The 144,179-nt window shown below is 43.9% G+C and overlaps 3 protein-coding genes across 3 annotated transcripts; 2 read left to right on the forward strand and 1 right to left on the reverse strand.

Annotated features, from left to right (window-relative positions):
- The first annotated feature begins 55,632 nt into the window (after nt 1–55,632).
- On the forward strand, nt 55,633–104,526 carry LOC142775612 (uncharacterized). The gene is made up of 2 exons (XM_075877125.1): nt 55,633–55,985; nt 104,236–104,526. Exons 1-2 carry the CDS (start codon nt 55,765–55,767, stop codon nt 104,324–104,326), a joined length of 312 nt encoding a protein of 103 aa, XP_075733240.1. The 5' UTR covers nt 55,633–55,764; the 3' UTR covers nt 104,327–104,526.
- Nucleotides 80,697–81,974, forward strand: LOC142775611 (uncharacterized). Its single transcript, XM_075877124.1, has 2 exons — nt 80,697–81,274; nt 81,486–81,974. Exons 1-2 carry the CDS (start codon nt 81,153–81,155, stop codon nt 81,694–81,696), a joined length of 333 nt encoding a protein of 110 aa, XP_075733239.1. The 5' UTR covers nt 80,697–81,152; the 3' UTR covers nt 81,697–81,974.
- A 13,376-nt stretch (nt 104,527–117,902) lies between the features above and the next one.
- Nucleotides 117,903–118,696, reverse strand: LOC142775613 (uncharacterized). Its single transcript, XM_075877126.1, has one exon. The coding sequence runs from the start codon at nt 118,673–118,675 to the stop codon at nt 117,953–117,955; it is 723 nt and encodes a 240-aa protein (XP_075733241.1). The 5' UTR covers nt 118,676–118,696; the 3' UTR covers nt 117,903–117,952.
- Between the last annotated feature and the right edge of the window lie 25,483 nt (nt 118,697–144,179).

The following is a 144,179-nucleotide window of genomic DNA, read 5'->3' on the forward strand; positions in this document are numbered from 1 at the left end:
TAAAGACTTTGTTCTGCCCTACAGAAAGTTTGGGTCGGAAAGTAATATGGCTTAGCCACAAATTAAGTATTGAACCTGATATTATGATTACAATAGATTACCTACGACGAGAAAAAAACTAAAGAATGTAATGCAGTTGGTCCTAGCTTCTTCGTATATAAATTATCTATGACTATATCAAAACTGAGGACTCAAATTCAACCAAGGCAAGAAAAAAAAAGAAGTCCTCAGTCTGAAAAATTGTTCATGGCTGGTCCGGAACCTGTTCGCGTACTCTACACAGGCCGGCTCTTAAACGGCGTGAGTAAGAATGCACTGACAGCGGGTCGCTATTCTTTGGTTCCCGCAATGAGGGGCGGGCGAGAACAGGTTGAAGAGCGAGGCCACTTCCGTAGGGAACTCGTCAGCGCCGTGGTGGGAGGAGAAAAGAGGGAACGAGGGGGAGGGTTCAACTTCATGCGGCACGTGGTGGACGTTTAACGAACTAGCCCCTCGTGGGCCAGAATCCTGGCCTCGAATTTCTCGAAGACAATCACTTTTTTCCTGATACACTATTCGCATACCGTCCTGGTATCTCTACACAGGACGTATTATTACAGCTTAAGGAGGACGTGTTGGATAGCCCCACTTCAAACCAGGTCCGAGCTATTCTGGCCCAGGATCTGAAAGGTGCTTTTGACAACGTCTCCCACGACCTTATTCTTGACAATCTCGCTTCATCTCAGTGTGGCTCAGGTATCTACAATTACGTCAGGTCCTTTCTTTCTGACCGCACGGCCACTATTGGGATTGGAGACCTCCGTTCGGACGTCATTCGTCTCACAGGCAGAGGAACACCACAGGGCTCGGTTCTCTCGCCCACTTTGTTCAACGTGGCTATGGCTAAACTCCCTTCCCTATTACAACAGGTTCCCAACATCCAGCTGCCATCTATGCAGATGACATTACAATTTGGGCGACCAAAGGATCAGACGGAACCATTCAGGACGCCCTACAGGAAGCTGTGTCTGTGATACAAGACTGTGCTGCTGTCGGCAGCCTTACGTGCTCAGTGGATAAGTCGGAGTTGTTATTGGTATACAAGCGGCGCTGCAAAACCGCTGATTCTCCCGACATTTCGCTGTTTCTTGATGGCCATCCTATCCCTCTGGTACCACGAATTCGCATTTTAGGCCTCTACCTTCAGTCCGATGGCAAGGCCTCGCACACTACACACCTTCTGGCTCAGCAGATAACTCAAATTACACACATGATCCAACGCATCGCCAATCGCAGGAGAGGCCTCTGTGAGAAGGATGTCCTCCGCTTAGTACAAGCACTCATAGTTAGTCTGCTCACCTATCATCTTCCCTTTCACAATCTCACTCTAGCTCAAATAAAAAAGATGGACATCCTTCTACGGACAGCTGTGAAGACGGCTATCGGCTTGCCTCCACACGCATCTACACAACGCCTCCTTCAATTAGGAGTCCACAACACCATAACCGAACTCATCGAGGCCCAGCACAACAGTCAGCTTCAACGGCTCAGGCAGACCCGTCAGGGCTGCGCCATCCTGTCTCGTCTTGGCTACCCGATTCCTCAAAAACCCGCACAAGTACCGCGACATAAACTTGCTTCTACTGTCCGCGCACTCATCAAAGTGCCTGCGATTCCACGCAATATGAATCCCTCCCGCCACGCCGGTCATCGACGTGCCCGAGTTCAGGAGTTGTTACAAGACTGTAACAAGTGCACACACGCGTCTTTGGTGATGGTACATCAGACTTACAAGTACTTTACACTGATGCAGCAAGCTACCCAGAGAAGTCAGCCATGTGTTTAGCCGTGACAGATGACACAGACGCCCTTGTGGTGTCTGCCACACTTCGCACTACAGACAGTGGTCTGGCAGAGGAGGGAGCTCTCGCTCTGGGAATTGTTCACGCTACGACACTGTCACATGACTCCCCTGTCACTATTGTAACAGATTCACAAGCTGCTTGCCGTGCTTTCGCTCAAGGACTTGTGGCTGCACATACACACAATATCCTCTCTTCTCTCTCACCGTCCGCATTACATCCTGTGCGTATCGTCTGGACTCCTGGACACGCCTCTCTCCATGGTAATGAACGCGTTCATGCGGTTGCCCGAGAGCTGACCGGCCGGGCTCCATTGGAAGAGCTGTCCAATTCAGACGACGCATCGACAGGACCACCAAACTACAACGCTACGCTGCAATACTATCGACAGAGCCGTTATACGTATCCTCCCCCTCATCCTTCACTTAACAGAGCACATGCTGTCGCTTGGCGGCAACTACAGACTAATTCATTTCCTTGCCTTTATATGCTAAATCGCTTTCATCCGATTCTCTACCCCTCCTACTGCCCCTTCTGTGGATCCGTACCGACGGTGTACCACTCCACGTGGGAATGCTCTGCCCCACAGGGCGTGCCTCCTATTCCCAATCCCACCGCTTCCTCTTGGGCGTCTGCACTGCTCAGCTTACGTCGGCAGGAGCAGCAGCAGCTGGTCCAGCGGGCTCGCAGGGTCGCGCAAGGCAATGGAGCCCTGGACTGAGGGCCCCACCCAAAGAAGGCTCAGTGTGCATTTGTTATTAATAAATGTTTATTCTCTCTCTCTCTCTCTCTCTCTCTCGTTTTTTTCTTTCTAGATTTCGTCGCTCTGCTTCCTGAAACAATAGCGTTGCGGCAAGGTGTCTTTCGTTGTTTGCAAGAGTGCAGCTGTCATTTCCTTTTACGTTAACATATTCAGAACTGTACAAAATATTTCACCGCCCAGCATAGACATGCCATGTATACACTGTTCTAAATAGCTTGAAGATACCAGTTTCCTTCAGTAGAAGAAAACTTCACGTTTATTTAGAGTAATTACAGGACAAGCATTTTGCTACGTAGTGAACGTATCGTGAAAGCAGACGAAAATGTCTCCACGGAGCCCACGCCCGCCCAGGTCGACGTGACTAGGCGTTGCCACCGCACAAAGGCAGCTGAAGCATAGGTCTCACGCTCGTGCACAGCTCTCCTCAAGCACGGCATTGTGGCCGGGAATCATTGCCGCAGTTTTCGTCGAACGCCTTGCCTCGTTGAGCAGCATAGCGCCCCACTTCCCGAGTCGGGCGCACATACTTGGACACCAATCAGCAGGCCCACAGCCTTCCGACGACCTGTTCCTTGTATTAGGAGGAGGACGACGAGGAAGAGGAAAGGGGTCATCGCTTTATGTGAATAATTGTATGCATTACATCAAGCACCACACTTCCCTAGGTTATCGGTAATCTTTCTATTATATCTCCGCTATTCTAAATCTGAACAATGATTTGTAAAGCCATTCTATTCTTGGCAAATGCCCCATAGTGGGTATGCGCCACAATCAATAGGTGAAGAACAACAACTTCGTGCTTCGGAACCACACGCGCTGGTTGGGATCGGCGACAACGAGGCTTGGCCACGACTGGTCTGAGTGGCGCCCGATCTGGTTCGGCGGTTCTCGGTGCTGGTAGAGTGGCTAAGTACAGGATATTTTTTGTATTTTTCGCCTAGTATTTGGTGTGTTTTTCATTATTTTATGCAAGATCATTTTTGTTTTCTTTATCTATTTTTGAGGCTGTACTGATGTCGAGGAATTCTCCACGTCAGGATCGTTCCCTAAGGACGGCCTCGTACACAATGATGACTTACCTTTTTACTTGTTTCTCCGCAGTGGCGTGAACAATGTTCTCGTCACTCTGGTACCTTTGGGTGGAAATTCCATTAAGCTGAATAATCCTAAGGCGACACAAGAACATCTCCATGACATCACACCAAACTACCAGAGCATAACCGACGTGCGGTAGTTTGGTCGCGGTGGCATTGTATGTCGGACACCAGATCAGCAATGTGTAAAGGATCTTCTTAAGCGTTCTTCCTTTGCTTCGATCCCGGTAAGTGCGTATATACCACAACATCTCGCATGCACTAAAGGCATTGTGCGTGGGGTTGACGCACAACTAAGCCCTGCGGAGACGCTCGAGAAGCTGTCGGTGGCAGGTGTGGTGGCAGTTTACCGATGCAATCGACTGGTTGACAACAAACGACCTCCCACAGAGTCAGTAATTTCGACTTTTGGAGGTACGTCGTGCCCATCAGAAATTAAAGCATGACCATTAGTATTTCGAGTAGATCAGTTAGCGTCCCGCCCATTGCAATGTCAGAACTGCTGGAGATTTGGACATAGCTCTCGTGGCTGCAAATCGGAGGGTCGATGTCGTAGATGTGGTGAACGCCACTCAGATCAAGATTGCAAGGCCCAAGATGACTTGTGTTGCTTGTACGGTGGGCATCGCCCAGCTGATTTCGCAGAGTGCCTAATGTGCCATGAAGAAGTACAAATTCTAAAAATACTAGACAAAAGGAGATGCTCTAGAAAGGAAGCCATTGAAGCTGTTAAGGAGAGAGTCCATGGATATATGCTGACGTTACAGCCACCATGTTATTCATGTCAGGATACTAATATCGCGCAGGCAGTTGAGGTTGCGGTATGAAGAGCTATGACTACAGTTATGGACTAATTGGTAGCTAGCATCTCCGAATGCATAGCACAAGTATTCAGTAATCAAATTACTAAGCTGTTGATTCCAACTGCTATGGGTAATCCTGAGCCCAATAAAATACCGACTGCCAGTGATGCTACTGCAACATGTATTGATGAGGTGAATAATGCGGATAACATCCAGGACTCCTCAGAGTGCATGACAAACGTTGACCAAGAACAAGTGTTAGACCTAAATGTGTCTACTGATGTCGAGCTTGATGCTCGGGCACAGAAACGCAGCTGGTCCCCGTTGAACCATGACGTTTCAAGTTCCCTTCCGTCTAATGCAAAAAAAAAATTCCGTCCAGTAAAATACTCAAAGAAAGTACTTTGGAGAAAGTTATCTCCGCAACAATTCTTACACCAAAATAGCGTCCCTTAGAGTTCTGCAGTGGAATCGTCGTTATCTATTTGCGGCTCTTACTGACTTACATTTCCTGTATGATAAACAAAATCCCCATTTAATCTTACTTCAAGAATCTTGGATTGCTCCTGATACTAATCTTCATTTCAAGAATTCCCGTTTGTTCAGACCAGACCGCCCTACGAGAGGTGTTGGAATAGTGACAATGATTTCGAGCAAACTTTGCCACAAAGCCAAACTGATGTTAAAGTTTCTCTCCCCGGCATACGAAATATTAGTTGTAGGCTTAACTCTCCCGACCGGGCAGGTTTTGTCAGTAGTAAATGCTTGCTTTCCTTCAGGCGTACATGACACTCGGCCATTAGATACTTTAATAACCACGTGTGGAGGAAATATTTTACTAGCAGGTGACTTCAACTCCCACCATGTTACATGGGGAAAAAAAACTGATACGTGTGGCAGCCGATTGTGGCATGGGGCCCAAGGTAATCATTTTTCATGTCGGAATTCGGGAAGCCGAACATACGTATGCAGTTATACTTCTTCAGCGCTGGATTTAACTTTTACAAGCTCCAACCTTAATGTTTTATCTTGGTCAGTCGTTGATTGCACAACAAATAGCGACCACTTACCGATAACTTTCGAAATAGAAATTCAGATGGCCTCGTCAATCTCTATTATTCGTACGTATATAAACTACTCGAAATTTGAGGATTCCTTCCTTTTTTCGCTGTCTTCTTTGTCAGATAATAGCCCGATACCAAAGGTTCGGGTCTTATATTCTTTATTAAGAATTTTCGTGACAAATCTGAATTCGTGGTGTCCTCCGCTAATCATAATTCGAATTCTTCTTGGTGGAATGACGATTGCTCGAGAGACTATAGACGCAGGAAGGCAGCATAGAAAAAACTTTTGTACAATTAGTGCCCTGAAAATTGGAAAGAATACCAGTTCGTTGCAGGTGTCTTTAAACGTACAGTTGCCAAGTCAAAGGAAGATTACGACAGGTGGAAGTTCGATTATCATCCAAGAATAAAAAGGCGCTATTTAGATTACTACGTAAAAAGAAAATGATTCCGCAGTCAATAAATGCAGACTCTATTATTTTGTCGGCCGAAGAAATAAAAGCTTCTTTTGAAGTAATTGGTAAGGGATTGGAGCAACGTTTTTCCAGCCAACTATCACCACCTCCTTCACATGCGCTAACGGCCGAGGACTTCACGGAAGTTTCCAGGTATGAATGGTCGCAGGTGTTAGCTAACTTTCCACCATGGAGTGGCTCCAGGCCCTGACGGAGTTACGTCGTTCATGTTGAAAATGATGCATAAAGAGTGCCAAGGGTACCTATTGGATAAAATAAACTATTCTTTAAGAATGGCATGACTCCCATTGGATTGGAAAATAGCAAAGGTAATACAAATACTGAAAGTTCCTGGTAAAGGATACGCTTCGGATAACATTAGGCCCATTGCGTTAACCTCAAACTTTGTAAAAGCAATTGAGATAATCCTAAACGTTCGAATTACAAATTTCATCAATGAGAGAGAAATTCTGAATCCATCCCAAATTGGCTTCAGATCCGGATGCTCCATATGGGAGGACCATATACCTTGAACGTCGCATAAAATTAGCTAAGCGTGAAGAAAAATATGCTACGCTCGTCACTCTCGATATAGCAAAATCGTACGACAGCGTTGAGCATATAGTGTTAATCAACCAGCTGCGCAACCTTAACTTCCCAAACTATATGCAGTCATGGATAGCAGAATTTTTACGCAATAGAACGTTTCACTGTTACAAAAGTGGCATCTCGTCTTCTGAATATGTGCAAACAAGAGGTGTCCCGCAAGGGGCCGTCCTTTCCCCGGTGTTGTTCAATATCTTGATGAGCTCTGTGCCACGGCACCAGGACGTCCAAACTTATGTATATGCGGACGACATCGCATTCTTTTCAGCAGCAGAGGACATTCATAAGCTATTTTAAATATTACAGACATACCTATTTTCCGTAGAAATGTGGCTTGATAGCTTACATCTGTATTTCAATCTCAAGAATAGTTCTGTTTTAATATTTCCACTCAAAGACCCTTTTAACATCTCGCTCTCGTATCATCTGGATCCTATCCCTCAAGTAGTGAAAGTGAAATATCTGGGGGGTGATCTATGACCAATAAATGTCTCGGAAGGCACACATTGAATACATTACAGCAAAGGGAAATCATGAGGTGGGAATATTAAGTAAAATCAGTAATAGTTGGTTAGGTATGCGGAGAAATACTATCATCTAAGTATATTGTATATATGTTCGCCCGGTGCTTGAGTTTTGGTGCGTGTTATACGCGGGGCCACCTGCCTACAAGATACATCCTCTGGTAGTCGTAGAGAGACAAGCCTTGAGACTATGCTTAGGTCTCCCTAAGTTTGTTGCAATCAAGATCTAGTATCTGGAAGCTAGGCTTCCCTCACTTGCTATCCGTTTTAAATTGTTAGCTACACAGACATTTCTCAGGCTGTATAAATCGCCGGTAAGGCGCTTAGAAACAGTTTTTATTGACCGTCCTTACTTGTTTTTTGGACAATACTGGTCGAGATTTCGTATAACCCAAATTATGGTTATACAGCGCTTTCTATAGATTATTTAGACGTGCAATTTATTACTGTTCCTTTAATCAGTACCATTAACAATGCTATTAAATTACAGTTTGACAATATATTTTCCAAAAATTCAAAATTGATGCCGCTCAGTTATTTAGAAGCTATACCCTTTGAGGGATAATGGGGCAAAAACGTCCCACTTTTTACTCTGACCAAAACGCCGTCGCTGTTAAAATTAGACAAACTTGGAGCCAAAGAACGTGCTGCCATCGATTATCGGTCACTGATAATGTTTCTGTGGCAGTTTCTATGCGGTTTCATAGGTGGTGTTGTAGATTCGATGATTTGAAAGTTGTCTTGTTTTGATTGCGGAGTTCAGAATTTTTGCTCCCGTAGGACTGGATTTACGACAGTTCAGCATAAATGTTAGAAGTTTCCTTTTTTGCCCTTCTGGGCAGATGCTTTCCGCACGTTTCGGTACCAATATTTTGCAAATCAGAGTATTTGGAGGCTAGATTTACTGGTCAGTGTCAGCATACTTCAAAATTATATGGGCGTTTTGTTAGACCTAACTGACACTAACTCTTCTTGTTCAGATATATTTCTAGATTTATTAATTTCAGCGGACTGCCTTTCACATGAAGAGGCACTCGAGCTATTCTTTAGCTTGCTGGACGAATCTGAAACAAGTGGGGACGAGGCAGAAAGTGGTGAAGATGAGTTCGTGCGGGAGTTCGCACCACCAGACTCGAGTCTCTATGAAGACGAAGATAAACTTGGGCCATCGAAAGAGAAACAAAAAAAAAAAAACTTCAATAGCCAAAGAACTTCAAAAAGCAAAAATAAGAGCCAAACAGGAAGTAATGGGGAATGATCTCGAAGCAGCTGCTGTTGAAAAAGAAATCGGTGACTGGTGAAATGAAAATAAACCAAACATTTCTTTGTTTAGTTTACTTGGTTTGGTTTGGTTTACGAAAAAGGCGGTGACACGTGCAGTAGATTGCTTCACGTGGTATTTTGACGACGAGGTGATTGATATGACATTAGAGCACACTAACCATGCTGGTGCTGAAAAGTACACGACAAAGTGGGCTGTGCTCACAGCAGATCAGCTAAGAGCTTATTCCGGTTTGCTTCTGCTCATTAGCAGAAGCAAACCGTGGTGGCGTGTCATCACGACACCCCGATTCGCTTTTGAACTCTGAATAAATTGCTAAAGTGATGTCGTTTAAGCGTTTCTAGTGCATCATGAACTCCCTTCGTGTGAACGACCACAGTAACGAAAAGAAGAAAGGAGAAGATAGTTATGATAAGATTGCTAAACAGCGTCTCCTTAAAGATAAGCTGAACAGAAGCTTACAGGAGGAGTACTTGCCATCATTCCATCAGTCATTCGATGAAAGCAGGATCGTTTTCAAAGAAAGGTCTGGCATGAAGCAGTACCTTTCGATGAAGCCCATAAAGCGTGGATGTAAAGTTTGGTGTAGGGCAGACTCAAAGACGGGCCATTTGCTTCATTTTTTTAGCTATATGAAGGAAAGCATGCATCACGACCAGCCAACCAAAGCCTTGGAGAGCATTTCGCGCTTTCCCTGTCAGAGAACGTAAAGCCTGGAACGCAGCTGTTTTTCGACAATTACTTTACAAGCACCAAGCGGACGGAAACTCTCGCCAAGAAGATATTCCTTGCCGCTAGTATTGTTCGCACGAACAGAAAATATTTACCTGTGGACTAAAACAAAATTTTAAGCTCACGAAAAGAGAGGACATCTGGCGCACCAAAGGTCGGGTTACAGCTTATCAGTGGCACGACACCAAGATGTCCACCTGTTTTCAAACATTCATAATCCAACAGAAACTGTGGAAATACCACAAAAGCTTACAAATGGCTCTTCGGTGGCTGGAACCTGCGCGAACGCGATGGCAGACTACAACCTGTGGATGGGAGCTGTTGACAGGTTCGGCTAAAAGCGAAATGCCTACACTTATGACAGACGTTCCAAGAAGTCGTGGTACCGCATCTTTTATTGTATCTTTGACGCAGCTGCCGTCAACGCATTCATTCAGCACAACGCCAACAACGACATAAGCTACACGTGGTTTCGTCTTGTGCTATGGCGACAACAAATAAATGAACATACTTCCAGGCACTACACAAGGCCTGCGTTATTCATAAAAAAGAAGCAGATTCAGAAGAGTGGTCAGAAGATGGTTGGAGTCTCGGATGAAATCAAATTCACAGAAGGCAACCACAATTCACAAAAAGGAGTCTCACGGAAAAGGTGAAGATGGTGTTCAAAACTGGAAATGAGGTCCGCACAAAGCTCACATGTGCAGCTTGCAAGGTGCCGCTCTGTCCAACTTGTTTTGGTGCCTTTCACTCTAAGTAAGCGCACAAATGAAATCGAGAAAGTACCTTCACGAGACAATGGGACAGTGTTGTCCCACTTTTCAAGGGGCCAATGCTCAAAATGTGCTTTTTTTTCGGGGCTTTGTCTCTTGGCCACAGCGATGGGAAGATTGTTGACGCATTGCTGGAGTTCGTCAAAAGTTCAAAGAGGTTTAAGTGTTGAAATCATTCTTCGGTAGATTTTGACTTTTTCAATTACACATTAAATCAAATACGCCGCTTTATTGCATTACACTGCAAATTATTTAAAATTCAACCATCAAATTCGTCCTGTTGAATCTTTCTCTTATTTCTCGTAAATAGATTAATTTTAACCTGTTATTAAGGAAGAAATTTATGAAAACTATCCGGTTCTTGGCCAATCCCCCAGCGTGGGTATGCGCCACATCATCAAGGATCTTGACTTGACTCGGCGCCGGTCCCAACCATGCAAGGAGGTTCCCAATAACGTGTTCCGTCGACAAGTCCCTGTGTGCGATTCTACTTTAAGAAAATAAAGAAAAGCTAGAAAGTTCCTTCTGACACTGGCAATGTAAAGTACTGTTTTCTAACCACTCCCCCGCCCCCATCCCCCCCCCCCCCACACTTCTTTTTTTTGGCTCCGAAAGACTCTTAGTAGAAAGAAGGTGCATTTTTAGGGGGTCACGCATTACTACATCACGAAGGGAATTAGGCGGCACTTGGAGAGCCTTCGTTGAAAAGCTGCAGCGTTCGAGTAACCCGTTGTAAGGCCGCAGGGTTGCGTTGAAACGAAAAGGAAGTAAAAAAGAAACAGATGTAACTTCAGGTACGCGTGAAAGTGGGTACAGTAGGCGAGCGGTAGTACAAGATTTCTCACAGCGTGAAAAAAAGTTGCCAAATTCTCGGCGCCATGCAATGCTTTCGCGATTTTGTGAGATAATCAAAAACCAGAAATCAAGGATCATGCACTACTGGCCATGTAATATATTAACCGAAGTACTCGAAAATGTGATAAAAGAAGTGTACATTTAAGGGCTCATTATTTTGTGAGATGTCATACGCATCGCATACCAAAATCAAATCAAATCAAATCAAATCAAAATCTTTATTTCAGTTTGCACATACAAACATACAAACTAGGGATGGCGAGAAAAAAGCAGCGAATTTTACGCCGCTTGACGAGCCTGGCCATCCCCACATGTCAGCAGTAGGGCACTAAGCAGAAACAACCACTGTTCCAGGTCTTGTAAGTAAAACAACCAGGTCTTGTAGGTAGCGAAAAAAAAAAAAAAAGTGACAAAAAAAAAAAAAAAAAAAGACCTATGTATCATAATTGACAACAGTAATTTCACTATAAAGCAATAACATAGAATTGGTACAACATATGAAGACATAAGTACATTTGATATTACAATGATACATATTGCCGAATAATGCTCTTGCGAATGGCAGAAAGAGACATAGTATTCAGGCAGTCATAAAATGATGTGTTCAAGAAATTTGGCACAATATAACTCAACATAGAAAAACCATAATTTGTTCTACACTTTGGTAATACATAACTACTTTGGGCTCTAGTATCATATGATGAGTGGCGAAACGTAAGTGGAGCAATTTTAGATAAAAAGGGGTCATTTTTCCTTATTATTCTTTTATAAAAACATGCAAATCTGTAGTCGAATAATTTGTTGACTGGTACAATATTATATTGTAGGAAGATATGTTTAGTGGGCGAATCGTAGGAGCCATTCACAATTGCGCGGAGCATTTTCTTTTGTAGGGCTTGTAGTTTTATTATATTTGACACCGTTGTATTGCCCCAGACTAGTAGGCAATAGCTTATATGGGAATAGAAAAATGCATAGTACAAAGTAAGTTTTGTATTTTGCATAGTATTTTGTATACCATTTACTTGTTGTAGGAGGAAGAAAAGAAGAACAGGAATTTTAGCCATGAAGCACCTCAGATATTCAACAAATTCTATTATTTCTCTTCCCTCCTTTTTGTGCTTTTTTTACATTGCGCCAAATTAATTTCACAGTCAAAACACAGTAATCATATTCCCCTAGTCTAGAAAATCTATAGGTAATGACTTGCATTAACCACCGGCTTCTTGGCCAATCCCCCTTAGTGGGTGAGAGCCACAAAAGAAAGGAACAAGCAAGCAAGCAAGCACCGTCCGTTTCATGGCCGATCCCCCGTGGAGGGGTGCGCCAGGACTCTGAGGAACAACCAACCAACCAATCAACCAGTTCTTGTTTTGTGGTACCGTGTACAAGGCCAAGTGGGACGCTCAAAAAACCTGAAATGTCCGCAGGAGACTCGCCTGCTCGACTGCAGAGTGTGCGGTTGCTCGCCAGTTTTTAAGGATACCCAGCAATGAAATAAATGCGAGAAGGAAGCATATATCAAATGCCACAATATGTGACAGGGAACGGACTGATGCCCCGCCGTGGTGGTATAGTGGCCGAGGTACTTGGCTGCTGAACCGCAGGTAGCGGGATCGAAACCCGGCTGCGGCAGCTGCGTTTCCGATGGAGGCGGAAATGTTGTAGACCCATGCGCTCAGATTTAGGTGCACGTTAAAGAACCGCAGGTGGTCGAAATCTCCGGAGTCTTCCACTACGGCGTCTCATGCATAATCATATGGTGGTTTTGGGACATTAAACCCCGCATATCAATCAATCAACTGACTGAAGTATATAAAATGCAAAGAAAAAAATGTGGTTCGAATCGTGTACCTTCCGTAGCGTTATCACGAAAAGACGCTGATCATCTTTTCAGAGAAACACAATTTAGAATGTATCATGTTCTGCATTAAATCTTTGGGGCTTGTACGGTGCATGTGCACGCGTTGGTTATTAATTATGTCATTATCTCATGCGCAGGTGTTTTCATCTGTACTGGCTGCGCATCACGCGTATAGCGCATGTGCGTCTTGGTTTTCTTTTTGAACCATGTTGCTTCATTAAAAATACTGACGTCCAACTTGCGTGTTGAATCATGTTGTGTGCGCGTGTCCTTCAAGACTGGGTTCGTCGTTTTTTCAAATAATATGCCAGCAGGTTACCGCCATGAATCTTCTGAAACATATCGAAACATTTCGTACCAAAACAAAAAAAAGTGGCTCAGTGGTTAACGCCTCGCTCTCACGACGCAGATGTCCCACGTTCGATTCGGCGCACCGCGATGATTTTTTTTCTGGATTTTTTTCTTTCTTGCGTTTTCATATAGTATAGATACGTATACATATACGGTGCACTACATCGACGCCGACGCCGGCGGCAAAATCAAGCTGATAGCATATAATAGCTATTGTAATAAAAAGACGCAGTAAATAGCTTTTTGAACTTGTCGTTTTGGTTTCCACGCCGCCGGTGCCGCCGCCACCGATGATTTTTACCCGCATATGCCGACGAAGCCGCCGACGACTCAAAACATGCCCCACGCCGCCGCCGGTCGAACACGCCTCGGCGCACGCGGCACACCCTTACCCTTTACACATCTGTCGCGAAGCGTTTTCTGATCTCGAAATTTGGCTATACCGGTTATCTCGGGCCTTACAAAAGCCCCACCGAAACAACAAAGGGCAGCACAAGAAAAAAAAAACAGTAACTGGGGCTTATCTTACTGTGAAGGGGTCTGCTAGTTTGCAGACTTGTCAAACTTTCGGCAATAACGTTACGAGAATTTACAAAGAGAAAGCGTAGGGCTGGTTTACCCATAGCATGTGCTCACTGTAACTCTATGTAAAGAGGAATTTACTGTTAAAGGGAACGCCGGAGCACGCATCGTCTGCTCGGCGCCACCGCCGGGCGGCTGCGGAAACTACTTTCACGCAGGGGTGGGGGGTGGGGGGTGCGGGAAGTGATTTTAAATGAAAAGAAAAGTGAGCCCCGTAACTGTCTCTCAGGGGGAGGTCACATCAACAGTAGCTCACGAGGGATGGGGGTAGAAAAGGGATTAAACGGATAGAATTAAAAGGTGAAGAGTTGAGAGAGGAAGGAGAGAGCGAGGCGCAGGGACAGCGAACGACGGAAGTGAGGAGAAGACAGGAAATATGGAGACGGTTGCAGGAGTCCGAGGACGGGGCACCACTGGCGAGAGCTCTTGTCGGCGACAGGGGATCGCGTAGGGCTAATCCAGTCGGCCAGAGCTACGCTGTCGTCGTCGTCGGGGACCGGCGTCCGGAGTTGGCGTAGGACCATCCCAGTCGGCCAGAGCTGCACTGTCGTCGGAGATCGCGAGGGCACAACTGGTCGGCCCAGAATCCATCGAGCGAGCAGTGAACGCTATGGTTGGTGCTAGTTTGTCGTCTTCTACAGTTGGTGCCACGCTCCGAATCACCACGAAGCCAGCCATCCCTGTGCTTTGAAAATTGTCCGCAGAATGAATGGGCATGCTCAGATGGAAATCTGTGGCAAAAATGAAAGGAAATAATGTTATATAAAATACTACCTCATTGTGTTTTCGGTGGTTAAAAAGCATGTATTTTAGTCATGTTAAAGTGCATTTTTCCTTGTGGAGTGCGTATGTTATGTGCACTGGTGCAGATTCGAGAGTCTGCAGTGCCTTTAAGCTGAACAAGGAAGTTACAAGCGCCTTTAACTGGTGGCACCAGAAACCTTTCTCGAAGCGGGCAATTCTTTATCTAACGAAAAGGCGAACGAACGACAGCAATCCAGCTGATGTGTCAGGTGACATTTATCTGAGTATAGATCATTCCAATAATTTTCTTTCAAAGCCGAAGGAAAGCGACCATTTTTACGATTCTGCGGCTTCGGTTACGCTTCGCGGTGATCAGAAGCGCGGCCACAACTTTAGCAGACGACAAAGCAGCACCGCCCGCAGCACTTACTGCTCTTGCGCGAAACTAGTTGCCGCAGCCGGCCGGCAGTGGCGCCGAGCAGACGACACGCGCTCCGGTGTTCCCTTTAACAGTGGACCCCTCTGTACGCGGGGGAAATGAAGAATTTCGCCAAGAGCCTGCGGCCGTGGGCGTGCGCACAAGGGGACCAGGGGCGAGGAGAGGGGGAGGTTAGGCCGAGGAGGTGCATAATCTGCCCATTAATAACGACGGGGGGGGGGGGGGGGGCACCGAACCTTCGTCTTCCCCTCAACGGGAACCCTGCGCCAACATTTGCCTGTGGGAACATAAAAACGATGTCTGCAAGTTCGAGCGACAAAGGAATACACAGAATCGGGATCGGCCACCGCATCGAATTTGACTACTCCCAGCCTCCCACGTATACAGTCGGCTTAGCGGCCAATTATTATCAGCAGCTTTTAGTTGAATCCTAGCCGGCAATTTCAACTGGTCTTGAGAGCGTGAAACACTGCACCCAGAGAGACAGAGGCGGATTATCCAGGGTTCAACGGATTCAAATGAACCGTGCCCCCGGTTTTAGGGGGCGCCCCCGAAGGGCGACAAAAATGGCCGACTTCGTTGTTTTGTGCGAAAAAGTTCAACCCTCCTGCTGGATTCCACTGATAGAAACAGATCATATATTTCAAGAATCAATATACATGCTTCTATAACAGGCTTTTCGTTGCATATAACATGCATATTCTTGAAGTCAGCTCACAGTTCAGTATAGTCAGTGGTAAAAACATTTTACTCGCACAGAAATGTGTGTTGTATGAAATCAAAAGTATAGCTAGACTATTGGAAGCGTATTTACTGTAAGTACGTTAGAAGAGTTATTGAAAAAAGCACACCTGTCAAATTAGGCATTGATCGCACTCAGGTAATCAAAGCGTGCCCTACCGAATCAGTGAAGCTGAAGCAGATGGAGGAAGCAATTTTTGACAAAAGTGCTCCCTGATTTTCGAGGGAAAATATCCTCTCTTGAAATAAGAGTAAAGAACGCTGTAGACCAAGACGAATGGAAGAAACACACAAGGTGCTTGGGCTGCACTTCTAAGTGTCGTATATGCATTCCTTCTTTTCGTCTTGACTTCTCACAGAAGTTTAGTCTTCTTTCAGTGTGATCCAACGAACTAAAGAAATCCTAATGCTGTCCATACGTGTTCGATTCCTGATATGGTGAATTACTGTTAAATGCGAAGCATTTTTTAGCGAACCTCGGCGACTTTGAGCGTATCTATCTATCTATCTATCTATCTATCTATCTATCTATCTATCTATCTATCTATCTATCTATCTATCTATCTATCTATCTATCTATCTATCTATCTATCTATCTATCTATCTATCTATCTATCTATCTATCTATCTATCTATCTATCTACGACCTTTAGCTCTCTTGGCCGTTTCGATTATGGTATCGATACCAAACTTGGTATGGCATTACATGACTGTATGAAGAACATATTTGACTAGTCATAACATGAAAATCTCGACATGAATGTCATGAATATTATGATTTACATTTCATGGTCCTGGAGCTCTTGCGGTGGTTTCGTTCATATGGCATGTTGCAAAACTGGTATGGTATAACATGATTGCATGGCGAGCACAAGTGACAGATACTAACATGAAAATCATGACATGCGTGCCATGTAGCAATATTACTACATGCCACGCTCCTGATGCGCTCACGGCCTTTTCGCTATCGTCACATATACCTAATCTGGTATTACGGTACGTGAATAGATGACGAAGGTATGTGACTATTGCAAACATGATAATCAGGAGATGCGTGTCATGTAACAACATGACTACATGCTACGCTCATGATGCGCTGGTGGCCGTTTCGCTAGCTTCACTTATACCAAATTTGGTATTACGCGACACGAATGGACGACATAGGTAAATGACACATCCAAACATTATAATCATGAGATGCATGTCATGTAACAACATGACTACATGCCACACTCATGATGCGCTCGCAGCCGTTTCGCTAGCCTCACATATGTCAAATTTGGTATTACGTGACGTCAATCGATGACGAAAGTATGTGACTGGTGCAAACATGATAATCATGAGATGCGTGTCATGTCAGAACATGACTACATGCCACACTCAAGGCACCAATACATTTCGACGTGACGCGGTGTGCGTGCTCGCCGGCGTTCATTTTGTCGCGTCACGCCGGCACTGCCACGACAGGCGCCGGTTTTGCCATATACTCGCAGGCACGCACTGCTTTGCGTTACTTTGACGCATGCGCGTTTAGCGCATCCGGCGTCCCTCCACCACGAAAAGAGGGACTCACATTGTTGTCTGGGTAACGCATTGGTGCGGAATGGAGCATGTCGCATTTCGCACCGGTGGACGTTGGGCCGCGCCGACGGACGCTGGTCGCGCCTGGCGTCAGACTATATATAGAGAGCTCGCGTTTTGCTAACGTTGCGTCGCTGTGCAGAGCATGCGCGCGCGTCAACGCTACATTAGAGTATACGGGGCCCTTCATGATATGCTCGCGGTCGTTTTGCTAGCTCCACATATGCCAAATTAGGTGCTACGTGACGTCAATGAATGCCGAAATATATGACTGGTGCAAACATGATAATCCTGACACGCGTGTCATGTAAGAACATGACAATATACCATGATCATAGCGTGCTCGCAGCGGTTTAGCTAGCTCCCCACATACTAAATTTGGTATCACGTGACGTGAGCATAGACGACGAAGGTAAGCGACACATCAAAACATGATAATCATGACGCGTAAGTCGCGTACGGCATCATTTACCTGCACCTAATAACGTTGTGCTGATTTTAAAGTGACATATCAACATTTCTCATTCGTGCTTCGCATATCATCGATTCCCACTGTACGTGGGATCTGCCAATTTTTATGATTACAATCTCTCCGCGTGCTCCACAAGAAAGAACATTACGGGGGTGGGGGGGGGGGAAATTGCAGCTAAATTTAAAAAAAAACGTCAAGTCTCAAGCATGACCAGATGACAAAGCGCGAAAGAAAGGGGGTGGGGCGAGGGGCCCCCTTACTTTTTTTAACCCTCTACACTGTTAATCTGGCCCTGCAGAGAGGACAAAAAGTTACAAGAAGAAGCACACCTACGCAGCGCGAACAAATGAATTTATTATCACCAGACACGAAAAAAGAGAGAGAGAAAAAAAAAAAACGTTCGAGACGTAAGCACCAGCAAAATGAAAAAAGCCCTTACTCTAAGGCTCTATATACACACCTACACCTAATATTCCGCTTTCGGGTAAGCAGATCTGTTTTCGCGAAAGGCCAACACACGGAGAGCTGACACACACTTAATTTCGAAGGCTTTCCGAAGCTTGTCTGCGTACCCCGTCTTATCCCTATGCACTTTACGAATAAAGGTCGGCATGCGCACTTGGCAACATGCGCGGCTGCGGTACTCCCGGTAGAATTTCGGATGTCATACACTTACAACCTTAGAAGAAGAAAACAACTCATTCCTTCCTTCGTGCATGCAACGGAAGTGGTAGCCGGCGCCACCGATTCATGATGGTGATACGTGTCTTGGTGGTGCTATCTGGTAGACAGCAGAGGCTATTGCTGTTCGCCATAGTTATTATATAACAGACTTGGTATTATCTCAATGGTGATCTGATCGGTAGTTCACGCGTTTGGAGTATCTTGCTTGCGTGTGTTCGTCTGTGTTTCACCTCCCGCAAGTCATGATGGCACAACCGGTCGGCACGAAATCTAGAGAGCGAGTGATACTCCACTTCACTTCACTTTATTTCCCCCTTCAGGGGTACTACATAAGTGCCCCTTCATTACATTACACAAATCCTCCTTCAGGGGTATTACACAAGGGGTTAAGAGGTGGTGTTTAAGAAAACTATACAATGATATTTTTAATGGTTTCGGAAAACATAGATGGGTTAATCATGGAAGAAATGGCATGAGGAAGACCGTTCCAATCTTTTGCTGCTGGTATATATAAAAAAAAGAGGCGTCTAATGTTGTGGTCCGGGTACGTGGTAGTGCGACTTGAAGCGGATGACCAGTGCGATGAGATATGTGTGGAGAGAGGTTATGTACGGAGGATGATTCAGTGAACTGAAATACAACATATAAAAAGAGAGAGGGCGGCAATCTGTCGGCGAGAAGGAAGTGTTTCCAATCCTGATTCTGCCTTCAAATATGAGATGCTGATATAATATGAATATGCACAGTGAATGAACCTGGCAGCCCGATTTCGAATTGATTCAAGTTCATTTATGATATATATTGGGGGGGGGGGGATTTCCAGATGGAAGATGCATATTCGAGCTTTGATCTGACTAATGATTTACAAGCAAGCATTTTTACATAAGGTGGAGTATGACATAAGTGTCTTCTAAGAAATACTATTCATTAATTAGCAGCTGAAATGATGTTAGTGATATGCTGACGCCAACAAATGTCGTGAGACAAGGTCATCAGACTGGGCCTAACCGGGTAAAAAAAAAAAAAAGATAATGATGCTAATGTCATATTAGGATGCTTTGTGAGCAGCGACCCCTTTCGATGTGTTTGCGAACTAAGCAGGTTCCAGTATCTTTTCCTATCGTAAGAGGGCTGCACCAGATTTCGGTGCTCTTTACTCACCGATCACACAATGACCACAGCGCAGGTTCTCTTCTAATAAAACAGCTACGATGTACCACATGGTATGGGAGTGTCCACATAATCTCCCTTCGCAACTCAGGTAACAACACGACATGAAAGGGTGGGAGACAGCTCTGTTCAGCTCGGGATCCGAAGACCCAAGAGGCTCTCGTGAAACGGGCGAAGACAGCGGCCCGCGTCAATGGGATTCCGGACTAAGAATCCTACTCATCTATCTACTCGCGCAGAAACTCATAATAAACGATTTATTCTCTCTCTCTTACTCACCGATCTAAATGCGCTCTACTGGCTTTACAAATAAACGTTTTATTCGCTCTCTTTCTCTCTGGCTGGCCAATGGAGCCCTGAACGCCTTTCTGGTGAGTACATTAAACGAAAGTATGTGAACCGAACTGATATGGGCGTGTTTAGTAGCAATTTACACACTCTAAGGGCGAGCTGCAAGGTCTTTGCTGTTTCTGTAGAACGGATTTATGAATGCAGGGCGGAGGTACTCGCTGGACGTCTAACATGGAAGAAGTATTGATAACAGCTCTAAATGCTTCCATTTTATCCCTCTTTGATCTTGTCTCCCTTCGCGCCTTGTTTTTCCATTGCTCGATAGTTGAGCGTGGATGATTCTATTCTATTGTCAATTTTATGCTCGCTCCATCTTTCTATGTGCGGTATTTTCGCTGCTTTTCGATCTACGCCACCTTGGGCCCCTTTAGCGCTCGTGACGGCGGGGGCGCTCAGGCCGCTTTTGACGAGGGGCGTGCGCTGTTTAATGAAACGGATTTTTAATCTCGTTTCTAACCCAAGAGATTGCCATCGGAAGTCGCCTATCCCCGTCGGAACGAGCGGTGGTCTGGCTCGGCACTGTGCGGGGCCCGTTGGTGTGGAGGGGGTGGCTGAGTCCCGAGGGAGCACAGAACAGAACGGCTGGCGGATGGGCGCTTTTCGCCCCGCACTCCTCCCAACAGCGGCGAGCACTCTTCGCCGGGCTGCTGGAGCCGTGTTTTTCCTCGTTGGGCTCGGCTTCTTTTCATGGAGCCTCCCCATTGGGCTCTTTCATTCTGTGCCCTGCCGGGAATACCCACTCTTGCTTTTGTTTGCTCGGGCTAGGGTCAAGAAAAGTTGGGACGAGACCGCAATATGAGAGCGCATTCAGCGGAAAATGGCTTGGTCTGGGGCCCGGCGGGAGCACGATGGCGCCGCTGTATGTGCTGCTGCTGAAGAGCTTTCGGAGTGCGTGCGAGATGACTGTATTGACCACCGCCGATCTCGCGGAGCGCCCTACTTTTAAATGGACGTGTAACGTGATGTCGAGAGCGTCCCTTGCACATTTGGGCGGCGCTCTTTAATCACTGCGTCTTAAATGGATTGGCCGCGGCGCGCGAAACCCCCCGTTCCCTTTGAGAGTCGTCGGAGTTCGCCGGTGCCAACAGCTTTCTTGAGGGAGCACTTCCCTCGAAGAGCTCATCTCGCTTGTCCCGTTTCTCTCTGCCGCTCGCGTGCGATCCACGCGTGGCGGCGCAGTAAGTCCGTGTTTTGACCGCACTAACCCGGCACGATTTGATCCACTATTCGGAATCCGGTATGTGACTTTGCCAGGGAGTATATAAGCCACTGATCCAGCTGACAAAGTTGTCAGCTGTGATGGCAGCGGATGACAAAAAGGCAGCGCAGTGATAGCAAAGAGTAAAAGAAAGCCTGGCTTCAACTGAATGCCTTAATGACCAATACGCATAAGCGTGAGAGAAATCATTGCACATCAGAGGCTACTCGAAGTAAAACGGTTGCTGTGTTCGTCATTAAAGAGACACTAAAGAGGAACAATACCTTGGTTTAGATTGACACTCTGAAAACTTTAATGTCGCATGTTTCACAAGTTCTTTATTAGCGGAGAAAATGAAGGTTGAAGTTTCATTTTTAAATTACGCGTCAAAATTTTCGCGCGTGATGTAAGAAACTTCAAAATGTATTTCGGCATTTTCGGGGCATTCGCTCGATGAAATTTTCTAAAACTTCGTGGGCTAAGTCTGTGCCACCAAAATATTACAATGTAATTCATTTCTAACGATCGTAAAATACGTACGACGCATTGTGTGTTTGGTGCGGGAATCTCAAGTATAGCGTCGTCCCCCGCATTTTCTTTTTCCGCCTTTCATCGCTTACCAAGAGTCGTGTCGCGGTGGTGCTTTTGTGATGGCGAAATTTTACTTCAATAATGCGCGAAAAGTCGTTTCGCTCTCTAGTGTCCTTTTAAAGGGGGTTAGATTTGGGTGCTCGTTAAAGAACCCCAGGTGGTCAAAATTTCCGGAGCCCTCCACTACGGCGTCTCTCATAATCATATGCTGGTTTTGGGACGTTAAACCCCACATATCATCGTCATCACCTTTTAAAGGGGACGGAGACCAATCTTTATGGTACCTGTTTTCTTTAGCGCAACGGGTATAAGCATATTCAGAGTGTGTAATTATGAATTAGTAACGCGAAAAACGCCGTGAAACATTTGTAATCCGAATGTGTCGAGCTGCGGCGACTGTGAAGACAACACACACCCACCAGCTATTCATGTTTGTGCATGCGTGATTTAAAAATACAAATCCGGCTCCCATTACAAAAAAGGAAGTTAGAATCTGCGGTTGTATCATTCATTATCTTATAATTACCACGAAGATGTAATCACACGTTCGGCCCAGTTGCCTATCCCTGAATATAATAAAAGCCAGTTACGGTGTTTGGGATGATTCTAATAAAAGTCTTCCGTTGACTTCTATGCTTCTGCGTTTTCAACATCTAAAGGTCAGGGCCCTTATAATTACTTTATCTGGTCATGAAGAAACATATTTGCACAGTGGAAGACTACGAGTAGTTACGGCGTAGCTACGGCGTGACTAAGTAACTAAGTTACGGCGTAACTAAGAAAGAAATTGAATATCTGGCTTTGACGGAATAGATTGCGAGGTCGCGCTGTAGTGTTGTACCCACACAGTGAGGTAATGATTGTCTGACTGTGACACAGTAGGTTGCGCGAATGTGCTGTGATGTGCTGGTTTCTGTCACGAGCATATATTTCCAGCGTTTGTGCTAATGAAATTTCAGTTGAAGTCAGCGCTGTTTTGTGTCCCTGCAGCGCTTCTTCCGTAATTACGGCGTAACTACTTGTAGTCTTGCGTTGTACAAATATGTTGATTCCCAATCACCAACTAGCCCAAGCATGTCTTATCATGGTCATGGAGGCTTATTGCACAGGAAAAATGAGTGCGCATTGTGCTTATTAAAACCGGAAGTTAGTCTATCAGGGACGTCTAGGTCGATGATTTGTTTTTGTGTGCCGATTTTCTGGATGTTAGCCTCGCCGTGTTTTTCACGATCAGTTCACACAATGAAGGTGCAAGTTTCAGTCATCAGGTGCATGCATATAGGATCACTGATGTCTTCGCAGACATGATTAAGGATATCTTATATTGGAGGCCTTTCTGCCTTGGCATCGGGTGGTACGTATGTTCCGTTGTTGCTCGAAGTGGTACGGCAAGCCGCATTTACAACTGATCAAATGCCCAAGGTTGTATAAACGATCGATATGCTTGTTATAAAATAATTGCAATCGACTTTTGTGGCTCGGGCAAAGCTGGAACGTTAGTGAAAGTGATGGAGTATGCTCGAATAACAGTCGTATTGTATCATATGCGAAGCAACGGATACACTTTAGGAGAAAAGAAAAGATAACGTGCTATAACGTTGCTCTTTCAGGTGAGTGGTCGCTTGTGTCTCAATAGACATTTTTACGCAGCGGTGCACTGGCGCTGTATGGTACGTGGCTATAAAGACTGGCGCTGTCATGTTTGATCAGGTGATCGTAACCGGCCTTCCCCCAGCCAGTTGTCCCAGCCAACGCATTGAGCCAGCGACCATGGCCTTACCATTCAACACAAGATGGTAGCCAACACGGCAGCATCCACGCAGGGACGACCATCCGAACCCATACCTGCTATTCACCCACTGTCTTCTCAGCAATAAATAAACGGTGGAATCGAATATCGCTAAATGTCCTCTCACGCTGGGGACAAAATATAAGGTAGGTTTTGTTTATTATTATTATTATTATTATTATTATTATTATTATTATTGTTGTTGTTGTTGTTGTTGTTGTTGTTGTTGTTGTAAAGAGGTTTATTGGGCGAACTAAATGGGCAGGTGGGAGATTGGAGATAGCGACAGGATGAGGAAGATGGAGGAGCTCGAGCGCCGATCTGGTGGTGCCTTACTCTGCGATGGTGCTTGTTGTTCCCTTTTGTTGTCATCATTCCTTCATTATAATTGCCCCCCTCGAGAAAGATGAAGCCATCCCGGCGATCTAACAGGTGGTAACGAGCGGATCGAAGTACGGCTTCAAGCGGTCCACATGAACAATATCGTGTCCACGCCGACGATGGTCACCGAGTGGCGTAAGCGGTTCAATGGCGTAATTGAAGGGAGATGTGCGCTCTACCACGCGGTATGGACCATGGTAATTTGAAAGTAGCTTGGTAGACAAACCAGGTGCACAGGGTAGTACATACAGTCATACAAGTGTTCCAGGGGAGAACTCTGCGGCAGGAGGGTGGTCGTCATCGCGGGCTTTTTTCTGGCGTTGCTGGTCAGCCGTAGTAAACTGCTTCGCTAGTTGGCGGCATTCTTCGGCGTGACGGGTGGCTTCGGACACGGTCCTGCCCTCAGATACATCTGGTGCGTATGGCAGCAAAGTGTCAATTGTGTGCCGATCTCGTGGTGCCTTACTCCGCGATATATTGTAAAATATTTAGCGTAACCTCGACTTTCGCAAACACTCACACAATCACTCACACAACTACCCCAGTAACACACACAGTGTTATATTATTATTATTATTATTATTATTATTATTATTATTATTATTATTATTATTATTATTATTATTATTATTATTATTATTATTATTATTATTATTATTATTATTATTATTATTATTATTATTATTTGTTCTCTTCATTTAGTCATGTCTGCTAAACCTTGTCTCAGAGAACTTGAGAATGAATCTTGAAAACACTGCGAGGCATCGACGAATACTCTTCGCGAAGCTTCAAGACGTAAATATAAAGCAAATAAATTCGCAGATTGCGAGCTTACGGGACCCAGAGCACAGGACGACGACGTGATAAGTTCGAGGCAGAAGAAAACAGTATACACAGGTGCTGCCAGGTGAATTTTTCGGTCTGCGAGTTTTACTTGCGTGATCGAAGACTCTACGGGGACGGAGAGCAGACGAAGAGACGCTAATAGGGAGATACTTGGCAGTGCTCTTACAGGCCACCGCCCGTGGACGGCCACGTTGTGGTACAGCTAGGGTGGCTGGCATTCTAGCCACCCTAGTACAGCCGTCTAGTTCGGATTGAGCAAGCCGGCTGCGGAAAGTCGTCTATAGACCATTCTAACGGGCGAGGAGGATCGGATGGGAACTCGGTGCGTTTCTGCTTTCTGGCTCGTGTGCGACGGCGTGGAGTGGACGCGTGCTAGTGCTTCGATGAGTGGCGTTTTGGAACAATTTTATTTATTTATTTATTTATTTTCTTTATTGATTTCATCATACTGCCGACCGATAAAGCCGGCCCAAAGCAGGAGGCAATATATACAGAAACATTAACATGAGCAAACGTATCTGAAATGTACACGTTCATGAAAGGGTTTAGTATAGAAACTAACAATTGTATATATAATAGCATGTCTTAGATCAAACTGCGTATTTCCTTCTCTATCATTGCGACAGCCAGTGAAAGGGGAACGGAAACCACTGTGACGTTTTGGCTGTTGCAACAACCACAGAAAAAAAAAGGAAACTGTTGTCTGAATAAGTATGCGACGTGCATCACCAAACGCGGAGTTTTAGGGGCGAAGCTCCTCTTATTCTAACCTTGTCCTGCTTCAAACGTAACCAAGTCAGACAGACACAGAGACGGACACACAGACAGACACACAAACTGACGGACGGACGGACGGACGGACAGACGGACAGACAGACAGACAGACAGACAGACAGACAGACAGACAGACAGACAGACAGACAGACAGACAGAGGGAGGGAGGGACTGTCACCCTACTCATCATCATTCCCTCCGTGGATATGCTGTGATTTTTTCCAGGTTGCGTACTCTTCAAGCTACATCATTTGTGTTACGTTACAAATTTTATATCCGCTAATGCCACAATATATCCAGAGTGCACAGTGTTCCACGGAGTCAAATGACAACCCATAGGCCGTGGGATCAAATCCCGGTTGCGGCGGCTGCATTTTCGATGAAGGCGAAAATGCTGTAGGCCGGTGTGCCCAGATTTGGGTGCATGTTAGAGATCCCCAGGTGGTAGAAATTTCCGGAGCCCTCCACTACGCCGTCTCTCATATTCAGCGGTGGTTTTAGGACATTAAACCCCACATATCAAATCAATGAGTCAAACGACAATCGAATATGGCCACATTGGTGACCGAACATTAATAGTACGGCCCTGTCAGATCAAGTACACAACATCTAAGCAGCACTGAAGTAGCCACCTGTGCTGTTTTCATTTCGTCTTATTATTATATTCAAGTACGGTTCGTTTGGTGACAGCAATTAGCCTCGTAGCTCGGCTCAACCCTGCATGTGATCACCGCAGTTGATAGCTGAAGTAACACGGGCGCGAAGTCCCCCACTTCACATCGAGGTAACCGGCACGAAACATTTCGTTTCTGCTCCACGCCGGCCTTGTAAATCTGGAACATTCACTGGACGCTGTACACGAAAAGGACGTGACGAGATACTTGTCGCGAGTGCACAACTTTCGTAACACTACAGAATGTATCGTGCACGATGTGCGATATGAAAGCCGAATGGGGAAGAAAAAATGATTTCTGTCACTTTGTGTGCAGAAGAAAATCTTTTGCGTGGGCAAGAACAATGTCGGACAAGTGGCACAGTGGTACACAACATAAACCCTTTTCGAAGAGCAAAACAAAACCAACACAGTGAAGGTGGTTAAGTGTTTCATATTTGAAAATTTCGTCGCTTAGCTTTGCGAACGACAGCCAAAATTATGCGAACACAGTACAACTACTAGAAGGTGTTACGAAATAAATAAACACAAGATGTCTCTTATGCTAATCCAAGGCGTGAGCCCGGGTGCAGCTCTTGCCTCACCGGCAGAACAATCGCTCTGACCTTCTTCATTCCCTTCATCGCCGCCGAAATCCAATGCAACGCCAGAACTCGCTCCCTCTCCTCTTTCGTCTGCATTTTGTCCGCACCAGTAGGAAATAAACGACTAAGTAGTAAGCATGTCATTTAAAAGTCTAGCAACCCGATAAACAACAGTTTGTGAGTGACAAACAGATGGCCTCATCGCCACGAATTCGAGGCTGTGTGCCCACGCGCCCCACCGCATCTACAACGGTATATAGTGGCTGCGACAGCATAAACAAGCCGCGAGTGAAAAAAAAACAATAAGCTTATGGTTCACAGTTCATGAAAGAAATCATTGTATACACAAAGGGGGTCAGCACTTGCTTGCCCTGAGACAACGAGCCGAAATATTCCCACTTTTTTTAGATGCGTAGCATCTAATACTCGAGGCTTGTAGTGCGGCGCCGTCCGCAAGCTTCCTCCTCCTTCTTCCACCATCTGTGCATCCCTTCCTCCTCTACACACCGCGCGCGCTTCACTCCTCCACCATCTGTGCACCCTTCCTCCTCTACACACCGCGTGCGCTTCTCCTCTTCACGAACATTCGCTAGCTGTATAATGTAGCGCGCAAGCGCCGTCACGCTTCGAGAACATCGGCAGCTGACGCGCGCGCATGCGCCGTCGCGCTTCGAGAACATCGGCAGCTGACGCGCGCGCATGCGCCGTTGCGCTTCTCCCCCTTCTCGAACATTCGACAGCTGACAGTGCATGCGCCGTCGCGCTGTATATATACTCAAGGTCGGTGCTCGCTCGCTCAGTTGCCGCTCGTCGGTTGGTTTGTACGGCGCGTCGACGTCCGAGGTCGCAATGATCGACGTCCCTTCGACCAGCGCCGGCCAAAGTGGCATCTAAAAGCCATCGTGCTCAAAGTTCGTCGCAATAAATAAACACCGCCCTTTCGCATACGTGTCGTACGTGTTCACTCATTTAACACCCCTCCTACAACCACGTTAACCAATTTAGCCAGCGACCCAAGTAAGTCGCAATTTAACACCCCATTTCACAACCACGTTAACCAATTTAGCCATCGACCCAAGTAAGTCGCACTTTAACACCCCGTTAACCAATTATATGCTCCGCATCCTCCTCAGTGTTCCCCCGAGGGAAGCTGCGGGCAATTTTTTTTTTCAACACAAAAAGTGCTGAAAACATCAAACCGTCGACTCCTTGCGACACGTCTACTCCATCGCATATAATATTATTTGACCACGAACGAATCAAAACTTTTCTAAACCTCTCACAGACTCGTGTCCTACCTAGAATGCATAACTTGATACGAAAGTGAGCGCGCCAGAACGAAAAAAAAAGTGACTGTAACTGCAACCACACGCACAACATTCCGTACTCGCGCGGAGATTCGATACGCTTCGCAGATGCCACAGAGTTTGCTTAAGTTAATTAGAGGTAACTCTGGTGCTACCACCGTTCAGCGACCATGGGAATTATTGGTATGACATGGATTTGCTTAGTCCTCGTGCTTGCGGGCGGTGCCAAATGCACTCGTGGCTTTGTTTATTGCTGTGCATTGGTTTTGTTTCGAAGGAAAGAACAAACCGTTTTTAACTTCGTGACCCGATTTGAAGTGGTAAGCCTTAACGATTAAGGTGGTGAAGCATAACTGCCGATCATTTGCCGATTGCGTGTTTCGTGACAAAGGAGCTTCAAGCCACACGAAGTAGAACGATCGTAAAGTACGAAGACTAAGCAAATTGATGCCATACCCATAATTCCCATGCTCACTGAAGCGCTATTCGTTGCAGCTCCCATAGACACTAGCGACAGAGTTCCCTCTAGTGTATATTTAAAAAAATCTATGGCAGATGTAGAGTGTACTAGAATAGGTTGAGTGGCGCGATCGCCGGGCGCCGCCTACGCTTCCAGGCGAAGCCCGAACTGCGGAAAGTTAGCGTGGGGGCGCTGCGATCGAAGCGGCTTGGAAATTTCCTCCGCGTCCGCCGCCGGGCCATTGCAATTTGCAGCGAAGGCGACGGGGACTGCGTGTTCTCATCAAACTGATGACCTCCAGATTTAAGTCCGAGGCTCTTTCGCCGCACTCAAGTGGTAGTTCTGCGCTCTCCAGGTTTCTAGACTACATTAACAAGTGGGAGCAGCATGTCGGCAAGGGCGTCGGGTGCCTTAGCAAGCAGACAGCTACTGGCCTGAGGGTTACGCTGTCCAGTGTGCTTTCTTTACTGGACTATGTTACCACAGAACTAAGCTACAGGTATTTGATGACGAGTAACCTAAGCCAAGATCCACTCGAGAACTTGTTTGGAGTTGTGCGGCAGTCGTCGGGCTGTAATGACCATCCGACCCCAGAGCAGTTCTTAATTGCTGTCAACTGCCTGAGCTACTATAGCCTAGCTAAGCCAGTGCACGGTGCGAGCGTTACACCATTGGTGCTTACATCACTGCTCGACACTGGAGATGCACACTCGACAGATGCAACAAGCCTGCAGCAAACAATTGATGACCACATCGCTCAAGGAGATCTTGACGTGATAGAAAGCGCTGCCTGCCATGGCAGTATTGCTGCCCCAACTGAGCATTACAGCCTTGTGGGAAAAAAAGTGACTCTCGCCTAGCATATTACATGGCTGGATATGTTGCTAGAAAGTGTGTGCAGAAGTCAGGATGCACTGCTTGTCGTACTTCACTGCTTGTTCCAGCTTCAGAAGGGAAGGAACATGAGTGTTCGGCCTTTACGAACTTTTGCGACAAAGGTGGTTTGTTGTACCCGTCTAAGGAGCTGTTTGACTTCGTTAGCTATTTAGAAGACACATTTACAGACTGCTTCAGCACTAATGAACTGCGCAGTGATAGCATTTTAGATGTGCTGCATCTGGTCAGGGTTGAAGGGAGACCCCTTGGCTGTGCTCAACATGCAAAAGCAGTGAAGTCTCATGTGGTAAAATTTTATGTTGTCACTCGATTGCACTTTTTGGTTAAAGGAATCAATAGAGCTAAGGAAGAACGGCGCAGGAGGCTGCAGCACCTAAAGCTCCGTAGGTGCGTGTAGGATTCCCGTACAGCTGAGTGCTCCACTCGTCCTGTTACATACCTGTAACAGTTTTCTTTGTACATAGTATTTACAGTGATTTTCTTTGTACTTTGAAGTTTATCTGTGCACATAGCCAGTGTAACAGTGATACTTCTTTGTATATATGTAAAGCAATAAGTTTTAAGCATCTTTATTTTTATTTTGTTTTTCTTCAAAATGTATCTTTATGCATAGTGTGAGTGACTGATATTTCTTTGTATATAGCAGCCGGTTTTAAACATCTTTATTTTTATTTTGTCGTGTCTGTAAACACATTTATTATGCTGTTGACAGGTGGAACAAAACGCGTTGGTTTATGCCTGGCTTTATCCTTTGGCTTAATTACAGCTGCTTGTTTCTACACATTGAACGATATTTGTATATTTGCTGCTGATCCAATAAAAAGCTAAATGGGTGTAAGAAAAAGCAGTTTTCTATTAGCATCGTTATTTAAAGCATTCCTTCCCGTAGCCGAGGCGTTGTGACAAAAGCACACGTGTAGCTTTCGCTCACGACATTCATTCCAATTTGAACTGCTATTTACAGCTTCGCTTTACTGCGGCCATGCACAATGAGACGGACAGCACGCGGACTTGACAGTTTCTCTTGTAGCGGCGAGAGAAGAGGAGACGTGAGATGACGTCGAAGGTGGCCGATGGGGCCGTGCCGATCTCGCCACTTTATTGCAGGCCTGAAGCGGAACCACGTCGGCTACCAGCGTCCAAACCGCCAGGCCAGAAGCTCGTTCTAATTCTCGCGCAGCTCGAGCTAGCGTCAGCTGCGCGAGAGGCGCGGCGCGGTGATCGAAAAAATGATGATGGTGATGATGGCACTACAGGGCTCCCCCCCTAGCGCTTGACAAGCACCATGACAGAATCATCGACCGACCTTCCCATCCCCAAGTACACCGGAGCAGCGGACGATGGACCTGTACAAGACTGGTTTGACCTGTTCGAGTTCCACGCTACCGCTGCATCTTGGTCGGAACGGGAGATGGTTACGAACTTCAGCGACTATGTCACCGGTGAGGCATTTAAGTTTTACCTCATCCACATCTTTGAAAACGACGAGTCATGGCAAAAGATCAGGGAAGAGATGATTACCCGTTTCAAAGAATACGATGAAGACCTGTTCATACCTCATCAGCGGAAGGCTTTTCAACTGACCCATCACAGTTACGCGAAGTCTTCCCGCAGTAAGCCTATTTTCCAAACGAGATCTCAGAGAAAATATACCACTATTGTACCATCATATGACTCTTCCGAAAAAACGTCACGCATTCGAACGCCGACTGGTAACGTGCACGTCGCAACAGACAAGGTAAAGCGTCCGTATACCGAAAGAAATCTAGACAATTTCGCCAAAAAACTGAACCTAAAGCCGCCTTTCCCAAGAGCAATGAAATCGTCATTTTCAACGTGTTCACTGCACCATGACACTTCAGATTTTACAAGAACCACCCAAATGCCTTGATGCATCGTGTCACACACAAGGCCCAAACGGTTTCGAGCGTGTGACGGAATTTACGTGTGACGAGCTGGTGAATCCTCGCAATACCAGCCCCCACCCTGACGTTCCCGACCAGGGTCGTTCGACAGACACTGTCAGCCTAACTACGCTGCAAAAAGAAAAACATACGCCATCAGAACCACCTGAAGTAATGCCATCATCACCATCATCATTTTTTCGATCACCGCGCCGCGCCTCTCGCGCAGCTGACGCTAGCTCGAGCTGCGCGAGAATTAGAACGAGCTTCTGGTCTGGCGGTTTGGACGCTGGTAGCCGACGTGGTTCCGCTTCAGGCCTGCAATAAAGTGGCGAGATCGGCACGGCCCCATCGGCCGCCTTCGACGTCATCTCACGTCTCCTCTTCTCACGCCGCTACACTCTCAATTGGTAAAAATACTAAAAAAAACGGAATCGCGAAGAACCTACGCAAGAGGCGCATTCGCGCGTCACCGTAGCAGACGCTCAGAGCCGCGAAACCAGTGCAGCAACATTTAGGGCCAATATTATGAGGCGAAAGTCTGATTATCGTGTGGAAACACCATTTTTAATGTTACTCTGACAGTATAAATCTATAGCCGTACACCGGTGAGAAACTGGCCGTCGCACGTGTCGCCAAAGGCGCAGAAGCCCGGCAACGCACGACCGCGCGAGTGATGCGCGACCAAGCCGGATTGCTCGTAGCGCCCTCTATCGCAACCGCGTACGGAGCTTCAGGAAAACAGCGGCGGTCGCGCCACTCGACCTATTCTAGCACACTCTAGCAGATTCCAGTGGGTTGCCAGACCACGGACGACGTCAGCCACTAGGCTATATGGCGGCGCCCACGTTAAAAAGGTCCCGTGTTCAAGAATTCGTCACAGTTCCCAAATATGTGTGACAAAATACATACGACTTCCAATTAGCTTTCTTACTCAACATACAATGCGGTGTTTTGGAAAGATAAATAATATAAAAGCAAGTGAAAACATGGTTCACTTTTATTGCAACTCTATGGCGCGCACCTCCAATCCCACGCAATGGTCGGAATTGGTTCAAAGTGAACATGACCAGAATGCAGGTTCAGCGCCCTGTCGTTCTGTCACTGCCCCGTGTCTATATAGCGCTGTTTGTTCCCGTCTTAATAGGGAGCTTTCGAATAGGAGCCCCAATTGCTTTGGGGCCCCAAGAAATAGCGCCGAGGCCACTGCGCATGCGCGAGACCCAAACATGGTTAAGGGCTTGCATTGGGGACGCTATTTCTCGAATTTAGTGGGAGCCCCAAAAGCTTTGCGTCAAATAAACGTGACGTCACTAACTGAAGCGACTGAAGTGACGGCCGACCTAGAACAGGGGGAGTGTTCAAAGCACCGCGTACCCTATTAATTCGAATACTCTTGGCTCCGGCTTGACCCAAAGCGAGCACACGCAATAGACTTTATACACTCGCCGGCTACAATTTGCAAGTTGCAAATCGGGCCTCAGGACGAATAATAAATTCCAGCATTTTGTTGATTAGCCGAGGGCGCATCTTGACTGTTCGTGCAAGTTTATATCCGCCATTTAGAGTAGTCGAATTCTTCATATTCTTTATAAACAATAAATAGCCACACTCATGCCTTCATTTTTAAAAGTTGGTTACGGTAAACACACACACACACACACACACACACACACACACACACACACACACACACACACACACACACACACACACACACACACACACACACACACACACACACACACACACACACACACACACACACACACAAAACTAAAAACAATTTCTCTATTCTTCCAAGCACCTCCTGAAAGCATATATGGCATATGACGCTTACAGCAATTTGCTGAAAGTTTTTCTACAACAGAGGCAGTGTAGACATCCATTGCAAATCAGTCTTTCGGGCACCATGGTAAACTTTGTGGAGCAAATGGAAGCTTCTCGGCAGTAAAGACATGTGGAACCACAAGGCGCGACGCGCTCAACCTTGTAGAAACGTGCACGCCAAGGCCTGATAAGACATACCAGCAACAAACTTCAACGTCTCGTGACTTCTACCTTCTTCGTAACCCGCGCGGGCATCGCTCTTTCTCCCCTATACGTTGCGCGTCATGATGCATGCGTCGGCATTTTTCCACCAACGTCCCGCGAACTATGGCAACGATGTAGGCTGCTAAAATATCGCCCTTATCATTCGTGGGTCCTTTGAACGCAGTAGACCCAGGCGCGCGCTTACTCTCCAATTTGACTCATTCGGCGATCTTGCGTAGTTGTTAACTCGACAGAAGTATCGTGCAACTGTACCGCGAAGGTTCGAGTGACCTTCAGGCAGCTTTGCTGCAATAGGAACGGTTGATTCTTCCATCCGTCATGTAAGTCAATCACGTTTTATAAACTATTCGTCGAGACAGAACCCATGCACGAAAACTTTGGAAGAATTCGAAAGAAAAGCTTGGTTTTGTCTACATAGTGCATATATAGTGCATTAAGCGCGTGGTTACATTGCGCACACCCTATTCACGTGCAACGGCACAGGATGCGTTTCGCTCACGTCCCGAGGTATAGATGACACGATGGCTGGCAGCGATATGTAATGCGATATGTCCGCCACTCCCTAGAAATGAGAAACAATCAACTCATCATCTGTGCAGTCTACATATAGGGCTCGACTAACTATTTGCCGGGTACCCGGCACGCGCTTCAACACCCTTTCCTCCTCTTAAAAGCATCGTAATCCATGAGGACGCAAGTCCGCGTTGTCAGTTTTCCTTCTGCACTGGTGCTGAAACGATAGCTTGGCTCACTGAAGACGCGCTGCCAGGCGGAACTGTAGACAGTCGGGATTAGAGCGGCGAGCGGAAACTCAATTATCGCCTCGCGACTGATGAACCTCCGCGCCTCGTTTATAATGGATCTGTAACGGTTCCAAGAGGGCGCGTCTTTAATGGTGACCTGCTGCCACAAGTGGGCGCTGATTACGCTGGTCGCGGGGTCTCGACCCTAATGGAGCCTAATGCCCCGCTTTGCCGGCCGGTGGCTCCCTCGCGATACGCGCGCAACAGTTTCTTAAAGCGACCGCCGGATCGAAATACCATGATCGGGCGAATAAATAATGGCGGCCGGGGCAGCGCAAGACGGCCGAGGGAAAACGTAATTGGGCGGCGGTCTCTGAGAGCCGCCGGAAAGGGCGCGTGCGCCCCCGAAATCCCAGAGTAATTTGCACCGCACAAATGGAATTCCGGCGCATTAGCGCCGACAAATGACGTGTCACAACTCGATTTGTCACCGCGCGGCGCAAACAAAGCGGATCGCACACGCTCGGCAAACTCAATTTGCGGTCTTGGCGGCCGACGGATGGCAGGCGGCATATTTCATCATTTGGCCCCATTTGCATCGTCAGGTGCTCCCTGCCTCGGCGGCACCCAAACAAATGGACGCGCACTTCCCCTCTAATGCGCGCGCCGCTGCTGTCATCACTCCCCCCATCTGGTGGCACGCGCATCAACGACGAGGCGAAAGCGACGGCTCTCGCGAAATCCCGAGTTGTTTAGAAAACGATCCAGTCAGTTAGGGTCTGTCATGCCATGTGAGGGAACACGCTTCTGGGAGTTGATTATCTCGCACGTCTCCGAAGAGAACGTTACTGGACTAACATCACACGTTAGAATCAACGTATAATCCGTTAAAAAAAAGTTTGACAACCGCAGTCGGTGCGAAAGAAAACAACGTACTGTAGCAACGTCGGCGCCACACTGAATGTTATCGCGGTAAAAGGAAATGCCAACAGTGCGGCACCTACACGTTCTCATGTTCTCATTTCTTTCCTTGCATTTGCAACCTTCCTGGCAATAAAACACACTAGAGTAATCCATGATGCGATCAAGGGCGACTCTAGCGTCGTCTAGCGCGACGAAATCAAACGCGAAAAGTGGAACATTGCTCTGTTCACGTTTCTTTTTATCGCCCCAGCGTATGTATAAATGCGACCATATATTTTGGCGGTAAATATGGCACATTGTTTCATTAACTGATTGTTATAAAGTAAGAGCTTGTTAATTCAAATTAAGTTAATGCAAACTTGCAGTCAATTCAAACTAAATACACTCCGCTTATTTTCGAACAATTCTATAGTCTCTTTCGAGTTCTAACGTACGAGTTTTTACTGTACAGTTGCCAACGAATATTTCATCTTAAAGAAACTCATTCAGAGGTCCACTATAGATGTTTCCGAAATGACTTCTGATGTGCCACAACTCTTTAATTTGATCGATGTGTGGGGGTTAACGTCACAAACCACCATATGATGATGAGAGACGCCGTAGTGGAAGGCTCCGAAAATTCCGACCACCTGGGGTTCTTCAACGTGCACCCAAATCTGAGCACACGGGCCTACAGCATTTTCGCCATCGAAAATGCAGCCGCCGCAGCCAGGATTCGATCCCGTGACGTGCGGGCCAAGAGCAGTACCTTAGCCACTACACCACCGCGGCGGGGCGCTGCCACAACAAATTAGATGTAAATAAAAAAACCCCATATCATCTATCGTTATCTATTTATGACGACATCGTGGAAACCATTGACCTTTGACAATTGCCTGATTATCCGACGACATAGAAAAAAAAATCATCCGTAAGCATTACGTTTGCACAAAAAAGAACATACCAAACACCTTAATTTGTTAGTAGGATACATTGGGAGAGGGAAATCCATCAAAATTATTCTGACAAGTGTAATAACATCATTACTCTCGACCCCACGCCTTGGCAATGTGACAACGAACAGGAATGCGGAATCGTTAACCGACCAATTACGGGCTGTTCAAAAGGCTTGCAATGTGACTTTAGGGCTTGGCCTGACAGTCCCAACGTGCATGGGAGCGGCCCACGTCAATCTAGGGTTAACCTTGTTCTTGTTCCCTATTGTCCGTGGCGCATACCCACTGTGGGGGATTGGCCAATATTTGAGGGGTTCTATAAAATTGAAATATTTAGAATAATGTTTGGTACATAACAGAAATATGACAGATTACCTAAAATTATGGTGCCTTATCTAATATACATATTCATTGAAAAACAAAACTTTCTTCTTCATCAAATTCATCCTAACAATCCCCCACTGCAGTGCAAAGGCCTCTCCCATGCATGTTCCATTAATCGACCCAGTCCTGTGCTTTCTGCTGCCACGTTACCCCCCCGAACGCAATCTCATTTGTCAACCTAATTTGTCTGCCCTTGGAATCCAGTAAGTTACGCGTAATTACGAGTGTTTATCCTGCCTACGTGCTCATGTCCATTTCTTCTTCTTGATTTCAACTATGATATCCTTAAGCCCAATTTCTTTCCTGACCCACTATGCTCTTTACCTCAGTCGTTACACCTATTATTTTTTTTTCCATCGCTCACTGCACCCTACTTAATTTATATTGAACCCTCTTTGTAAGCCTCTAGATTTCTGCTCCGTAGGTAAGTACCGGCAAGATGCAGCTGTGATACGCCTTCCTCTTGAGGCATAATGGTATGCTATCATTCATAATTTGAGAATGCTTGCCGAATGTGCTCCATCCCATCCTTATTTTAGTTATTCTACTCTCAACGTTTGGCTTCGCGGTTAGTACCTGTCCCCTCTTCTTCTTCTTCGCCCCACAGGTGTGTACATATACTCCACTGCATGCTAAAAAAAGTGACAATCGTTTCTTAGTCGTGCTCCCATGCCCACGTGAGCTGTGTATTATCTTGAAAGAATGCTTAGATGTGAGTTTGCTGTTGCTTTGTTCAGGCAACGTAGAAACTAACCCTGGCCCCCCTACTCTTCGCAGTTCCAGCGCAGACATAGGTGAAGAACAAACTTCTGTACATAGTGCCGCCATACTTGAAATACTCAAAGGTATCAACGAACGAACAATTCATCTAACTGAGAGCCAAGCCAATCTAACCACGGATGTTAAAGCAATAAAATATAACCAGGAGACTATAAAAACTAGTCTCTCAGATATATTCACCCGCCTTGAAACCTTGGAGCATGAATCGAAAACCCTAAATGCACTCCAGGAAGATATCGTGTCAATTAGGAGCTCCACCGCCCATCTGACGTCCCAACAAGAGATGTTACAGACGCGGTTGGATGACTTAGAGGATCGCTCCCGACGAAATAACGTCGTTATTCATGGTATATCAGATTCGAAAGAAACGTGGAACGATACGGAGGAGAAAGCACTTGCCGCGTTACACTCCGCACTTGGCGTCGAAATACCCCCCTCAGACGTCGAAAGAGCTCACCGTATAGGGACGCTATCTGCATCCAAACCCCGCCCCATTATAATGAAATTTTGTTCCTTTAAAACCCAAGATAAGGTATTATCAGCGCGCGCTAAACTTAAAGAATCCGGTATTTCGGTATCCGAAGACTTTTCGCCTGCGACTCGTGAGGCACGAAAGAAACTGTCTGAATTCGCTAAGGGTCTACCTGGATCCCCGAAATACAAATTGCGCTACACGAAACTGTATGTCAACCAACAATGCTACGTATATGACTCTTTAACCGATACTGTAACAGAAACGAGTAACTTTCCCCACCCTGAAACGCATCAACGCAAAGCATCACAAAACAACGGCCTAGACGCTACGCAAACAGCAAACCTAGAAACACGTTAGGAAGACGCGAGGGGATGTGGGCGATTGCCGCCCCCGTCACGCTTATCTGTACTTCTTGCGAACGTCAGGAGTGTGCTTAATAAACTTGACTCTTTTAACTCTGTCGTAGACACGTGCAGACCTAATGTTATCGCGTTAACCGAAACTTGGCTGAATAATAACATTCGGAACACGGAAATTTTTTACGATGCGTCCCGCTACACAATTTACCGTTGTGACCGTACCCTTCGCCAAGGCGGTGGCGTTATGCTTGCTGTTTTGAATGCACACGATTCTTACCAGGTTGCTGTTGAAACCGATATTGAAATTATCTTATCGTGTGTTGAGGTGGCGCACCAGAAATTCATTTTTGCGGCATGTTATCGCCCCCCTAACGCCCCGCCAACTTTTACTGCCTCCTTACACGATGTTCTTAATACCGTAGTAACTCGCCTGCAAAACGCCCCGATTTTCTTATTAGGTGACTTTGATTTCCCTCAAATCATGTGGTCCTCCGAATCGCCCATGTTTAATTCAAGTTCCTCACAAGTTAGCGACTTTCTGAACCTTTGCTCAACCTTCACCCTTACCCAACTAGTTACCCAGCTGACGAGAATAACAGACAGCACAGCAACGGTACTAGACCTCGTAGTTACCTCACGCCCCGACTCTGTCTCGTGCATGACATATTTACCCGGTTTATCTGATCATTTAATCCTTTCTTTCGACATCTCAGTACCAGCTCTAGAAACACGTAAGACAACTAAGCAAATTCGTGATTATAAGAAAGCAAATTTCGATGCCATTAACATTGAACTGTCTACTTTTCTTGACATTTTTCTAGACAATTTCGACAACCGTACAGTTGAAGCTAACTGGAACTTATTCCTGTGAAAATTCGACGAGCTAACCAACAAATACATCCCGCTTCGCAAAATCTCTTCGCATGCCAGAGCTCCATGGTACAATGCCTACTTAAAACGTCTATCAAACCGTAAGAAGCGCCTTTACCGTAAAGCGAAACTGCTGCCCACGAACGCTCGGTGGGTTGCATACAAAGTAGCTAACAATTCCTATGTATCCGCTGTCAAAAATGCAAAATCCAACTTTTTCCAGAGTACCTTACCTAGCCTGCTTCTAAACAATCCCCAAAGCTTTTGGCATGTAATTAATCCAGTCACGACTGATTCAATTAAACTGCTGGACCATAATGACGAATCCATTCCCGACAATGAGTGTCCGGTTGTTCTGAACAGGTTTTTGTAGTAATTTTGTGGTTTCTTCCAGTACATCTCTTCCTTCCCCAAAGCTGCACGATTATCCACTCATGAATTCAATTATTATTGACACTCGGGGAATTTCTAAAATAATACAGTCACTTAAGCCCTCTTCAAGCCCTGGTGTCGATCTTATAACTTCTAAATTTCTTCAAGGTACGGCCTCGTGTTCTTCAATTCTTCTTACCAAACTTTTTCAACAATCCATTGACAGCGGGTCCCTACCTATCCATTGGAAAATTGGTAAGGTGGTCGCCGTTCACAAATCAGGTAGCAAAGAATCTCCTTTGAATTACCGCCCTATATCCCTTACGAGCATTCCTTGTAAAGTCTTGGAGCATGTCTTGTACACAAGCATCGTAACGTTTCTCGAATCCAACTCATTTTTCACGGATGCACAACATGGTTTTCGAAAGGGATTTTCGTGTGAAACCCAATTACTGTCTTTTACACACCAGCTTCACCGCATTCTTGACCGTCGCTCCAAAGCGGACTGTATTTCTTTAGATTTAGCAAAAGCCTTTGAGAAAGTGTCCCATAATCTCCTGCTCCTGAAACTTAGCAAACTTAACCTTGATCGTGATGTGTTCAAATGGCTGGAACACTTTTTGTGTGGCCGTACACAGTTTGTTGCAGCCAACTCATATAATTCCCCAGAATGTTCTGTTAATTCGGGCGTACCCCAAGGCTCAGTCCTGGGCCCCCTCTTATTTTTAATTTACATCAATGACCTCACTGATTGCGTTTCATCAAACATACACCTGTTCGCGGACTATTGTGTGATATTTCGTGAAATTAACGACACAAGCGATGTTAGTATTTTACAAAACGACCTTAACGCTATTTCAAACTGGTGCAGTCTTTGGCTAATGAACCTTAATATTAAAAAGTGTAAAGTTTTACGCGTATGTCGAACTTCAACCACTCCCACCTCATACCATCTTAATAATGTTCTACTCGATTGTGTTTCATCCTACCGGTACTTAGGTGTGCCCATTACTTCTTGCCTGACCTGGTCCGTTCACATAAGCAACATTATTACAATGCAAACCGTATGTTAGGCTATCTTCGTCGCAATTTTTCTTCTTCACCTGCCTCTCTAAAACTACTGATGTATAAGAACTTGGTTAGAAGTAAATTAGAATATGCTGCTTCAGTTTGGGATCCCAGCATGGTTTATCTGATTAAAGCCCTCGAACTGGTCCAAAATAACTCTGCCCGGTTTATCCTACACGATTACGATCGAACAGCAAGCGTTACAGCTATGAAAAACTCGTTGCAGCTAACTTCCCTTTCTTCTCGTCGTAAGTTTTTTCGCCTGTGCCTTTTTCATAAAATCTTCCACAACAGCCCCCACCTTCGTGCTAATCTTTTTCTTTCACCGTCCTACGTGTCCTCTCGCATCGATCATGCGCACAAAGTTGGTATACCGATATGCCAAACAAGAACGTGTTCAGAATCTTTTGTCCCACGCACCAGCAAAGACTGGAATCAGCTTCCTGGAGCGACTGCTGCGATTACTGATTATCAGCTGTTTCGCGCTGCACTAACAAACATTGTAAACTGAGGTTACTTATGACGTGTGCCTTTTTCGTTTTTTTTTATGTTCTTGCGTGTTCTGATGTGTTTTGTAGCTAGAATTGTATACTAAGATTATTTAAAATATGTACACTAGATCTCTTTTGTTCTGCTTTTGTGTCCTAACTTTGTTATCAGCTAAAATTGATTATTCAGTAAACGTTGAATCCTGTACTCCCCTTTACTCACCTTCTGAATCCATTTTTTGTAAACCCACTCCCCTCTTCAATGCCTCTGGCCCTGAGGGTACAAATAAATAAATAAATAAATAAATAAATAAATAAATAAATAAATAAATAAATAAATAAATAAATAAGTATATAATACTTTGCAACTTCTGGTGTCGCTCCCAGTATCGCAAAGCGCTATTTTCTGTCGAGACTCTTGCCTAATACTTTAGTTTTATGCGTAATAATTTTCACACCTATTCTTGTGCTTTTCGTATCCAGTTCAGTAGTCAGGAGCCGTAAATAGTACCCTGGGTTACTCATCTATGCAACGCCATCAGCGAATTCCAGGTAACTAAGATATTCTCAATTTACTCGTATCCCTAACTCTTCCCAATATAGAGCCCTGAAAACCTTCTGTAAACACGAGGTGCATTAGAGAGATACAACACTATTCACGCTACAAACACGTGGTTGTCTGTTTTCCTTTTCCCATTGTAGATATCGTGTCTCGCTGCCTTACACCATTATCTATTGGGATTCTAACGTGAGTGCAAGTGCTAGCTGAAGGTCACATTTCTCCAGGGTCTGTTCGACCAATTAATGGCGGCACCTGTTGTGGTTCATGGGGAGACGAGGTTGTACGTGCTGCGGTTTATCTCTTTTGCGTGCTTAGGTCAAGAAAGCGACTGAAGCTACATTTTCAGCGTCATAGCGCAATCAAACTGCACTTGAACGTTGAGGAAGTGAATATAACTGCTAAAATAGGGCTAAGTGCAACACAGGATTGTTAGCTTTGCAATATATATATATATATATATATATATATATATATATATATATATATATATATATATATATATATATATATATATATATATATATATATATATATATATATATATATATATATATATATATATATATATATATATATATATATATATATATATATATGATGTTGCCTGGAGTCAGTCATACTATCCTTTCTGTTCTGGTCACTTTTTAGGCAACGAAAGTGGGCGGGGCATTCCAATGAGAAAGTTGTTCCTGGGTATGCAAAGCGTCCGATTAGATGGTTTCAGCTTTATATCTGTTAATTTTTTGTGTTTTCTTACTATCTGCGAACGCCTCGAAATGCTAAAAATACCACGTACCAAGCCCGCTCGCGCGCCAGTGCGCAAGATAATTCTAGTGCACCCTAACGTTCCGCGTACGAACTACTAGTAGCGTTTGCCCGATCGGGCTGTCTCTACAGGGCCGCAAAGATGTTGGTGGCTTTGCGATGAACCCGTTTCGCTATCAGCCACAAAAGCGATAACTGTTTTGACTGCTTACGACTGTCATGAACTGGTGCGAAGGAAGCGTATCGTTCGTATACGCGGAATGTCAGGGAGCACCAGAATCATGGCGCGCGTACGTGCGCCAGAGTGTTTGTCACGTGGTATTTTTTTGTATTTCGCGGGCATTTGTAGTTAGCAGAAAAACACTAATTATTGACAGATATAAAGTTCAAAACTGTCTAATCGGACGTTTTGCAAACCGATCTACAACTTTCTTATTGAACTTTCTGACACATCTTCGTTCTCTTAGAAGTTAGTTAAAAGGGTCTAATTAAACAATTGCCCCGCCACAGTGGTCCAGTAGCTAAGGTACTCGGCTGCTGACCCGCAGGTCGCGGGATCGAATCCCGGCTGCGGCGGCTGCATTTCCGATGGAGGCGGAAATGCTGTAGGCCCGTGTGCTCAGATTTGGGTGCACGTTAAAGAACTCCAGGTGGTCAAAATTTCCGGAGCCCTCCACTATGGCGTCTCTCATAATCATATAGTGGTTTTGGGACGTTAAACCCCGCTTATGAATCAATCAATCAACAATTGATTAGAATAGAAAAAAAAAACAGTCTGATTCACCCCAGACAACGGTCAGCAACACGAATTTGGTCATGTGATTGCGCGTGTCGGCATATTTTTAAGTCCTGCAAAAGACAGCTGAGGCACCCTAACGTTTATTTCATGGACTTTTCAACGGGAGCCCCGTCTTTTTCAAGGCATAACAATACTTACAGAGTTCCCATCTCTTCTTATACCATGTTAAAGCAGGAAAAAAGAGGACATAAAAAAATCAACGAAAAAACATGCACACACAGAAACAGCAAGAAAAGCACAATGGGATAAGAAGGAACGACATGTCTGAAGGGTAATGCGAACAATGTGGTAGTTTAAGTTAAGGAGCTATGCTAATATTAAAAACAATACACCCCCCCACCCACCCTCCTCGCAAATATGATGACCCGCCGCCGCCAGCGAGTTTACAAAGACATACAATGCACTGCGCCAGGCGACCTTACGAGGCTATGAAGCTGCGCCTCATTGGTTAGTGCGTGAATTCGTCAGCAAACACGGCGGCGCCCACGACGATGCTGCAGGCAGCTGCCAGGCAAGACTGAATAAGCGCGCTCTGTTCGCTGAAGCGATCTTCGTCGTGAGAAACGCCTTCCAATGATTTCGAGGCACGCGAAGAAACTTCGAGTGTGCCGAAAAAAAAAAAAAAACGCTGTGAGCATTGCTGCACTCCACTGCCACCGGCAGTGTTGGTCCATTTTCAGTGACTGCAGGAGACACTAAGAAGTGAACAGTCGTAACCACTGAAGGTTAAGAAGACGTCGAGATGCTGGTTTCGGTAAGTTCTTTTTTGCAGTTATGAACATAACCATAAAATGCTTGTTTACGAGACCGTCGGTGCAATCAAGTTCGCAAACGATGCTCGGGCAGGCGCAACTTCGGTTAGTACGCTACCAGCGAGAGCACGACTATTGCTGCTGTTGCACAGTGCCTTTAATGCGCATAGGCTTTAGTGGAATTAATGTAAAAAAAGAAATAAAATTCAACTAAAGCTTGGAGTGTTTTTCGAAAGCTATAAAATAAAAATTGGCCCCATATCTGTATGTAATCTGCAAATGTCGTCGAAAGACGATAATCTTGCGTGTGGAGAGAGTTCACAAAACATTTATTGGATGTTCTGCGCAAGAAAATTGGTGAATGGTATTCCGGAGGCGCTGCGTTAGAGTGCCTTGAGCGTGCAGCGGAGGCGAACGAGCGCATCAAGTCACATCACACGTGAGACATGAGCGCCATCTGGCAGTTTCTTTTGGAAAACAAAGTGCGTGGTCATGCGCGCCCGTCTCAGAGGTGATTAGGTGTAGAACGTGACGCGACGGATAGGTGCCACCACCATCTCGTCTTAGCAAAGCGTTGGAAACACTCCTCGTTCCGTGCAATGACCCGCAGGTCGCGGGTTCGAATCCCGGCTGCGGCGGCTGCATTTCCGATGGAGGCGGAAATGGTGTAGGCCCGTGTGCTCAGATTTGGGTGCACGTTAAAGAACCCCAGGTGGTCGAAATTTCCGGAGCCCTCCACTACGGCGTCTCTCATAATCATATGGTGGTTTTGGGACGTTAAACCCCACATATCAATCAATCAATCGTTCCGTGCAAGCATTGCATGGTAAGCGCAGCGTGATAAGTGCTATGGTCCTTAAAGTTACTTATGTATGCGTTTTCTAGTAAGAGATATGCATATGCACAATATATACGTGTTGTTATGGTGCCTCAGACATGCGCAATAATTGCTTTTTAATTGACAATTGCACAAGCATGAACGCTCAACCATGAGCGACATTGGTGCTCGCTGCGGATGGGGTCGGCCGTTTCAAGCATAGAGTTTCCCAATATACACTAGGGGGAACTCTGGCGCTAGTGTCTATGGGAGCTGCAATGCACAGTGCTTCAGCGAGCATGGGAATGATGGGTAGTACACACATTTGTCTAAACTTTGTACTCCTGGCCTGCTCTTGGCTCCCTCCTTGTTCGTGTAGCTTGAAGCTGTTTTCTCACGAAACAAAAATCAGCGAATATTCAGCGATTGCGCTTCACCACCCTATTTTTTTCTAATTAACTTTCCAAATTGGGTCACGAAGTTCAAAAGGGTTGAATCTTTTTTTCAAAACAAAATCGAAAGACAGCAATAAACGAAGCCGCAAGTACAATTCGCCACCCGCAAGTAAGAAGACTAGGCAAATGTGTGTACTACCCATCATTCCCATGGTCGCTGAACGATCGCAGCGCCAGAGTGCCCTCTGGTTACTTTTGAGAAACTCAATGGTTTCAAGTACCCGATGCCGGTAAAAGTGCACAAACAGACAAACGTACAGACAGACAGACCAAAAATTTTCTGTCGAAGGTCCCCAAGAAAGACTATCGTCTTTAAAAAAGAACGCACACGTTTATTAAGACTTGACTGCGAAACTGCTGTGTATTTCGGTGAGGCATGTGTGAATGTTTACGATCGAGGGTCCAGCGTAAGCATCGTGTTGCAAATCACTACAATTAGTGTGGAAGAAACTGCAGTGTGTACATCAAAACTGCAGTCCGGAATTGTTAGTGGTTTGAGCTTGCATTCATTACACGTGAATTAATTGACAAATGTCCTGTGAATGAAGAGAATAAGCAGCTGCAGCTAAGTTGGGCGTAGTGTTCAAAAATGCACCCTCCTCGGCATTCCTTTTCACAGACAATGCATGTTCGCTTAATGCCAAGGAATTATGATATGTGCCGAGTGCACGTGACAGGGAATGCTGTACTAGCTGTAGGGTTGTGAATGATCAGTTTATAAACAGTTTATAATCTGTTTGCAGCACCTTGCTGAGAAATTACATGGGCCCTTTGCAACACTGCTAGTTCTCGCTCCATGCAAAAAAAAATAAGATAAAAAAGACACCATTACACCCTCAGGTTTATGGGTAATGTGTGATTCATGTGGATTATACTAACAATATTACCACAAATATACTCAAAGATGTAACTAACAAAATGGTAGAATGCTACGCTGGCCTCGCCGCGGTGGTCTAGTGGCTAGGTACTCAGCTGCTGACCCGCAAGTCGTGGGATCTAATCCCAGCTGCGGCGGCTGCATTTCCGATAGAGGCGGAAATGTTGTAGGCCCGCGTGCTCAGATTTTGGTGCACGTTAAAGATCCCCAGGTGGTCGAGATTTCCGGAGTCCTCCACTACGGCGTCTCTCATAATCATACGGTGGTTTTGGGACGTTAAACCCCACATATCAATCAAGAATGCTACGCTGTTATCACATATTTGTTATGCATTGTTTAAAACATACTGAAATTTTGGTGGTCTTGGGAAAGTTCGTTAAAATTTTTCCTTTAATGCATGCTAACCTTGACCTATCGTAAAAGTTGCTAACAGTTGGTATGTAAAGAGACTGCACAAAATAAAGAAACACAGTATCATCTTGTCATCAGTTCTAACTTCTTTATTTTAATACCTCAGTCCTCCCAGTTCCATGTGCAAGAAATCATTTGTATTTTGCGACTGATTAAGCTTGCTTCACTCCCACAGCACTTGTTTTTAAACCTCCTGGGATGAAAAAGAGGTACCCACCGCAAGATTTTCCTTTTCTTGCGTCAAAGGAAAGGCCCAGCCTTCAAGGATCTGGAAATCGTACTCAGGGTGTCTACCAACCTGGGGAACCCGGGGAATTCAGACCATTCTGGAAAAGTTAGGGAAACATCAAATAATCTCTGAAAAACCTCGCCAGTTCATGGAAACTGGTGGCAGTTCGTGCGACAATCACAAAAATAAGCATTACCATTGATCAAAGCTTAAAACGTCGCACTTTCGGCTGCAACTATTAACCATGAACCTTTGTATTTTGAATGAATAATAATAAACTGAACCAAACAGCTAGAAGAGGCTCAAATAAAAAGAAGACAGTGCATAACTCTTGCTTCGTATACCCTTGTTACACAGGCAGCCTAAACCACGGTTACGCTAACCGCGGTTCGCTGATGTTACACGGCACACGAAACTGCAGTTATGTCGCTAACTGTGGTTTTATGAAACAGAGCTCTGGCCAACCTCGGTAGGGTGGCTAGAATCCTCGGTTGGGCAGATAACCGAGAAAATGGTGGTGCTCACCACCGATGAGTACATGCCGGTATAGTGTACTAGAATATGGGGTAGTGTGTTAAGGGAGGAGCCGTGGCTGACGCAGTTGGTATCGACAGCCGCGAGATGGCGTCAGCTAAGCATAGGCATTGAAAGGAGGGGAGTGGAGGCCAATTGTGTGATCAAGGGTTTGAGCCGGCAGCTCGGATACAGCGTAATGGAAGTTAACCTAGACGTGTACGAGCCCGGCGCTCGCCCCTTTGCACAGGATGGCATTCACTACAGTGGTGCGACGGGCAGGAGGGTCCATAACAGAATGGGTCGCCAAGCCATAGCTTTTTTAGGGGGACCCAGAGCCCTGAGGCTAACAGTGTAGCCAAAGACAGACCTAAAGGGGCACAAATATTCAAGCCACACGAAGTCCATGAGAGAAGAAATCGACGTAAGCACAAGGGCCGAGCTAAGTCAGACGGAGGCTATATTAACATGCAGGGTGGCAGGAATTAAGGTGACTCCAGAAGTCTGGGTAGTGATCACAGACGTATCAAGCTAAGTTTTGGAAGAGCAGGGAAAGTGGGAGGGGACAAGATGAGCAACTACAGAAAAATGTTCATTCAGAAAGACAAATAGAAATTGCTACTAAACAAATTGAGAACGTAATCACTGCAGATAATAAAAGTGTGTGGACATACACAAATCTAGTTAGAATGTTTGGGCTAGAGCTTGCTAAGGCACGTGACAAGTCACCTCTGAAAAGAAGACACAAGCCCAAGAGTTGGTGGGATGAGGAAGTTAAGAGAGCCATAGCAAAACGTCAGAAAACTTCTAGGGAACCCAGACATGCTAAGCAACAGAGTGAACCGACAGATGATGTTGAAAGAAAATGGGAAATCTTTCTAAGCTCTAGAAGAGAAGCATCCCTCCTGATCAATGAAAAGATTATAAGGAAGGGTGCTCAGTGGCTGGCAGAAATACATAAAAAGGACAGAAAGGCAGCTGCGAAATTTTGGAACCATCTAAACTCCCTAAGAAATGAAACAAACCTAGAGCAGAGGTTTATAACTACAGCTCAAGGTGCTAGGCTAGAAGGGTACGAAGCTATTGAATCTATAAGAACAAGGGTGACAGAAAAATTTCAACAAAGAAGTGCCTTATGCACCACAATAGACAGGGATGGATCAAGTGGCACAATGGCTCCATTTTCAGAACGAAAGTGGGAAAGGGCTGAGAAGAGGGTTCCAAGTAGTACATCAACAGGCCCAGATGGCATTCCAATTATGCTGATAAAGACATTGGGTCCGAAGTCTAAACAGACTTTGAGAGAGGCAGTGAGCAGAACAATAATCGATGGTGAAGTCCTTGATGAATGGAAATTTTAACTTTGAAGGATGAGCTTGATCTATAAAGGAAAGGGGGACAAAGATGACATAAACAACTACCGTCCTATAACAGTGACAAGTCTACAGGCTGACGATGCAGATTATAAAGGAAAGACTGCAGGCATGGATAGAGGATGAGGGTGTGCTGGGGGAACTGCAGAATGGGTTTCGAAAACACAGGAGGTTGGAAGACAATCTGTTCTCACTGACGCAGTGCATCGAAATAGCAGGAAAGGAACTCAGGCCCCTGTGGCTAGCATTTTTGGATATCAAGGGAGCGTACGATAGCGTGGTTCAAAAGGACTTTTGGGGAATACTAGACACATTGGGTGTGGAAGATGGAGTCACTAATCTTTTAAAGGAAATCTATAAAAGTAACAAGGTAGTTATAAAGTGGGAAAAACAGGTATACAAGCCCACAAAGGTGAAACGGGGACTTAGGCAGGGGTGTACACTGTCACCCTTGTTATTCATGATGTACCTACAAGGATTAGAGGCCAAATTAGAGGGAAGTGGACTTGGCTCCAACCTCTCTTTAGTTAAACAAGGAAAACCCATTGATCAGGCACTACCAGCATTAATGTACGCAGATGATATAGTGCTAATTGCCGACAACCAGGAAGATTTGCAGAGATTGATGGACATCTGCGGTAATGAGGGAGATAGGTTAGATTTTAGATTCAGTAAGGAAAAATCAGCAGTCATGATTTTTAATGATAACGAAGATAGTGAGCTTAGAATACAGGAGGTCACGCTAGAGATAACAGATAAATACAAATATCTGGGCGTATGGATAAGCAATGGGACCGAGTACCTAAGGGAACACGAAATATACGCGACGACTAAAGATAACGGGAATGCAGCAGTAATGAAAAATAGGGCACTGTGGAATTACAATAGGTACGATGTTGTGAGAGGAATACGGAAAGGGGTCATGGTTCCTGGGCTGACGTTCGGCAATGCGGTCTTGTGCATGAGGTCAGAAGTTCAAGCAAGATTAGAAATTAAGCAACGTGGAATAGGTAGGCTTGCATTAGGAGCTCACGGGAATACACCAAATCAGGGAGTACAAGGTGATATGGGATGGGCATCATTTGAAGGCAGGGAAGCTAGTAGCAAGATAAAATTCGAGAAGCGATTGAGAGAAATGGGGGAGGAGCGTTGGGCTAGGAAGTTTTTCAGCTACTTGTACATAAAGAATGTCGATACAAAATGGAGGAAGCGAACAAGAAAATTGACTAGTAAATACTTAGAAAACAGCAGGTGGCCAAACCAAAAAGAACTATCGGTAAAGAAGAAATTGAAGGAAACGGAGACTTACATGTGGAGAATTGGCATGATTAAGAAGTCCGCACTAGAGACCTATCGAACTTTTAAGCAGGAAATTGCCAAAGAAAGGATGTATAATAACATTCGGGGTAGTTCTCTACTGTTTGAGGCCAGGACGGGAGTATTGCGAACCAAGACATATCGGGCCAAATACGAAGGGGTAGACACAGTATGCAGTGCGTGTGGAGAGGAAGAAGAAACTGCCGAACACTTGATAATGTTCTCCAAGGGGCTTCACCCTATAGTTCAGGATGATGGCGCAGAGGTTTTCAAAGCACTGGGGTTTAGGGACAGCAGGGCAAAATAGACTTTAAGCGGGTAGACTTAACTAGAAGGAGATTATCTGATTGGTGACTAAAGTCAAGGCACGAGTAAAAATTAAACCATTTACTGCAAAGTACGAATCCTCAACCTCACTATTTAAAGGAAAAAAAAGATAAATCTAATCGTTAGTTCACCAAGTATTACGGCTAGGTGGCGTTAGCCGCTGTCCGATCTAAAGGGTACAGCCACATCCATCCATCCATCTTGTCACCTCACGCTTTGCCTTTTATGCACTTCTATTCTTTGATATTAGTAATCGCAGGGGTTTAACGTCCCGAAACCACCATACGATTATGAGAGACGCCGTAGAGGAGTGCTCCGGAAATTTTACCATCCGGGGTGCTGTAATTAACGTGCACGAAAATTTAGGTACACGCACCTGAGTATTTGCGCCTCCGCCGTAAATGCAGCCACCGCAGCCGGGATTCAGTCCCGTGATATGCGCTTGCATACGTAATTGCTGACACGTCCGTGAAAAGCTTTCTAATGGGTTTGTTCGTACCGCATTCAAAACAAAACGTCAAAGCTGCAACACACGGTCCAAATGCAGGTATTAACAAACGACGGTGAAGCAGTCATCCCTGGGGAAACTGCCTGCAGTTTTTAAAGCTCGGTTGGTGAACGAATAAAAAATGAGGAAGATTGAGGTATCGAAGTCGCATCTATAAACCCGAAAGTTCCTTGTTATATTACACCTATATCGAATCATAGTCTGCTCACTGCAACAGCTTCGACTTCCTTCGTTACGCGCGTGGCACCGTTCTTGTCAATAGTTGCATCATGAAATTTTAATTATGTTGCTAAGGTGACAAAACTGCCATTCGATTTAGAGGCACGCCGTAGCTGAAGACTTGGGAATAAGTTTGACAATCTTAGGTCTTTAAACGAATGCCCGCCCGCCGATATACTGCTGCTGTGGCAGGGATATTGCACTGTACAGTCAAAAGGAAACATCATTTGGCACCACTGTCAAACTGTAAGAAGAAACCCTTTATTTACGAGCACGCATACTGCAGTGAGCAGTAACACCGAATAAATACGTCGCCGTTCCGTGGAATTATCAGTTCACGAATTTTCGCGTGCAGTTTTTTTTTTCCTCTCGAGACTGGTGGTTACCCTTCACGAAAAAATGAAGTCATGACAGCTCGTAAATTACCGCTCTCTTTCACACGAGATGCGGTGCGATCGAACTCATATAAATTCAAGGTAAACAAAGCTTGAGTAAGCGTTCCAGCGACGCTGCAGTCTCTGTAGTGTTCGCCACCTCGGGTTCGTAGTCAGCAGGAAGGTCCATCGATGAACCTGAATCAGGGGCCTCACCGTCAATCCAGGGTGCTGCAGTTTTCTTTAAGATGGTAGATTCGACCGCCGAGTTCTTTCGCTTTCTCGGAGGTCTTGGATGCAGCGCTTTCTTGGATAAGTAGCTTGGAGCATTAGACAGTAGCATCGGCACGGCGTCCGGCGTTAGCTCTGGTCTCCTACGGGGTACGCGAACTTCTTCGCCGTTTATAACGTGCACGTCGTCTCCGAGAGCACATGAAGACTCGAAGTGTAGCTCACATACAGAGCAGCTTTCATTCAAGGCCCCATCTTTTTGATGTAAATTCTGTTCCCGAACCTTCCTCCGTGCTTCGTCTTTGGATGCAGCGAAAAGCGACGACTGCTCACCTTTTTTCCAAAGGTATACCCTGTTTCGCACCGAGATGCAAAGCAGTGTCGCTGCCGCCGATGACTCGGCATTGTCTCACTGTCGCGTGGCCAGCAAAAACATTGCCAGAAAAAATTTTGTTAAGCGGCCACGAACACAAGCAACAGGCCGCTGAACAGCACCCGAGAAGGCAGAGCGGCGCGGATCTGACAAATCCTGCCAGCCCATGCTACGGCAGCGCCGCCTTGAGAACCGGTTTTTCGTCAACGTGCGCCGCTTCACGCGATGCATGGCGAGAGAGGTTGCTTGAACACACTACCAGTCGGCGAGCGCGCGTGAAAAATGGACGAGCTGGACAGCACGTAAAGTCTGATAGGGATGTGGGAAAATCATTTGAGTGATATGCGGAGCACGTCACGCAATGCAAAAGTGTACGCGGCAATTACAGCCGAGTTGAACGCCGAACTTCCGCCTGACGCAGAGTAATTCGCGCCAAAGCAAGTCCGGAATAAGATATAGAATCTGAACAAGAAGGACCGGTAAGTACATAAATATACTAGGGGACACACATGACATTTTTGCCTGGCTGCTGCTGAATGTATTCGGAGCATATATACGCAAAGAAGTGTCTCTGTTGATTGTTCTGCGCCAGATGACGTTAGCCACCTTAACCGAGGATGCTTTCGGGCTGTAACCGGTAACCGTGGGTGCGCTGTAATATCGGTAACCGTGGTTGGCGCTAATCACGGTTCAACGCGGTCAACCGTGGCTAGTCGTAACCACGCTTGCTTTGCTTGTGTAGCGTGGGTATTAGTGTAAGTGCCAAAGTTTACTGACGTTTTACAACTTGATACAAGAGCCTTGAAAAAACACAGCGTATTTAGGTACACCTAAGTATGTGACGTAAGCACTGAGGTACATTGTCGAAAGAGTCTTATCATTCCTGTTCAGCTTATGTGCAGGTATTCGAGATGCAGGCGTGATTCAACCTTTTCTTTGGATAGAACAAGTGTGATTGACCAGTCAATTTGGTGGCTTGTAGTTTTCACGTTTAGCGAGGGTATTCAGGCCCGGGCCATGCATCGTTTCATGGCGTGATATTTGTGCTGTTTCACCATTTTCTTGAAATGACTGGCGTCACCGATGTACTGGTTGTCACAATCGTGGCAGCCTATGGCGTAAACAAGACCAGGACAATTTCCGCTCTGTAAATTGTCTTTCATGTTGACTAAATCATTCCTTAGCTTCCACGTTGGTACATGCACTATTTTGTGCCTGCTGCTTCTATATATCACGTAGCATATCTGACTTTCGAAACACAACATTAATCACGAGTTTGTAGTGCTTGTCTTGGCCACGATTTCGGCCTGGCTCGGGTTAGGGCAGGACTGCCATCAGCTTGCTGGGCTATGCCATGCCTTTCAGTATAAGTAGTACTACTATTATTATTATTAGCGAAGATCTGCCAAACATCATCAGCTATGCACTTATTGCTGGTAGATCGCGTTGCAAAGGTAGCCTTGGGTAACTTTAGGTAAAGTTCTCATTTCTGTTTCCTGAGATGGTGTTATTCATCTGTGATTATTTTGAGGGGCGAAGCTTCTTATCTCGTGGCTTGTTCATCCGCCGTTGTCGTAGCGCGTAACCTGCGGCACATACCCGCATACCTGTGACACATATCGGCATGTCCACATGTTATGAAAAACGTAGCATAGGGTCGTTATCACGCTGTCATTGTTAACAAAGAGCTGACAGCAGAAATGTGGTACATACTCTCGCTTAGTCTCTGAATTGTCCGCTGGATGGCGGTACTTGAAGTGGTCACTAGATGGACGGATGCATGGACAGATAGACAGACACACGGACGAATGAACGGGTGCACGTACGGATGGACAGACGCTTCGCCCCACTCATGATCATTCATTCCGTCGATATGCTGGAATTTTTAGTGTCCCGTCCATAGAAGAGTACGTAAAGAAAGGTGACATGCTGGCATTCGTGATTAATCTATGGAATCGAGGAAGCCGTTGCAAATGCAACCTGACAGATTCCTTCTTGCCACCCCATATTCAAACGTCAGCACTTTAAACCCTACCCCCAGGCTTTCATGCAGGCATCTGAGGACTTTTGTCGCTCTCCAAGCGTCAGAGCCCAGTGAAATAAAATACCCATATGCATCTACTCATTGTTAAAAAAAAATTGTAGTACGGCTTCATCCTTGCTACATTGTCATTAGTTATTGTCAGAATACATGATTTAAGAATAGTAATTAAGTACAGCAACGCAGGGTGGGTTCGATCAAATCCAATCTACATCCTGAATAGTAAAATCACTTCAGTAAATACACTAGTCCAGCTCGATCTTATTCAATCCAATCAACATCCTAAGCGGTCTGGGTATTTACTCCAGTGCCGGAATCGGTCGTGGGCACCCAGGTACTTCTTTTACACGGATGGCATGAGATGGCAGCACTTCTAAAAAGTCAGACTGCATGTGCGCCTTGCACCCCATTGCTTATGGCAGTGACTGCTACAGCCCCGTGAAAATAGCACAAACGCTATTTCACCCAACTTGGCTTGGATCTGTACAAAGCTATGGCTTTTGGAGAACGGCGGGTCAGGCAACCTGAGGTTCTCTGCAGAGTTAAATCTGGTTCTCTGGGCATATATATATGTTTTTTTTTTGCGTGTGGCATGCTGTGCCTTTTGGTTAACAGTGGGTCAGGCAACCTCGGGTTCTCTCGACTTGTGTGCATGCGTGCGTGTGTGTGATGAGCTGTATGCGATCGCGAGCTGTAAACATTTCTGTACACGTGTGCTGTTTGCTGTGTCCTTGTAGTGGGCACTGCGATTAAGCTTATCGTTGGCCATGTGCTTGACAAATGCGGACAGTGTTTGCAGCGCTTGAACTTGTGCTATGGTTCCTTGCACTAGAGGCGAACGTTTCTAGAACTAGGTAAGTTGCAAAACTCCTCGCGTCAGACGACCCGTCACATGGGGCCAAGACAACTTCCGGTTTGGTGGCGCTGGCTGCACAACAAGCTTCCGCTAGCAGAAGAAAACGCGCAGTCGTCGTGGCAAGACGCCGTGGCAGCCGTTCCGAAAGAGCTTTGCAAACAGTATACTATAAGAATTTTTTTTTGTGCTGTTGCAGAAACTTGATACTGCGTAATATTTCAGCGGTGTATACTGCGGAAATTGTGTAGTATTTTTGGCCAGATACAGTATAATTGTGGCTTTCTGAACAGCCCACGATAAATGATGCTTGATAGCATAACATACGAGTCTGCGCGTTTGTTGCTAGTTGGTGTATGTTCGCAATTAATTTTAGGTGCAAAAAACTATTACAATGTGTTGTATTCTCATTTGTGACTGTGTTTTTCGTGCCTTAAAATAAATTACAACTATGTGGCGCAATCCTGTGGCTTTTGTCTGGTTCTATAGTCAGCTTTTTTTTTTCATGTCTGTCACATTCTTTAGCAACTTAGACAGTCGGAAAGCTACTCGTGCGGCCATTATCTTAAGAATGTCTTCCCTCTGCTTCTTCTTGAGTTCCTCTAATGAAACCTGTTAACACAGCTGAAGCCAAAGCTTCGAGCAGGGACCGCACTTTGAGGTATCGGTGAGCACTTCGTAGTCATTACTCACGAGGCTGCCTGCTGACGCATCGGGACAACATGAACACACTTTCATCTTTTCTATGTCCTCCAGAAGTTCGGCCAATGAGGTGATGGTATCTGCATTGCCGGGTGACTTGGCTAAGCGATGGTGACGGCTACTAAGGGTGACTGTCATGTCTTTTGCGACGACTACGCATTTCTCCACAAATAGCACTCTTTTTTCTTCTTTGAGCACTATAAACACTACAAGACGTCTTGTTTCACCATTCTCAACAACTTTCCGCCAACATGCAGCGGGACAACAAACAATTTCTATGTCTTGAAGTGAAATTATGACACCACTTGTTGACGGCATGTCGGAACTTATTTCACTGTCTTCGAGCTCAGTGCTCGGAGATAGTCTATTCTTTTTCATCGATGATATTCTGAAAAGTACCCCACTCCTATTGGGCAGCTTCCGCTTCTTTGTCGCCGGTTTTGAAAGGTAAGCGGGCAACTTTGGGATATCCTTGGAACGCATCTTCCGATGAGGTCCCTCTTTCCTCTGGTGGTTTGTACCTTCTTACTATTGATGACGTGAGTGAGTTTTCAGGATGTCCTCCTCATGAAAGTGCATACCACACACATGTGATGTGCTGGGCAGTTTCTTGTCCGCACGAGGAATAGTGTGGTCCCATGCCTCTCGCTGCTCAGGTAAACGCGGGGCAGAAAAGAAATGTTGTGGTGTCTCTCATTCCCTGTAGCCCCTTGTACAGCTGGGAACGCAAGATGTACAAAGCAGAACAGGGCACGCTGAAGCACAAAACTGTTCACGCAAAAAGAAGTCTCCAGGATAGCGACGCACTGCAACATGCAGAGCCGACGGACGTTACGAAAGTGACACGAGCGAGCACGCAGTGAGTGAATTCAGATGCGGCAGCAGTGCCACATTTGTCTCTGGCAGCGGTGGCCCCGCGCAACATCGCTCAGTTTTGCAACTTACCTAGTTCTAGAAATGTTGCTAGAGACCATACCTGCACTGTCGATACATGCTTCAGCATTATTTTTGTGATTGCTAATATTTTTTTGTGTGTGTGAGGTGGCACCATTCGTTGTACAAAATTTACTGAGCATGAAAGTATGTTTTTCATTGTGCTTGATCATATGCTTCGGTAACTTGCTTTGGCTGTTTTGCCGCGTGCTCGTCGAATGTATCAATTAATCAATGAGTGGCATTACAGCCATTTTATTGGTCAACGAGGCCGAGGTTAAGCCATGCAAGTGTAACACGATGTAATTTCAATTGAGATCCTGATCGTTATTGTAAAATGCAGAAATGAGTCATTCCTGGTTGAGAAACACGAATCAAATTGAAAGAGCCTGTATTGCACTACTAAATCCTCATACAGCTGCACGATCGATAGTTGTACATAAACAAGTGTTCGTCCCCTAGGTATGTAGTACGTGCGGTTTGCACCTCGTAGGTTTTCTTGCCTACGCGTGTCTCATTTTCCGGCGCGAAATGGCACCCTTGTAAGCAATAAATAAACTAGTATCAATTCCTTTCAGAGATTTAAAAAAAACAGACAGGCACCTGTTGTGTTTTTTCTGTAATTGGAAAGTAAGTGAATTTCTAGGGGGGAAAAAACTTCATCCTTGTAGGATAACAGTAAAGAAAGCACTGAAAAAATGGTGACTTTTTTTAATGCATAAAAATGTTGTACAATGACATAATTTGCAATTTGAGACTTACATATAATATTGAAGGAAGGTAACTGTGTTGTATTTAGCAAAATGTACTAAATGACATTAAACATATGAACGAATGTTGTACACACTGATTTATGTTCAACAGTGGCATATGTTTATATATAACCAGTTGTCTACATTTGCATAATGATGCCAGCAGCAACATGAGTGTTATCAGTATCAGTTGCGGTAAGCTGATATGTAGCGCTTGTGCTCCAAAGGGTGATAGCCCCGAACACTGCTACATAAATTTACCAAAGTGTATGGCACTTAACTACAATTGACATGAACTGGTCATGACGGCTGCATCATAGGAGTGCGTGTGTAACTTTTCGGAAAATTCTATAGTTAGAATTGCAACTGAAATCGACCTTTCAAGCAACATTGTGCCTGAGTGGTGTCTATTTTTACAGCAGTGTCGAGACCTGGTGCGGCTCTATGATAGAATACTTGATTGCCACGCAGAATGTCTGATTTTCATTTCTGCAGGGGCCCTGATATTTATTCATTGCATTCACAGGGTGAACAGTGAAATTTTTCTCGACATTGTCTTGTTAAAATTACCAATATTATTTCTTGCCATTCTCGGGTAGACGAACTGTCAATCACGTGAGGCAAATAACCGCATACCTGCAATACGTGTACCACACATCTTGAAGAAAGGGTTTGACGACATACGCAATGGGATTGCAGCATTATTCATGACCTGACGAACAATCATATTAGTCAAACCATCTTACCCTCCCATACTGATTCGGTTTACCCAAAGCTAAGGGAGTGATCACGAGAGCAACCAGACGTAGGTGGCTACATAGATAGATAGACAGACCATTGAAGTCAATTTTTCCTTCTTAGTCAATTGAACGCTGTACGATGGAAAATTTTTGTTATGAGCCTGATGTGACTAAATACTCAAGGTCTCATTTTCTTTGATGAAGTTATTTTTTCAGCGTTTTATGTGTTGTATGTGCAGGCTCCTATTTTAGAAAAACGAAAATGTCTTGTGAGAATATTACACTTGTCTGCATCCACTATTGCTCACGATTCCATCTGCCCTCCATCTAGACATTTTAGATACCAGGCATACAACTGGCCGATGACAGTTTTTTCAGCAGCAGCTTGCCACAACAACAGCTCCAAGGAAAAAGACATACACTCCAGTGTTTTCAGTTTTACAACAACTTAATGTGGCTGCCAGCATAAGTTGTTGGTACAATGCCCACCAAGTACGCTTCACACACATCTGCCTTCTAATGAGTATCTGGAGAATCTTAGTGCTGCATGCTCAGTTCTTTGTACTTATCACTAATTGTCTTTTTTGAGAATACGTAATATATGAAATCAATGTTTAATAACGATTCACTTCTGAAAGCTGTATTGTTACATGCATTGACCTGCAAGTGAAGGATGGGCTTTAATTTTATTGTGCTTTACATACCTGTAGATAGCAGCAGCAAGTGCATTTTTATTCACTGAATGGCTGATGCGCCTTTTCTCAAATAGATTTATTGTTGTCCTCTCCTTGAAATGTTCACAGTGCACCTGAATAGCTCTGGGCTTGAGGACCCACAATCATATATAGCTGTTTCCAAACCTCCCCTTCCTTTACAGCTTAAAAAACTAAGAGCGAGACCATAAGTTGTGCTCCACTCATTACCATATTCCTTCACTGCTTCAATCTTTTATTTTATTGTAAAGCATTTCTTAGCAAACTTCTGCGACTTTGAGCGTATTTATTTATCTAGCCCTCTACGACTCTTAACTCTCCTGGCCGTTTCGATAATCGTATTGATACAGAAATTGGTACGGCATGACATAACTGTATGATGAGAATAAGTGACTAGTCATAACATGAAAATCATTATATGTATGTCATGAATGTCATAATTTACATTTAATAGTCTTGCTGTTGTTGCCGTGATTTCGTTCACATGACATATTGCAAAACTGGTATGGTATGACATGACTGTATGGTGAACAGAATCGACAGACCCTAATGAGGAAATCATGACATGCATGTCATGTAAAACATGACTACGTGCTACGCTCATAGTGCTCTCATGTTCATTTTGCTAGCTTCACACATTGGCCGATCCAGAGGGGGGGTGGTAGGGGCGATCATCCCCTCCCCCCAAAAAAAAGTCCCTCCCCCTATATTCAGTGCTCATAGTCCACCACTTATCACAAATTAATTAGGACAAATGAGTGAATTAAACCATTGTGAGCATACATTAACAGTATTTGTGCAATGAAGTGGTTTTTCTGCTAGTAAAAACAAAGAAGTCATGACAACGCCTTCTCTACAATGTTACTTTAGGTGACCGCCCCCCCTAAAATGTGTGGCTGGATCCGCCCCTGGCTTCAGATACACCAAATTTGGTGTTACTTGACATCAATAGGTGACAAAGGTACATGACTGGTACAAACATGATAAACATGACATGCGTGTCATGTGAGAACATGACATCATACCATGCTCATGATGCAATGGCAGCCGTTTCACTAGCTTCACATATTACAAACTTGGTAATTATGTTACATGAATGGATGACAAAGGTAAATGACACATCCAAACATGATAATCATGATATGCATGTCATGTAAAACACCACTACATGCTATGCTAATAGCTCGCTCGCGACCGTTTCACTAGCTCCACATATACCAAATTTGGTATCACGGGGCGTGAATAGGCGATGAAGGTAAATTACATGTCCAAACATAATAATCATGACATGGAAGTCATGCTCGGTATAATTTACGTCCGTTTCATAATGTTCTGATATTAAGCAACATATCAACCTTCTTCATTCGCGCTTCACATATAATCGATTTCCACTGTACATGGGATCTGCCTTTCTTTTAAAATAATGAACTCATTAGCCTGTTCCTCATTTTCTGCATTCACACTTTAATGCCTTAGACCTTGGGTGCATTATCTGGAATTGCACATGTGTGCCTGGAAGCCACCTACAAAGTGGGTTCTAATAGGCCTGGCCTACCTTCGATGTGTCTTCATCCACTATTTGTTTACTATGCTTCCAAATCACAGGTGCATCTGCATGCCTTCTTGGTAAATGAGCTCTATTTCATACCTGTCAGCTTCATAATAGTATGTGACAGTATTGAGTTTCCATTAAATAAAGTGATATTCATACCCTGCTTTCCTCTGTGGCTCCGTTGATGCCAGAGATGCATGCATATTTTGCAGCTCTAGCCATGTAGTACAAAATACACACACACAAAAACTTTCTTCTTCAAGGTAGAGGTTCGTGTAGAAGGGAGTAGAGATTAAGTGACAAATTGCTAATGGTGTTCTTAGAGTGGGGCTACCTCACTGAGCTAGCGGGGCCTCTGTTCCCATCCAGCCTCTGTCACTTTTGAACTAAAATTAAGTTTTTACTAATGAAAATGAGCAGAGTTATGCATTTTTGTTAGCATGGAAGCATATAAAAGCAGCAGAGACCAAAGTGAGAAGCAATATTGCATATTTACCATTCTCAAAATAATTATATTTTTGGGAATGATTTATCCAGTCATTCTTCAGCTTGTGACTATGCCAGACAATTTTATGATGCAAATTAGTGCCAAAATATTCTGTGTAAAGTTGGGGCTGTGTTTTCCGGGGCACATTTAGCGAGTGTGTAGGCTGCATTAGCATGGGACTGGATTAAGTTGTGCATTACTTGATGAAGAAGAAATTTAATAGCGCCATAAAGGAACAGTGGGGTAAAATGACAGATACAGCATATATGCCTTTGCCTTCTCTAAATTTCATCTACTGCACTCTTTCATACCTTCCTAAAAAAGTGCATATTCAGTAGTACACCTGCAGTGTGGGCTGCCATGCACAGTCTGTACAAGTGCTCCACAAAATCTGGGGGAGTCATTCATTTCAGAGTATGGGAGTAGAGGCACCACATCTGACATGTATGGGTTACATCATGGAAAAAGAAAATGAGTATGCTACACTTGCGAGAAAGTTAGAATAATGTAAGCAATTCTAAAGTTGGAGAAAAAGGACAAAGGTTTCCAGCTAGTGTGTAGGCTGCATTAGCATTAGACTGGATTAAGGTGTGCATTACTTGATGGGGAAGAAATTTAATAGCGCCATAAAGAAACAGTGGGTGAAAATGACAGATACAACATATATGTCTTTCTCTCTCTCTCTCTCTCTCTCTATATATATATATATATATATATATATATATTGATATCTATAGGTGAGAAACTTTAAACACACCTTTCTGAGAGAAACGAATTCTCGGGAACTGCATGATTAGAGGCCCTTTTCAGTTTGTAGTGCAGATGATCTGAAAGTATGGTACGTCACATATATCTCGGCCGGTCTACATATTGCGCATGCACATATGCACTTTACCGCAAAAGTTATTGCAATGAATTCAGCCAATAAAGCTTTCTTTAAATATTTGTTGCAGCTACAGTTTTCTGTTCAAGTCTAGAAATATGTTACGTAAGATGTAGATTCCCACTGCAAGTGAAACAAGTTGTGCAATGTTATTAATACTGTTTACTTTAACGCGTCAGTGAAGTCTGAACAACCACAGCTTCCACGGCATACAGGCGGTAATTCACTGCTTAATATATTATGAATCCCAGAGCCAGCCCACGTGAGAGCCACAACTGAAGTTTATAACAACTGAGTTCATTGTATAATTTTTATTGCTTTTGCTGCAAGAGCTGAGCATGCTTATTTTAGGCCCTGTAACACCATGACCGAACCAGAATTTTTAAAAAGCTTCTACTAAATTGTTGAGACTATTTGCGCCCATGGCACGAGTAGTCTAAACGTGAGCCCTTGTGATAACGATACGTATATCATGGGGTTCCAATCAGTCAACTTTGTATCGTTCAGATTGAATGCAAGAATCAACAACATTTATTCAGGAAACACCCCTTGTATATATACAAGCCGATATCAGGCACGTGCTGGCTTATCTTCGCAGTCTGTCACTGGAGCTGCGACATGCGACGCATGCGTAGCATACAGGATACACCTCCTTTTCTTTAACAGTTTCTCAACGCCGAGATACACCATCAACTTGATTGAAGTTATCATCGTACCGCAGCCGTCTTGGCTGGCGAGTTGCCCTCTGAGACCATCTTGGGAGCAGTGTAGTGGGTGGAAGTAGGTTTACGTTCAGTCCCGTTGATGTAGTCACTTCTGGCTGGTCGTCGTCGCCCCTTTCCGAGTCGCTGCTGTCGAGGTCATTGCGTCGAAATGGTTCACGCGTCGGAATCAGGTGTCTCCGGTTTCGACAGAGCACTTTGTCGTCTTCAGTAACAACACGATATGACCTCGGCGATACAGGTTCCATGACCTGTGCTTTGTGGGTCTACGCTTTATCTCGTATCCTCACCACTTCTCCTTTCCTGAGCACTGGTAGGTCCTTACCGCTGTCGAGTTGCCTGCGCTTAAACATGGAATATTTAGTTTGGAGGCTGAAGTCGGGAAGCCTGGTTCGTAGCCTTCTGCCTTGGAGCAGCTCGCCTGGAGAACGGCCGTCTTCCAGCGGTGTAGATCGGTAGCTGAGCATGCCCAGCCAGAAGTCGTTGCGATTCTCTTGCGTCTTTTTCATAATCTGTTTAACTATTTGCACTCCTTTTTCCGCTAATTCATTGGACTGCAGGAAGCCAGGACTGGATTTCACGTGCCTGAAGTCGTACCTCGATGCAAAGGTAGCAAACTCATGAGACGCGAACTGAGGGCCAATGTCACTGCATACCTCAACAGGGATTCCATATGGCAAAAAAATACAGCTTAATTTAGCGATGACCGTGCGAGATGTGGTATCGCTTAGTTTTTCCACCTCTGGAAAGTTTGACTGTGCATCGAACACACACAAGTATAAGGATCCACCATGCTAAAAAATATCAATGCCAACTCTGTACCAGGCGTGATCCGCCGTGGGTCTAAGCATCAAATGCTCGCTTGGTTGCCTATATGCATACTTTCGGCATACGGCGCAGCTTTTTAACATGTTTTTAATGTCTGCATTGAGTCCGGGCCAGAAAACCAGTCGTCGGGCTCGTGCCTTGTATTTGTTAACGCCCAAATGCCCTTCTTGTATGCGCTGAAGCATTTCTTCCCTCATACGTTTTGGGACAACTACTTTAGTATCTTTCAACACCACTCCTATCAAAGAAAGCTCAGCAGCGAAAGGTTTCAAGCAGCCATCAAGATTGCCACTGCCACTGATGTAGCGAATCACTTGTTTCAAGTCCAGATCTCTTGCAGTTGCGGCAACTATACGATCCAAGGTTTTTCTGCTTACCTGATCTGAGACAGCACCAACTGCGTGAACTTCTATTTCTTCGGTTGAGCCACTGGTGTCCTGGCATTGGTTGATGGGCGGCAATCTTGAGAGCATGTCGGTCAGCAGCAGTTATTTTCCTGGTACAAATTCAAGCAGATGGTCGTAGTTCAATAGGCTCAGGAAAAACCGCTGAAGGCGTGGCGGCATATCACCGATTCCTTTGGATGCAATGGCTAACAGTGGGCGGTGGTCTGTCTCTACAACTATCTTGCGCCCGTAGACAAAATGATGAAATTTCTCACACACGAATGTTATGCCCATCGCCTCTTTTTCAATTTGCGAGTACTTTTGTTCAGTTTCATTCATCACACGTGATGCATACATAACAGGCCTCCAACTGTCACCGTACTGCTGTATAAGTGCGGGGCCCAGTCCTTGTTTAGAAGCATCAGCAGAAATTTTTGTTTCTCAGGCAGCATCGAAAGCGGTCAACAAAGGTGCACTGCTTAGCCATGTGCAAATAGCTGACCATTTGTTCGCGTGATTTTCGGATCATTCAAACTTCGTCTCTTTTCTGATGAGGCTGCGCAAGAGTTTGGTCTTTTCTGCCAAATGCGGAATGTATTTCCCAAAGTAGTTTGCTACACCCAACATCCTGTGGACAGCAGCTTTGTTCGTTGGCTGCGGCATTTTGGCTAGGGACACACTCAGTGTCGCATTCGGCCTTATCCCATTTTGGCTGATGACGTCACCCAAAAACTCAACTTCAGTTAGCCCGAACCTGCACTTGTCTGCGTTAAATGTCAAACCAGCATTTCCCACAAGTTGCAATGCATTCCGAAGGCGCGTGTCATGTTCTTGTTTAGTAGACCCCCAGACAAGGATATCATCTACATACACCCGCACCCCAGGAGCCCTGTCAAAAACATCGCTCAGTGTTTTTGAAACACTTCCAGAGCCGACGTGATCCCGAAGGGCAGCCTCAAAAAGCAGTAGCGGCCGAAAGGTGTACCAAATGTACAAATTTTTGATGTGGTTTCATCCAAAGGAATTTGGTGGAATCCCGAATCATCATCGAGGCGGGAAAAATATTTAGCGCCAGTGAGCTCAGCCTCAATATCTTCACATTTGGGCATCTGATAGTGTTTGCGCTTCAGGCATGCATTGATATGCCTGGGATCAATGCATACCCGTAGTGAGCCATCCTTTTTACGTACGATCACAAGCGGGCTTACCCAGTCCGTTAGTTCTGTCACTCTCGTGATGATGCCACCCCGTTCCATGCGGTCGAGTTCCTCCCGCAGCGGTTCTTGCAGTGTCAAGGTCACGCGTCGTGTTGGCTGGACTACAGGCACCGATCCAGTACGTAGTACCATCCGATACTGCCGTTTTGCACAGCCAGTTCCACGGAAAAGGTGAGGAAATTCCTGCAATACTTCATAAGCGTTGACGTCGACTGCATCCACAGTTCTCGTGACCAATCCCAGCGCCTCGCTTGCACGCAGTCCGAGTATTGCCTGGTTACCTTTCTTGACTATGAAGAAGTCGAAGTGACCAGACCGATTCTTAATGGCCATCAACAAGGTCACAACACCGAAGTGTTTGGTAGCGTCACCACAATAGGATCGTAGAGTGCAGCTGCTTGGCTTCGAGCTGTGTCTACGCTACGTGAAGGGATGCCGTGAATGCCAGCATCGCAAGACACCATCCTTAAAGCCTGCAGGCCATCTACAACCAATCGATCCACCACGTACACCATTTGATCAAGTGGGAATGGACCTCCTAGGCCCGTTTCCTTTGTCTTCTTCCGGAAACAAATGGATTATTGTCGCAACCGATTACTTGACGCGTTACGCGGAGACAAAGGCGTTGCCACGAGGGACCGCATCTGAAGTTGCCAGTTTTTTTATGCATCAAATTGTGCTGCGGCATGGCGCCCCTCATATGCCATCCCTGATCAAGGGACATCATTCACAGCAAAGCTTTTAAATGATATCTTCAGGTTGAGTTACACAAGCTATTGAAAGACCACTGCATATCACCCTCAGAGTAATGGTTTAACAGAAAGGCTAAACAAAACACTAGCAGACATGATATCTATGTACGTGGATGTGCAGCACAAAACGTGGAACGATATCCTGTCGGACGTAACATTTGCGTACAATACTGCACGCAGAAAACTACACGCTTCACACCATTTTGGCTCATTTATGTTCGAAATGTCAGAACTATGCTAGACGCCATGATTCCTTATGAGGACATCGACAAGCTCGACTAATTAGCCCCAGACAACAATGAGCACATTTAGCGCGCCGAGGAAGCACATCAACTGGCCTGTGTGAACATCGGAACTCAACAGTGTGCAGATGCACGGCGGTACAACATCCACCATCGAGAAGTTAATTATGAACCTGGTGACCAAGCTCATGTTTGGACACCCATTAGGTGGAGAGGTCTCAGTGAGAAACTCTTGAGGAAGTACTTTGGACCTTACAAAGTACTCAGACGTGTGAGCGACGTGAACTACGAAGTGGTTCCAGACGAAGGCTCACCATTATCCCAGCGCAGGTTACCATGCCCAGAGACTGTACACGTCGTCCGCCCAAAAACCATATTTTACACGCTGATGTGAATTTTCTTCGTGTGCCAGTGAACTTTTCATGTGAACAGTGAATGCCGTTCATTTCTGATTGCCAGGCCCAGGACGCATTTTCTCTCGTGTGCTAGTTTGTTCAATGTTTGTTTATGTTGCCTACTTCGACCCACTGCTGTGCACACTTTTGTTCGAGCACCGGGTCGATGCTTTCTTGGGAGGAGGAGTAATCCCACCTGGTGTTCTGTGCCAGTGAACAGTAAGCCAGTTCTGTACAAGGAGAGTGAAGAAAACGAGCAACCCACGCCAGTGGAGACGTCCTTCTTCGTGTCTGGGATTTTGACAGTTGTGTCTCCTTGTACGTTTCTTCGAGCTCTTAGCGCGTGACAATATTTTGGCTCTATTATGACTCATAAGAATGCTTGGCTTACAGACACATGCTGAAGAATGACTGGTATACAAATCATGAAAAAAGGAAATAATTACATTGAGGACAGCATAGGTGCAATATTGCTTGTAACCTCGGTCTCAAGTTTTTTCTCTTTCCCTGTTGAAACAACCACATATACTCTGTTAATTGTTGTTAAAAATAGCCCAATCGGTAATTAGTCACCAAGTTCATAATTGTTCCGGGACGTACTTATGCTGTTTAAAAGAAAGTGTTTTTCTTTGCTGTTTCATACATGGCTACAGTAGTACAGGGACAAAGCATACGCCCCTGGCATCAACAAAGCCATAAAGGAAATCAGGGTATGAATATCGCTTTATTTTAAATGCACAAGATTGTGCTATTTTATTACATATGAGTGCTAGGTCTTTAGAATTCTTTGTTTTTTCTTCTTCAGCTTTAGAATTTCTGGCATGTTTTTAACTTCCTGCAAGAGTGGTATACTCATTTTCTATTTTTTTTTGCTATAGAACCTATACATACAAAAGTGGAGCTCCTGCTCCTATACTAGACACTGACATGAATAACTCCCTCATATATTGTGTAAAGCACTTTTTCACAATGTGATTATTAGCACACACTAAGGATGTACTACTGAATACATCTATTTTAGGGGAGAATCATGCAGCACTGTAGATAAATTAGAGAGAAGGCAACAGACACAACATGGGCCTCCTATTTTCACCTTATCTTTTATTTATGGTCTGTTTAATTTCTTCCTCATAAAGAAACTGCATGGCATAACTCATTCTTGGCAAATGCAGCACAGTCCCATCTTGATACAGGCTACTGTACATAGTTTTCGTAGAGCAGGCAGGGCTGCAAAAAAAAAAAAAGCTTGACTGAAGCTGGAGACGCAGGATGTTTTTGCCCCAGTGTGTATCAGAAGATGCTCAGCATAGACACATAATAAAAATAACTGGAGAAATTAGTTATACCAATAGAACATAATTATACTCAGCAGGGCATTAATACAGTATTGTGTATTACCTTGTAACTGGTTTTTATCTGTTTCTTTGTTGATGCAAACAGATAATTCTGTATAACGTGGGAAAAGCTTCGCTAGCAATTTGTCACCTGTGTTCTGATTCGCACAGAGATTGCTTCATTGAACATTTACTGTACAGCAGCAAATTTGTTTTTATTTGCTGCATTGCATAAAACATAGCTAGAACTGTTCATGGACTGCGCATGCATGTGTGGCTTCGACAAAATGACACAGGAGGCAGAATTATGAACATCAGTTTATTTTAAGGCACGCAAAAATGTCACATTCTACTTTGATACTGACAGGTAAGAAATCGACGAATCCAACTTTTCTCATACATACTGTGAAAAAATTACAAAATTCTTCGTTGCTAAAAACTCGTTCAGCAGGAAGGCAAGAGCTGGTGATTTGTGCAACATGGTAATCAAATGAAATGAAACATACTGATTGGAGGCTCATTAGAAGCCACTTTATGGTTTTCCAGGAACACATGCTTTCTTAGCCCCTTTGCCATAGCAAGAATGCTGTTCTAGACAAGGTACCCAACTTGTGTGGCTTTTAACGTATGAGTGTTTTTTGTGTGCATTGGAGACCACTTCATAGAGAAAAGGACAATAAATCTATCTGCGATAGAATACAGTATATACCATAGTATAAATGACAATGTACCTTCTCCTGCTTCCTGTAGCAAGGTGAAGCATGATAAAAATAAGGCACATCTTTCCTTTAAAGTTGAATACATGTGGTAATCAAGCTTTCAGAATTGAAATGTTGTAAGGCACTGATTTCATATATTATTCACTCTCTGGCAAAGCGAATAGTATGTACCGGAGCAAAGCGGTCCCAGCGTGAAAGAAGACGACATTTGTGTGGTTCGTGCTTGCCAGGTTTCTGCCTGAACCAGCTCCTTATGGCTAACACTTCGTCAATAATAATAACAACTGTTCGTAGGTGTACTCGCTTGTTGCATTGTAACAAGTTGTAGAGATGTCACTGCCGTGGCCTGGATCAAATTCCCAAACTTCAGGTCGGCAGGCGAGCACATTAGCCCCTAATCCACCCTGGTCGACGCAACTTTAAGCAGTCGTGTGGCTCTGGATAGAAAATTTGACTACTTCCCCGAATGCCTTGTTTCACTTTTGGGTTTAATTGTGATTTTTATTCTGTATGGTCTAGAAATAATTTATTCTCAGGGATTGTCACTGAAACAGGCAGCAGATTTTTTTTTGATGTAAGCTTTATCCTGGTAAGATTTCCAATGTCTGTTATAGCGATACTTGAGAGGGCAAAGTCTTACTGTGGGCTCATAACCTGCGAGACACGCCCAAATTTCATGGGTCATGGGTATACACATACATGTATATGGGAAAGGGTTTCACGATTTATGAGACAGGTATATTATGTCATTCAAGCCATGATGCGTCAGTCATGTTTGTCATACACTCATACTCTTATATGCCAGTTTAGGTACATACTAGTAAAGGAGGTGATCACCCGAGCACATAGACATAGGCAGCTAGATAAATAGATAGATCGAAACGGTCAAAATACCTTTATATTACTAAAAAATGCTTTGATACTCGGATGGTGCGCACACACTTAAGACCAAATTGGACGATCATTTGGATTATAGTGAAAGATTGGGCATGTGACAACCTTTTCATATATTAAGAGTGGAGCTGTTTAAGCAGAGCATTGGTTTGGGACGGGAGAACAGAAATAACTATCATCATGAAAGGGCACATGCTCTCTTTGGCCTCTTGTTCATCTTTGTCCTGCTGTGCTTCGCTCCTAGAACACATGCACTGATACGTCCGGCATGGGATGCATTACGACTGATGGACTAGAGAATGAGTGCAAAGAGAACGAAATGTTGGCAAAAAAAAAAAATTCTCAACGAGACCGCATTCAAATCTATGTACTGACAATCTGAAAAGAACCACTCGGCTATCCAGGCACGCTAGCAAGATTTATCATAGCTTTTCATAGTATAGTATGCAAGGGGGTTGGAAAGATAAGCGAGAGTGAGGAACAGGGAAAAAGATGGGAAGAGAGAAGGTGTCGCATAGAAAGAATGAGGAAGGAACAGAATAAAAAAGTGAGGGAGAAAGGTGAAAAAAGAGAAATAGGATGGAATCTAAAATAGAGACAAAAATAAATTGTAGGAAGGAAGACAGAAATAACAGATAAAAGGAAAAAGAGGAAAAAAAACCAATGACACAAAAACAAGGAGGGTTGTTAAGTATCATTTCTTTGAGGCTTGACACCACTATTGCAAATCTGCCTGAATTTTTTTGTCCCGTTGTTATCACGTGAGAACAACACTCGGCACTGGTTGCTGATTAAATCAGAGGCCTGAAAAACATGTCCTGTCGACCTTTCTTGAGTGACCAAGCCTACACAAAACACTCAGAAGCTGATAATCTTAACCTACTGACAAGGCTCTGCGATCAACCATGAGGATCGTCTCTCCAGAAGAATTAATAGAAACATTTCTTCTTTTGTCGCTGGTAAATTTCACAAGGCATCAAGCAAGCATGTTCAGAACTTTAGCACCTGTTTTGTACTTTACAAGAAAAAAAGTTGTGTCATTTTGCTAAATAGCACTAGCACTTATTTCTTGCCTCTTGCCCTTGATAACATGTTCAGGCAAATCACACAGATGTAATTGGTCTCAAGATTTTGTTCGACAAGTACCCCATGCAGCCAGAACATACCAACGAAGTAAATGTTATTTATTTTGTAATCATAATTCATACCTTAGCCTTTCTGAATGTCGGTATTATCATCTCTCTCAGAAATGTCCCATGTATAAGATGCAGCAAAAAGGTTTTTCAAATTACATTACTTGACATTTTTCACCCCTTCATTCACATCTAATTTCTGCACCATGCTAGCCTTTTCACTTTCACTTCATTTATTTTCTCGTACCATGAGCATGTTAATATTTTGGGTGTGGGCTATATATTGTATGTTGCATAAAACTTCAGTTGAAAGCCTGTGCTTGTCCTTGTGTCACTAGGGTTGCTTTATCTGCTGTTGTGCTGACTATTTTCAAATCTCTGTGCAGATGCATTGTATGCATGTTGAAATCGACACAGCGAAAAAAATGAGGATGCAAGAAGAACAAATACATACCACTGTGCCATCTCACAACTAACCTTATGAGAAAGCACACCATTAGAATGAAGCCGAAAGTATCAAACTCTCCTGATTTGGTGGACCACAGTTACAAAGTTTAGACCTGAAAAGGCTAGCATGGTGCAGAAATTAGATGTGGAGGAAGGGGTTGAAAAACATCAAGTAATGTAATTAAAAGGCCTTTTTACTGCATCTTATATATGGGACGATTCTCAAAGTGATTTGTCATTAAAATTCGAGAAAGTTGATGATACCGACATTCAGAATGGCTAAAATATGGATGCTGATTACGAAATTAAGATTTACTTCGTTTGTATGTTCTGGCTACACAGGGTACTTGTGGAACAAAAGCTTGAGACCAATTACATCTGTGTGATTTGCCTGAACATGTTATAAAGGGCAAGAGGCAGGAAAAAAGTGCGAGTGCTATTTAGCAAAATGACAACTTTCTTCCTTGTAAAGTACAAAACAGCTGCTGAAGTTCTGAACATGCTCGCTTGATGCCTTGCCAAATTTAGCAGCGACAAAAGAAGAAATGTTTCTATTAATTCTTCTGGAGAGACGATCCTCATGGTCGATCGCAGAGCCTTGTCAGTAGGTTAAGATTATCAGCTTCTGAGTGTTTTGTGTAGGCTTGGTCACTCAAAAAAGGTCGACAGGACATGTTTTTCAGGCCTCTGATTTAATCAGCAACCAGTGCCGAGTGTTGTTCTCACGTGATAACAACGGGACAAAAAAATTGAGGCAGATTTGCAATAGTGGTGTCATGCCTCAAAGAAATGATACTTAACAACCCTCCTTGTTTTTGTGTCATTGGGTTTTTTTCCTCTTTTTCCTTTTATCTGTTATTTCTGTCTTCCTTCCTACAATTTATTTTTGTCTCTATTTCAGATTCCATCCTATTTCTCTTTTTTCACCTTTCTCCCTCACTTTTTTATTCTGTTCCTTCCTCATTCTTTCTATGCGACACCTTCTCTCTTCCCACCTTTTTTCCTGTTCCTCACTCTCGCTTATCTTTCCAACCCCCTTGCATACTATACTATGAAAAGCCATGATAAATTTTGCTAGCGTGCCTGCATAGCCGAGTGGTTCTTTTCAGATTGTCAGTACATAGATTTGAATGCGGTCTCGTTGAGAATTTTTTTTTTGCCAACATTTTGTTCTCTTTGCACTCATTCTCTAGTCCATCAGTCATAATGTATCCCATGCCGGACGTATCAGTGCATGTGTTCTAGGAGCGAAGCACAGCAGGACAAAGATGAACAAGAGGCCAAAGAGAGCATGTGCCCTTTCATGGTGATAGTTATTTCTGTTCTCCCGTCCCAAACCAATGCTCTGCTTAAACAGCTCCACTCTTAATATATGAAAAGGTTGTCACATGCCCAATCTTTTACTATGTTCCAAATGATCGTCCAATTTGGTCTTAAGTGTGTGCGCACCATCCGAGTATCGAAGCACTTTTTAGTGATATAAAGGTATTTTCACCGTTTCGATCTATCCATCTATCTAGCTGCCTATGTCTATGTGCTCGGGTGATCACCTCGTTTACTTGTATGTACCTAAACTGGCATATTAGAGTATGAGTGTATGACAAACATGACTTGCGCATCATCGCTTGAATGATATAAAATACCTGTCGCACAAATCGTGAAACCCTTTCCCATATACATGTGGTGCATACCCATGACCCATAAAATTTGGGCGTGTCTCGCAGGTTATGAGCCCACAGTAAGGCTTTGCCCTCTCAAGTATCCCTATAACAGACATTAGAAATCTTACCAGGATAAAGCTTACATAAAAAAAAAAATCTGCTGCCTGTTTTAGTGACAATCCCTGAGAATAAATTATTTGTAGACCATACAGAATAAAAATCACAATTAAAGCCAAAAGTGAATCAAGGCATTCTGGGAAGTAGTCAAATTTTCTATCCAGAGTCACAGGACTGCTTAAAGTTGCGTCGACCACGGTGGATTAGGGGCTAATGTGCTCGCCTGCCGACCTGAAATTCGGGAATACGATCCCCGCCACGGCAGTATCATCTCTACAACTTGTTACAATGCAACAAGCGAGTACACGTACGAACAGTTGTTATTATCATTGACGAAGTGTTAGCCACAAGAAGCTGGTTCAGGCAAAAACCTGGCAAGCACGAACCTTACAAACGTCGTCTTCTTTCACGCTGGCACATAGCTGGCACCGCTTTGCTCCGGTACATACTATTCGCTTTGCCAGTGGGTGAATAATATATGAAATCAGTGCCTTACAACATTTCAATACTGAAAGCTTGATTACCACATGTATTCAACTTTAAAGGAAAGATGTGCCTTATTTTTATCATGCTTCACCTTGCTACAGGAAGCAGGAGAAGGTACATTGTCATTTATACTATGGTATACACTGTATTCTATCGCAGATAGATTTATTGTCCTTTTGTCTATGAAGTGGTCTCCAATGCACTCAAAAAACACTCATACGTTAAAAGCCTCACAAGTTGGGTACCTTGTCTAGAACAGCATTCTTGCTATGGCAAAGGGGCTAAGAAAGCATGTGTTCCTGGAAAACCATGAAGTGGCTTCTAACAAGCCTCCAATCAGTGTGTTTCATTTCATATGATTACCATGTTGCACAAATCACCAGCTCTTGCCTTCCTGCTGAACGAGTTTGTAGCAACGAAGAATTTTGTAATTTGTTCACAGTATGTATGAGAAAAGTTGGATTCGTCGATCTTTTACCTGTAAGTATCAAAGTAGAATGTGACATTTTTGTGTGCCTTAAAATAAACTGATGTTCATAATTCTGCCTCCTGTGCCATTTTGTCGATGCCACACATGCATGCGCAGTCCATGTACAGTTCTACCATGTTTTATGCAATGCAGCAAATAAAAACAAATTTGTTTCTGGACAGTAAATGTTCAATGAAGCAATCTCTGTGCGAATTAGAACACAGGTGACAAATTGCTAGCGGAGCTTTTTCCATGTTATACAGAAATATCTGGTTGCATCAACAAAAAAACAGATAAAAACCGGTTCCAAGGTAATACACAATACTGTATTAATGCCCTGCTGAGTATAATTATCTTCTATTGGTATAACTAATTTCTCCAGTTATTTTTATTATGTGTCTATGCTGAGCATCTTCTGATACACACTGGGGCAAAAACATCCTGCGTCTCCAGCTTCAGTCAAGCTTTTTTTTTTGCAGCCCTGCCTGCTCTACAAAAACTATGTACAGTAGCCTGTATCAAGATGGGACTGTGCTGCATTTGCCAAGACTGAGTTATGCCATGCAGTTTATGAGGAAGAAATTAAACAGACCATAAATAAAAGATAAGGTGAAAATAGCAGGCCCATGTTGTGTCTGTTGCCTTCTCTCTAATTTATCTACAGTGCTGCATGATTCTCTCCTAAAATAGATGTATTCAGTAGTACACCCTTAGTGTGTGCTACTAAGCACATTGTGAAAAAGTGTTTCATACAATAAATGAGGGAGTTATTCATTTCAGAATCTACTAAAGGAGCAGGAGCTCCACTTCTGTATGCATAGATTCTATAACAAAAAAAAGAAAAAGAGTGTACCCCTCTTGCAGGAAGTTAAAAACATGGCAGAAATTCTAAAGCCGAAGAAGAAAGGACAAATGATTCCAAAGACTTAGCACTCATATGTAATAGGATATCACAATCTTGTGCATTTAAGATAAAGCAATATTCATACCTTGGTTTCCTCTATGGCTTTGTTGATGCCAGGGGTGTATGCATTGCCCCTGTAGTGCTGTAGCCATGTATAAAACACAGCAAAGAAATGCTTTTTTCTCTACAGTATAAGTACATCCCAAAAACAAGTATGAATTTAGTGACTAATTGCTAATTGGTTTATTTGGACAAAGAACAGAGTATACATATCTCGTTTCAAAAGAGAAAGAGAGAAAACATGAGACCAAGGTTACAATCTTGCCCCTAAGCTGTCATCAATGTAGCTATTTCCTTTTGTTATGATTTATATACCAGTCATTCTTTAGCGTGTGTCTATGCCAAGCATTCTTATGACTCATAATAGAGCCAAAATATGCTGCATCAAGTTTGGGCAATGTTTGCTGGGTCACTATAATCAAGTGTCTCAATTATTAGGCTGCATTTGCATAAACTTAATTTAGCCATGAATTCATGATCATTACAATATAAAGAAAACATGTGATGAAATAAAGAAACGTCATAGGTGTCCCATTGCTTTCTCTCTATTTCATCAACAGCGCTGTTATTCCCTCCTAAAAAATAGTATTCAATGCTACACCTGAATGCACTGTGCATGTGACACCAAGAACATTCCAAACTAGTGCTTCACAAAAACTCTGGAAGTCATTCCTTTCAAAGCCAATTACATATGGTATTTAATAAGTATGCCACTGTTACGAAAGCTTATGTAAAGCTTATGTATATGTAAAGCTGGGCAAAAAGGAAATGTCTTTCAAATGCTAGGTATTTAATTGGTAAAAAACTTTCAATAGATATTTCAGAAAGAATCAGATTGGCAGAGAACTGCAGTAGTACTGTTTAGTCAATACTGCAGATGACTTCAAATATGGTCACATATCTCTTAACTTGTACTGTGCACATACATGTACATCGTTGCTGCAGAACAAAAGTTATTGCAGTTGATTAATCAGGGAACCAACTTTTTGTATTAATTGCAGCTATATAAACTGCATGCTTAGTGCATATTAGGTTCTCTCAAGAGAACCCAAGATGCACTTTGCACGCTGACATATTGTTGCAAAATGAACTTGTACTGCAAATGAAACAAGTTGTGCAAGGAATACGTGCAGGTGATAATTAACAGCATGATGTTATAAAACCAATGGGACTATCACAACTGTATTAGTTATAACAGCCGAGTTTATTTTACGACTTAATTTTTATGGTTGATTTTCCCGGTGGGTATGTGTAGAAAATTGTGAGTGAGTCATTTGAAGAGATTGGTTGTATACAGTAGTGGTGATATTCCACGCTCGCTCATGTTCTTTTTATATGATTGATATACCCATCAAAAATCGATTGGTGCAGGCCACGTCAGAATGTTTGAGCAACTTCTAGAATGTTTTAGACTACTTTTATATATGACACGTACTAGGAGTCAGGTTACTAACACAGTTTTTGTAACTGTGCTCCCAACGTGAGCCTTCACAATAACGCTCATTTCTTCTTTAAACAGTTGATATGGCCACCTTTCTCATAAAATGGCATACCGTCATAAACACATGACAATTGATACTGCACGAATTAGATCGTCAGATTAGAAACGGTTCTGAATGTCTGAAGAATGTTGTACATGTACATCAAACAATATATGAAGCATGTGGCGGGCGAGTTTGTTTATCATACTTTTATACGTGATAGCTTGAAATAACCATGACATGTCATCACGAATATGATCTCTAGAGATAATGTTGACTCTGATCTACTCTTTCGAGTAAAAATTGCGCTGTTGTGACCAGAGTTAAACGGTGGAAATGAAAACATGTGCGTTACTTAGCCCTGAATTGTCATGTTATCATCCGTGCATTTGTGTGTGGATTCACACCTGTAGAAGTGCATGAAGATATCAATTTGATGCGCAAGAGATGTTAACTCTCATTAGTCTGCTTGCCATGAGCAACCCGAGAGGTCCAATAGCTTTTGTTACATATATAGCTAGATTTTTGACAGGCACACCTCAGATCAATGATTGTGCACCAAGGATGTTTATTCTGTGTGGGTGTATGTGCATGTTTTCTTCTATCTGAATTCGATCGCACTATTCAAACTTAGTGGGAGCTTGCGCAAGAAGCTCCTACAAGCTGTATACATCAGGGAATGCCGCTTTCGATATGCTGACAGCAAATATGCTTTACTGCAAAGCAATTATGCTTCACCGTGTGACATTTCGTCCTGCAGTGAAGCCAAACAAATGCTACATTGTTTTTGGGTGCATATATGATCGGCCCTTCCCCATGTGTGGATATGTATGTGTGTAATGACCACGATAGTATTCTATGATTGTGACAATGTCTGTAGCTCCAGCTCTATTTTCTATCTCGATAAGGGAAGTTTATTTTGAAATAATTAAAAGATATTTTGCATTGCATACACCTTTCAGCATCTAAATAATGACTATAACTTTATTAATTTATATGTACACCTATAACTGAGCAGGGCTGGACAGTGAGTAGATAGCGTTATAAAAAATTCTATCGACTGAGCATTGAATTGACTAAGAAGGAAAAATTGACTTCAATGGTCTGTCTATCTATCTATCTATCTATCTAGCTCCTATGTCTGGTTGCTCTCGTGATCACCCCCTTAGCTTTGGGTAAACCAAATTAATATGGGAGGGTAAGATGGTTTTACGAATACAATTGCCCGCCAGGTCATGAATAATGCTGCAATCCATGTATGTCATCAAATCCTTTCTTCCAGATGTGTGGCACACATATGCGGTTATGTGCCACAGGTGATTGACAGTTCGTGTACCCAAGAATGGCAAAAAATAATATTGGTAATTTTAACATGACAACATCGAGACAAATGTCAGTGTTGATCTTTAAAGCATCAATTTGAGCATCAAAGGTAACATGTCCAGGAGTATAAAAAGGCGTGCGCATATATGAAAAAAAAACTCGATAATTTCAATGTGGAAACAAAAGAGTACTCTGATAAATCGAACTGATACACACATATATATTAACATGATATATAGATCATATATACCCAATAATTAAAATAATAAGTGCACAACACCACTGTGCTAGTAAACAAAAAATATATATATATATATATATATATATATATATATATATATATACACAATCACGAATTATCACGGATCTGTCCCAGCACATGTACATTCAAAATTCATAGGGAAACATTGCGACAAGTGAATTTCTTAATAAATTAGAGGAAAAATGAGTGATTTTCACGTGAATGCCGCATGCAAATGATGCATCACTTCAGGTTACGCACTGAGAAAAGTGAATTCAAATAAATGATTGAGTGCATGGTAGCACTCGATCAGTTTAAGACAATTAAGGCTAATATCTTTAATTTCGACTTTGGAAATTAAGCATGTTGTGGAAGAGAACCTAAATAATAGTGGCAGATGCTAAATTCTAAACAAACTGCATGCATGAGCATTGATCTAAGGTGTGCTTGTCAAAAGTTAAATATGTACGACAAAATCTGTGTCGGACCATTTGGATGTGGCTCTTGACAAGCATGCCAATAAGAATTAACACCTCATGCACATCGAAGTAATATTTTCATGTGCTTTTTCAAGTGTGAATCCACATGAAGATAGTTACATGTACAGCACTTTATCGGATTGAAATAGAACTTGGGGCTAAGTAACGCACATACTTTTGTTTCCACTGCTTTCACCTCGGGTCAAATCAGTGTAATTTCGACTCCAGCTCGTAGATTAGAGTCAGCGTTATTTTTAAAAACCAAATCCGTGATGATTTGACATGGTTACTTCGAGCTATTGCACGTATAAGTATGATAAACAAACTGGCCCAGTCACTCTACAATGTTTAATACAATCCCTAGTCCACAAAGTTGACTGATTAGGACCCCATGGAATATGTGTCGTTATCACGGAGGCTCGCGTTTAGACTACTCGTGCCATGGGCGCAAATAGTCTAAAACAATTTAGTAGAAGTTTTTCAATGGTTATGGTGCGGCCATGGCGGTTGAGGGCCTAAAAATGAGCGTGCCTGGCTCTTGCAGCGAAAGAAATAAGAAAAATTATACAATGAACTCGGTTTTTATAAAAGACAGTTGTGGCTCTCACTTGGGCTCTACAGCAATTTATAATATATTATGCAGTGAATTATCGCCTATATGCCTTGAAGCTAGTTGTTCAGACTTTGTTTATGCTTTAACATAAATGCCATTAATTACTTTGCACAACTTGTTTTTCTTGCAGTGGAAATCTACCTTAAGTAACATATTTATAGGTTCAAAGAGAAAACCCGCAGCGAGCCGTGTTTTTGTAGCTGCAACAAATATTTGCAGAAAACTTTGTTGGCTAAATTCATTTTGCAAGAACTTTTGCTGTGAAGTGCAGATGTGCATGCACAATATGTAAATCGAGATACGTGACGTACCATACTTCGAGATCATCTGCAGCACAAATTAAAAAGTGCCTATAGCCCTACAGTTCCAGAAAATTCGTTTCTCTCAGAAAGGTGTGTTTAATGTTTCTCACCAATACATATATAGCACGAGAAATCTTTGTCCTTTCTCTCTAACTTCAGAATTGCTGACATTATTTTAACTTTCTCGCAAGTGTAGTGTACTCATTTTCTTTTTCAATGATGTAACCCATACATGCCAGATGTAGTGCTTCTATTCCCGTACTGCCTCGCCGCGGTGGTCTAGTGGCTAAGGTACTCGTCTGCTGACCCGGAGGTCGCGGGATGGAATCTCGGCTGTGGCAGCTGCATTTTTGATGGAGGTGGAAATGTTGTAGGCCCGTGTGCCCAGATTTGAGTGCACGTTAAAGAACCTCAGGGGGTCGAAATTTCCGGAACCCTCTACTACGGCGTCTTTCATAATCATGTGATGATTTTGGGACGTTAATTCTCACATATCAATCAATCTATACTCCCATAACTCTGAAATGAATGACTCCCCCAAATTTTGTGGAGCACTTTTCAGACCGTGCATGGCAGCCCACACTGCAGGTGTACTACTGAATATGGATTTTTTTAGGAAGGTATCAAACAGCATAGTAGATGAAATTTAGAGAAGGCAAAAGACACATATGTTGCATCTGTCATTTTCCCCACTGTTCCTTTATGGTGCTATTAAATTTCTTCCCCATCGAGTAATGCACAATTTAATCCAGTCCAATGCTAATGCAGCCTACACACTAGCTAAATGTGCCCCGGAAAACACAGCCCTAACTTTACACAGAATATTTTGGCACTATTTTGCATCATAAGATTGCCTGGCATAGTCACATGCTGACAGAGGCTGGATGGGAACAGAGGCCCCGCTAGCTCAGTGAGGTAGCCCCACTCTAAGAACACCATTAGCAATTTGTCACTTAATCTCTACTCCCTCTTACACGTACCTCTACCTTGAAGAAGAGAGTTTTTGTGTGTGCGTCTGTATTTTGTACTACATGGCTAGAGCTGCACATGGACTATGCATGCAATCCCTGGCGTCAACGGAGCCAAGCGGAAACCAGGGTATGGATATCATTTTATTTTAGGGCGCACAATACTGTCACATCTTATTATGAAGCTGACAGGTATGAAATAGAGCTCATTCACCAAGAAGGCAAGAGTGAAGTTACACTTGTAATTTGGAAGCATAGTAAACAAATTGTGGATTAAGACACATCGAAGGTAGGCCAGGCCTATTAGAACCCACTTTTTAGGTGGCTTTCAGGCACACATGTGCGATTCCAGATAATGCACCCAGAGTCTAAAGCGTCAAAGTGTGAATGCAGAAAACGAGGAATAGGTTGTGCTGAAGGAGTGCTCAGGGCTAAGCTCCACCTTCACGGGGCCTGTGTCATGATGTGACGTGGCAGAACGCATGCGTGACGTTGTGTCGTTTGCTTCTGGTAAGTCAAATAATAATAATAAGTCCATTAATTAAAAAAAATGGCAGATCCCACGTACAGTGCAAATCGATGATATGGGAAGCACGAATGAGAAAGGTTGATATGTTGCTTAAAATTAGAATGTAATAAAACGGACGTAAATTATACTGAGCATGACTTCCATGTCATGATTATTATGTTTGTTCATGTCATTTACCTTCATCGTCTATTCACACCACGTGATACCAAATTTGGTATATGTGGAGCGAGCGAAACTGCCGTGAGCCAGCTATGAGCATAGCATGTAGTGATGTTTTACATGACATGCATATCATGATTATCATGTTTGAACGTGTCATTTAACTTTGTCTTCCATTCACGTCACATAATTACCAAGTTTGTTATATGTGAAGCTAGCGAAGCGGCTGCGATTGCATCATGAGTGTGGTATGATGTCATGTTCTCACATGACACGCATGTCATGTATAATGTTTGCACCAGTCATTTGCCTTCGTCATCTATTGATGTCAAGTAACACCAAATTTGGTGTATGTGAAGCCAGGGGCAGATCCAGCCACTCATTTTAGGGAGGGAAGTCACCTAAAGTAGCATCGTAAAGGAGGCGTGGTCATGCCTTTTGGTTTTACTAGCAGAAAAACCACTTCATAGCACAAATACTGTTAACGTATGCTCACAGTGGTTTAATTCACTCATGAAATGAAAATCAAACATTCTGCGTGGCAATCAAGTATTCTACTTCAGAGCCACACCAGGTCTCGACACTGCTGTGGAAATAGACACCACTAAGGCACAATGTTGCTTGAAAGGTCAATTGAAGTTCACGTCGATTGTAGTTAAAGGGTCCCTGAAACGGTTTTTTCACTTTCTGTTTTCGCTCAGACCACTACTGGAGCAAATCATTGGCACCATAATCCCATCGAACCACCCATTATTAACGGAGGTACGAGCACTGAAAAAGTACCCTCCTCCTCCGCTCCGCCTTTCACCCTCAACTCTTCCTTTGAGTGCTCAGGGCTAAGCTCCACCTTCACGGGGCCTGTGTCATGATGTGACGTGGCAGAACGCATGCGTGACGTTGTGTCGTTTGCTTCTGGTAAGTCAAAGCCAGAGCAGAGCCACTGGCAGTGAGGCGCTTGACCGCGGCTGGGTCAGCTGGGTGATCGTCTGTTTGTGCGCTCATTGCGAGCAGCCTTTGTTTTTTTGTTGTTGTTTCACGGCGCTTTGAACCACTCCTCACCATGGACCCCGAGCTTGAATAGTGGTTGTGCTGAAGGAGCAACGAAATGGGTTTTGAACCATACAGCGACACACCATTTCGCGATCCTGCATTTCGTGCCGAGGATGGCAGCAGTGATCCGCCACCACCTGATTTGCCGGACTCCCATGACGATGGCAACGGTCACGGGTAAGTGTAAATGATTCAAGTAGCTCTTTTTGTTCGATACTTGTTCGCCCTCGCGTAGCTGCCGCACTTGCTGTTTCGCGCATGTAACTTGTACGTTGTGCTGCATAACCATTAGCTTACAAATGATTTTGTCATGACATTGTCTTTCATTTCGCGATGTTTGTACGGTGTCCTCGATAACAATAACTGAGGCTGATTTTCACGAATGCAGGTACGACTGCGGGCTTTGTGGAGCAATGCCAACAGCCCTTAAGCAAGTCTGCTGTCGCAACATACCGCATATTGTTCTAGAAAGTCCGGACTGCTGCATAACTCGACAAGAAGAATTCCAAAGCGTGTGTCTGAGCTCCTCAGTGCTGCGCGCTCTCTATTGTGAGCTGCAGGAGAATGGCGTCGCGGTTAAAGGAGAAGTACACAGGTAATGCTGAAGTGAACAAAAAAAAAGACATTTCGAATTTGCAGTTCCAGCAATGTCATCCTATGCCTTTTTCCAGTAAATATCAGTTTCTGGCCTACCGCTTCTTCACGCAATGGATTTGGAAGAGGCTTGGGCGACGCAACAGAGTTGTATTACCTGCGTGCATAGTCACCGCCATCCAGAAGCAGTTCCCATCAGCCGACTACGTGGGCTTTTGATATCCACCTCTGTAGGCACTTGAAAGTTTTTTATATCTGAACTTGAAATTGAGCTGCAAACATCCCGTGCTTTTACCTGATTTCGGCATTCATTTTTTTTTCGGTAGACCTGTTTTGCACAAGTTTGTCTTTACCAGTGGACTTATCATGCAATCTATCGCTCCAAACTAGTTTTGCTTCGTGCATCAGTTTTTAAGACAGCATTAATTAGGGCTTGCTCATTGCATCTACCACTTATGATGATAATTTCAGACTATTTCATTAGTGAACAGGTTTAAAATAGATGCACAATTATCATACGGAAGCATTATACAAAGGAATTATTTAAATATGATGGAACATTTCTTTTCAAGACTCACCCAAACAAGAAACGAGGAACATTTCCCAAATACTCCCATCTAGTCATTCTGTCAAACTTGTGATGCCATCTCAAGTAGATGTAGCTCTTTCTAGACGGCCTCCCGTAGCACACAGATGGGAAAACATTATTTCATGGCACTTCACAGAAAGCAATCATGGCTGCATCGTTTCCCGACTATCAGGAAAGCAGTTGCTTCAGTCAAATGTGGCTCCCTCGCTCAATTCACCCAGTGGCTGTGGGCTGCAGTTGTATAGTACACACGTGTAAATAACATTTCGCGGCACTTTCAACACATCAGTCATGGTTGCATGTTTGCCCAACTGCCAAGAAGATTCGTTGCATCACTTTGTGCCAGAAGATTTCACCTGCGTCGTCTCTACGTTTGCATTCTCTCTGTTTCACCGAGCTTTCCACATTGCTTGAATCCAGTGTAGCTATCTTGCTCGATTCAACCAGTGGCTCTTTGTGTGCTGCCAGCCGTATAGCACACACAAGAAAATAATATTGGACGGCACTTTCCACACATCGGTCAAGGTTGCATGTTTGCCCATATGCCGTGTAGGTTTGTTGCGTCGTACTTGTCTCGGAACACTTCAGCTGCGTCATTGCTGCAGTTGCATTCTCTCGGCTTCACTGAGATTTCGACATTGCCTCAATCACAAGTGCCAGATGACTTCACCTGCGTCGTCTCTATGTTTGCATTCTCTCTGTTTCACCGAGCTTTCCACATTGCTTCAATCCAGTGTAGCTCTCTCGCTCGATTCAGCCAGTGGCTCTTTGTGTGCTGCCAGCCGTATAGCACACACGTGAAAATGGATTTGATGCAAGTTTGATGGTAGGCTTTTGATGCTGTGACAAGTATTCGTCACTACCCGCCATGGTTTGTCTAGTTGTTATGGTACTGTACTGATAATCCGAAGGACCCTGGATCAAATCTCGGCCATGGTGGCTGCATTTTCAGTGGAGGAAAAAATGGTTGAGGCCATGTTCTTAGATTTAGGTGCATACTGAAGAACACCTTGTAACCAAAATTCTTGGCACCCTCCACTTTAGCGTTCCTCATTATTGCATCACTGTTTTGGGATGTTGAATGGACACCCACATCATGAGAACAAATGCATTTCACTGATTAGAGGTCGATGGTTTGGGAAAGCGTGTGGGCCTCTGAGCAATGAGCTCCTCCTTAGATCCTTAGATGGCCGGTCACAGGTGAGTGACATATGACACGGCTCTGCTGCCTCATTGCTTGCAAAGCTCTTCTTGTATGCCGAGAGTTCGCAGAGGTCCATGGCATCTTCCAACAGCTCTTGAACATATCCTGCATATTGAAGAAAGACAAAATCACTATCATGCCAGGACACATTACAAGATAAAAGTAATTACCATATTTACTTGATCGTAGGTCAATCTACCTTAGAATGATATAAATCCAAATTTCAGGTGGGGGTGAGTGATTTATGAGACAAAAAATTATTCTGGGGCAGCTGGTGACGGCCACTAACAATAGAAGCACGCATGCTGTGGCATGGTTACAACCCTATATTTATCTTCAGGCTCTGCTTTTAGCATATATTTATTGCACGCTTATTTAGGAGAGTTGCCGTTAATTGCCATCTAGAGTGCCACAGTTTGTTAGAAGCGGGTCTCTTCAATTAACAGCCAACACTCTTTACCAGATGCGCACCCATTTTTTAATCTGTCATGACTAGCTGCACCAGCTGAAAGCTCTTCTGCAGTGGTGGCACTACAGAAAGCAGGAATCACCTTCAAGTCTCCTTATATGAAGTTATTAAATACTAGCTGATACAGAAGCCAAGAAAGGCATAGAGAATGTTAATTGGACTCTTTTATTGGGACTGTAGTAGTAATTGCGGCATCAGTGTGAAAAAAAAATGAAAAGACCACTGTGTATATGCAGTAACCAAACTTACAATCATCAGATTACATGCCTGATCATTTTACTTATTTTACGATACAACTCCAGGTATCGGATTTTCTTGTGCATGGAAACCTGTGAGTGTTATTCAGTGGAACGCTTTTTTTTTTGCCAGGTGGGGTCATTCAGCACAGGAACCTTTAACAAGCCAGAGTCAGTGTCGCAAGATGATTTCAGCATCGTGGAGAGCAGCACATAGTACTTGCACTGGATTGCACACATCAACCTCAAAATTTTTAAGAGCTGCCTTTGTACTCTATATCCCCTGCTGAGATTTCATAGATGATATGCTGTCAAGCATGACTATATAAGGTAAACGCAATTATATTTTATATCAGTATTTTTGCACTTGTCACTGCATCTACAATTACTTTAAAACAGCCATAATACATGATCTAATGAATGCTAGATGGGTTGAGACTCCCAAAAAGGTGACTTTCACATGAAAATGATAATCCCTCATAGAAGGGACTGTTCCAGAAACAGTAAAGAGAGCAAGCAGTAAGCTGTGATTAGTAGATTGCCACATGGGTAACAATCCCAAGGTTGTTAAATGTTGCATGGATGCAAAAATATACTAGAGAGAAGATCGCAGAAGATTTGCCACAGTATCAAAATTGGTTGTGCAATTTATCTGTAATACGCCCTCCTAGAAGTGGCAAGTATTTTTTCTTGTTTTTTTTTACTTTTTCTTTAGCTTAACTTTGCACACAAGTAGAAATATGAATCACCATCTATATGTGTTCTTTAGACTCATTGTGCTGCTACGGTTGGTTACTCCGAAAGCATTACATACCATAGCTAGGCTCCTCTTTGACTGGGGCAACAGTAAAGTGGCCTCGCCTTGCCTTCGACGATTTTATTTTCCATCGCTCCTCTCTCTCCTAAGTAAGTGCTTGCTGCCGTCCGACATTCTCATTGAAGTTAAGAACAGGGAGCCATGTCCTAACGAATAAGAGGTTTCAACGTTAGTTTTTCTTAGATTTAAAGTGACGAAAATGAGTACCTTGCTTGTATGCCGTCTTCAGAGAAAGCATTAGATTTTGGGGCGAAGCTATTCAGGACACTGTGGAATGACTCCAATGAGAATGTTTGCACCTCGAGAGAGAGCTGGCGGATGTCTCGGAGTAGTAGAGGGTTGTCCACTATGGTTTTCAATTCATAAAAGGCACGGGATGCTGGAACAGATATTTCAAAGTTAAATATGTTTATGTAGTCCAAAGGCCATATAATGTCTTAGGGTATTTTGGGAAATTAATTTTTTCGGCCTGGAAAAGAAGACCTATAATTTCATCTCGAGGAATCGCGGAAGAAAGCACCATTGAAGGCAGTGGCAAGTCTAGTGAAGGAGCGTTTATGAATTCGGCGGTGTCTTTATTGTGCTGTCTCGCTGTGTACCGCTCACCACGGCTTCGCTGCCAAACAACGTAAAAGCTAAATATACATTCATAACAACAGACAAACGTTTGTTAAATTATTTAAATAACATCAGCAGACATATTTCAGTTTTTAGGTGAACTTACAATATTTAACGTTAGGTGACATGATTACTAAAATAGGGACCCAAAACGCCACACAGTTTTTGCAAGAAACATCTGAATTACTGAATGGCCGTTCAGAACTGCCATGTAGCAGCGCAACAGCTTCACCGAGTCAGTCGAGTTGTCCCGTTCCAACAGCCATCGACTGGATGACCTTTTGAAAGGGCTCGTGTAACGCAGGTATAACATGAATCGGTCATAATTACTGTTGCTGCAGCATGTCTGAATGGTTGTGCATAGTTGCACCTGTTTGCAATGATTGTGACATTTTACCTTTGCACCTTTTCTTTAAATCCAACTGTTATAATAAACATATTATGAGACCACTTTTGAAAATGTATTAAAATATTCTGAATTTGAATAACGCACTAGTGGTGTTCATGCTGGTTAGTGGTGAAAGCTAGGCACTAGACGTGAATCATCCTGCCGTTATAAAGGACTGAGCGCTTTGACACTGAGTCGCAACATTTCCCTATTTGTCCGCAATTGTAATGTTGGAACAGTAAGATAAGCAGTAAGATTAGTAAGATTAGTTGGAACAGTAGATTTGCATGCTCATTTGAGTTTATCCATTACCTGTCCTCTAGGTGGTCATGGAGGCATTTCATGTATGGACCATCGTGACCGTCGTGTTTGTCACAAACATGGTTCAGCAGACTCCTCCACATGCTTACAACAAGGTCTCCATTTCCTTGGCCCATTGCAGCAACACGATAGAGATGGTTGATGATGCTTTGGATCCAAGGGGAGATAACTCGATGATTGCGGCTGGCAGCTAGGAGCTTTTTCTTTAGGCCTGGAGTTGGGGGCAGAATCTCATGATTAGAAGACAATTTTTTTTCTGTAAGAAGCACAGTACAGGTGATTAGAAGACATTTTTTTTTCTGTAAGAAGCACGGTACAGGGACTTGTTCCTAATGTGAAAGCATTACAGAGCTATGTCGATAGAAATTTGGGTGTCAGCTCTGTTTTCTACTGTAAGATATAAAAGTTTTCTGAGAGTCTCTACTTATAGCATTCATGAATGTGCTTGCCTGTAATGTCATAACATGTTTGAGCAGCCAAAGAGGTCATGCGGGCTAGTTATGAGTCACTTGTGTTCATATTCATAGAAAAAAAAAAGCAGATGCAGACATAAACTGTCCTTTCATCAGCACCGCGCTCCCCTGGCCGCAGCTGTTGGAGCGGTGACAAGGAAGTCATGCCTTTCCTCAGTGCCCGCACGTTGACGTCACTCTCTCCCTAGCCTGTCGCCACTCGTCGCATGTGAGACCCGCAAAACTGTCCCTCCCCACCCCCTCTCTTGCCTTGCAAGGCCATATGATAGTGTAAAACCGACTGCTCGCCCTGCACAACCGTTCACTGGTCACCCCATATATGTAGGCACTGGATTGCGCGTTCGAAGTTCAATCAAGATTGTCTTTACTTAGCTTTGGCTTGATGCACGCCAGCGTCATGTCACCGCCAGTGTGAGCGTTAGTGCCCGGTGATTCGCATCTACACATGGCTCCCTTTAGCAGGAGATGGTCCAATTTTATTCACTACAATTATGAATGCAATACAAATATTCCAGTAAATTTTTGGCACGTTTCTAAAAAGTTGCACTAATTGTAGGATTTTTTATAACCTAGTATGTTACTACTGGTTGTCTTGAATATTGTGATTAGACCATGCATGCAAAAGGAAACTTGCTGACTTGCAAGTGCATCTATCATGATTACTAGTCAACAAGCCTGTTTTTAAGATGTTACTCATGTGTAAGTATCAGCCTTCTTGGGTAATTTATCAGTGGGCCAAATTACTGTACATGCCCCACACTAACATTATAAACAGTGCACATGCTTACCTTTATCAATGTGCCAAACATCATACCAGTGTGGCATGTTTGGCTTGTTCTTGCAGCAGTATACTTTACTCCAGGATGTCGGTCTGGAAAAAATTATGCCTAGTAAGTCCATTGGACCTGCTGTCATGGGCACACACAGCGCTTTCTACAAGAGTGATAAAACTACCATGCCCCCTTGCATTCAACAGACATTTCCTAACAATTTCGCATAAAGATATATTTTTTATTAACTTGATGTTTCTTATATTCTCTCGCGAATTTCGCACGAACATATGGTACCTGTTGTCAAGGAGCGTATGTGGATGGCTAGATTTTCCACAGCAGTCAGGCACTTGGCCAGCCCTCTCTTTTTCATTGAGACACTGTTGGGGACCTCGGGTGACTGTGAACGAAAGTGCAGCAAAAGGTCTTGTTAGCACTTGAACAGTATACCATTAGCACTACAAGTTTACCTCTCCGACTTGCACCTGCTCAGTGTGTAAAATGCAGCCAGTCTGCATGGCAAGCACACTGTATGTCATATACTTGGCGCTGTAGCCAGGAGAGTCACATCGCCCATCAACTGCTAGGTAAATTTGCAACTCACCAAGTGAATCCTCCATGGCTGCTTGTTTTTTGAGGAAGAGCTCGAAAGACAGGTGGCACAATGCATAGGTTCTTTTAGTATTCCGCAGCATAACCAGGGGGCACAAGCTCCCTGTACCTCCCTATGTATTCGCTCTCAGCAGTGGCAGCACTGCTTCTTCCACGGGCGGTGGCCAGGCATCCTACTCGAAATAAATCACCAACAGAAAATTTCTTTCGTGACGTCACTGGTGAGGTCATCGAATAGAGAGAAAAGAGAAAAATGTGAAAATTATCAACAATCGCGAGTAGGACACGTTGTATTTGACTCAATCATGTATGTGATGACGACGCGCATAGTTTTCTTACAGAATTTGAGTACCAAACTAAACTAAAGTTCAGAGGCACGGAGTGGCTTGATGTGATAAAAAGTTTTTCAAGAAAGAACATAGCTACAAACAGTGTTTCAGCAAGTTCACTTGTCCTCATCAGGGCAACAGCATTGCCTCGAGAAAGAAAACTTCACTTGTCAAAACATTGGCTCCACTGACATTTTTTGTAGCAGTTTTTAGAAGCATTTAGTCCATGATGTGTATTTGAGTGACACTATTAGAAGTAAGGATTCACAAATTTTCAAACCACAGCTACAAGAATTTCATAAGCAGGAAGCAGCTTATAATTACTTGACATCATTTCAACTAGTCGCCAAAAGTAAAAGAAGCTAAAACTATGTTACGAAGTCAGCTCGAATTCAAGCCTTTCATGAAACGCATTTTTTTTTTAGAGGAGCTTTGCTGCAGTCTTCACCAGTGTGTCAAGCGACACTGCACTTCTGTCAGTCCGGTCGGGCTTGAGAACTGAGTTTACTCATACAAAATCGATACCTGCTCCAATAATTGCTCCAAATTTGGAGCAATAATTGCTCCAAATTGCACCAAAACCTTAGCGGAACAAGAAATCCTCGGGTTAGCACTCCGCAGAGCGGCTGAAAACATGTGTTGCCCTAATAAGCGATCTTTGACGCATGCATGGTTGACTTGTCCGGGGTATCTCACTGCGGCTTCTGTTTTCTGCTCATCACAACTTGCTGTCTTAATTTTTCCTGAAGGTGACATGCCAACCGAGCGAGGTAACTCAGCGAGATTCAGCTTCTAATATTGCTGAGCGAAGGACGAGAAGGAGCAGAGGCAAGCAATACCAATGCAGGTCAATCAGTTCCTGCGCTTCATCTAAATTCACCAAATAAAATCCACAAAATAAAGAATAAAAAAAATCATAACAAAAGGGAAGTTCTTTACATGGCATCGAATTTTTTTACTTGTAAAACTTGTGAAAGCCAATAAATGCGAACATTCACATTAACCTCACTTCGTTCAACCGGACCTTAGGATGCCCGGCAACCGCTACGGGCGTGCATATTCTTTGAAACCGAAACTAGTGCCAAGTTTCCGGGGCCTGGTATAATAGCAATTAAAGAGTATTCCACCTCCACGGTACAAATTCATCAACTTAAATTCAGTTTAATCATGAGTATTCGGATTATACAGTAGGATAAATAAGGCAGCATGCTAAAACTGTTTGTAAAACTTTGATGTTTCCGAGTGACTGGTTTCTGAATTTAAACATTAGCATGCAAAAATATTAAGCTTCTCTTTTGCATTGCAACCATGAAATCAGATGGGGTAGTTTTGTAGACGTTTCTTACAAAATGATTTCATGCTCTCCATTTAGATAACATTGACCAAAATATACAGAAGCAAGCAAATGTTATGCTTTACAATGTGTAAAGCTTATGGCGAAATTATGTTCAAAAACATAAGATTCACTTGTAGTGCAAGAGTAGTATAAGCATTTGTGTTCATGCTGCCTATTATGTCTAGAAGTCTTGCTATAGTTATACTTAGATGTTGATAAATAAGCGCACCTGTTTTACTGCAGAGAGCAAGTAGGCCCTCTGGTAGTTGTAGAAGGTATGCTCTGTGGTGGTTTGGACACCAATGAACTTGAGGCATCTGATGGTGGCAGCCACCTCGCAGCCCGAGTAGAGCATGCCAGCAGCCAGAAGGAAGTTGCTGGCTCCAGTTCCACTACCCTGAACAGGTGGCTGGCTTCTCCAGTGGAGCTTGTGCTGTTGCTTGCACACCCCCTCTACAACGACTAGAGTTCCCATGACGCTGAACTTCAGGTTGCCAACTGCTTGGCCACATACGGAGCAGTTAGTGAGCAGTTCACGAAGGGAGCTCTCAAACACAATGAACTTTCGTTCCTTCTGAAGAGGCTCTTCCACTGCTAGAACTCCAGTGCTGTTGTCTTGATTGGTACTGCGAATGAATGATCCCACAAAACATGTTAGTGCCTGTGTGTTACTCGGTATTGCACAATGGACAAGTCGGATGACTTGGTTGAAAGAAAGAAGTAAAAATTTTAAGGCTTATTTTTTCTTTGTTGGACATAATATTGAGAACTAACCAACTATAATGTTATAAAAAGTATAGGGGATAATCATTGCAGTAAACGTAGCGTGAATGTGAAGAAGTAAAGGTGGACGAAAAGATTGCTTGACAGGAGCTGGGACTGAGCCTGCGACGGTCGCATAAAACGTCCGCTACTCTTACAACTGAGCAACAACGGCGGCCACTTTCTCATCACGTATGCCCCCCAAAAAGTGGCCGAGAGAATGGCCACGGCGATAGGTCAGTTAGCAGAGCATCGAATGTGTTATTTGAAGTTCTCAGGTTCAGTTCGTGCTCACGACAAGCAATCTTGTAATCCACCTTTATTTCTTCCCATTTACATTACATTTACAACTAATAACGTCCACTATTCTTTCTTTGGCACTAGTGTTTATTTCTCATTAATACGGCTTGATTAGGTTAGTGATAACTGGCAGACAATTATTCCAAGGAAAGTATAGGGGATGTCATTAAAGTAATTGTAATGTGACTGTTAAGAAAGAAAGTCCACGGAAAGATGACTTGCCGTGGGCAGGTACCGAACCTATGACCTTCAAATAACGCGTCTGATGCTCTACCAACTAAGCTACCATGGCCGCTATCCCCCCATCCACTTTATGGGATATGTATGTCCTTTTAAATATGGGAGTGTCAGTCAGCGCTGCCTGTTGCTATTGCAGTGAGTGTGGGACACTCAATTTTGCCTGTAGGCGTTATGTAGCATGTGATGTTCCTACAAGCTGGCAGCTGACCAATATTTTCTGTCATACTACCTGAAGGCATTAGGTCCGACAGAACAAGACCCTCGCAATGAGTGAAAAAAAAGGGGGCAAATTCAAGGGTTTCTTTTTTTTGTTAGACAAGATTAATGAGAACCGACTGATAGTTAGAAAGCATAGGGTATGTTATTAAATTGATTATATTGTAACTGCCTCAATGCCTCAATGATTATGTTGTCTATAGCAAGTGTTGTGTTGCTTAGCATGTTCGTGAAGGAAATATTAAGGATGGAGCATTGCTTAATAGGAGAGAAAGTATATACGAAAAGCCAGACCCATCGATGTGAGGTTTTGTTTGACTCCTATTTCCCCAATAGGAGATAGCCTCCTATTTTTTTTCAACTGATACAATCATAGTAATACTTTTTAGTGTCTACTTTAACCATATGGACTGTACTTCTTGCTTTTCACCTTGCAACAAATCTTGGGATCATTGCTAATGCCAGGCAACCTTCTAGAGGAGTTGCTGATGTCAATCAGTAGAGTGAGCACTGGGATATCAAATAAGTGCCAGCATCCACGCATCTTTAGTCATTACTTCACCCCCATAGATACCACTACAATTTTTTTTATTGCTTATGGTCTGGATTAACTTAACTTCTCCAAATACTTCTTAGTGTTTACTGATTATCAGTGCACTGCAGAAAATTGAAGTGGCCTATATAGCTAGTGTTTTTGCAGCAAAATATTTAACTATATTGTTGACAATTTGCTACAGCTAAATTGTACACTAGCGACAGTTGCATGCTCGATGGGATCAGGAGAAAAAGCACTGCTAGAAAGCTTGTAGCTCTTAGTCATGATGCAAGGTGAATACCTGAATTTATGGCGCTCATTGTTACATGCTGCTGTAGCAGAAAAGCTCACGCAGCTTTAGTTAACGATTGCAAGGACCCTTTAGGTCTATCTCTTCGCAACCAGCTGAGAAAACAAAACTGGTGGACTCCACTTTAATATTAACGAGAAATGTGGCAAAAGTATGCTATATATTGCAAAACAGTCACACGTGCTAAGTCTTGGATTGCTTGGAAGTCTTATGTAAAGTAACTGGCAATGTGTTATACAAAATACGTTGACGTATTAGGGCACAAATAATGTGTAAATAGTGTCACATGAAACCATTTTGCTGTTTCTTTGTGTGCACTGTGCGACTGCATTGGTAAGTGGGAGCTCATTGTACATGCTGCGCAGAATGCAGTTGTACACACCTGTCAGTGTGCCCCTTCTTATTTGTTGAACATCTGAAAACCTGTGCTATATATGCTTATGATAAAAAAAGTGTTTATCATGAACCACCCTGTGCTTTCATGTGAAATAAGTTATACTGCTTTCGGCAGGGCTGCATTCTAGTTGGGCATAATTGCTGTGCTAGTGTTGCAGCTGGGCCTAAGCATACTCACTGTAGGGAAAAGTGGCCTTTTATTTGCTTTGTTATCTTGCTAGAGGTTGTGGCAACATCTAAAAACAATGCTGTATTATAGAGCATCATGACTTCTAATGTGCACCAACATTTTTCACTGCTGTTGTCATAAACATCCTCTTGTCTAGCTAATGTCAATAAAGAGGATTCGTAAGTGCTACTTATGCTGCCAAACTCCTTTATAAGATACACTCATATAAGAGACAATGTGTCATAAGAGAGACCAGTGTGCCTACTTTGAAATAGGGGTGATAAGAAAATTCACATGGTTTTCTGATTGTTCCCCAGTGCATGCCACTTATAAAGGTGTTCAACGAGGCCCGTGGCCAGAAGGGTGCCGTATGGGCCTGCCCCACCCTCCTTGGAATTTGGATGGAGGGGTGTGTTCTACCGAGAATGAATAATGAAAATACGGAATTCAAAAAGTCCCTCAACAGGTTGGCCGCCCCTGAAAAACATTCTAAACATTCTAGCTATGAATCTGCATTTGATTGTACCATCTCTAATGTTCTTTATTACAAAATCTGCAGGTTGTCCTGCAATGCATGGAAGTGTCTCGGCAGGCTTCTCAGAGGAATGGAACTGCCTTTTGACATTCGTAGTTTTGAAACACATAGGTAGAGAAAATGAGCATGCACTGCCGAAAGGACCATTTGTGTTCTGGCAAAGATACGTGAACTGTCATGACCTACTACTCTGAGGTAAAATGTTTTAGGGAACTAAGGAGGTCAACTTCCTTTGTTGCAAACATGAAAGGGCAGACACAACCCCAGAGAATAACTGTCTCAAGTGGTGGTTTCAGTATGTGAAATAGTTTGTGACTACATGCTCATCACATGTTAAAGATCACTGAATGGCTAAGCATCTGGTATTTTTCAAAGAGTTAAACTTTGTTGTTAGTCCACCAAAAACTAAAGCTTGTAATACCTGCTAAAACTTTCTCTGAATGAGGGCAAGTATCTAGCGTCAGCTTCAGCAGCTGGCTCTTGTTCTTCATCAGAGAAAGATGCGTCCATTCGATCATCAGCAGCTGGCTCTTCTTCCTCAGCAAGGAAAGATTCAGCCATTTCGAGAGATGTTACGGCAGCTGGCTTTTCTTTCTCAGCGGAGGAAGATTCATCCATTCGGATAGGTGTTGAGCCACCGAGAGGCCTGAAACCTGCTGGAAGCTGTGGCACTGAAGCGACATCGGCTGAAGCTAATATTGCTGCTTCTTGTAATGAAGCACCACGCTGTGTCTGCACAGCAGCTTCTGTGGTCCAGGCAGCTGCTGTTTGTGTGTAGGCCGAAACAAGCACCTTCAGGGTCGTGTCCACCTGCGTAGCTCAGATGGTTGTGATACACGCAAATAAACGAAACTTCCTCGATTGGTTTCATGCCCAATTGTTCATAATCATGCATTATTTCCTACTAGGTAGTTTAATTCATTTGCAAGCTTAGGTGTGATTCCTGTAAGTGAACAGCTATTGTACATTTTATGATTCATACGTGTATTTTTCAACCTTTACGTCAACTTACTAATGGACTGGCATTCCACTGTCGTCTAAGTTGCCACTGTACTTGTGGGTGCCTTGTGCACAGTTTTTGGCGTGGTTGTCTGGATATGAGGTGATGAGAATAAACATACTATGTTACACCTGCACTTTTGCTAAACTTTGTATTTTATACATCAAACTGTCTGTGTGGCCATGTGGTATTAGGATCACTTTATATAAAATAGCTTGTGTTTGTTTTAAACCACATGCTTATAAATATTAAAATGCTTCTGGTTTTTACGATAACTTTCCTGGTGTCAAGATATGTTTGAAAAAACTAAAGATTATCTCAACTTGGAGCTGAAAGCTGTGGAAATCGAGCAGCCTTCTCCAATGTCATCTTATTGCACAGTGTCTGGTACATAGGAAAGATATTGCTGACTTAATTTCCACAATATGCAGCAATACTATGCAGCACATATACATTCCACTCTAACTTTTGTACAGTGTAAACATGCACAAACAAAGCAGGACTAACCTGGTTGGCTGAAGGTTCCAAGACTATGCCACACTCTCTGATACTTTCCTGAGGCAGTGTGTGATGCTGAAAAAAAAAGCATCAATTTCTTTTACCATAAACACAATGGATGACAATGGTTATAACTGTTGCCTTTGCATTTCCATTCACACATTTCATGCACAGTAACTTTATATACATAGCATACATCGTTTTTTGTGTGTTTACTAAAAGCACCTTACCAAGAAATCTTGTATAAAACTAAGAGAAGCTGGAGAGTTTATTGTATTTGTATAAAAAGTACTGTGGCATTTTTTTTCCACATCTCTGATGGAACATGCACATAAACTCTGCATTTGTTTTTTTTTTCAATTAACTGCTAAGTTCTCCTTATTAGATGTGAAGTCAGGTATTCATTCAACTGCCGTGATTTGGTGCTCATGCATGATGACGCAAACAAATGGAATATTGTAGTTATAAAAATAATTGACTAAGCCACTGTGGTGCACATATTTCTCAGCTTCTTCATTTTCCCGCAAGATACGCTACAACATAAAGCAGCATGCTCATAATCGGCCCCGTAGGCAGCCATAAGCATTTTAAATAAAGTTCCCCAAGCACAGCTGATTAATCGAACCAACCATCAATCGGCGTGCTTTCTCTTGCTAGACTGCCTTTACACATAAAAGTACATTCACACCGGCAAATAAATGAATCAATAAAGTACGAAAGCACATGCGCTACAGTTAAAGCATAAGCGTCAACGCACTTTGGACTCCGGCGCTGCAAGACATTTTTCTAGCGTGCCATGCTATTGCTATTCGGCATGGATACAACGCACACAATCGTGCCGTACCGTAACAACGCCGTCGAACACGCGTTGCAGTAATGCGGGGTTTTATTTGAGCTCATCATGTAGGTAACACGCATGCGGTACTTTGAACCTCAATTTTTCAGCTGGCACTACGACGTATACACTTGTGCAGTCATTTCAATAGTATAGTTTTGGATTCACAAGCACCCTGTCATTTTATAATCGATTCTAGAAATCGCTAACCGGTGGATGTCTTTCAGCATGTAGTATAAAATTATTGTGAAGTAGACCACATTGCATGGAAGAGACAATGTCGTTATAGGTAAAATTACCGAGGTTCGATGGGACATTCTGAACGCCCATTTGCGAATCTCCCTTTCTGCATGTCACACGATCTGAATCGCCCGTGTACTTACCTTTTTACCGGTAAGGAACAAAGATGGCAGTGCGTCGGCTTTGAGGGGATGCCTCCTCATGTGAATGCCGAATTGCTGCATAAGGGCAGAATTGCATTCGTAATCTTCCAGCTGAAAGTGGCGACCGCATACGTGCAAATCCTGCCGCCGATCCGATGTGGGCAGTCTGATACGCTGCAGCCAATCGATTCGCCTGCTGCCTTCCCCAGGCAGACGGTGTCTCATCTTCACTTGTCGCCAATCACTGGACTTACAGCCCACAACGCAGCAAGGGCGATTCATGGTGTCACAACCGCATGATGTCCACTCGTTGCGCAGCTCTCGTCAACATGGAGCGCGTGGGATCCAAGCAGACAACGTTCGCCATGTGCCGAAAGTTCCAAAGCTTACTTGTAAACTGCGATCGTCTTCTTTTTCTTGGTAAAAGTTTTTAATCAAAATAAATTATAATGTGTTTTACAAACTACGAACAACATTTGTTTCCTGTTTACTAGAAAAGAAATACCTGTGCTGCGTGTTGCGCAGTCAAGCAGATCAGTTGAAAACGATGAAGTCAATAGGGCAGATCGCGTCGCTTGGTGTGTGGGTGACTGAAAATGCGTTTGGCGGAGTCGCAGCGATCTGCAGCGATCTCGAGCGATTCGCAACTTTAAAGCATTGTAATAAATTACACAGTTTACGCAGAGAGCTCAAATCGGTCTCTAAATTACCCTTGGGACTTGGTCTACCGGCCCAATGTGTTAGTAAAAAATCGATAAAACTGTTTCAGGGTCCCTTTAAGTGCCATACACTTAAATAGATTTTTGTAGCAGTGTTAGGCGCTATCACCCTTGAGCGCGCAAGCGCTACATATCAGCTTACCGCAACTGATGTTCTTAACACTCGTATTGCTTCTGGCATCATTATGCAAATATAAACAACTGGTTATACAAAACTTATGCAATTATTGAACATACATCTGTGTGTACAACATTTGTTCATATGTTTAATGTCATTTAGTACGTTTTGCTAAATACACCACAGTCACCTTCCTTCATGATATACGTAAGTGTCAAATTGTAAACCATGTCATTGTACAATATTTTTATACATTAAAAGAAGTCACCATTTTTTCATTTCTTTTTTTGCTGTCATTCTACATGGATGAAGTTTTTTCCCCTTAGAAATTCGCTTACTTTCCAAAAACAGAAAAAAGAAAACAGCTGCCTATCTGATTTTTTATCTCTGAAAGGAATTCATACTAACTTGTTTATTGCTTACAAGGGTGCCATTTCGCGCCGAAAAATGAGACACACGTAGACAGGAAAACCTGCGGTGTGCAAACCGCACGTAATACATACCTAGGCGACGAACACTTGTTTATGTACAACTATCGATCGTGCAGCTGTATGAGGATTTAGTAGTGCAATACAGGCTTTTTTAATTTGATTCGTGTTTCTCAACCAGGAATCTTCTGCATTTTGCAATCACGATCAGGATCTCAATTGAAATTACATCGTGTTACACTTGCATGGCTTAACCTCGGCCTCGTTGACCAATAAAATGGCTGTAATGCCACTCATTGATTAATTGATACATTCGACGAGCACGCGGCAAAACAGTCAAAAGCAAGTTACCGAAGCATATGATCAAGCAAAATGAAAAACATACTTTCATGCTCAGTAAATTTTGTACAACGAATGGTGCCAGCTCACACAAAAAAATCAAATATTAACAATCACAAAATTAATGCTGAAGCACATAGCGACAGTGCAAATATGGTCTTTTGTGCAAGGGACCCTAGTGCAAGTTCAAGTGCTGCAAACACTGTCCGTGTTCGTCAAGCACATGGGCAACGATAAGGTCAATCGCAGTGCCCACGCTCACTACAAGGACACCACAATCAGCGCACGTCCAGCACAGCACAAATGTGTACAGCTCGCGATCGCGTACAGCTCATCCCACACACGCATGCATGCACACACGCTGAGAGAACCTGAGGTTGCCTGACACACTGTTAACCAAAAGCCACAGCACGCCACACGCAAAAAAATATGCCCAGAGAACCAGATTTAATTCTGCAGAGAACCTCAGGTTGCCTGACCCACCATTCTCCAAAAGCCATAGCTTTGTACGGATCCAAGCCAAGTTGGGAGAAAGTAGCATTTGCGCTATTTTCACCGGGTCGTAGCAGTCACTGCCTGGTGTAGGCCCGTGTGCTCAGACTTGGGCGTACGTTAAAGAACCTCAGGTGATCGAAATTTTGGCCTCTCTCATAATCATTTGGTGGTTTTGGGACATTAAACCCCACATATAATATATATAATTTTCGACTTGTCTGTCCTCTTTCTTCTAGTTTTTTCTGAACTTAACTTCTAGTCCTAGCAACTAGACACCATGTCTGACATGTGTGGTACTTTTTTGTTCTCTGTCTCTCTCTCTCATGTGAGTGGCACATGTAGTCACCTGCTCATTCTCAATTGATATTTGTTTATGTAATCAGCAGCTCAACAGATATTCACTCTCTTCATGCAGCTAGACCTAAAGAAAAATGCTATCTGGGTTTCAAGTACTCAAATGTTGGAACTCTTAATTAGTACTATTGACACTGTGTTTTGTTTGCTCTTTTTTAAATAAAAGTATAAAAATCATGAATGTTTGGCGAATGGAAGTGTATCAAAAAGCATCAATGTGGATGCATTCACAGTTAAGGGTGCTTTAGTTGTCAAGCACCAATACTTTTTGTATAAGAACATTAAACATTAGTCTACTTCTCTAAAGAGCCATTTCACTTTCATGTTATAGTCATTCCTATGGCGAAGCAATCAACCATTTTTTTTCTTTTTTTTTCTTAATTCACCTATATTTACCTATTTCTCTATTTCTACTTCTTTCGCTTTCATTTTTTAACTGTATATTTGAGAACAAGCAGCAAAAAGTCAAAACAGGAATGATGAAGAAAGCACCTTCAAGCTCACGCCTTCTTCGTCCTTGTCTTGAGTATTGATTGGTTTTCCTCGCATCTAAACATGAACCAAGTGGCCTAGCTTTTTCTTCTTGATCTACCCTTATCTTTTATTCATTTTTCCTTTTTCTGTCAAGCTTGCTTCCTCTTTTTTTGAATCCTTTTTCAGCTCTCACTTTATTTCTTCCATGTTCAGCATTTTATTTATTTATTCATTTATTTTGCCCTCAGGGCGCATTGTACATTTCATAGGGAGAAGGGATGACAACGCTAAAAAAAAAGAACACAAAGCACATGTCATAGAATATAGCAAATGATTGAGACACAAAGTTTAATACTGCTAATAACTTCATAAAATGTTGCCTTAGATAAATAAGGCTATAGGAAATTAATTGTTGAATAATACATAAAAATGTAATAAATATTCATTGTTTTGAGGATATTTTCAAATTCGATTGATTGATTGTGGGGTTTAACGTCCCAAAACCATCATATGATTATGACACATGCCGTAGTGGAGTGCTCTGGAATTTTTACCACCTGGGGTCCTTTAACGTGCACCGAAATCTGAGCATTTGGGCCTACAACATTTCCGCCTCCATCGGAAATGCAGCCGTCCAAGCTGGAATTCAATCCCGCGACCTGCGGGATCGAATGCAGCTTGGGCGGCTGCATTTCCGATGGAGCCGGAAATGTTGGAGGTCAGCAGCCGAGTACCTTAGCCACTAGACCACCGTGGCGGCGCCATATATTTTCAAATTTAATGTATCTAGTGATGCTTGTTAATCATGCAGGCTGAGGCTTGCTCTGCTAGCATGCCTGGATAGCTGAATGGTTAGGATGCTCACTTTCTCATCAAGGGTACACGGCGTATTGTATCCTGCCTCATCGAAATTCTTTTTTCATTATAATTCCTCTTCTTGTCTTTCTTTCTATTTTTCTCTCACTGATCAGGGCTATTGCAGGTCTTGAGAAAAGATTTGTGCATATGTTTTGGGAATGAAGCAGATGAGAATGAATATGAACAGGAGGATACAGAGAATGCATGCCGGTTCATGATAATGATTATGGGTGTGTGGATAGTGAATTTTGTTTAGAACTGAACCTAATACAAATCGAATAGGGAATATAGATCAACTACACTGAATATATTAATTGATTGCTATGTGGGGTTTAACATCCTAAAACCACCAAATGATTATGAGAGATGCTTACACTGAATTGAATACGAAGAAAATTGAATGCTGTTCAAATAGTAAGTCAGCTATTTTTAAAGTAGCCTATATACCTAGTAAGGTAATAATTTTCTAAACAGCAGAAGGGTTTCACGAAATTTTATTTGAAACAAATATTCACCTGCTTTAACAAGGTTTATGTGGGTATTTGAAATTTCCATGAAAACCCTTAAATTTGAAGTTTGTTTTCAAGGCCTTCAAAGTATAAAAATTTTTGCAAATTCTTGAATTTCTTTAAAAAACATTTTTGGCACATTTCACAGTCCTTTATTTGTGATGCTGCAAATGTAGCATGTGGTATATATCATGTGCTCATCATAATGGAATTGAGAACATCAATAGCTTCTGCGAGGAACCAATACCATGCGTCTTAATTGTAATAATATTGGGGTTTTACATACCAAAACGAAATGATAATTTGAAAGACACCATAGTGGAAGGCTCCGAAAACTTTTACCATCCGGTTTTCTGTAACATGCACAGCTGGGATTGAACCCGCAACCGTTAAGTCTGCAGCCAAGCACCATAACGGCTACCCCGCCTTGGTGGACAACACTGTGCATATTTTGAAACTCGCAAAAGGCAGGAGCAAAAAGATTGAAAGAAAAAATAGATGTTGCACTGAGGAGGAAGTCAAAACTCTTATAAAAAAGAAAATGAAACAAGAAGTTATTGTTGGCAAATTGGCAGCTACATCAGACTCATATGCAAGAAAGGCAATTATAGTGACCTGATGTGAATCATCAAGTCAAGCAGTCTCAGGAACACTGCCAACTTTAAGCAGCTGGAGATAGTGGACATTGATTTGAAAATTCGGGAAAAGCAGTAAGGAGTGCGCATATTAAACTGATCCTTAGTTTTGCCTATCTTTACTTTGCATGTTGTGCCATACTGAAAAAAGTTTGGATCATGTGTCATACTGAAAGCGATTATCAATGTAACTCGAACACACTATAATTGACAGTTGTCTAGAAAGAAGATGTTATCGAAGCCACGTTTCTGATGTTTTCTCCAGCGATGTTACCCTTTTTCGATAAATTATAGTTTCAAGCCTCCATCCTCCCCTCAAGATTGGAATTATTGCTAGTCACATTTTGTGTGTAGTCTTAATAAAACAATGTGAAACAATCGTAAAGCTTCCCAAACATTGCCCAGCGGCCTGCACTAAGTGGTGCTAACAGTTTCTGTGGGTGACACCCAGTTGCACCCAAACTAGTCTGGTTGCGTAGCAACATCAAGGTTTCGGTTTATAAAACTCTAAAAATGATTAAACTGAACAGTTCTCCAAAGGATGCAAAACAGTAAAATGGAAAGATGAAGTTTTACCAATTTAATACAACTGATCTAACAGGTGCACTTATTCTAGTTATGTCTATTCTGGGAACATCATCACAACTGTACATAACAAACCAACTTTTATATACACCTAGTGCATTAAACCTATCCATACTGTTTTACAAACATACTTATAGAGCAAGATTTACGGGGGATGCTGCTTTACATTCTCGAAAATATTTAAGAGCTGCCCGAACCAGGAATGACTGGCACATTTTTGGCACTAGTTATAGAAAACTTGCGTTACCTTGAATGTACTTCATTTGCGAAAAGGTTTCAATGGTTTTTGTGAGTTAGAACCTCTGTATATAAGCCTGAACAAGGCTGAGGAAACCAGTACAACGTGCTTGCAGAAAGTATAAAAAAATAGAAACAAAATAATAATGCAAAGAATCCACTATGCATTTATTTATTTTGTATTGAGAACAGTGGACACGTGGCTTGAGCAAGAGAAAGACGACTGTGATTGCTGACCTGCTTATAGTTAGCCTTTTTTGCAAACTAGTGCTTCTTTGGGCCAACTTCTGCCTGTAAAACACCCAAGTTGGAACTGCAGGTGCGAGGTACATCTGGTCCTCACCATACAACTGCTGGAACTGTGCAGCCAGACACTACCACAACCTTTCGCGATGACTTATTTAGGACTATTTCAGGGCATTCCAGATGCTTACGATAAGTGAAACACCAACAAGAAGCACATAAATGTGAACTTCTGCTTGATCGACGCAGCGAAACTATGGTATAGAAATCATCAAAGTGATTTCACTACCTGGCGGGATTTCGCTACAACTCTTACCAAAATATTTGGCTGGCCTGCAGTGCATGGACTTCCTGCTGAACAGTACTTACATGGCAGTGTATGAGAAAGGATTAGACCTTCAGAAGCTACATTGAACATGTGCTCTTTCCCTGCAAGCTCATCATCACTAGATGAGGAAGGCAAGATAAAGCGCATCATGAAAGGCACTGATAACTGTGCATTCTGGATGCTTGCTGCAGAGAGTCCCCAGATGGTCATTAATGTATTTCAGCTCTGCAGATTGCACAGGAGTTGTATTCCCTTTAAGGGCAATGTGTACTGTTGTCCTCATAAACTTTGGAGGTGCATCATGCACGAAGTGTTTTTTCAAATAGACTCAAACTCAGTGTGCACATTCGTGCTGGCTTCTTGAGTGGGCAACTAGCGGTCATTTAACTTCATTGTGCTTTCATCAGAACAGACGATTGGGTGAGTTGGTGAATTTTCATCCTAAATGAACAATAGCATGGCAAAAACAGGGACGGGAAAGAAATGACTGACTACAGCGATGCAGTTTGTCATTTCTTTCCTGTCCCTGTTTTTGTCATGCTATAATTGATTTAAGATTTCGTTGTGCGGCATATTGCTGCAGAGGATCCCCTTTTGGGAGACATTACCGCGTTTGATGATCATTTGATGTGCCACGCACCAGGAGCAACGTTAAAAGTTTTTTTTCGTCGCTTGAATTGGGTGCCACCAGTAAGCAAAATATGGACGTATTTCGTATGTAATGGTTATTATTTGATTATTTTTAGGCAAGAATTTAAGTTGACTGATTGCAGTATAACTATATATTCAGTTACTTGCACAAAGCAATACCTTTTTTCTTTGGAATGTAATATTGAGTGCCTTAGAAACATGTCATATGAATTTGACGTATTGGCAGACAGTACACCGTAATTCGTAAGTGAAGGGTATATATAATCATGAAAACATTTCAGGCAATGGCACCCTTATTACCTTCTCTTTGTCATGTCATTTAAACGCAATTTGCTGAGGCCTTACCACCAACTGATACTGAAGCACTGGTTACTGCACCACTGATGTATGTTGCTACTGTCACTTGAGTGTTGGGTTCATTGCTTTAACTACAATTGATTTATTTATAGGTATCTAATAGCCAAAAGTGCTTCTAACAAGTTGAGTGCAACAATGACACAGTAGTAACAACACACTATTATAAGAAAAATGTTTGCTTATTGGGTTTGAAAGTGACATTTTTTTATAGCTTATCAAGTGGCCTTCAGTGCCTCTATCTCGACATGCTCCGTCATCTACAGCTACACACCACCACACAGCATTGTCCTCTATGGCCATGCATGTATCAGTAGAAACACAGGAGCAATGTATTTTGTGAATAACATAGGCCCACGATTGATATATCTACGCCAAGGTTACAGGAAGGATGAAGGGGTCTTGCCTCTGGGATTGCTATGAGTTGGCACAGCAACCCTTCTTCCATTTCTATCAATTCATTTATAAATAAGTACATGTCATTGTAACAGTTTGTATGTCCATCTGGATTGCCTAATTGGTTACATTATAAGTCCAACTAGACAGTGAAGTAAGAAGCAGTACCTGCATGAGCCTAGTGCTAAAAATCTTCATAATCGACAGCACGATTTCTTTAACAATGCAAACCTCCCTATGCTTCCATTTCTTGACTTCAGTCTTTGATTTACCCTCTTGTGCAGTTGTCGGTGCCTGCACTCAATGTTATGCCATCTCTATCACTTGCATTGTGAGGTTGACACACCTAAAAGTGCTGACTCTTCCACACCCTCATTTTCGCATGCAACTATCCTGAAAAACAAGTGAAAATGTTGCTAGACAGCAGGTTGCTGAACTCAGAATTTAAAACCATTTTGTTCTGTCCTCCCCCACTTCTAGGCTGACCCCTGAAGCAATGTGGATCAGAGACCAGAGCTGGAATGCTGCCGTGTACTGCTGCTTGGCCCAGTGTGAACAAGTGCTGCAATGAGGACAGCATCTGCCTTTGTAGACGTTTTCTGAAGGCATTTAGTATACATAATTTCTCATTCTGCTTGACGAGAAACTGTTGTGCAACATAACCTTTACTAACATTTGAAAATGTAAAATGAAACCATGTACTGCCAGAGCAAACCTGCTCCTATAGGGACTTCAGATTTACTTTGAATAAAAAAAAAAGTTGGAAATCAATTTTGTAACACTGGATGTTTTCGCTTTCACGTATCCCAAAACAAGCAAAAATCTGTCCTGTTATGTCATCTGCAAGCTCAGTTACACCACAGCACTGTCTGTCATCAGAATTGAAAGCAAAGTCGGACCCACCTCAACTTTTCGAGTGCTGGGTGTACTTTCCACTATGCAGTGACTTGGATTTATACTACGGTCATAATCCTTGAATTGAAATGCTTTTTGCTGGTGATAAGATAATCTTTCAAATAGTTTTAAAAAATCATGTGGTAAGCTATTCGGCCTGCCACATTAATTTATTTGTAGTGTTATGGCTATATAGGTCTTTAATGATAATGGTATCCAAGGACTTCTGCTGTGCAATTATAAGAGCTGTTTAGATCCCATTCTTAATGTGAAAAAAAAAAATGGGGGACTAGAAGCAGGCCATTGTAAGCAGCATGTCATTGGTTCATGTTGACATTTGTTTCGAAACCTTCACTCTTACACCATGCTAGGCAGCTTGGGATGCAAGCTGCTCTAAGGATCAATGGGGACAGTGACACTTGTTTACTGCTCTGCTTCACCAAATGAATTCAAATTAAAACAAAAAAAAAGATAGCTGTCAGTATCGCATTTCATAATTTTGCAATTTTACATCTACACATTGAACACCGAAATTTCAACTTTCTGGATTTATAGATGTAAACATCTCATGGAGCGACATAAAAACTAACATTGTCATGTGATCAAGTTGTTGAAGACTGCAGCAGTCAGTGGGATTGAGACCATACTTTTGATTTCAGCAAACCTTTGGCTGAGAAACAGAAAGTCAAAACTACAAGCAATACTTAGTCTGCCCTGATAGCGGTAAAAGTGCGTCGGCCATCAATAATCTGACAAGCAGTACAGCGCATCTGCTTTTATACATGTGCTACCGAAAATTTCAGGGTTATTGCTGGTGGCTGCCTAAGCTCTAGACAACTTGTGTCCTATCCACAAACACAACAGTGTGATCTAAAGTTATTGCGGAGCTTCTTGAATACTGCTGTGCCATCTGCGTCGAGTGTCGCTTAGAGTCTCTGTGCGTGAAACCAGACTTTGTCAAAATGAAACACACATGGCAATATGCATGTCAGGCTCGTCATTTTTATGCTAAGTTTATCCCAAGTAAAAATATATTTTTATCCTCAAAGGCCAAATAACATCTGAATGTGGCGTGTTGTGCTGCATGTGTTATTGCTGTGACAAATATATATATATATATATAGCAATTCACATAGCTTTAGTAACAATATATGTGGGCTTCTCATTCCCCAATCAGTTCACAAGTAATTTTTTAACCCACTTTACATTTCACTTTCAATACATTTTGTGATGGTCTTAATTAATCATGTCATTTCCGAGATTCTCTGGCAAAAACAATTAAGATATAGCTTTTTCTTTTTTGTTTCAGGACAACATTTAAATGTTGATGTGAAATTTTCCATTTATTTTAATTTTTTTGTGATAAAGCACCCAGAGTATGTAGACATTTGACTTAACTTGAGCCAGAAAATGGATGCTTCCAAAGTTTCTCAGAAAATGCATTTTATGCATATTCAGAATCATAATTAGGCCAGGTTGCCACTCATGATTTAGGCAAGAATTGCCATAATGTATTCGCACTCACTACATTTTCTGGCTGGCATGTGCTGAATTGTAAAAGGTACTTTTTTTGTAATTTGCTTTGTGTATGTTAATTTCATTCCTATCTCGGCAGAGTTATTTGTGCTGTTTGACCTTGCATTTTTTAAAATATGGCACAAATAATGCAATAACAAACAAGTAAGTGCTTATGAACAGACTCGTGCTTAGTTTATTGATGTAAGCTAAGAGTAAAAAAGATGTGCTTTAAACTGAACCTTCTTGCTAATAGACAAGATTCAGGGCAGTTTTCATCAAATATTCTTATGTCTTTACTCCCATTTCATGTCACGAATTGGCATCACTTTCAGCCAGGTACATTTTCTTTTTTCCATTTACGCACCTTGAGGCATGAGCAAGAGTGTGTTCAATGAGAGATGGGATACAGCACAAAAAAAAAAAAAAAAACACTCGTTTCACAGATGCCGAATCACATTGTCACAAAAAGATGGTGGGCCATTGGCGACGACAATATTATTAGGGGTGTGCGATATTTGAATAACGTATCAAATAGCATTTGCTAGTCAAGCTGAATGGTACCTATATGAAATATCAAATGTTTTAAAAATAATTGGTTCTATACAACTTTTCAAGTTTTCACGACAGGGGGCCATCATATTGAAAGGCACGCCGTCTAACGTGCAAGTTGGGCATAATAGCCGTCATGGGCTGTGTGTACGCGAGCTGACGCTTCATCCATTAAGTGCCAACCACTGGCACGCGTTCGCTCGCGTCTACGCGTCAAAAGCGTCAAATGCGCCTCTCGGCGTCGGCTTCGGAGGGGAATACGCGAGCAGGCGCGAGGGATCAAGCCGGGCTTGATATTTCGCCTCGCGTACGCTACGTCACCACGCGTACAGCGGCGCCAACCAACCAGAGGCCGCGCGCCAACCAACCAGAGGCCGTGATGACTCCGAATGCTGTGCCTAATGGCCGCCGCTTCGAAGGCACAGCCGAGTGCTGAAAGCAAGCATGAAAACTACTCCTAACGTTCCTGAATGACCGCTTCGTAATCTAGAACGACAACGAAACGACGAACGACTGCGAGTGCTACCAGCGTGACGCGGTTTCGTGCCGAGTTCGAGCGACGCCGACAAATCCAGCGAATGCCGGCCGGCTATGCTAGCGCCGGACCCCTGTGCGATCGTCGGCCGAGCGAAAGGAGCATGTCGGTGTTCTTGTGCTTTCATCTGTGACTTTCTGTGCTAAAAACGAGTGCGAACATACTTCGGAGGTTCGAAGGTTTGAGCGTGAGCCCTTGCCTACCGCGGAGGCAATTCAGATCGGTGTCATCTGCATCCAGCGCAGGCCTCTACCATCTAGTTCGTATGAACCAGCACATGCGAGGCACATCGGCTGAAAAAAACTCTACGGTAGTTTCCGTCGCAACATAGACACCATATACGACGACCGAAATATCGCGTAGGTCATACGGAGGAGTTTTTATCTGCACTGTGTTTGTGTTTGTTTTCAACATCAATATTCATCATCGCTGAAAGCGAACCTTGCACTAGCCAACACATTTCCGTGATGTGAAAACGTATGTACTTATATAAGTGTATTCGCGAATTGTATGACGCGGAAACATTCGTTGGCTTCGGTGCTAATCGTTTTTGTGTGTTGCCAAGCTAATCATAAGCGTGCGCTGGTTGGTAGCAGTGAGATGCGACTTCGTGTCGGGTACCAGCGACGCTGACACACTGGGCTGTCAGCGGTCTCATTTCCATTCACGTACAAGACAGAAACTCGAGCGTGCGTCGCTGTGGTGATCGAAAAAGAAAGTTGCATGATTAAGTGCTGCTGGTATTGCCTGCTATTTCACTTCTCGCTTCTTCTGCTTCTGTGCTACGCTCAGTAGCACATACGTTGTTTGGAGGCATTCTAACACACACATTCTTAATTTGTAGTTCATTCTGATACTCATAGCTATAGGCATACAATGGCGCTTCTCCGTCATTTTACAGTTTACTATAACATAACGCGCGATCTGTTTACAGCTGGACAGATAACTGAAAACCTTGTGAGAAGCACCTGATTTGAAATCAGCTGCACGATGACACGATTGTGGGAAGAGAAGATCACCACATGTATGCACAGAATGAATGAAGGTACACTAGTATGGTACTGCACTTTGTGTAGAAGAAATGCAAAAAGTACCTCATGTGACTTATGAGTCCTTTCAGAGCTGTGCTTGTATTTATCTGTGCCTCCAGACTGTAATGAGCTCAATATATTCGATGGTTCTGAACATTGAATATTTGTATGTGTTTCCAAGGAGTCCTTCATTTCTGTTCGGTTTTTTAGTATATGCATTAACTTGGATTATATATACGCATTCACTTAAGCATATTCTGTGTAGTTCTGTTGGAAAACTTGCCAAAACTTCTTTACGGTGCTCTGGTGCAATCCTTTGATCAGTATCTGTCCCATCAAAAATTTTTGGCATGCTTTATTGCATTATAGTGTATTTTGACAATTAATGACATGCTAAAGCCACAGTGCTTGGCTGTAATCTCAAAACCAATGTCTGTCTCATCAAGAAGTGTCAGATGCATTTTGTAGATGTTAAAGGATATATAAACTACCAGCAAAGTGCTGAAGTCTTCAACACAGCACTGATCCGCAATCACCACCCAGCTTAGAAGTCATTTGTAGAGTTCTCTAACACGTTCAAATAAAGTTATCAAACACTGGATTGATCTACTTGGTTTGATTCCTAATCCCAGTGTGTCTGACTTTTTGGAGGCACTTGTATTATAATAATGTCCTATTTCTCTCATTTATTACAGGGGTGCACTCAAGGGTAGTGATATTTGTTTACCTTGGCACACTTAATGTGATATTACTGTTTATATTCTTTCATTTTGTATATATGTATGCCACTTTTGCAGTAGCCTCACAGTGAGCAGCTGTATTTGAAAATAAATAAATATACCATTCGAAAGTGTTCAACGCTGTGCTCGGTTCCAATCTAGTCGCTAATATCTGTTGCATCGTGATGTGTCGGGTATATTTATTGCATTGGAGAACATTTTGGCTGCCTTCCATGCAGGGTTCAGTTCCAGTATTATGACTGATATCTGTGACTTCATGAAGAGTTAGACGCGGTTTGTCGTTTTAGAGAATACTTTAACTACAGACAACATCCAGAAGTCTTTCCTACAAGGTTCAGTTGCAGCCCTATGGCCAATATCTGTCTTATGATGAAAACTTCAAGTACAGTTAGTTGCATTAGAGCATATTTTGACTACAAAAAATGCCCAGAGGCATTCTACGTAGTGCTTGGTTCCATTCTTATGACAGTATCTGTTGTATCATTAAGAGCCAGATGCGGTTTCTTGCATGACAGGATATTTCCAATACGCTTATCATTCAAAGCCCTCTGAACAGGGCACAATTACAGCCTCATGACCTAAATCCGTCACATCATGAAGAGTAGGGTGTGCGTTGTTTCGGCTGCAGACAACGTTCATTTTGGCTGCAGGCCATTTCGGCTGCAGACAACGTTCAAAAGCCTTCTATACAGGGTTCACTTCCAATATTATGACTGATAACATTGACTTTATGAACAGTTGGGTGCGGTTTGTCATTTTAGAGAATAATTTGACTAAAGAGAACGTCCAGAAGTCTTCCATACAGGGTTCCGTTCCAATATTATGACTGATATCTGTGACTTCATGAACAGTTCGGTGTCGTTAGTCGTTTTAGAGAATACTTTGACTAAAGATAACATTCAGAAGTCTTCCTTACAGGTTTCAGTTCTATAATTATGACCGATATCTGTGACTTCATGAACAATTGGGTGTCGTTTGTCGTTTTAGAGAATACTTTGACTAAAGACAACGTCTAGAAGTCTTGTATTAAGGTTTCAATTCTAATATTATGACCGATATCTGTCACTTCATGAACAGTTGGGTGTCGTCTGTCGTTCTAGAGAATACTTTGACTAAAGACAACGTCCAGAAGTCTTGTATTGAGCTTTCAGTTCTAATATTATGACCGATATCTGTCACTTCATGAACAGTTGGGTGTCGTCTGTCGTTCTAGAGAATACTTTGACTAAAGACAACCTCCAGAAGTCTTGTATTAACGTTTTAGTTCTATAATTATGACCGATATCTGTCACTTCATGAACAGTTGGGTGTCGTCTGTCGTTCTAGAGAATACTTTGACTAAAGACAACGTTCAGAAGTCTTGTATTGAGGTTTCAGTTCTAATATTATGACCGATATCTGTCACTTCATGAACAGTTGGGTGTCGTCTGTCGTTTTAGAGAATACTTTGACTAAAGACAACGTCCAGAAGTCTTGCATTAAGGTTTCAGTTCTAATGTTATGACCGATATTTGTGACTTCATGAACAGTTGATTGTCGTCTGTGGTTCTAGGGAATACTTTGACTAAAGACAACGTCCAGAAGTCTTGTATTGAGGTTTCAGTTATAGTATTATGACCGATATCTGTCACTTCATGAACAGTTGGGTGTCGTCTGTCGTTTTAGAGAATACTTTAACTACAGACAACATCCAGAAGTCTTTCCTACAAGATTCAGTTGCAGCCCTATGGCCAATATCTGTCTTATTATGAAAACTTCAAGTACAGTTAGTTGCATTAGAGCATATTTTGACTACAAAAAATGCCCAGAGGCATTCTACGTAGTGCTTGGTTCCATTCTTATGGCAGTATCTGTTGTATCATTAAGAGCCAGATGCGGTTTCTTGCATGACAGGATATTTCCAATACGCTTATCATTCAAAGCCCTCTGAACAGGGCACAATTACAGCCTCATGACCTAAATCCGTCACCTCATGAAGAGTAGGGTGTGCGTTGTTTCGGCTGCAGACAACGTTCATTTTGGCTGCAGGCCATTTCGGCTGCAGACAACGTTCAAAAGCCTTCTATACAGGGTTCACTTCCAATATTATGACTGATAACATTGACTTTATGAACAGTTGGGTGCGGTTTGTCATTTTAGAGAATAATTTGACTAAAGAGAACGTGCAGAAGTCTTCCATACAGGGTTCCGTTCCAATATTATGACTGATATCTGTGACTTCATGAACAGTTGGGTGTCGTCTGTCGTTCTAGAGAATACTTTGACTAAAGACAACGTTCAGAAGTCTTGTATTGAGGTTTCAGTTCTAATATTATGACCGATATCTGTCACTTCATGAACAGTTGGGTGTCGTCTGTCGTTTTAGAGAATACTTTGACTAAAGACAACGTCCAGAAGTCTTCCAGTGCAAGGTTCAGTTGAAATATTCTGACCAATATCTGTCACATCATGAAGTGTCAGGCACAGTTAGTTGCATTAGAGCACATTTCAGCTATGGAAAATGCCTGAAGGCATTCTACGCAGTATTTGGTTCCTATCTTATGACCAATATCTCTTGTGTCAATAAGTACCGGGTGTGCTTTGTTGCATTAGAGGATATTTCGAACACACACATCAACCGAAAGCCTGCTACTCTGGCCTCAATTGTAGTCTTATGACTGACTTAAATCTCTCAGATCATGAAGTTGCAGGCGTGATTATTAAGTTGACTGATATAAAATATGTTGTGTAAATATACTGAAGGTACCAGCATATACAAGATATTGTTAGTAACTTTGGTAGTGCAGGTATAGAAACCCGGTGGTTTGTAAACCTGATCAGGAAGGCAGCCACGCCTCATTCACCGCAGAGAGGAGGGGGGGGAGCTCAATGTCAATTCCATATATTAACATAATAGGGAGGGGGTGCTAAGTCAGCCCTGGGGAGGGGCACTGGGACAAACTTTTGCCCCCCCCCCTTAAGAAGAGCCCTGCACACGCCTATGATAGCCGTACAGTATGCTAGACGCGAATGTTCATTCGCGGGAGCGGCACACGCACCGATGTTGATTTCTGGTGCTACCGCTGTAGTTACTTTGGGCACTGAAATGTCAATTACCTCTAAAATAGTCTAAACTGTGGTGGTTGAAGCACTATCAACTTGTTAACGTGTTTTCATATCCTCTGAAACATACATTCCCGCTCCAGTTGAGAACGTGCCGTTCTGTGCTGAACTTGGACAGTTCCAAGCCAAAAGATCAAGCAACATTGCGCATCGGCCTTGGACGCGTGGGCGTCAACGTGGTCGACGCGTGCCAGTAGTTGCACGCCCTTTTCCTCCACAGGCGCGACTAGACGCTTTTGACGCGTAGGCGCAAGCATACGCGTGCCAGTGGTTGGCACTTTAGTGTGAGATCTTTGCAACAGCCTGTGTTCGCCGATATTTCGTTCGTTTAGACTATTTTGTTTGAACTTGTCGGTGCCACTTACTGATTCGCCGCCCTCCGAACTATTCAACAGCGCTCATTCGCGCTAGCGACGCAAGAATGAACCCGCGTCTGCAGACTGCAGCGTGTCGTCGTTGGTACCAGATTCATCACGACCTCAAGTGTCAGCAACTGGTAAGCCGAGTGTCATTTGTTTTCCTTACCCTGTTTACCACTTTTATTTGACGGTGCCGTGAGTGAGCACTTGCTTTGTGCTCGTTCCCGACAAAAAAGTTACAGCAGTAAACATATGGCTATCGTACTTGTTCGCAGATACCTTGACCTACGCCCATCCCGACGATATCGAAGACTGGGCAGAGGACACACGCGAGTGGCCACAAATAGGACAACTGAACATTGCCTATTACCTCGTAGAGGCGAAAGCGCGCGACCTTCGCCATGTGTGCAACTACAAGGCATTAGAGTCATATAACTACGTGCAATCTGGCTGGGTGGGCCAGTTGCTGGCACACAAAGTGATTGAAGATGTTCTGCTAGTAAAGGGGGCGGTGACACCGTGGCAAGCAGTGAATAGCAGGCCCCATCGCGCGTGGATTTCCGCGAGGCCTTCCGGTGAGGTCCTGCGCGCTGGCTGCACATGCGTAGCCGGGCAAGCCAGAGTATGCAGCCATGTCAGCGCTGTCCTATGGAAAATAGAAATTGCTGTCTCATCGGCAGAGTGTGCACAAATGTTGCTGCTGCATAAAATAAAGGAACAAAACGTAACGTTGAGCCCTCAACAATTGAAGAGATAAATTTCAAGTTTCCCCGGACTGCTGTTGACCCCGATCCCATGGCAGAGCGTCGGCCGCGAGATATCATCGTGCCATTGGGGAGAGAAGAAATATAAGCTTTACATTGCGATTCGGGTTACCAGGGGCTGTTCAACGTTCCAGGTAAGCCAAAAGTGTTACACGTACATTCGTGTCAAAGACGAAATAGGGAGATCACGCGGTGCAGTGAGAGCCAGCTAAACATGCTTTTTTACCTGGCCTGTGGGGCAGTGGAGCAGATTTTATTTATGGTAGATCTGTTCACTACTTCAGTTTCCATGCTCACAGTTTTGAAGTTCTGTTAACAAAAATTTGGTGTTCCCATAACTTTCCAGCCTGGCTCATTAACATGAGGAATGTGATTTGTTGCTTAATCTGTGAAGCCAAGTAGCATTCTCGGAGCACTGTGTTGCAGCAGCAATAATTTTGCCTTTTTTTTAAGGTCGCTACTGTATGAAACGCTCAATGCTCCACCGCGACCACCCAGAACTCTGGCCGCCCAGCCTATTCTTCATGCCCCCCACGACGACATTGACACTTGCAACAAATTTTATGAAGAGTTGGTCAAGTTGTCGTTCAGAGCTGCAGCTTCACTTGAGGAGTGCACGAGAAGCCAGACCACAGCCATTTGGCATGATGCAAGGTGCATTCGCCTCACAGCATCCAACATAAAAAGAGTGTCGAAGAGGAGCTCGACATCCTACACGAATGCTGTCAACTCAATTTTGAGCTCCAGCTTTTCAAGAAACGCTGCCACTAAGCATGGGCAGAGGTATGAGGATGTTGCACGCAGGCAGTTCACAGAGAAGACTGGCCTTGCTTTAACACTGTGTGGCACAGTTGTGTGCCGTGACATTCCCTGGCTGTCGGCGTCCCTGGCCGTCGGTGTCCCCACACAGTTTTCAGACGGTGCTAGAAATCAAGTGCCCATACGTAATTGACTGCGTGGAAATGGTAAATGAAGGCAACTATGATGTGAAATGTGCTGCAGGTAATTACTTCCTTGCCGAAGGTGATCCTAATGGCTATAATGCACAAGTGCAATTCCAGATGTTTTGCACGGGACGGAAGCTTTGCCACTTTTATGTCAGGAGCGTGAAGAGTGACATAGTGGTCCAAGTACCATTTTGTGAAAATTTTGTCACAGCCTGCATGCCAAGGCTCAAGACATTTTATTTTACAGAGCTGCTTTCAGAAGCAGAGAGGCCGTATGCAAATAAACCACTACCAATTTCCACCGATTATGTTAACATTTGCAAACTGTAATGTACATTTGATATTAGATGGATAGGTGGAAGTTTGCAAAATGTTGGCTTTTACCTTTATGTCAGCTCACTGGGCTGATGTACCATCACTGCATTGCATTTGTTTTCATTGTATATTTGAAAGCATTGAATGTAGTTGGCTGAAATTTGTAAGTACTTACTTTTCTGATTGCCACAAAATATTTGTGTAATACTACATTGTAAACAGAATGTCAACATGTAGCTGATTGACACAGGGCATTGCATCTGTGTTAACATGTCATGGTAGTACAGGGTTCGCCTTAAGAACCATCATTTTTTTTTTCACATGCACGCTTCAAAACAAAATGTCATGAGCTCTTGTCAAAATGTCAGCCTCAACAGTCATATTTGTCCTGTATGCGGTTCCCAGTTGGGTAAAGTGAACCAATCTTGGTTTTGGTATGAATTTATAAACTGTAAAAAAATAAGGCAACTGATTTGAGAACCTTGTTTATGAAAAATTGCATAGCCCAATAACTCTTAGAAAAGTACTTGACTTGGTCAGTATTATTTTTTTTGTTCTATCTTGCTAATGAGCACACTAATTTTCACGCACTTCAAAGTGCCTTCTAGCTAATATGCCTTTAAATGTCCCATGAAAATTTCAAGAGTTTTTTTTTTCATTCCGAGCATAGTCACTGGCATGATTTTACATTGAACTGTAGTTATCATAGCCTTGCATTTGCGTTTTGGTTCAGCTGTTCTGCCCGAGCACGAGTGTAGCTGCACATGCCAGGCATGATGTCTTCATATGTCTGCTATTTTGCCAGCAGGCCACACCATTTTTCTTTTCGTTAGTGTCAAATACAGGTTATTTGTTGCCAAGAGTCATCATTGTACGCCTGTATATTGCACATAACCATTCCAGACATACATAGTGCATCTCTTGCATGAGTATATTGTGTATCATTTTGTATATATTGCACGCATCCTGTCCCGAGACTGCCATGATTGTTGAAAAGTTTGCTTATCACAATCTCGGGCAAGGTAATTCTACAACCAATCGCAGCACTTATTTTCTGAAAGCATGCCTGAAAACAAACATGTAACTGCTTATGTGATGGACTCTACTGACTGCCGCAAAGCTTCCTGCTTGTTTGCATTGAGAAATTCAGCGAAATATTACTCTTTTTTTCCATAAGTCCAGTGGTCATGATGTCTTACTAGTTACAGATGCCAAATGTTTGTTGCCCCAGGCTACTTGCAAGGGGTTGCATGTCTCCGTGCCTTCAGTCACTACACCGAGGACAAATAGGCACCATTTTTTTACTATTCATTAGGTTGGGCTCACTGCCTGTCTGCTTCACTCATTAAACCAAAACTGGAGTATGCGTCTTCTGTTTGGGACCCTGATCTAAAAACACTAAAAATTATTATTGAGTCCGTTCAGAGTTCATCAGCACGTTTCGTTCTGTCAAACTATTCCCGCTCAGCTAGCGTTTCATTAATGAAATCAGATCTCGGACTTCTTGATTTGCAGCTTAGAAGAAAAATTTCTGATCTATGCCTTTTTCAAAACAATTTTCACTTGAACAATTCAATTAAACAGGGGCTTAATTTTTCCATCTTTATTGCAGCATTAGCCCTTGAGAATGAAATAGGTTCTTCTACACTGTCTTCGTGTGCTAATCGAGCAGCTGCATCGGCATGTTCGTTGCCCGATATGCCACAGTGACTTGGAAGCCACTGAAACGTGATTTCGTGTCCTACGTCGAAGAGGTGGTGGAGCAGCTAATTTCCAGCACTAGTTGTTCATGAGGTCCCCGGTATAAGGTGAATACCAAACACTGTAGTGCTGCCTTGGAGTACGTGAACATGCTCCATTTTTCGGCTTTTCGGTGTTTAATGGCTTTAACTGCGCTATGTAGAGCAACAAGTTGCACAGTTGGCGATGTCGTCTGGTGGGATAACCGAATCTTCGTCGTCCTGGCAGGAAATATCACTGACCCTGAAGATCCATCCACTGTAGTTGAAAAGTCAGTATATAGATGGTTATGCTGACTGTACTCGTACAACAGGAGAAGAGACAGCTGCTTTAGTGCTAAAGAGGAGAGCTTTGTTTTGAACCGTATGCCTGGAACCATGAGTTGAACCTATGGAAAAGTCTTACACCATAGGGGAGTTGCAATTGTGGATGGAGTTGTATATCTCATAGGTATGCGTGTACGTTATGCAAGACTGTCTGGCAAATTTAGGCACAACGTCGGTCTTCTGGCAGCGAGGCTAGATGATGGGCAGGGGGGCAGATAATATGCCTCACGTGTGTTCTGAGTGCTTCCATTACGATATGCATCTTTGGCAGGTAGTCATTTGCAATCGCATACGTCTCAGCTGTTGACGAACATCACGGTAGTCCTAGACAAACTCGCAGAGCCAAAGTTTGGACGCTTTCGAGTGTGTGAATGTTGGTTCCGCAGGTATTTATCAGCACTGACAAGCTATGTTGCAAATAGCAGAGAAAAATTGTCTTCTACAATTGCATCATTGCATGTATTGAGGTCCCTCAGGTTTTTCCTCCAAGATACTTGAAATAAGTTAGCAATGTCTGTCAGCCGCTTCATCAAGTAGGCCACATGTAGGCCACAGCAGAGATCTCCATCAATGAATACACCTAGAAATCTGTGTCCTGACATATAGCATGACTTGGCCGTCGATACATAAAGAGTATGAAAGGTCTCATTGGCTTTCGACTAAAAGCCATTCATCCACATTTCGATGGCGAGATCTTCAGACCCTGTTCATTGAGGTAAACCGATAACGTCTTAGCCTTTATGAAGCTTCACGCGTACTTGAGAGGTGATCAGAAAAGTTGGTGTTTCTTTAGTGGCCTTTGAAGTTATGTACAGTCATGATTTGCTGCTCTACTCATGAGCACTTGTTTAGTTTGCAATCAGGCCTCGCCGCGGTGGACTAGTGGCTAAGGTACTCAGCTGCTGACACGCAGGTCGCGGGATCGAATCTCGGCTGTGGCAGCTGCATTTTCGATGGAGGCAAAAATACTGTAGGCCCGTGTGCTCAGATTTGGGTGCACGTTAAAGAACCCCAGGTGGTCAAAATTTCGGGAGCCTTCCACTACGACATCTCTCATATTCATATGGTGGTTTTGGAACTTTAAACCCCACTTATCAACCAGTAAATTAGTTTGCAATCAGTGCACCCTTCAAATTGCATATTCCAGCATAAACAAGCACCATATTGCCAATACTCTTCTTTGATTTGATGGGCAATGCTTGTTTGAATATTCTGTAGGTCTTGATTCTATTAATTGCTCGTTCTACGTGTATACGCAATGAAGCGATCCTCTTTGTTCTGGTGACATCTCCTTCGGAGAGCTGAGGCCTCCCTGTGGGGGAAATGGATCGTTAGCTGACATGTTTTCAATCACAACAATAATCAAGCGTTAGCAGTTCATTCCTTACCTTTTGTAAAGGTCGGTATATTCAGCTTGACTCCTTGCAGCTCAAGGTTTCGGCTTAGGCTGAATCCTCTGTTAGCCATAATCTCATCACCAGGACCCAGGAGGTCTTCAATGCCACAGTCGGCAGTTATAAATTTGTCAGACGCTCGTCCTCCGTACACATCGGACACATACATGATGTAGCCATTCGGCGCAATGGCCATCAAGAATTTAACAGTGTTGTGCGCCTTATATTTGCTATATGTCTGTGCTCGGGGCATCAGCTTCCTTGATCCATGCAGAAAAATCTCTGTGCAGTCACTGATGCATGTTGTCCCTTCATAATCGCTGTTAATAAAAGAAGGTGGCATGCTGTTTCTTATGGTCTCTCTTGGTAGCCAGAGGACCACTTTTTTCATTACTTTGCATAGTGCAAATAACGTATGCTTCACAATGCTGTGCACAGAGGCAACTGGTTTTTCAAAAATTCTGGACAAATGCCCATAGAGGAGCCCTAAGTGCAGTCTCGTTGGGGTCATCAACAGTTGATCCTCAACACAAATGTTGAACCTCTTGGTTCTTTCAACTGTGATGGCCTTTGCCAATTCCTTAAATATATCTGCTGATACGCTGGTGTAAAAAAGGAAGTCAGCTTCTGTGAGGGTTGGTGCAAAGATTTTGCACTTCTTAGAGGCTGGAACAGTCCTTGCATAGTTATGGTCTTGTGCCATCATAATTTCCCACTGTCCACTGGTTTTTTCTTGTAACCTGTTTACAGAAACAGGACATATTGATGTGCTACTGCTTCTGAACAAGCAGAACCACAGAGAGAGAAAGAGCAAATAAACAGGCTAATGCCTTGCCTTTCATATTGAAGGCACATTAAAGAGAATATTTTTGATGTGGAAATTTTTAACCTTTGACTTCTTTAAAGTTAAATAGTATATACTTTTTACTAGGATTCTTTTGTCTTGAGTGCAATTTCATATCTACAGTCACATGACAGAGAGTAAGCATAGCAACTGCTGTTTACAAACAGCTCATAACTAACAGAATACTGTTAGCCACCTGAATTTTCTAATTCTTACATGTAAATAATTTACACATGTTTCGCAGTGAAGCTGTTTCAGTTGGCTGTAGTTTGTGTGATGTTACCTGAAACACACCATGAACTGGCATGTGCTCACTTTGTCATAATCGTGATTGCTCCTAAAACAAGCATCAATTTCTCCAGCACAAGATTATTGCCTTCTTTGCTGGAGAAATTGATGAGCAAGAGGACTAGTATTGTAAAAGAAAGAGAGGGAGAAAGAGAAATAAGAATAGATGAAAATATTGCTGAGAGAAAAATTTCTTTGCAACGTGAGATTCAGGCTTACATAGACACAATCTGAAGGCAAGTGGCTAGCAGACCATAAACACAATGGGGTAGAAAGGGAAGTGAGGGAAGGGATGACTTTTTAGGGTGAGGAAGGAAACTGGGAGGGGAATGCCATCAGTTCCATGGCTCGGCCTCTGCCTTCGCACCACTAGGGGGGAGTTTGCCCTACATTTCTTTTATTATCAATTCTTAAAGTTTCATTAGACAGTATCATTTGTATAAAAAAGGTTGAAGTTCGGGGTTAAATGCACAATCGAAGCGATGAAACATTTGTGGCACAGTGTGTTGTTGGAGCCAACTTTAAGACAAGTAGACTTATCTACGAGGCCACAACATGAAGAAGCCAAACTATTTGTCAAGGATGCCTCCAGCACGCCCCATGTTCACAAATGTTTCATAGCACAATTTGTGTGTTCATTTCAATGCTTTTCTTTTATAGACCCAGGGTTATTTTGCATGTCACTGTCTAGCAGTAGAACCTTAACAGCATGTTGAAATTTATGAATTCTACTTAGAACTTGGGGCAGGAAAAGGGCATCTATTTGAGCCCATGCACTACAAAGACTGACATGAAATTCGTACATAATTAAAGGCTAAAATTTGAAAATTTGAAACAAATGCTCATCTATATTACCTGCATGCAACATGACATGTTGGTGCCAACGTTTCCAGTATACCAAAGAATTTACACTGTTGGAAAAACCAATATCTACAAATTTTGTAATTTACACAATGCATCACGTTGTAAAGGGGCATTATTAAGGTGAGGTGATTGCCAAGTAATGGCTGTCACAAGGCCCCAGAATGCTGTAGTATTTGCATACTTACTGTGGTATCCTTGAGTACGACAGCGGACACTTCCTCCTCAGTCTCAGTCATGGTCATGGGCTGCACAGCAGACGAATAGGGCTTCAAACTGGGTGAGATGGCTAGCAAAGAACACGTCGATAGCACAAAATACTTTGTAGATTTGAGAGTATCATTATCGTCAGCAGCCTGTTAAGTCCACTTAACAGCTTGTTATGTCTAACAATGCCAATCCGCCCTGGGAATTTGAAGCTTCTATTACCTGATGAAATGATTTTTTAAAGTTTATGATGGATATCTCCATAACTTGGCAGTGTGTGATAAGTTGCCTAGTCTCTTGTGAGAATATGCGTGATGTCTTTCTACGTGGTTTGTCAAATACTTATACTGATTTCAATGTCATGCACTGTCTTTTGTGCCGACTTTGAGTGAACTTGCCACGAAGCTGGTGTTTGAAGTTCTGTGCTTCGTGTGCAAAATCAGCTTGTTTTGTATAAGCGAAATGTTGCCTTACTTTTAGCTTTAGTCTAATTTTGCACTTTACCATGCTGTGTCCACTACATAATTTCACCCAATACTTTCTACATTTTGCACTATGCTCTGGTCAGTGCATAATATATAATCTATTTTGTTCTGCCATGAGCACTTTTCAGTGACCATTTCATGTTGTCTGCATGCGCGCTGCCTTCATAATGCATCAGCCACTCCTTTTGAAAGTTCCACCTAATGCTCTTCACTGCCATTCAAAATGAGTGTGGTACTCACCTGCAGCCAGTTCATTCAATCGATTTTGTCCCATTTTAGTGCTGAAGTCACTGTGACTACTGTTTTTTTAGCCTGCATTTTACCCAGTGCTGACTCACCTTCCTCACAGAAATATTTAAATGACCATACTACTTATTCATGTCATTTCTGCATCTCATTGTGAGAACAGTACATATTATCTTGCATGGCTGTAATTACGACTTGTTCTTCAGTGTGTTTCACATTACCTCGCATGGTTCCTGTAGACATGTTGTGTGAGCATCTGCACTCATTAATATAGTCGAATCTTATTAAAGATAACCTGATGGGACAGAAAATTTGTTCAGCTGAACAATTATGTTTGCTGCGAGAATCCAGGTATGAAACCAATCATTCTAGAAACAGTTATGTTTACAGACAGCCTAATGTACACATTTATACCAAAAAATAAAAAATACTGTTTGTCAAGCATAAACTTCTTCATGTTCTCGCAATTTTTTAAAGACTAGAGTTCACGTGTATAATAGAGGCAGGCCTCTGTACTTCAAAAGCAGTAAGTAGTTCAATGATCAGTGATTGCTACATTTTGTCTGAATTGTGGTCGTATTGTGTGAAGATCTAGTTTCTGAAGTGGTCACTTTACCAACACGACTGGGCGATGTCATGCCACAACCTGTGACAGTGGCAGTGTCACCCCAATTCATTGGTGTAGCCAGCGGGTAGCACACCAGGCCTCTGCCCCCATCCCTTCAATATTTTCCTACCGAATCATTACAGAACAGGTTCCATGTTTTTATGTCCCCATCCTACACCTGAAGCCGTGTCGCAGTGCTATTTCTGCACTTACCTCTACCATGGCAGCCTCATGCAGGTGGTCCATTGCTTCCTCGGTGTCAGTGTCAGACATAGCCTGCGTGCAAAAAAGGACAGTGGTTATAGAGCACACTTGTAAAGTGCGTTCAATACGAAACTTCACATGCTTTAGTATGACCATTTTAACATACTAATCGCCATGCACAGAACAAGCCATTGCTATGAAAGGTAAATGGGTAAATATTTGACTTCAATAAAAAGTGGCAAGCTGCATCCTGTACGTCTCCCTTAATGATGCTGCTCTTCCTGCGCATTAAGTGAACACTAGTCCTCACATGATGTATGACAGAGGCAGCTTTTCTTTTTTGTTCTCAAGCGTGTTGAACAACCAGCAAGTCTCGCATTTAGGCAAGGTGTTGGCATCTCGATTCTAACTCGATGCTGTGCTAAATGCATACTTACCGTCCTAGTAGCATCCTCGAGCATGTGCAGAGGCGCCCCATCAATGTCATTATCAGACGTGGACTGAAAGAAACTACAACAGTGATAACTCTGTGTACTGAAGCGATGTCATCACTTGCAGGCTTAAGCAGTGTCATTTCTTGCAAGCTTGAACTGCCTCTGACAGCAGTTAGTATTAACCAACAGCCAGACATGATGGGACCACATCATTAATTATTTAGTTGCTTGTTGTAGATATCAGCTAGTACGATCAATGATATTCTAGGCAATGATGATGCATGCAAAGAAGCAGTAAGCATGAAATATTTTGCAGCCAGAGGTAAAAAAAAACCTGGAGCATGCTCAGCCTTGTAATAATAAATCAACCTTAGTCTCATCTCATATTTCTTTGAAATTTCAGAACACTCTCCATCAGGCATGCAGCCAGTATTTGGGGGGGGGGGGGCAGGCTACTTTTCGCTCTCTATTCCATAGCCAAATAAATTTCGGGGGGGGGGAATGTACCCTGTGAGCTACCTCCTGGCTACGCTCCTGCTCTACATGTGTTATAAGAGCATAACAATGATAACAGGGGGTAAAAGATAACTACATGATATATTTGTGAATACTGACCTACCTTGTTCATCAAACTGAAGGCCCCCCTTTTTAGCAACATGAACATTTTACCTCTGCATAAACTTTTCAGCTACAAAATTCTAATGATCTTGTTTCGTATCCTTAATAATGAATTATACATTTCCAGTTTCTCGGGAGTTACTCTTGTAAATACTAATAACACGAGGTTTTCAGCTAACCGTAATCTACTTCTACCTAAAGTACGTACCAACTATTGTCAAATGGCGGCAAGATTTTCATGCATAACACTGTAAAACATGCCACCTGTTGATCTCAAATCATGCTCAATGTACTCCTTTAGTAAGTGCTTGGTCATATTGTTAAATGACTTTTGACTTGAATGTTTTCTTTTGAGTCTCTTTGTTTCAAGCAAATTGTCACTATTGCTCATATGGCCCTACATTTTTGCACCATTTTCTTTTAAATATTGCTGTGATTTCGTCGCTGTTTGCTGACTAAAAAGCTAATCCTCTTTCTACTTTTTGTTAGGAGGTCCCCCTGACAGTTATTACTTTGGGACCTCCGATTGCTCATTCGTCATGCAAAAAATGTATTCATAAAAAATTATCTATTTTTGAATAAACAACAACAACAAGTCGTAAGAAGAATGTGAGATAAAAATAAGGTAAGGGTATATATTTGTACGAGCTTCAGACGTGTAAAAATATATTTTGTAATGACGGCTCACTTGGGCTTAGATACAAAAACATTTTCCTTGAGCCGCTCAAACTTACTCTTCGTAAATTTTTTAAGCAGACTTACGCGTACTCAGACTTGTCAAAATATTACTCATCCAGACTCTGGGCTTGATTCGAATTTGAGCGATGTGACTCGTGAGCCCGTCAGCATACAATTACCTTTTTGACTATGTATTATCAAGACTAATGTTCACATGTGTAACAAAGGCAAGCCTCTGCATTTTAAGGACAGCGAATAGTTCACATGGGAGAGGTCTTTTTCCTGCAGTCAGCGTAGTCCGGCTGATGAAAAGTCGGTGACATTCACACGGCGGCACCGCCGTGACAATGTCACAGACTTTGCCGTTCCTTGTGCAGGCTCTAGCTGGGTGCTTTTGGATCAGCGCTGCTAAAACTTTCACGGCAAATGGACACTGCCAGCCTGCATCGCCTTCACTTCTGCCAAACGACGTCCTGGGCGCAATCTTGGATGACACTCTTCTGCGGCGGCTACCACACGTGGAGTATGGCTACAGCGCATCTTCTTCACGCACCGTGACGTCACCAGCACATCCCGGACCTGCTGGCTTTCATGCTTTAAAAGGGACGCTCGCTTCTGCAAGCATCAGTGGACACGGCGGCACCGCCATGACGATGTCACAGACTTTCGCCATGACGATGTCACAGACTTTCCCGTTCCTTGTGCAGGCTCTAGCTGGGTGCCTTTGGATCAGCGCTGCTGAAACTTTCACGGCAAATGGACACTGCCAGCCTGCATCACCCTCGCTTCTGTCAAACGACGTCCTAGGAGCAATCTTGGATGACACTCTTCTGCAGCGGCTGCCACACGTGGAGTATGGCTACAGCACATCTTCTTCACGCACCGTAATGTCACCAGCACATCCTGGACCCGCTGACTTTCATGCTTTAAAAGGGACGCTCGCTTCTGCAAGCATCAGTGGACATGGCGGCACCGCCGTGACAATGTCACCGACTTTCCCGTTTCTTGTGCAGGTTGGTTATCAGAAATACTGTTTCCATAGTGATTACCTGTGCTTAGTGGTGTTGCCGTGTCCACGTACTCTTCTTTGTTGTTTATCTGAATGTTTTGCCGTTGCCAGCTTGCTAGTGTCACGTTCCGGTGATATTGAAGAAAATCTCGGGCCTATCACTGAAGAAAAACTTAACGAAATAATCAAGACACAAAAGGCGGTCCTGGAGAAAGTAACCAATATAGAAAAAACTAAGCATCTTTTGAGGCTTGGGTAGAGGGCAGGCTTTCGAAAATAGAGGAAAGGCAAGAAATTCTGGGCGAAGCCCCACTCAGGCTTGCTAGCCTTGAGAAGCTTGCCAGTGAAACCGAAACCTCAATAGCAACTGTTAGACAAAAAGTTAATGAGTTCGTTACTAAGTCGTGCACTGACAGGAATGCCCTCCTCAGGCGACTTGACGATCTCGAAAACCGCTCTCGGCAGAATAATCTTATTATCAGAGGGATAAAAGAAGACATAATTGAAACTGAAGATGTCTTACGTGAGAAGGTTAACGTCGATGTTTTTGATAAGCTGCTAAACCCTAAAATTAACTAATTTGAACGAATTCATCGCTTAGGAGCAAAACAGGGGGACAAAGATAGGCCCGTTATCCTGAGAGTTTCAAATTTCAAAGATAAGACTAGCATCTACGAAACTGCTTTAAACTGCGTGGTAAGGAGGTCAGCATAAACGAAGATTTTTCTAAACGAGTTGTTGAGATACGCAGAAGGCTGTGGGAGTCTAGTGCTGAGGAGAGAAAAACGGGGGCCAAAGTTAAGCTTATTTTTGACAAAATGAAAATAAATGATGTGGTGTATGGTTGGAACGGGGATACTAATATGAGGTACATATGTAAGACACCTCCTGAAACAACTGACAGGCGTCGTGATGGCGACTGACGGTGTCAAAATAGTTTTAACCGGTTAAAGTTAGTAAATATTAATGTCAGAATTATTATGAATAAAATGGCGAATTTCGAGACTGTGGTACTAGAACACGATCCCGACTTTTTAGTAATGACCGAAACATGGTTGAAGAAAGATGTACTGGATGCCGAGCTTACTCCTCCCGGATACAAAATCGTGAGAAGAGACCGTGAAACAAAAGGAGGAGGTGTGGTCATTTTAATTAAAGATAATATATTAGTGTTCTTCCGCATGCTATTGATGTCGGAGCTCATTGGATTGAAACCACGCTCAGTGATCGTTCGGTATACATTGGTGCTAAGTATAGACCTCCGAACTCCCCAGTGAAAGCACTTGATAACTTAAGAAGCTTTATGGATTCCCACCTGAAGCATGATGATAATATTATCATTATAGGAGACTTTAATATCCCTGGAAATAATTCGTCGACGCTTACTTCAGAGGGAAGCGAAAGTGATCAGCTGCTAGAGCTCTCTTTCTCCTATGATCTGACTCAGGTCGTCTCATCTTGTGCGCATGTGGGTCCAACCGCTTCTTCAGTGCTTGATTTGATGTTCTGCTCTGGATCACTGCTCCCGTTTCTTGGTATGTGTGAAATTGAGGACGGTCTTTCTGATCATAAAATGGTTTTATTGCCTTTAGATCTGTATGTCAATGTCATGCGCAATGATGAAAAGCTTATGATCCCAAATTTTAGTGCCGCAAACGACTTAGCCATACTAGAACATTTGGAACAGACATATTATTCATTTCTGAAAATGAACCGAACATCTCGTTCAACAGAAGAACTGTGGCGGTTTTTTCATTCTACGATAATGTTTTGCATCCAACGATTCATTCCCAAACGTCGTAAAAATGTGAGAAAAACGAAACCCTTGGATTACGCGCGATATAATACACGCTAAAAGAAAGCTTAAACGCAAGCGAAAGGCGTGCTCTGTCAATTCAAGCATTGAAAAAAAGAAGAACATCCAGGTTTTAAGTAAAAGCATCCGGCAAAGTGTGAGACTTCTAAAAATAAGTTTTATAACTCAACGTTGAAACAATTTCTGAAAGAATCCCCAGACAAATTTTGTAGGTACGTGAATCTTTCGACCAGGCCGAGTAGTATGTCTAATCATAGAAGTAGCAAGGATCAGACAGAGGCGTTTAATTCCTTCTTCTCGTCAGTTTTTACAATCGATGATGGTACTGTGCCCAACATCAACGATTCCTTAGATATGATTCCTATCCAGGATATAAGCATCACTGAAGAGGGCGTTCTAAACCTCTTGCTTCATATAAATACCAAAAAAAGTCCTGGTCCTGACAATATTCCCAATGAATTTATTTATAGATATGCCAAATGATCATCAAAATTTTTAATATTAATTTTTCAATCATCCGTTAATAGTGGCTCTTTTCCCAGTGCTTGGAAACGTGCAAAAATCGTGCTCATACACAAAGGCGGTTCCGCATCTCAAGCTAGCAACTACCGACCTCTATCGCTTACAAGCACCTGTTCAAAAATATTAGAGCACATTGTATCAAAGCACTTGCTAACCTATCTGGATGAACATAATTTAATTGTTTCCTGTTAGCATGGTTTTAGGAAAGGATTATCCACCGTTACTCAGCTCATTGAGCTTGTACACGACTTATATAGCACAGTTATTACCCGTGGTCAAACTGACATAATATTTTTAGACTTCGCAAAGCCTTTCGATAAGGTGTCGCACAATAAGCTCTTACTTAAAATCGATAGTACCTTTAAAAATTCTGCCCTCACCCGGCAGAATTTCCTATCTTGCACGCCGAGATATTGTTCTCGGCGTTCCTATCTTGCACGCCGAGAACAATATGTCCAACTAGGGCACCACCAATCTGGTTTATCGACTGTGGTATCTAGGGTGCCCCAGGGTAGTGTCTCAGTGCCCCTCTTGTTCCTGGTGTTTATAAACGATTTGCCAAAAAATATTACTACCCAAATAAGAATGTCAGCTGACGACTGCATACTATACAAAAATGTACAGTCACCGAGCGACCAGGCCGAACTTAATCTTAACTTAGAGAGAATTAAAAACTGGTGCGATCAGTGGCAAATGCAGCTTAACCCAACAAAAACTGTTTTTATGCCCATTTCTAGAAAAAAGAACATTCTTAGTTATCCGTACAGTATTAACGGTCACAAACTTGCTCAGGCTAAGCAATATAGATACCTAGGTCTCATACTTACACCCGACTTGCGTTGGAATCTTCATGTTGAGGAACTTTGTTCCAAAGCTAAAAAGGTGTTATGGGGCCTGAGATGTAACCTCCACTTTGCTTCTCCTGAAGTTCAAATTTTAGCTTATAAAACTTTGCTAAGACCCATAATCGAATATGCTAAAGTAGTGTGGGATCCCTATACCCAAACTAACTGTTTGAAACTTGACAAAATACAGCGACTCAGTTCTAGGTTTATATTTAATAAATACCGTCGTTTCCATTCTCCTACCGAATTATGCAAACTTGCAGAGCTCTTACATCTACAAAAACACACCGAATATGAAAGGCTGAAATTCCTTTTCTTAATAGTACATAATCACGTTAACGTAAGCTACGACAGGTACTTTGAAATCAAAACACAAGAAACGTCAAGACACAGACACAGTATGTACATACCGCCCCCCAAAGTTCATAATGACTGTTTCAGGTACAGCTTCTTCCCCAGGGGGATTCAGCAGTGGAATTCGTTACCAGATTCGGTTGTGAAAATCAAATCGCTTACTGACTTTTTAGAAGCAATAAAACATATAGTGCACTCTAATACCATGCGCTAATATTGTGAATATGTGTGAATTACGTGCTTTGTAACTAGGCTATGATATTTATTATGTGTTTTATTATGCACAAAATATGATGTGTATTTTGGCAGTGATGCTCTCTTTTCTTATTTTTCACTAACTTCTCTGTTTAAACTATATGCTTAGACATTATGATATATTTGTTGTATGTGCTCTGAAATGATGTGTTCCAGTAGTGAAGGTTATTTTTCTTATGTTTCTTTTATGCACATTTCTGTTTTATATGAGTCAACTCCACTCCTGTAACAGCCCGCAAAGGGCTGACAGTATCAATAAATGAAATGAAATGATGATGTGTAGTTCAATGCTCAGTGATTGCTACATTTTGTCGAATTGGGGCCATATTCGGTGCAGAGTTGGTTTTGAAGAAGTCTCTGTAACAACATGGCTGGGTGATGCTGTGCTATACATACCCTTGCCCTCTTTTACGGTGGCAGTGTCACCGCAGTTTATTGGTGTAGCCAGCGGGTGGCACACCAAGCCCGTGCCTCAACCCCTTCAATTTTTTTTTAATCCCAGACCGTTGCAGAACGGGCTTCATGTTTTTATATCGCCATCTTAGACCTAAACCCCTGTCGCAGCAGTGCACTTACCTCTACCATGGTACGCTCATGCATGCGATCCAATGCATCCTCGGTGTAACTGTCGGGCACAGACTGCGTGGCAAAAGGAACAGTGGTTGTAGAGCACAGTTGCAAAGAGTGTTCAGTGCACAACTTCCCATAAGCATGATCATTCTAACAAACTAATCGTCATGCACAAACAGAGCATGCCATCGTTATGCAAGGTAAATGATTAAATATTTGACTAGGTAAATGGGTAAATATTTGACTTCAATAAAAAGTGGTAAGCTGCATCCGGTCTGTCTCCCTTAATCCTGTTCTTTCTGCACATTTCAGTAGACTATTCCTCACATGATGTATGACATAGGCAGCTCTTATTTTTCCTTTAACAAGCGTGTTAAACAACCAACAAGTCTCGCATTTAGGCAAGGTGTTGGCATCTCAATCTAAACCCGATGCAGTGGTAAATGTATACTTACCGTCCTAGTAGCATCCTCGGGCATGTGCAGAGGTGCACCATGGGTGTCATTATCAGATGTGGACTGAAAAAAAAATACAACAGTCATAACTCTGTCTACTGAAGCAATGTCATCACTTGCAAGCTTGAAGTGCCTCTGTGTGGTTTTTAGTATTAACCAACAGCCCAACATAATGGGACCACATCATTATTTATTTAGTTGCTTGTGGTAGATATCAGCTTGTACGATCAATGATACTCCAGCCAATAGTGATACATGCATTGGCAGGCCTTTCTGATAAAGGCAGACTGTGAATGTAAGTAAGCACTGAATGTGAATTTGCAGCCATAGGCCTGGGAAAGAAAAAGAAGGGAGTGCACTCAGAGTCACGCAAAAAATATCTTGAGGCTGTTGTGCCATGGACATGTTCCTCGTTCGGGAGCACGTCTCACAAGATCGAGCCCTGTTTCGACGAACTGTCTCCCCCCCCCCCTCCCAGCGGCGCCTTCCGTGCAGAAGAACCGTGCAGTTCCGGGGATAACGTCGCTTCCTCCGCCGAACCACTTTGCAGTTCCGGGTATGGCTACGTCTCCCCCTCCGAGCCCGAGAACTGGTCTCGCAGAAGAGTCCAAAAACACTATTTAAGGCCGTGCCGGCCCCATGTTAAGAGATTTTTTGCCCCAGCTGACGTTGTCGTGCTGGCCGGCTATGTAAAAACGACAACCTGCTACAGTAAACGCTACTTTTGTTGCTGTTTTCAAAACGGATTGTCTCCCTGTTTCGCCTTCAGGCTAAGGCTTCAGCGAAGTCCGCTCGACGGCTCGCCGCTCTTCGCCACCGCTACCATCGCGACAGAGCAAATTCGTAACAGTGGTTGGCAGCTTCGGGATACGATATCCTACGTTTGGCACGCCGGATCAGACCCCTGTTCTCATCGTTCGGCAAGCTGGGACAAGCAACCCCGGATCTCAACATTGACAAGTTTGTCCGGATCCCTGAAGGCCTGATACTGTTCGACGGCAGCCACGAGTTGGACCATCGTCGGCTACTTTGGTTGGGTGAGTGCCCAACGTTTACTGTTCATTTCGCCAGACCTCTCTAGCACAGGCAGATGTTAGGAGAGCGTTTTGTGTTTTGTTGGTTGTAATTTATTATTCACGTGCTATAAACCACGAGATTAGCTTTAGAGTACGGTGAATATCAGTAGTAGAGCATCACGAGGGACGAGATCGCAATGGAGCAGTACCTGATGCAGGACCTCCTCGAAATTTGTCGAGCCATGGGGATTTCCACCGGGTCCGCTAAAACAAGGGAAGCGATTCTCGAGGTGATGCGGACAGAGAATGTGACGGCCGAGGAAGCTGACGAGTTTTGGGAGCTCATCTGTGAGGAAAAGCAGAAGGCCGAGAAAAACCGCGAAGAGCTCGAAGCTCAAAGGCAGGAACAGCAGAAGGCCGAAGAGCGAGCAGCTAGAAGTCACGAACAGTGGCAAGCCGAGGAGAGCAGAAAAAGGACAGAGCATGCTCTCAAAACGAGAGAGAGCTCGATCTTAAAATTCAAGCACTTAAATGGGAGCGAGCTAAACTCCAGCTCCACAACTTTCAGACAGGCGAGAACATCGCGCATTTTCTTGAGGATTTTGAAGTTGTCTGCTGTAATGTTGGTGTTAGCCGCGACCTTTGGGTGGAGAAGCTCGCCACGTTGTTGCCGCGCAAGATCGCGCATGTTTTGAATTGCTTACCCTTCGAGGAAACAGGAGACTTCAGTCATGCTAGATATGCCTTGATAAGATATTTTTTTCTTTCGAGTCCTGCTGACTGGGAAAGTCGGAGCGATAGAGACAGCGCTGAAGCGCGTCGAAGGGCGCTAAAGGTGGACGCCCACCGAAAAGAGCGAGAAAGCGAAGCGCGTAAAGATAAGGCGGGCCGAAAAGCTATGGAGGCTGAGGCCCGTCGCGAAGCACAAGCCGCCGAAGTGCGCCGGAGAGAGCTTGACGCTGAGGTGCACCGCGAGGAGTTAGGGGCCGAGGCCCATCGCATAGCTAAGGACGCCGAAGTACATCAGAAAGCACTGGAGATGGAGCCGCTTCGCAGCGCACGCGATCAGGATGAATCGCGTCAAAGAGAGCATGAGGCCGATTTCGAAGGCCAGAGAATTAGGGCTATCCACGACAGCGATAGACCCTCACAGATCAAAGGCTCTCTAGGCGTGTTTGTTGGCTTTGATGGCATCGGGAATCCCGTTCTGTCGCAAGCAGAGACAGCTAGCAACGGGCTCGAAGAAAGGCTAGCTAACCAGTCTAGAGTCTTGGCACTGCCTGTCAAAGGCAGCGCACTTGAAATTAGGTGTGTCGAAGCAGCCCGCATTCCTAGCCTTTCCGTCAAAAGGAGGCATCGGCGAAAGCATAACACCAAAAAGACGACAGGCGCCAAGTGCGCTAAAGCCGCTGTTAAGGTCCATGACGTCATCAGTCGAGACGCCAGTTTGAAGGCTAGGCGTAGGATCACGAAAGGGCCCTCTAAGAAACGTTTGAAGCTCAGACTGTCACTGAGTTCAAGATTAGGCGGGAAGCGCGCTGAGAAAAACCGACTTTCGGGAAAATTCGGACAACGAGATCTTCGCCTGGCCTCATCAATGCTGATGCCGCGTAGATGCAAGCAAGTGGGGAAACGTTGGGAGCGCTTCAGCTATAACACAACCGGTTGTTCCCCACCGTGGCGAAAGGGTCGCTGGTCGAACGGGTGGCGTAAACGATGCAGTGCAGATGCCCCTTTCTTCGAGTTCAGCGGCTGCGGGTCAAAAGTCGCTGCTACTGAGTTCGGCGAACAGGTTGATGCGTCGTCCTTTTGTCCAGACCGCAACCCTCAGAAGCTGTGGAGTGCGCGACTCCCCAGAGTTCACTTGAGAAATCGCAGAAATCGGAACCCCCGCAGAAATCGGAACTACTAATACTTCCACCACCCGGACACTGGCGCAAGTCAGCAGAAGCGGAGGCGGCCAAGATCACGCTTCGGACGGAAGACGCCACCACCATTCCGCACGTCCGAGGAATCAGAGTGCTTGGCATGCACATCGACGCCGGCAACGGGAACCACACGGCCCTCAACAGGCTTCTGACGAAGATGGGGGTGGCGACCCGCCTCGTCAAGCAAATCTCCACCAAACGGAATGGCATGAGAGAAGCCAACGTCCTGCGACTACTGCAGTCGTTTGTGACGAGCCACGTATCGTACGTCGGCGCATTTCACGGATGGCTGCAGCACGAGCGGGACAAGATCAATGCAGCCATCAGGAAGGCCCACAAGTCCGCCCTGGGTCTTCTCGTAAGCACGAGCAACGACTCCCTTGCCCGACTGGGGGTCCACAACACCCTAGAAGAGGTGAGCGAGGCCCAGCGCATGTCGCAGCTCGCCCGCCTCGCAACGACCACTGCCGGCAGAGAAATCCTCCGAAGAGTCGGCCTGCGCCCACCCAGAGCCGAGTCCTATCGAGACGAGGCTCCGGAGCGCACGGAGATCGGAAGAGACATCGCGAGACACCTCGTGGTCCTGCCGCTACCACGCAACATCCACCCGCAACGCAACAAAGAGCGACGGGTCGCAAGAGCGAGAGCGCTGGCAGAGACTCACGCCAGTGACTCGACGGCGGTGTACGTAGACGCCGCCAAGCATCAATACCGACCGCACACCTACGTAGCGGTGGTTGTCCGAGCCACGGACGGCAAACTGCTTAACGCCTGCAGCGTCCGAGCAACGTCTGCGGAGCAAGCGGAGGAAGCCGCCATCGCCCTGGCGCTAAACGGCACTCCCCAAGTCACCACCATCCTGAGCGACTCCCGCACGGCCATCGCCAATTTCGGCCGCGGGAGCATTGGGACCCCGGCAGCAAGGCTGCTGCCGAGAAGCAAGTCGACCACGACACATCTACGGTGGTTCCCGGCCCACGTCGGAGCCATCCCGGGCGGAGCAGCCAACCGCAACGAAAGGGCGGACGCCGTCGCACGCGAGCTCGCGCACCGTGCGGCGCCCCCCCGCCCCTCGGACGCGGAAGAAGCCGTACCCCCGGACTCGGACCCACTACTCGACTACGGCAGCATCCTTCAGTGGTACCGAGAGGGCCGCCGAACGCTTCCCGGGCCTCACCCGAGGCTGGGGCGGCGCGAGGGGGTCCTCCTGAGACAACTACAGACCGGCACGGTGCTCACGCCCGCCCTGGCCCGACACGTGTGCCCCGGACTCTACGAAAGTGCGAAGTGCAGTATCTGTGCGCGAGAACTGGCAACGCTGACACATGTGCTGTGGGGGTGTGACGCGTGTGCGGGGGGAGTGATCACCGACGTACTGCCACCGGACATTGTGAACCACATAGCCTCGCCCGATCACGAGGCGCAGCTTAACGCCATCCAGCGGCTTGACGCGGCCCTGGCTCAGCAAAAGCGAACGGAGCAAACTCCTAGTAGCTCGCGCTGGGCCTGCCGTCGTTGAGGTCTAAATAGACAGGAGGGTGCGGAACCCTCACCACGCAGGATAGCCCAATAAAGTCTATTTCTCTCTCTCTCTTGAGAGAAAGCCGCCTCGCTAACACGAAGAGTGTATTTTTTTGTATTTAATTTTGAGAATAACTTTTTCTAGTTTTGTCTTCTGCTGATGAGCAAGGAATGGATCTAAATTTTTGTAAGTTTTACTTTTCTTGTCGTCGCAGAAGCAGATATTATTGATATGTTTGGTTCATTACTTTTGTTTTCCTTATAGCTCGAAAGGTAACAGTTGACGTGTTCTATTTTAACAGAGAAGGCTGAGTAAAAGCCCTGTTTAAAATACCCTCTTTGTTTGGCATTACGTGTTGGTAAGCGTGTCAGTGTAGGTTAATTTTCACTTTGTTTTGTGTAACGCGCGCAAGTTTAAAATTTAGTGTTACTTTCTTACCTTATCGAGCGTGTTATCTCTTGTTTTGATCATCATTGGCTGCGCGCATTGAAGTGAGAGCTTGAGGACGACGAACTTTGTCAAGTTTGACAATCTTATGCTTGCAGGCGATGCAAATGTGCGTGATTCGGGAGTTCTTGGTGTTCTAAATTGTAGATTCGGGGCCAAATTGAGTTAACCTCGGCAGCTTCGATCGTCCCTAATCTGCCCAGGTCACAATCGAGAATCACTCACGAAAAAAAAAAAAATTCTGTTTGGTTTAACATTGTCATGCACTGTAAAGTAGTGTCCACATTATGTATTGCTCCTCAGATACGTTGCTCGTGATGCTAATTGTTAGCCCAGCGTAATCTCGAGGAAACGTTTGGTTTCTGCTGGTCTGGCGATTCGATCAGCATTTGGAGGGTGCTTGCTTTGGCCAGAGAGGTTCGGCTTTGTGTTCGACTCCGTCGTTCCAGTGAACCTCTGCAGGCCTATGGAAGTCTCAACGGGCGGAGAGAGCGGAACGGCTACCGACGGTCAACCAGCATCCCTCCTTCCGAGCCGCGCTGACGGCTCAAAACTGCGGATGCATTGTCTGGCGGCGGGGGTGCTGTTGTGCCACGGACATGTTCCTCGTTCGGGAGCACGTCTCACAAGATCGAGCCCTGTTTCGACGAACTGTCTCCCCCCCCCCCCTCCCAGCGCCGCCTTCCGTGCAGAAGAACCGTGCAGTTCCGGGGATAACGTCGCTTCCTCCGCCGAACCACTTTGCAGTTCCGGGTATGGCTACGTCTCCCCCTCCGAGCCCGAGAACTGGTCTCGCAGAAGAGTCCAAAAACACTATTTAAGGCCCTGCCGGCCCCATGTTAAAAGATTTTTTGCCCCAGCTGACGTTGTCGTGCTGGCCGGCTCTGTCAAAACGACAACCTGCTACAGTAAACGCTACTTTTGTTGCTGTTTTCAAAACGGATTGTCTCCCTGTTTCGCCTTCGGGCTAAGGCTTCAGCGAAGTCCGCTCGACGGCTCGCCGCTCTTCGCCACCGCCACCATCGCGACAGAGCAAATTCATAACAAGGCTCACTCAGGCTCAGATTCACCAAATTTTTTCTCAAACCACTCGAACTCTGACTCAATGACCGAACTCGCTCAGACTAACAGCCCACTCTAAGGCAGAGCGAGTTGGCTCATGAAGAAGTTACCTGACCTATGCCTACAGTTATCGTTTTACAGCATGGGGTATTAGACGTTCGACACGTCCACTTACCACAGAAGGCTCACATGGATTAGATTTGTTCTCATCATTCTCAGTGTCGGAGAGAGGCTGCAGAGCAAATGAGCATTCAAATAAGTTAGTATCCGCAGCCAAAACCCAGTGCGCCAAAACAGTAAATGTTGTGCAGCCTATGCTATATCTTTAATCACAGTGAGAACTTGGGAGTAGTGCATCAAGGAAATCTCAGTAGATGAAACCTGTCACACTGCACAACATCACTAAAAAGTGGTATGCCACATGTATTGAACAATATTGATTGTTAACACTATATGAAGACATAGAAGTACACCAGTAGGCACTGTAAAAAGGTAAGTTCAAGCATGAATACTATCAAAAAGAGGCTAGAGGGGCCCTCAGTAATGTTGGGCAACCTGATCTCTCTTAGCAGGCATTCATTATGATTCTGGTGCAATGTATGCATCCATTAATACTGCTTATGCTACCTTGACACTGCTCTTGTTAAGGTAGCATGTTCCCTGTAAGTCTGTCTGTGATGTTAGAAAATATTCACAGTATAGGACAGGGATATTTGGAGAGTCCTTTAGGCAAAAATGAAATTAGGCAATGTGGTTTTAAGAAGGTGACATCATTCTTGGGGGACTGTACAACTTTCGATACTTTCAGGGGTAAGAAATTTGAGGCTGCGTAGAAGATTTTATCATTCGATGGCAGAGTGATACAGAAAACTGGTGCGCTCTGGTCGTTTTGTTTAGTGGCCCAGTTGGTCACAAAGCTTAGAATAATGTTGCGCACTACACTATCTCGTAGTTTCCATCGTTGAAAGCATGAAGTCGCTCAAAGGGCACTTTCGAATGCATAAGTACATACTGAGAGATGCATTGCACCAACGCTGAAGCTAGACCGCCTACGGGGTGCTGAAGAAATTAGTAGAAGAAGGTTCATGAAGTTATGCGCGACTTCCCGATTGGACTGATTATTGTTGTGAGAAGCGGCTCGCAATTTTTCATCTGGGTTTCAGCAATGTTGCAGCGCTTCCCAAAAGTGAACACTACATGCCCCACAGCACACACAAAAAAATAAACACATTGGTTCAGCCCTGCCGTTTTTACATCAACGCGCGCGAGTGCTTGCCAGCCTCACTCTAAGAGCATTCTTCGGAGTTTGCGCTGTGACTGGATCGGAAACACTTACTGTGCTTTTAATTGATTGCGCACTTGTCCCAGCCGAGTCCGAAAGGGTGTCATCATTCGCCAACTTCTGCAAAAAGAAACCTAGCTTGTCATCGAAATCACGAGCTGCACGCCAAGTGCACCCGTACCTTCTTTGATTTGGGAACATAATCTTGCCTAACCAAGCGCCGCCGCCCCACAACAACCAGAAGAAAATGATAATTGAGACTTTGAAGAACAAATACGCAATGTTCTCGTAGGTTACTAGGTAAATGATAAGCGATTTGCGTACCTTTCTTTTGTATCCCAGTAGCAGCATGGGGGCGTTGTTTTCGTCGGTTTTTTTTTTCGCCAACGAAGTGCCCTGAACACAGGCGTGACGACGGCGACACACCGAAGTTTTTCCGATTTACCGACGCCACCCACTGCCTCCGCAATTCAGGGGACGACGGAAAGCGATACAGTGAGAACATGTCACACGTGCAGTCGTGGCGTGGAGTGCTGTGTTGCTGGCACACAATCGTACCTAAAATATTTCTTTCCCACTGATTGTTGGTGCACCCGTGCACGACACAATGTGGCCGGACGATTTGTTAGAGTACGCACCATTTCCTGCCATTGCTGTTTATCGCAAAGACGCGCCGAATTCGCATGCCACATCCAAACGTACTAAGCGTTGAAGTTTGAGATGCACAGCCCAGAGCACGATGTCAACACCGAGAACACACTCTCAACCCCAGCAGCTCAGGAGTTCGAGAGCGCTGCTGTAAAAAGGTGTATAGGACCACGGTGGAAGAATAATCCGTGTACAGGACAACCCTGAAGCAGCAAAACATAGCATCAGCTGAAGGTTTATTTTCTTCTTGTGATTCCTGAATTACCACTATAAATGCAGTCTAAATATTGGCAACACTATTGATGCTATAACCATTAACAGATGAAGCGTTTTTGCTGCAAATTGCACTTTTACTGTATTTTTGCTATGGTGGAGCTGCATTGCATTACTCATTTCCTGTCTTTAGAATTGAAGTTAGAGACTATGGCCGCATTCAGCTTCACGAATAAGAAGAGATGTCTTTTGTTCACTTAAATTGTTCCTACACATACAGCTACCCTAATACAGTTTTCAACGCTTGATTTTTACGTGCTCTCTGTGCCAGGTTCTATGTTGTGATAACTTTGTCTGTCCCAATAAATCTTGGCGTTCAGCTCAAAATTGTTTAGATTTTATGCCGCAATTTTATTCAAAAGCTGACAACAGAGTTTCAACTTCAATGCTGTAGTTGCTGCGGTATTTCGACATACAGTTGAGAAGTATTTCAAAGGCTCTGGTCGCTGCTGTATACAAACTTCTCACAGTTTTCGTAATCGTAGTATTATTTGGTGACTCGGATGCTTTCGGCGATCGTTGCAAACGGAGCGACGAGTCTTTCGGCACGGGCGCGCGCACAGCGTTTCTGTAGCACCAACTACTCGATAGCGCCGTCTTCCCATTCATCGTAGGCGGTTTGTCAGAACACGTGCGAGCGTCAACATTGTTCTCGCCTTCGTCGCGGCGTCTGCATCAGCTGGGCCCGATACACGCAGCTTTCCAAGAGCCTCGTAAGGGGCAGCGCATTGTGGGTGGTCTATCCGCTCGCCTTTGTAAACTCACGGCCGAGTGTCTGGTGCGATCCGCGTTTCATGCTTTTTCACGGGCCGGCGGGGTCACAAGAGAAGCCGGTTGTGAGGCCCCACTATCAGTATTTATTATGAACTCCATGGAGTATATGCTATACAGCAAGCAAACACCACGTGTACTTTGCGAACCAGCGCACGTTAGAAGAAAGGGGTCGAGAGGAGGCGAAAAGCTGTAAGCGGAGAGAAGCGAATCAGTGCATTTTTGTCTCGTCGGAGTGGGGCTACTTCCAGTCAGCGCTTGAAGCCTTGAGGAGGGTTGGAGGATGCCGTCGGCGGTGGAGACCAGGGCGAATTAATTTCTGCCTCTATGAGGCAGAGCCGCAGACGGCTTTGGGCTCGCTGTACTTGCACGCATACATGCCCTGCAGTCAAAAAGATTCGTTGTGCTCGAATTCTGCGTCTCGGCATGGCTCGCCTCGCAATCGTGACTCCCCATTTTCAGCATTACTGCGAACCTTACCTGCACTCACGTTTATACTCAGATTTACTCACGTGCATTCCAAAGCAGTGTCGTTCATACGCTCTTTCCAGATTTAGTGATCGGAGGCGTGAATTACGTAGGGGGTTGCCCTAAACACCCCCCCTCCCCCCAGCCACCTATTCTTCCAGAACATTTCGTGAAAAATGAATTTCATGTTGTCATCTTTTTCCAGAAAAATCACCTTACTGATTTGAGAGCACTCATAGCTCCTAATCTAAGGTACTATATCAAAAAGCGCCAAGAAATGCACCTATCACGTTTTTGTCACAAACTTCAGCTACGAGCACCGGCAGCACCTTTTTCCTGGAACTGTCATCGCCTACGCCGACCCAGTCGCCAATGTCACCGAGTGTTTTCCTTCCGAGGCCATCGGCACTGCTGAAACGCCTTTCCGCAGCGTCGACATCAATCCAATGCTTTTTGAAGCGAACAAGCAGCGTTTGAGCGAGCTGTTGCTGGAGTTCCACACATGCTTTGCACGTTCTTCGAAGATACGTCAAACACCAATAACGAAACACCGTATTATCACCTACGATGACGCGCATCCCATACGGCAGCAGCCTTATCGTGTTTCGCCAACCGAATGGCACGCAATTCAAACGCAGGTTAAGGAAATGTTTCAGGATGGCGTGATACAGCCTTCAAGCAGCCCTTGGTCATCACCAGTCGTTCTTGTGAAGAAGAAAGATGGCACGCTTCGCTTTTGTGTCGACTACAGAAAGTTGAACAATGTCACAAAGAAAGACGTGTACCCGTTGTCCAGAGTCGATGATTCTCTGGACAAGCTGCGACGCGCGAAGTATTTTTCGTCCGTTGACTTGAAGAGCGCTTATTGGCAAATAGAGGTCGATGAACGTGACCGGGAAAAGACCGTTTTGTAACGCCGGATGGACTTTATGAATTAAAAGTGCTCGCTTTCGGCCTCTGTTCTGCTCCAGCCACATTCCAGCGAATGATGGACACCGTCCTGGCAGACCTCAAGTGGAAAAGCTGTCTCGTCTACCTCGATGATGTCGTTGTGTTTTCAGAAACGTTTGACGAGCATCTTCGTCGCCTTCGGAATGTGCTCGAAGCCATTAGATCGGCCGATCTCACACTCAAGCCTGAGAAATGTCATTTCGGCTACGAAGAATTAAAGTTTCTTGGTCACGTCGTGAGCGCCGTCAGTGTTCGGCCTGATCCTGACAAAACTGCTGCCGTCACCGCTTTTCCACCTACAACTGACAAGAAAAGTCTTCGACGGTTTCTGGGTCTGCGCGCGTATTACCGGCGCTTTATTGAACATTTCTCTAACATTGCGGAGCCACTATTACGCCTCACGCGTGATGACACCATTTGTTTGGGCTGACGACCAGCAGACTGCCTTTGAGGAACTACAGCACCGGCTCTCTTCCCCTCCCGTGCTCGGCCACTTCGATGAAGATGCTTACACTGAAGTACGCACTGATGCCAGCAATATTGGTCTTGGAGCTATTTTGGTACAAAGACAAGATGGCATTGAATGAGTAATAGCCTACGCAAGTCGCACACTCATTTTGCCTACGAAATGACGTCTTATACAAAAGGAACGCCGGTGCTGGTGACAGATCTCATCTTCTCGTCGTGCCTAAAGCCCTCCGCGATGACGTCTTATTAGCTTGCCACGACGAGCCCACATCTGGCCATCTGGGCTGCTCGAGAACTATGGATCGGGTGCGGCAACTCTACTACTGGCCTAAAATGTCTGCCTGTATCAAACGCTACGTGAAGGGATGCCGTGAATGCTAGCGTCGCAAGACACCACATTTAAAACCTGCAGATCATCTACAACCAATCGATCCACCACGTACACCGTTTGAACAAGTGGGGATGGACCTACTAGGCCCGTTTCCTTTGTATTCTTGTGGCGAAAAATGGATTATTGTCGCAACCGATTATTTGACGCGTTACGCTGAGACGAAGGCGTTGCCACGAGAGACCGCATCTGAAGTTGCCAGTTTTTTTATGCATCAAGTTGTGCTACGGCATGGCGCCCCGTCATATGTCATCACTGATCGAGGGACATCATTCACAGCGAAACTCTTGGATGATATCTTCAGGTTGAGTTACACAACCCATCGAAAGACCACTGCGTATCACCCTCAGAGCAATGGTTTAACAGAAAGACTAAACAAAACGCTAGCCGACATGATCTCTATGTACGTGGATGTGCAGCACAAAACGTGAGACGACATCCTGCCGTACGTAACATTTGCGTATAACACTGCAACGCAGGAAACTACACGCTTCACGCCATTCCGACTCGTTTATGGTCGAGATGTTAGAACTGTGCTGGACGCCATGATTCCATATGAGGACATCAACAAGCTCGACCAATTAGCCCCCGACATCAGTGAGTACATTCAGCGCGCTGAGGAAGCACGTCAACTGGCCCGTGTGCACATCCGAACTCAACAGTGCGCAGATGCACGGCGGTACAACATCCAACATCGAGAAGTTAATTATGAACCTCGTGACCAAGTTTGGGTTTGGACACCCAATAGGCGGCGAGGTCTCAGTGAGAAACTCTTGAGGAAATACTTTGGACCTTACAAAGTACTCAGACGTGTGAGCGACGTGAACTACGACGTGGTTCCAGACGGAAGCTCACCATCATCCCAGCGCAGGTTACCACGCCCAGAGGCTGTACACGTAGTCCGCCTAAAACCATACTTTACGCGGTGGTGCGAATTTTCTTCTTGTGCCAGTGAACTCTTTATGTGAACAGTGAATGCCGTTTATTTCCGATTGCCGAGCCCAGGACGCATTTTCTCTCGTGCACTAATTTGTTTAATGTTTTTTTATGTTACCTACTTCAACCCATTGCTGTGCACACTTTTGTTTGAGCATCGGGTCGATGCTCTCTTGGGAGGAGGAGTAGAGAGAGAGTGAGAATTTATTAGAAGGCAGAGAGGTCGGCCTGAGCTAGTTCGCTCTAGCCTGCTACTCTACACAGGGGATAAGGAAAAGGAGAAGGAAAGAGGGATGAAGGGTGATGATGGGGACAAGAAGAGGTGGTGCGTATGTACAGTAGCCACTTAGCATAGTACCCTACAGTCTAATTTCTAGTCCAGTGCTTTTTATGAAGTCTGGCACAGCCTTTGTAGCAGTTTTTGACACTGTTTGGTCGTTCATAGCTGACAATATGTGGCTTTCACTTAATGGTGTTCGTCCAATGCTTGCCAACGTTGCAGTTAGCATTTTTCTTTGCGCCACGTATAATGCAGTCACAAAATATGTGAGCTATCGTTTCGCGCACTTGGCAGCGTTCACAATTGGGGCTGTTCGCACGGCTGATTAGGTGGGTGTAGTGGCGAGTGAAGGCGACGCCCAGGCGGATTCGGTGCGGTATATTAGCATGTCTTCGGCTAATTTATCTGGAAGACGAAAAGTCATTCCGGGGTCTGTTTCCCGCAGGCGCTTGTTCCGGTGATCTGGGAGGAGGAGTAAAGCCGCCTCGTGTTCTGTGCCAGTGAACAGTGGGTCAGTTCTGTGCCCGTGAACGAGGAAGACGAAGACGAGCAACCCGTGCCAGCGGAGACGTCCTTCTTTGTCTCTGAGATTTTTGACAGTCGTGTCCCTTTATACGTTCCTTCGAGCTCTTAGCGCGTGACAATATAGTATTGATCAATATTATATTACGCGATAGGTGCGTCTATAACATCGATGTTATAGACGATTGACGTTATCGTCAGAAAAGCTAATTCTCGGCTAACAGTTGACTCACTCTGACACATATCAAGCCGTCAGTTTGACTGAGTCCGGAAGAATAAAAATTTTGTGAGTGTGAGTTCGAGTGAGCCCCAAGCAGAAAAAGTATCCCATGAATGAGTATGCTTGAGCTCCACAAGATTTGCCTATCTATATGCTCGTGGGCACCAATCATGGGGCGGTTAATCGAATAGCCGTGATCAATTATTTGAGGTAATTGATCGACGAAAATCGATTTATTAATCGATGAACAATGTACCCGTTAATCGATTAATCATTCATAGATTTTACCATTCCTAACCACCACGCAAGAGGTTGGCGTACGACGCGTGCGCAACGCAAACTGAAAGCTGTTCTAGCTAATAATTGTCAGTGGAAACGACAGTTCACGTTGACGCTGTAGACGCGGATGTCGCCGACATTTAGCGTTTCGTGAGTAAGGCTTTGGCGCTTATAATGCACCAAAAGGCGTACATCATGTCTGATTGATTGATTGATATGTGGAGTTTAACGTCCCAAAACCACTATATGATTATAAGAGACGCCGTAGTGGAGGGCTCCGGAAATTTAGACCACCTGGGGTTCTTTAACGTGCACCCAAATCTGAGCACACGGGCCTACAACATTTCCGCCTCCACCGGAAACGCAGCCGCCGCAGGCGGGATTCGAACCCGCGCCCTGCGGGTCAGCAGCCGAGTACCTTAGCCATTAGACCACCGCGGCGGGGCGTACATGTCTTCTTTATACATTTAAACAGCTGTTGTAAAGTTGCAAACTTTCACACGAAAATAGGACGTCGCGCGAAACGACATGCATACGTGAGGCACCGATGCCAACCCCAAAAATTTATACCTAGATCTCATAATTTTAGATTCATTAAAAATTTGGTGTCTTTTTGTTGAATATAGAGATTTTTGTAAGGCCCTAGAAATGTTTCATTACGTGGCTTGATTGCAGGAACATCTGAGAAATAACGCTTATTCAACTAGGCTAGAAAATGATAATTTTGGCCATTTCCTGTTATGAGCTTTGGTACTCTGCAAGCCAGTGAAGGCGATATCATTTATTTAACGTGAGATTGTTAAATGCTGAATATGAGGTAACTGAAACTTTGTCGTCATGAATGTTTATCATGCAGGTGCTTTTCATCATGACTGCCCTGAATGATGGCTGCTCTGGGAAACAAAGAGAATTTTTTTTCTTGTAGGCCATATCAACAAGTGTCAAGTTCACTTTCATTGCCTGCCTTCACTGTGAAGAGTCTCACCGTTAAATAAATGCTCAACCAGGAGGCTTACGGATAAAACAGAGTGAACGTAGGATTGCAAATTGGGTGAGCTCGTAAAGACTCGTTAGGATAAATACTGCGTGATGAAATGAGACCAGATGCGCGTTCGGGTATTTTCAGTCTTCTCGTTGTGCCGTTTTTATATATAGCAAAAAAAGCGACGAAAATAATTGGCCTAGCGGAAAGCTGGTAGCAAGAACGCAATGAAGACATGTATACCTATCAGTCAGTAAAAATGGGCCCATCTATATTGACTATGAATCATGAAACACTACTTAAATGTGGAAAATTAGAGATTGAGTTACCACCTCACAAAGTGCATGTACGAGCTGAGAAAAACACTACAGACTTGCAGCTTACCTGATCGCACAAATACCTTCACTGAGGAAGCAAATTGAAGTAAACAGACAAAACTGTCCATGTAGCAGCATGTAGAAAAAAAGAC

This window comes from Rhipicephalus microplus, chromosome X (genome assembly GCF_043290135.1).
Source record: "Rhipicephalus microplus isolate Deutch F79 chromosome X, USDA_Rmic, whole genome shotgun sequence".
NCBI lineage: Eukaryota > Metazoa > Arthropoda > Arachnida > Ixodida > Ixodidae > Rhipicephalus > Rhipicephalus microplus.

What these genes read in the sequence shown, in the direction of transcription:
- LOC142775613 (XM_075877126.1), bottom strand. Translation starts at nt 118,675, where the DNA reads ATGATGGCACAAGACCATAACTATGCAAGGACTGTTCCAGCCTCTAAG.
- LOC142775612 (XM_075877125.1), top strand. Translation starts at nt 55,765, where the DNA reads ATGCCTCTCGCTGCTCAGGTAAACGCGGGGCAGAAAAGAAATGTTGTG. An exon ending in GTGACACGAGCGAGCACGCA is followed by an intron (nt 55,986 to 104,235) that starts GTGAGTGAATTC and finishes CCCCACTTCTAG; the next exon opens with GCTGACCCCTGAAGCAATGT.
- LOC142775611 (XM_075877124.1), top strand. Translation starts at nt 81,153, where the DNA reads ATGGGTTTTGAACCATACAGCGACACACCATTTCGCGATCCTGCATTT. An exon ending in GACGATGGCAACGGTCACGG is followed by an intron (nt 81,275 to 81,485) that starts GTAAGTGTAAAT and finishes TCACGAATGCAG; the next exon opens with GTACGACTGCGGGCTTTGTG.